The sequence below is a fragment of the Rhyacophila brunnea genome, unplaced genomic scaffold (assembly GCF_057557595.1).
Source record: "Rhyacophila brunnea isolate RB1 unplaced genomic scaffold, BYU_Rbru_1.0 scaffold_8, whole genome shotgun sequence".
In the NCBI taxonomy this organism is placed as follows: Eukaryota; Metazoa; Arthropoda; class Insecta; order Trichoptera; family Rhyacophilidae; genus Rhyacophila; species Rhyacophila brunnea.
Genome location: NW_028233350.1, coordinates 19430343 through 19574521, shown reverse-complemented (window position 1 = coordinate 19574521; position 144179 = coordinate 19430343). Strand labels below are relative to the sequence as shown.

Below are 144179 nucleotides of genomic sequence, written 5' to 3'. Positions count from 1 at the left end.
GTTTCGAATGTACGCAGGAGCTCTTTTGTAAGGTCTATCTTCTGTTCTAGGCAAAAGTTTTAAATTCCTGTTTCTTCAAAAATATAATGCCATATAATATTTTCTTTAGTAAAAAGCTTGACAAGAAATGAGATCCGGCACCTTTTTTTTTAAAAAAAAATGCACTGTCTATCTAATATATAAAAATCAATATTTGTTTGTTCGTATTTTATGCGCTGCCATACCGTTCATTCGATTGCGATAAAACTTTGTCAACTTATTGCTTGCATTTGCGCGAAGGTTATAGGCTATATCTTATATATAAAAATGAATGTCTGTCCCGTATGCGTTCCTATACCATCCATCCGTTGCGATGAAACTTTGGTGAGTTGTGTGCACACCCGCGAAGGTTTCTGAATTAGAAAAATCATCTTCATTGTATCTTCTTTTATTCGTATGGTTCCTATACCATTCATCCGATTGCGACGAAACTTTCGTCAGTTGTTGTGCGCACACTCGTGAAAGTTTCTGAATTAGAAAAACCATCTTCTTCTTCATTATATCTTCTTTTATTCGTATGGTTCATATACCATTCATCCGATTGCGATGAAACCTTCGTCAGTTGTTGTGTTAACACCCGCAAAGGTTAAGGAATTAGTACAACCATCTTCTTCTTCAAATTGTATGAGTAGAAAATACACCGGAAATGGTTGAGATTTGACGTTTGGTTCAGTGTATCATTGAAAATCAAACCGTTCTCAGACCATCAGAAATAGTTTGACATGAAACGTCAAACCAATTTGGACGGTTCATAGACGAATGATGATCTGTCAAAGTGATGATAAGCATTACGCCAGTCTGTCTCGCTAGGTCTTGCAGACGGCTTGGCGGCGTTGCATTTTAATATAGTTGTGAAGTATGCATAGATGGCGCCATAGTTTTCCCTTCGGGATGGGTTTTTTATTCACGTCAGGCAGTTTGACATTTCGCTGATTTGTCAGTTTTACGATTTGCAAATCGTCACTGCCAATATAAATTTGGGCTCATATGCGTAGTCTATTCAGGAGTCTGGCCTTCACGATATCGTCTTACACCACCTTAGGCTGCTATGCATAGCAGAACAGCTGGCAATCGCTGATTGCTACTACTGACATTTTAATTACAATATAATGTGTAGGTATGTGCAGTTAAATATGATAAATAATTATATATCTCGATCATTCGAATATAAAGCAATATATTATGTGATTATCATAAATAGTGATCCAATATAACGTGATATTAATCTCCTTCGGGTCCCATTGAGATAATAGAAGGTTAGCAGTGTAAAAAATAAATTTAAAGATTATTTTGTTTCATTGTCTATAAAAAATAAATGCTTGCAGCCATAGAATAATATTTAAAAAATCAAAATTTGAATTAAAAATTAAACCTAAACAATAAAGTTTCCCGGTGCGGGACATTCATATCGAGACAAAATTCGTTACCTTACTTTGAAAAGGTTCTAACTGACATTTTGGCCTAAAATGACTTTTTGGTGTGAAAAGGTTCCATTAGCCATATTCTATCATATACGTTCATTTCAGAGTCATCTATTGTCAATTATGGGAATTAGCAGTATGCCAGAGTTCTATCTACATGTCTTTTTATATTGAAAATTATGACCATTTCAAACGCTCATAGCTCAAAACATGGTCAAGTGCAATTAGAACCTTTTCAAAAAAGGTGTCGAAATGTTGATAAATAATGAAGCAATACATATTATATCTGAGAGGAATAGAACAATTCTGATAAGAATAGGGATTTATAAGACCTAAAGATGTGGAATCAGCTTAAAGAGGCCTTCATCCAGCAGTGGATTGGTACAGGTTGATGACGATATAAATGGGTAGGTACATAAAATCACAAATTTAAAAAAAATATAGCAGTTTATATGACCAGGAAGAGTAGAATTATGTTGGGATAACCTTCATCCAGCAGTGGATTGATTTTGGTTGATGATGATAATGACGATAATAATTATGAATGGGTAAATATAATAGCAATTTTGATAAATATAGCAATTCATATGACCGACAGAAATGCAAACAACTTAAAGAGGCCTTCATCCACCAGTGGATTGATTCAGGCTCATGGGCAATATAAATAGATATAATTTAATATCACCGATTTTGATAAATACGGAAATTGAAATGACAGAAAGGAGTAGAATCAGGCTAGGGAGGCCTTTATCCAGCAGTAGATGGGTTCAGGTCGATGATGATAAGGACGACAGAAATAGGTATAATATCACAAATTCGTTAAACCGATAGTAGTAGAATCAGGTTGCGGAACCCTTCATCCAGCAGTGGATTGATCCTGGTTGATGATGATGATGATGATGACGATATGAATATGTAGATAAATATAATATCACCGATTTTGATAAATACAGCAATTCAAATGACAGAAAGGAATAGAATCAGGCTAGGGAGGCCTTTTTCCAGCAGTGGATTGGTTCAGGTTGATAATGATAAGGATGATAGAAATAGGTATACTATCACAAATTCGTTTAACCGGTAGTAGTAGAATCAGGTTGCGGAACCTTTCATCCAGCAGTGGATTGATCCTGGTTGATGATGATGATGACGATATGAATATGTAGATAAATATAATATCACCGATTTTGATAAATACAGCAATTCAAATGACAGAAATGAGTAGAATCAGGCTAGGGAGGCCATTATCCAGCAGTGGATTGGTTCAGGTCGATGATGATAAGGATGATAGAAATAGGTATAATATCACAAATTCGTTCAACCGATAGTAGTAGAATCACGTCGCGGAACCCTTCATCCAGAAGTGGATTGATGATGACGATATGAATATGTAGATAAACAACAATGGTATTTTTAATAAATATAGAAATTCAAGACTGTCAAGAATACAATCAACGTAGAGAGGCCTTCATCCAGCAGTGGATTTATTGAGGCTCGTGATATTAATGGCATTATATATAGATAGGTAGATAATAATATAATATCACTGATTTTGATAAATATAGCGATTCATATGACTGACAGGGATACGATCAGCTTAGAGAAGCCTTCATCCAGCAGTGGATTGATACTGGTTGATGACGATAATGACGATAATGATGATATAAATGGGTAGGTATATAAAAACACAATATTTAAAAAATATAGCAATTTCTATGACCAATAAATATAGAATCAAGTTGTGATGACCTTCATCCAACAGTGGATTAAGCCAGATGATGATAATGACGATATGAATAGTAGACAATTATCATAAATTTTGATAAATATATATTGGTTCCAAAAAAATTGTATTTATAGCCATACTTACAAAAAAAAAAATAGAACACTATCTAGGTATGTGTGTATTCATTTTATGATGGCGTTACATTTATTTTGAGGTTATGCGTACCTATTTAATTTTTGAGACGATGTTATGAATTAATTCGCATTTAATATCTCTTCGAAACATGATTAAATTAAATAAAGTATGTGAATCAGTCGATCCGATTAAGGAAAGTTTGTCAAAAATGAATTTTAATTTTAAATTCTATTTACATCCATGCTTTAAATAATTTTCATTGGTTCAAAAAAATAGTATTGATAGCCATACTTACAAAAAAAAATAGAACACTCTGTGTGAATAAATTTTATGATGACGTTATATTTATTTTGAGGTTATGGATACCTATTTAATTTTTAATTCGCATTTAATATCGTTCGGGAACTTAATTAAATCAAATAAAGTTTGTCAAAAATGATTTTAATTTTAAATTCTATTTATACCAGGCTTTAAATAATTTTCATTGGTTCAAAAAAAAAAATAGTATTGATAACCATACTTACAAAAAAAAAACACTATCTATGTGTATACATTTTATGATGACGGTACATTTATTTTGAGGTTATGGGTACCTATTTAATTTTTGAGACGATGTTATGAATTAATTCGCATTTAATATCTCTCGGTAACATGATTAAATTAAATAAAGTATGTGTATCAGTCGATCCGATTAAGTATAGTCTGTCAAAATGCATTTTAATATAAATATCGCACTCAAAAGTATATTAGTACTACATTGTGATAAACATGTAAACGTGACAGCCATAAAAAAGTATTTAAAAAGAATCAAATTTGGAATAGCAGTGGCGGACGCGCCTGTCAGAATATAATTTACGTAGTGAATTGTACCAAGATTATGGTTTTCTCACCGGAAAAAAGTGTGCCAATGCTTACATTATGATATTTTTAGTTTGCCAATAAAGGATTAGAAGGTCTTATATAAGCGACGATGACGTCATTCTGTTATGCGTTAAGGGCTTGCGCAGACAGAGAGCGGTCGGAGTTCTGCGTTCAACCGACCGTTGCCCGCTAACGTTCAGGGACAGCAGACAGGTGGCGGTCAACAATAAGCGTTCCATTTGTTTACAAACGTTGTACTGACACAAGCGCTGTATAATGCGAGACCGCTATATTCCGACTGCGAGTGGAAGTGAGAAAGCACCGCTGTTGGGTACTCACTCCCCCGTGTGGTTTCGCTCTATGTTGTGTGACTGCTCAAATTCCTATGACGGGACTGGACGGGAGGTACGGCGTTCTTTGTAATTCCGGGCATAGAACTCCAGAACTCTAGCGTTCCAATTGACCGGCGCGGTCTGACCGCCGGCTGTGTACCCATCATAGATAACAGACGTATATATATATATATATAGATTCGTAAGTTCCATACAAGAAGATGCCCCCTATAATTGGCACCATCTATTGGCGTGACTAGAAGTTTTGGTTATGACAGAACCATAGATCCGAACCCAAAAAAATATTTATAATTATATAAAACGAAATTGTGATAAAAATGAATAAAAGTCGATATTTCAATTCAGATAGGTACACTTTATTGCAATGATAATCATATTGACAAATTATGAGTAACAATATAAATTTATGAGGACATAATTATGTAATAATAATAATAGTAATGCACTCCCACCATGGAAATTATTTGTCAGCACTTCCTGTCAGATTGATGACTTCATTAATTATTTCATATATTGTGTAGCTTGAAAATTTCTTTATAAATTTTCATCGCTTGACGATCAACAACATATTGATGTAGATTCTGAAACAATAATTTTAAAATCTACTTAATCTCAAAATATAAAATGACAATGGTCGCCATTTACACTTTTGTAAGAATGCGCAAATATAATATAGACATTTTATATACCTAGGTAGGTACGTAATTTACTCAAACATAATCTTCTTTATATACCTACCTATTTTTTATATTTGCCTTGGTAGATTTGCAAACGTGAAAATTACAATAGGAAGGTACTATCATTATTTCGATACCACGACTGCAAAGAAATTTCAAGGGGCATACAATTGTATATATCTATAAACATAATATAATAAAAGTAGACTTACCCAATAACTTATTTTATCAGCTATCGGATTGCAAAACCTTTTATCAATATGGTTTAAAAACGCCGAACAGCAATATTATTCTGACACTTGACACTTGGACGACTGCTTTTGTTTTGAAAATATCATGTAGAATTGACATGAAATTTGAAAAGACTGATCGAAAGCTCGAATGTTGATTGGCTGGACCATGGGTGAGCTCTGATTAGTCATTGAAATTACCTTGTATCATGCGACTTCGTGTGTGACCGTGCTACCATCTATTCTTAAAACTGAGTATTAGGTGGTCACGTACGCTGTATGGAACTTTCATCCCCCTGGTACCCATACAGTATGAAGTCCATACAGTACAAAGAACGCCGAACTCCGAACGCGGAACATGCGCGGAACGCAGACCGCCTGACCGCGCTCTGTCTGCGCAAGCCCTAAAAGAAATATGGCGAATCGTATACGGTATATCGTCGTTGCACAAAAAAAACCTCCGATGTGCAAAAATCTTGTTTTGAGATAAAGACAAAAAACAGTTTTAAAAAATCAAGAGAATGATTTTTAATTTAATAGTACTGCAGTTTATCGGAGTAATATTAATAACACTATTTCAATTGTTAAAATGATCTATAATGTTTATCAGTTTTACAATAAAAGAAATAACATGTTTACACTAATTGTCACATAGGAGGTAAGTGTTGCACAATTTTGGCACATTGGAGATAATATTTATTATGCGTTGTCATTGTTGTTTTGAGATAAAGACAAAAAACAGTTTTAAAAAATCATTTTGAATTTAATAGTACTGCAGTTTATCGGAGTAATATTAATAACACTATTTCAGTTGTTAAAATGATCGATAATGTTCATCAGTTTTACAATAAAAGAAATAACATGTTTACACTGTCACATAGGAGGTAAGTGCTGCACAGTTTTGGCACATTGGAGATATTTATTATGCGTTGTCATCGTTGTACAACACTTTATACCATAACCTTATAAGAAGAATCAATGAGAAAATTGAAAAAAGCCATACTATTTTTTAAATTGTATTATTACATTATCCTTATTTATTCGATAATTTGGAAAGGCTCATTGTTAGCGGAAATATCGAGGGTCGACACAGGAGATGAAAGTCACCAACAAGATGGTCCGACCAAGTGTAGGACACTACGCGGCTTTCAATACCTTCAACTATGCAAAGCGCAGGGATCGCTGAAGGGATATTACTAGGAAATTTCCAAAGAGTCACGATCTTAAACAATGAGGGATACGAAAACGAAGAATGTGTTACCTATTCAAAAGTATTGCTCTCGTTGCTAAAATTGAATAGATACTAAAAGAAAAATTGAAAATGTGAATTTGAATATTAAAAGAAAAAATCTAATATTAACGGAATACTGGAAGTTATCTATTTTTTCTTATCTGGCTTATATTTTAGACTGTCATAAAAGATGTGATGGTTTCTATCAATTATATCCTTCAACTCATGAAGGTGCTTATATTTTGATTCAGATATGGATAGAGGCTCAGTGGTGATTCAACAATTGGACATAATTTGCGTCTTTGAGATAAAGTTTGCCACTCTTCAGAGTAATTGAGTTTAAATAAAATATCTCCACTCGGTAGATATTTTAAGCCACGAATGTCAACAACTGCTGGATCACGAACTTTCATTGCTGGGCGAAGTGAAGATTGATTTGTTTTTAAATCGTCATATTTTTTGAAACAATCGTAATGTGTAGAATTTACTTTGTATGACTGACTAGGCCGAGCTAAATGCATTCTCGCAATGTAATCGGACGGTGAGAAAATTGGCGCCTTAAAATAATGTTCTAAAGTTGAGTGCACAGCGTCTGCCTCCATTATAGTCTGCCCTTTTTCTAGATACAACTTACTGAGTTCTATCACTTTATTGTGGGATTTTGCGAAATCGCTCAATGCACTCCCAAGAAAATTGTTTCTATTTTGATAGTTACAACCATCCGACATCATTACAATTCCTTCGTATTCGTTGGATAATTTCCTTAAATAGTCAATAGTGCAAGATGTGAATTTGTTACATTACCATCTGCTTCATGCCACGCATAAAGAATTACATCTGCATCATTTACCTGATAGATGGTAAAGTTGTGAAGTTGAAATATGCGGATTGCAATATGGATGGTTGAAATATGCGAAATATTTGTAATATGCGGATGACGCTAATATCTTCGGACATAGCAAAACACTTTGCAAATCCATGGTGATAAACATTCTTTTGCTGTTGGCACATTCTTTGGCTTCACCTTTGGCAATACGACGTTCTTCCTTTTTCTTTATGTGTAATTCAGAATCTTCTTCGTTTACATTGCCAAGCTTGAATCCGAAACATAAATTACACTGGTCTTTTCTAGGCCTGTGGATTGAAATTTTTTCTTCATGTAGTATTTTACTAAAAACATTTCGATTAACGGCGTCAAGATTATTCTCCAAACACCATTCTCTATAATTATATGTTATGCATATGCAGAATGGATATAAAATTGGACTCCACATAGTTTCTATTGGAAGAAGCTCTACAATAGTGGCTGGGTACTAAAGGTATTAGATTGAGCCATTTCCTGACGTCGTTGATTTTATCTTGTCGATGTCCCTTGGTAAATGATACTTCATGTACACTGCTTGGAGTACTGTTTTCTATATAGTTATTTGGAAGACGTATTATCATATCACATATTATCGTATTATTATCATTATGTTTTGTCCATCGTTTATAAATATCTTCTTTTATGCCAAGTGTGTTAAGGAAAAAAATCCGACAGACTTTGTATTTTTCTCCTTTTTCGTTTGGAAGGTAATTGTCGTGCCCATCCTGTTTGTTTTGCACAAGGATGATGACGTACCATGACGTATATTTCGAGTGCATAAAAGACCTTGGACATACAACTTTTTCTCGGGCCATGATTTAATATCCCAAAAGAATTTAAATATTTTTTTACGCTGTTCGTCAGAAATATTTCCGCAAAGTAAAGAATATTTACTTTTAGGTGTGGTCATAATACGACCACAACGGTCCACAAGCCTTCTTCACGCTATATCTTCTGTTTTTTCCCTTCTACAACTTTCTGTCCGATATGCCATTTTCCGAGAAGTCTTTTCGTTTGGTTTTTTTTAACTTTTAATTTCCAAATTAAGCATTAAAACAAAAAGAAGGACGACGAAATTGATGAATAATACATGTAAATCATAAAAATAACTTACTTCAAAGTATCTCTGCAATAATATCTAGAATAACAGCTTATTTATATCACGAATAACACACATTTAGCAACTGATAGTTTACAGGCGCAATGTTAGCGTATAACTCATTAGCTCCGATGTGCCGAGTGCGTGCACAACAATACCTCCAATGTGATAAGTCAGCACATCGGAGATTTATCCACTTTTAAATATGAGACCCATCACATTAGAGGTTTAGTTTTTCGAAAATAACTTTAAACCAAAAAGTGATATCACATTGGAGGTTCTTGTCAACGATGCAGAAAAAATCGTAGAATTATTTCATCCAAAAACCAATTTTCGTAAAAATGGCACATTGGAGGTTTTTTTTTGTGCAACGACGATATGAGAAAATATCGGATATAAACGTCACGTTTCTGGAAAATCATCGGATATTTCTCAAATTTGGTCAATTCAATCGGTAGATAATTCGGTAGCGCACATATCGAAGTGAAGATGTAAGAATAACAATAAAACGTCGCTTAAATGAGCCGTTGGTGCGTAGGATAATAATGAATAATAGATTAATAATCAATAACTATTATTCATGAGTAACCATACGCAAACAAGAAGACGCTTTTGGTCTTATTTCAAAATCCATTCATATTTTCAATGCAAAGAGTTTATAAGAAGAAGAGTTAACCTACCTACCTATAATTATTATCATGACCAAGAATATATTTTTATTTTATTTATATTTTGTAACGGAGATTCTAAACTACAGACTGTGTTATATCAACATGGAAAAACCAGGTTTTATATTACCTAATGAATTTTATAAATTTAATATGTTCGATGTTCGACATGAAAACAATCAAACAAGTGGGCAATTATGAAAAGCTTTGCGCAAAAGTAATTTTTAAAAACTTTTGTCAGCCCTATAAATCTTATAAATGAACTAAATGGCTATCTACCTATTCATGAAGCATTATTTATATTTTGTACTTACATTTAAAATAAATGAATACGACAGTTGGTTTGTTAAATTTGTGTGATTGTAGACGACGATAGGAGGTTAGAATTTCATAATAAGTTGACGTTTCAATAAATGTGTTGCTGTTTTAGAGACTAATATTAATTTTAAGTACTAGCAACCAGCGGCGGCTGGTCTAACATCATGCAAGTGCACCGCACTGCTTGCATTGCTATGAAACATCTTCAACATCGTAAATCATATTTTTCTTCATAGTCTTTTAATATTATCGCTCACTTATTGTAATGCAAACCATAAACCGATGTGCCCACATTCCCAATCGGCGATAATACAGGCACTACGCACCGTGTACGTCATCCTCGCTGAAATCGTTTGCGCCCCGGCAATATGTTTTGTTTAAGTACTTAAAATTAACCCAAAGCTTAGTGTTAACTAAATCCATTATAAAACAACTTAAACCGTGCTAATCATTTACGCACTGCGTAAGTTCCAGAATATCGTGCGCCGACCGGGTAAAATGACATCATATTGTTCTGAGTAGAGAGCAATTACAGATTTGAATTATGGTTTGTTATTATAGACGCCGCGACTTCACGCTCAAATTATGTTTAGTATCACATTTAGCAATCTCGTATGTAAAATGCCTGTTAAACTAAATACAATAGAATTCATTATTTTCTAAATTTAAAATGGATAAGAAATATAATAGAATGTCGGTAAGATATTTTGATTTATGTGTACTGCAAATTAAATCAATGAAGATAAAAATAATTTTGGTACCTACCGCATTTCTGGAAAATTAATATTTCATTATCCTGTGTGTTGACTAAATGCGAAATGATGTCGGTATTTATAATAGGTATAGAAAATTATTAATTCATGAATTCTAGTTATAAGCTAATAAATCTTAATACTATTTCACAAAGTGCAGTTTCATAATAATCATTGTTCATACAGTGTACAAATTGCTAAAGATAATGTACTTATATAGAATATGATGGCTTACGTTGAAAGTAAGAGGTATTTATCTACTATAAGAGATGCAATCGTTTCTTTAAACAAATCCAATAAAGATTTAAGTAACTCGCAACATGTTTTATTAAAAATATACAGGTAATTCCCAAATGTCAATAACGTTTTGTCAAATCAAAAATAACGCCGAATTGATTTCATTTTTCAATAAGGTAGGTTTCCAGCGCACCCTCAAAAATTACAATCCAAAAAATCACCGGCCGCCACTGCTAGCAACATTAATTAGTCGTCAGAAAAGCGTTCCGTGGACATTCTGTCAAACGGTCCCAAATCCAACCGTTCGATTTGATTTGTTCGTTTCAGTATGAATGATACGAACCTTCAATTCAAAGTACAGACCTACAAACTTATCTGTAGAATGGCCATAAAAGGAACTACAAACTACCATAGGACGCCTTTTTGAAAATTTCATTCGAATGTCAGATTTTGTCCAATCATGATTGGGAAGTATTCGATAGTGGCCCCCCATCCCATTCTACAGTTAAGTTTGTAGGTCTGTAACTAGAAAATTAAACAACATCTAGCGTAGCTATAGATAAAGTAATAATTTCATATACCTAATGCAATCCACACACCAAAGCGAATATTCACCAATCAAGCTCGTATTGGCTTACGGGAAAGAGCACGCTTGCGCGACCGCCTTGCGTCTTGAGTGCCACAGATTTCGGAAGGTAATTAAGTTATCATCTTACAAAGTTCAATATGGAGCGCTGCGATTGTTTGACGTTTCGGTATCGAGCATTCGAATATATCAATAATTTTATATCATCATTGATGCAATAATTTGTTTCCAACACTGCTATCCATTCGCATTTACCCCGTCAAAATATCCCAAAAAAAGCACCCGCATCGGTATGGAAGGTCCGGTCGAGTCTCAAATATATGACAAATTGATGGTTTTCATTGTATCATTAGATCTCCTGCGTGCATAAATGTTTCGTTTGTTCATTAACAACAGGTAGGTAGGGAGCATTACAGCGGCGTTGGCTTTTTTCGAAACTCTTTTGACCGGACCTTCCGTACCGATGGCGGGTGCCTTAGACTATAGATACATCTAGACGCCACCCGTTGCATTGCTAAATGAAGCCGCTTGCCTTGCGTTTGGTTTGTGAGCGAGCAAACGCATTCATCTACAAATGTTCGAGACCATAGACCATTTCGATAGTGCTCGCCCAAAGTGCTCGCACTAGACGCTCAGAATTAAAATATAATTTTCTATTTTTTTACGTTATATAGTATTTTTAAGCGGTCAAAATGCAACCATTAGATAAAGATATCTATAATTTAAGTTATTTCAAAAAAACACTAGGTCACTGATATTAAAATATATAATAAAATACAAATAAATTATCACGAACATGTATCAACTTACCTATGAAACGTTATACCATCTTCTTGATTATCAGTACGGCTACCACATTTTAAGACAACACACAGAACCATCTTTTCTACTTAATTAACTAAAAATATTTACCACTGACTTTATGTTTAACACAAAAATATCAATTTTAGCAACACGAGCTCGCAAATTATCGACGCTGTGTGAAGCGTTTTGCCCCGATTTGATGGCGATATTTTTGGAAACTAGCTTACACAAATGTAGACCTTTTATCTTACTCTAGCGCGTGTCAAAGAGATCGTAAGGGTGCCGAATACTTTCTCACTCGCACTCATGCATCGTTTTTGTTCAGGCCTTGGCGGGTGCCCTTTTCGGGATATTTTGATGGGGTACTTAGTGAAAATACAAAAATGCGAATTTTTCACGTAATTTCAATGGAAAAACCATAAAAAACATGCAATAAAATTACTCAAAAGTATGCATTTAAAAAATGTGGAAAAAAAATGTTTTCTGTTAAAACTTGACGGCTGCTCAAAATCAAATTTCTGTTGTAATTAGTCTATGGCCATCCTCCCACGGCGCAACTGAAATCTGAGTGCTCGTCCGTGGTGGTTTGGCGGGCGCGGGGCGGGCAACTCAAACGTATGAACATGTCTCGACGTGTCCGTAGACAATGCGCGAGGACGGGTATTCGCGCGTGTTGTTTTGGCGCGTGTAGCTTGGTGCGGGCAAGATCGTACATGCGGCGGGCTCTTCCCATACTGCGCGCATAGAGATGTCCGTACTGCATGCACGAGCGCCAACGCGGGAAACGAGCGAGTAGCGGGTGTCTCAAACCATCATGAGCTTACCGCGCGCGTCAGGTGAATTTGTGGTATTATCTTCGCAAAGCATAGATAGTGCGAAGTGATGTAAAATAGGTATACGTTTTATAATTTTGCACTTTTTACTATATAAATAATATTATATGTAAAAATAATATGTTTAAATTTCAATAATTCTTAACACACATATTTATAATATTGTATACTTATCTTACTTATATTTTTATAAAGATACTTAAAAAATGTTTTTTTTTTGTATACAATTATTCAATATTCTTTCTCATTTATCTCTTTATCTAATTTCTCTGTATTTTATGGTTCTTCTTGCTTTATATATTATTAGGCTTAATTATATTATAATTTATATGGAAACTTTGCTGGTTGCAATATCTTTTTTCTACTCTATTTTATACATATTTGTAATCTATGTAAATGTTTGTTTTCCTTAATAATAAAAAATATAAACATAATAAAAATAAAATATATTAAGTAGGTATCATACCATATTAAGTAGGTATCATACCATCCTAGAGCCGGGGTGCAAAGTTATGAAGCGTATACTCTACACCTACATTCACACCATATGAAACGAAAAGTCATTTTTAAACTTAGTTTCCTTATATATGATCCAATATATAATCAAAATATATTATCAACCAAGGGTACTTGATGGAATTTAAATTTAAATTTAAATTAATAAATATAAATTTACCAAATAAACAGGAATTCACTGTATTAGATGACAGTGTGTATTCACCATTGGTGGTGTTTGAAGATGCCGAAAGGCGATACTCGGATTGCAAAAAATGACTCAAAAAGAATAGTAAAAACCTTAAATCAATTAGAATATACTTAATCAAATATTTGCTCATGTGACTCTTATTCGAAAAAATTGTCTGGTTGTTCCCGCAGTTTCTTGTATAAGTAATAAAATTCTTCTGTTAAAGTGCTTTCTATATTGATTTTATTGTCCCCATATTTTGCTGCAAAGTTTTGCCATTTCAAATAGGAGTTTTCCAGCAAAAACTTTTCTGTGTTTATGGTTTCCTATCCCTGATTTGACGTTGAACACGACCGGACGCGCGCGGGCTACTACGGACACTCTACCCGTGCCCGTCCTCGCGAAAATTCCGCGTCGTACACGCCCCATGACTACGGCCAAGCGCTGATGGAACTGGTCTGTGAAGGAACTCATAAACTGACCAATGTGATGCTTCGCACACGGCGCTACTGAAACCCAGTTGAAATAATAATCACATAACCTCAAACTGTCAAACTGGACTATCAGCTGTGTTGTACAAAAACTGACAACACGCGCGCTGCAGCGTTTATATAAGGTTATTTTAATTTTTCCGATTAATATTTAACCAATTTTGGTAAGAAAATATGATTTTTCATCGAAATCTAATGATGTTGGTACCACTGTTTAACGGTGACTGGAAACTTCAAAGACCACGCGACTAGCATGTCGCGTCTCTTCGCGACCGTTTTGAAGCTGAGAGATTTCAGTCTCGTCGTCAGCGAGCCGCCATTGAAATACATTAGCTAATACTGGCTGGAATTTTAGTTTCAGTTCCGTCGGACTTCAGTTGCGCCGTGGGAGGATGGCCTATGGCTCCAACCAATGCTACCACCTCGGCCATCCTCCCACGGCGCAATTGAAATCTGATGGAACCAGTGTTGCCAAGCGTACTATAATTATAGTATTTGTACTATAATTTTGGTCCGCGTACTATGTACGATATAAAATAGGTATAGTACGCCCAAAATACTATAACTTTGAATATCGTACTATAATTTAATATAAAAGTACTATAATTTTGCATTTGCCATTTTGCAATCGACTCGTCTTCGGAAATTTGAAAATCTGCGGCCCGCGTCTTCTCTTCTCGTAAAAGTTTTTTCTATCTGCGTATTTCTCCTAAAAAAAACGAGCCGACTATGAAAATCGGGGAACCTGCGGCCCGCGGTGAAATATTTACACATTCTATTAAATTCTCTGTTATTTTTTTTCTGAGAAACAAAAAACTACATTTTCAACAGATGACAACGCGTACTATATTTTATCCCCAAATACTATAATTTTGGAGGCTCTGTACTATAATTCCACTTTCAAAATATGGCAACAATGGATGGGACTGGTTTGTGAAGGAACTCATAAAACTGACCAATGTGATGCTTCGCACACGGCGCTACTGAAACCCAGTTGAAATAATAATCACATAACCTCAAACTGTCAAACTGGATTATCAGCTGTGTTGTACAAAAACTGACAACACGCGCGCTGCAACGTTTACATAAGGTTATTTTAATTTTCCGATTAATATTTAACCAATTTTGGTAAGAAAATATGATTTTTCACCGAAATCTAATGATGTTGGTACCACTGTTTTACGGTGACTGGAAACTTCAGAGACCGCGCGACTAGCATGTCGCGTCTCGTCGCGACCGTTTTGAAACTGAGAGATTCCAGTCTCGCCGTCAGCGAGCCGCCATTGAAATACATTAGCTAGATACTGGCTGGAATTTTAGTTTCAGTACCGTCGGACTTCAGTTGCGCCGTGGGAGGATGGCCTAAGGCCTACCGCGCATGGACGATTACATAACCGGCCGGTAGCATTCGGACAATCGTTGGTTTCCTCGCGCATGATCCACATTATTACCGGCCAGTATGTTTGAGCGCGCATGGCGTGATATAGATCGGAGGCAATGCGCGCGCACTGAAGATATGCGTCCGCACCGAAAAATGGCGGATTCAATATAAGAAACGTCAAAATGGATTTTGTAGAGCTTATATTATATAATATATAGAGGTTTTGTATAGATTATCAAACTGTTTTAAAATGTGGGTGTATATAGTATTAATTTATGAAGAAAGAAACTGAAAAAATTGGACTGGTACGCGCATGCAAAGCCAATAGGTACGCATCGATGAACTGTCAAGTCAAATGTGGATCTCATAACGGTTCGATGTATGCGTGCGCTCCATACGACCGCGTCACTTGTGCATGCATGCATGAGTGCACTCTCGGCCGGCCATGACTTGTCATCCGCGGGCTCTCATTTAAAAGCATTGCCAATGGGACCCCGGCCGGTTCGAATCGGTGTAAAATTTTGTGTCTGAACACAGATTTTCAATTCGGCCGTTCACTCGATCGTCCATGCGCGGGGTTGCATTGCAATACGATGGTTACAACTCCTCGATTGTTGACCGTACGATAGTAAATCGTTCATGCGCGGTAGGCCTAATACACTTTACGCAAATTGGGTAAAAGTTGTAGCAATTCTGAAAGCGCTATAGTGTACGTATATTTTTCATATTTAATTCATAAAAATTATAGAATATTTGGCGTAAAATATTAATATTATTTACAAATTTAAATCTGGCGCGGAAATAAAATTATTTAGTCTATGGCTGCATCGCTGTCGCATTGGTGTGATGCCAAACGCGAAATTCGCATCAAATGCAAGCGGTAGCGACAGCGATAGCGGGTGGGTTGCGAATTCGCTGCGAATATTCGCGTTGGCTTGTGCTAGCCTTAGTGCTCGGCCGTAGTGATTTGGTGGGCGCGGCGCGACAGCGTCTTGCGAAACTCAAACGTATAACCGTGTGTATTATGCCCCAAAAAAGACACTGTCTACGAACATTTTACACACGGTTATACGTTTGAGTTTCGCAAGACGCCACCGCGCCGCCCCCGCGTGACCACTACGTTCTTGCACTTAGTTCGGCCGCAGTGATTTGGCGGGCGCGGCGCGGCGGCGTCTTGCGAAACTCAAACGTATAACCGTGTATATTATGCTTCAAATACACTCTATGACGATCCGTCATATATATGTCGAAAAACCCGTTTCTTATGTTAGCATCCTGTGTCACAGGGTGTCACAGAGTGTAAATACCATGTCAGCTCTCATACAATATGTATGTATAAATGTCGGAATGGCATAGATTTGATCATAGAGACTAAAACGCTCTTAGCATATATGTGCCCGATCGTCATATAGTCTATTTGAACCTTTATGCCCCAAAAAAGACACTGTCTACGAATATTTTACACACGGTTATACGATTGAGTTTCGCAAGACGCCGCCGCGCCGCCCCCGCGCGACCACTACGTTATTGCACTTAGTGCTCAGCCGTAGTGGTTTGGCGGGCGCGGCGAGGCAATGGCAGAGGCGCAGAGGCAGAGGCGCGGCGAGGCAATTGATGCCTTTGAGATGTGGTGTTGGCGCCGAATGCTTCGCATTTCTTGGACGGAGCACAGGACGAACCAGTCAATCATCCAGAGACTGAAGATAAAGGAACGGCTCTCGACGATATGTCTGAGAAGAATTCTGCAGTTTTTTGGACATATTGTCAGGCGCGGACCGGACAAACTGGAGAGAGTGGTAGTTTTGGGTAGCCTCCATGGAAGGCGAAGCAGAGGAAGAGCGTCTGCGCGATGGCGCGACCAAGTGAAAGAGCTGACTGGGGGCACCATCCATTCTGCCCTGAGAGAAGCGGAAGATCGAGAAGGATGGAAAGTCTTGGTCGCTCAAAGGATGGCGAAATTTAAATGTGGTCACGATCCTCAGCCATGAGTGCACGACCAAGAACAAGACACACGGTTATACGTTTGAGTTTTGCAAGACGCCGCCGCGCCGCGCCCGCCAAACCACTACGGCTGAGCATTTAAATTGAACGACGCGAATAAGCGCGTAGTACCAATTAATTTATAGGTATATTAAGGTTCAAATAGACAATATGACGATCGGGCACATATTATATGCTAAGAGCGATTTAGTGTCTATGATCAAATCTATGCCATTCCGACATAATATTATACATACATATTGTATGACAGCTATGACATCGTATTCACACTCTGTGACACCCTGTGACATGGACACCAACATTAAGAAACGGGTTTTTCGACATATATGACCGATCGTCATAGAGTGTATTTGAAGCATTAGGTATCTAGTGCTAAGTATACCTATTGGCATGCAAGTCAGACGATTTACAGTCTTCAGACTTTTTTTTCGCGTGGAGCACCCCATATCTGCGGACTTTTTAATCCGCAGACCAGGCTCGTTGGATTTCAAACATGTTTGATATTTTCCTCTGCGAGTTGCCAGACTTCGTCCGTCGATCACTTTTCGGACCGAAAAAAATCTGTAATTGTTTTAAACATTTTCATTGATTAATATGTTAATTTAAACATTAGAAAATGAGAGATTTACTAATTATGTTTTTATTTGTATTAATGAAATTCATAAAAGAAAACGTAAAACTTGTTTTGTTTTCCCTGCTATATTATTTTATGCAAGTCTACATATAAATAACACAAAATTATAGGATTATCGGAAGACATTACGATAATCTCAACTTTTGACAGTTCGAATTTTTTATTCGTTCGTTGATCAGTAGCAGAGCATATACAAATCGGACGATTTATTGTCCTCGGAATTTTGGCTCGCCAATGGAGGAGCGTCTGTGTAACTGCCATAGACAAAGTAAAATATTATTGACTTTAATTTTTAATTATTGTCTATCGCACTGCATGGAAGCATGTCATAGATAGTATACGTCATGGTCATAGTCTATGATATGCGTTAAAGCATGTTCGCCGTATTCGTAACCAAACAAATTTGACAGTAGTTTGGTTAGAATCTTTGAATATTTTTTCTCAACATCCAAATAAGTTGACGAGGTAGTGTCAACAATATTGAACTGACATTATTTAATTAACGCTTAAAATGCAACACGACGATGTAAGGTTTCATGATATTTTTTTTATAGTATTTACATGGTTTTCATATTATGTTAAAATTGATGTGTACTCCAATGTGGAGCTCCACTTCGGTGTTTCCCTACACATTATTATATTTGTCTTGAATAACGTACATTTTGTGTGTTTTAGGTTGTTTGGAGTGTGATCAATAACACATTTTGTTCTCACAAAGTCAAGTAAGTACATTTAATAATATTATAAAATTACATAACTCTTAATACTGTTTAGGTACAGATTACCAATTATATAGTTCCCGACCTTTTTACACCGGTGAATATAGGAACAATATTTCGCGGACCGTTAACGCCAGACTGAAACCTAACAACCTACTTTAACCCAAAAATGAGTGAGTAGGTTGTGTTTGGTTGTTTTTCAGTAGGTTGTGTCAGGTTTTGGTTTGGTTTTTGGTCTCAAAACACCTTAATCACTATGACGATATGGAGTACTGTAAAATTACCTAACCATTATTTATAAATGGTTATTTTTTATTACATTTTAAATCTTATATTAACAATTAAAAATTCGGGTCTTGTGACTAGTTGTCCGCCGTCGCACGCTGCCATCTGTCAGTGAACGCAGTGTTGCCAACCGAATTATAATTATAGTACATTTTGGTCCGTGTACTATTAAAAAAGTAGAGTACGTCAAAAATACCACAATTTTGAAAAATGGATTTAATTGAATTCGCCAGTTAGCATATTTTTACATTTTCAACACGTCCTATAATTTTTGCCGAAATACTATCATTTCTTGGACCACGTACTATAATTCGATGACAAAAAGATTGCAGAATTCAACAATGTCGACTGACAGCCAAAGACGGCGGACGACCAGTCACAAGCACCAAAAATTCTTGCAAGTGGAAACATTTGTATATCTTCCCCGTTGTACCCGACTATCTGAAAGAGTCAGCTTCTTTTTAAATGTAACCATCTTATTGCTATATGTAGACAAAAAAATATTACTTAATAATTATTATATATTTAACTATGTCCGGACCGCCAGATAATTTACGTGGACCGGCAGATGGGAAACACTAATAGGTATAGTAGGCAGGGCTGCCGGAACTCTGCCGGAATGGGTGCCGGAACTCACTTCTTGTCTAGCTTAAAAAAATTATGTTCAAATAGCATTTAAATGAAATTTCAATCAGAATTTCCTATGCCAAGAATCGCATAAAAAATAAACAATTTTTAGACGTGTCAAATCTAAAGTTAAACAAACGAACAAATACAAATATACAGGCGGACCTCGACTTTCGCACAATTCGCTATTTCGCACATTTCAAAAAAAATCGTTTTTTTAAAACGTCGCGCTGGCCGTAGGGTTAATATATCCCCTTCTCGCTCGCTCACAAGCAAGTGCATTTCTTGCATCACTTGCATCCTGCTCACACCCGTCACTTTGCTTGTGAGCTAGCTAGGATAGGTTTAGTTTTGCGCAGGAGCGCGTGCGGGCGTGTCATGTTGTGCGTTTTGCTAATTTTCTTCATTTGAAATATTTCACCCTAAAAATTTATAAACATGAGTGAGAAACTGAAAAACTGCAGTGGTGATACGAACAAAAAGAAATCAAGGACTTATAAACTTCACATGACGTTCTGATTGCGGTGAATCTTTTGCTTCAATCGGACGTTCGTATGATACAAACAGGTCCACTACGATATGTTCAATTTTGAAAAATAAAAATAAAATTAAGGAATAGGTTCAAAATTGTGGAAATATATTATCTTTAAAGGTTGTTTCCAAAAGACACGGCATAGTTATGGATGAAATGGAAAAATATTTGTCATCATGGATCGACGACCAACATCAAAAAGATGTCCCTCTGAATATTTCAATTATTCAAGCGAAGGCTCTTAGTTAGTACAAAGATTGGAAGGCTAGAAAAAGAAGATTCTAACACGATTTTTCAAGCAAGTAACGGTTGGTTTATATTAAATTCACTAGAGAATCGGCTGATGCAGATAAAGATGCCGCAAAAGAATTTATTTCCTCATTATCCAAAATTATTGAAGATGGAGAATATTCCTCTAGCCAAATATTTAATGTAGATGACACAGGTTTATTTTGGAAAAAAATGCCTAGTCGTACATTCTTATCTAAGGAAGAATCAGTAGCCCCTGGGCATAAACCTTCTAAAAACCGATTGACATTGCATTTTGGTGGAAACTTGGCTGGTGATTTAAATTTGATGCCAATGTTAATTTATCAACCAGAAAATCCCAGAGAATTGAAAGGGAAGGATAAAGAATTGCTTCCAGTAATCAAATAAAAAAGCCTGGGTTTACTGCGTTAATATTAAAAGATTGGTTCACTTTACATTTCATGCCAGCAGTTAAGCAATATTGTAAAGTTAATGATTTACCATTTAAAATATTTTATTTGAAATAAGAAAAAGAAGAGTGGCAAACAGTTAACTCTTGATAACTTTTTAAGGGAAACACCCGCAAACCCCACTTAAACATGTCTCTTAAACATCTTATATTTACTTGATAAATAGATATTTCAAAATACACACAATTTAATTTTTTTTACTTCCCTCTACTTTCGAACATTCAACATTCGCACACCTTTTCAGGAACCAATTATGTGCGAAAGTCGAGGTCCTCCTGTACAACTAAAGTTGCAAAAATTAAAAAACTAGTATTTAAACTTAGTACTAGTATAGTAAAGTATTTGAATAAAAATATATAGTGATTTTCAAATTTTTGTCAAATTCTTGTCTGGAAAATCGTCTCAAATGCCTTCATCTGATCAAAAAGTGTCAAAGGTGGTCCGATGAGTTTAATGTAAATAAGTGCCAAAATTGGTTTGGTCTTCAACGAAGCTCTTATTGGAATAATAATTAGATTCATTCGCGAAAACCCGCGTTTACATTCACTTGAAGAAATGGGAATAGACTTCAGAGCATATCACAGACGGAATAGTTTTTCAAGATACCTATGTATTTTCGAGAATGTATTCGCGAAATCCACGAATCACTTCTCGTTCGTCTAGTTGTAGTCTGATTGACATGTTTCGAATTTCCATCTCTCCAAATGTCCACGATTATCAATATCTTCAGACCAATATTTTTGGTCAAGTACGCAAGCTTAAAGTGCAAACTCAACATCTTTGCTACGAGGGTGGGTCAATAATTCCTTAGAAAAAAGCATTAAAACAGTTTTTATTTTTGTATTTTTATTTTATTTCTCAACATAATCTCCTTGCAGCTCAATACACTTGGTTAGACGTTTCTCAATTTTTTTTAAACCGTCAGAAAAATAAATTTTCGGAAGGTCCTCAAAATAAGCATTTGTCCGATCGATGACTTCTTCATTTGAAAAAAAACGTTGTCCACTTAGCCATTATTTTAAGTTTGGGAATAGGAAAAAGTCACTGGGGGCTAAATCTGGCGAATACGGTGGGTGGTCGAACAATTCGAACTTCAATTCTTCAATTTTAACCATTGATCGTAAACATGTGTGAACACGGGCATTGTCCTGATGAAAGAGGATTTTTTTCCTGTTTAAATTAGGCCGTTTTTCTTCAATTTTGTTTTTTAGCTGGTCCAGTAAAGATGCATAATAATCCCCTGTTATTGTTTTTCCTTTTTCCAAATAGTCAACGAAAATAATTTCACGTGCATCCCAAAATACAGTAGCCATAACCTTACCAGCTGATTTTACGGTTTTCGCCTTCTTTGGACATGGTTTGCCTTCGCAATCCACTGCTTTGACTATTTTTTCGTCTCGGGAGTATAGTGGTGTATCCATGTTTCATCTACAGTTACAAAGCGACGAAAAAATTCATCCGGATTGCGTTGCATGAGCGACAACAGGGCTTTAGAGGCCACCACCCTATTGCGTTTATTGTCGATTGTGAGAAAACGCGGCACCCATCTTGCAGAAATATTTTTCATGCCCAATTTGTCATGTAAAATAGAAATGACGCTACCTTTTGAGATCCCTGTAACCTCAATTATCTCACTCAACTTTAATCTTCGGTCACTTAACACCATTTCGTGGATTTTATTGATCATTTCTGGTGTAGTCACCTCTACAGGACGTCCTGAGCGTGGTTCATCCTTTGTTGATGTACGACCACGTTTAAATTCATTTAACCAGTTATAAATAGTTGCAAGTGAAGGAGCAGATATGCCGTGAACTAAATCCAACTCATTTTTTATTTCCTTTGCTGTTAACCCTTTTATATTAAAATGTTTAATAACAGCTCTAACCTCAATTTTCTCCATTTTCCATTTTTCCATTTTCCACAAGCAAATTTTTTTTTAAATGTACGAGAAACACACAACAACCCGACCAATCTGATTGAAACTTCGCAGCATACTGAATCGGTAGTGCCGCTGCATGAAAACAAACCGCTTACAGTACTAGTCACGCCACCTGTCGGCTTTTCTAAGGACTTATTGACCCACCCTCGTATCTAGCATCCTTTTTTCAATTGACTCTTTCAATGTGGAATAAAATATTTTCGGGTCAATAGGAGGATAATTTTTTCAACATTATTATTACAAAATTCTGTTTTCTTTCTTCAAAAACTTGAATTAGTTCATTTATTTTTCAATTTGCAATGTGAATCTTTACTCAATTTGCAATGTAAAGGTTCACATTGCAATCTCGTAGGTCCAAACTTGGTTCTGACAATAAATTCTTGGAGAGTGTCGCACATCAATGATCCAATAAGTTCATAACAATACCATATTTTATTATTTTGACGAATTATCTAAATATGCTAAATATATTTACATTACAAAAAAAGCACTGATAGTCGGTATTACAAAAACATTGAAAAAAGCTCAAATAAAAAATATAGAATCTCTACGAGGTATTAAATTATCATTATAAGTAATCGTGACCATCAATAATTATTACTACTACAAAAAGACAAATTGGTTTTTGAAGATGTATTGGGTTAGAACTGGCTTGTATAAGAAAATCTCTCTACAGGCATTCAATTTACACCGTAGTGTCAATTTGTTGAAATAATATTGATATCACGATTCATGGGGTCCTTATGCTTGCTTTACACAATATGTTTTGGTGTTTCTTAATTTATATTTTATCATATGATTTCAGTACAAAGACTCAAAAGTTTTGCCGTAATGAATACAGCTTGACAGGTCTTTGCAACAGGTCTTCGTGTCCTCTCGCCAATAGTAAATATGCTACTGTACGAGAAGAAAATGGAATTGTGTACTTATTCATGAAAACGGCCGAAAGGTACATACAAAGATATTTTCAAATTATTATACGTAAGAAATTCTCTAACGGCGCTGTAACAAGCTATGGCAAATGGATCTAGATTTGAATATGGAAAAACAAATTTTACGGCAGTGCAAAACTGTTGTGAGACCGACGCTGACATATATGAGGCTGAGACATGAACGATGTGCTCCACTGATTGACAGAAACTGATGGTGTTGGAGCACATGGTATACAGAAAAGTACTTGGGTCAATCTGTGGAAATAGATTATGGCGGCATCAGTTTTACCGCAGACTATAGTGTCTGCAATGGTATTGTGAAATTTATCAGGACTAAAGACTCCGCTAGGTGGGACACAGAAAGGATGAACAATATATGAGCAGTGGCTCCAGTGGCTGAATGGAGTAGAAAACGACCTCTTGACTCTCGGTGTGTGTGAGAGATGGTGGAGAGTAAAGTTGGTGAAGGCCGAGGCCCACACCAAGCTGTAGATTCTCCAAAATCATATTGTGTTTATAATGTAATTTTCTACCTGGGACTACAACCCTATGTGGGTCTTTGTCTCCTTCAGCATATGCCTAGAGTTGGGTTTTGGGAATTTCCCGACGGGAATTCTCGAGAAATTTTTGAGATTTTCCATCCCGAATCTCGAGAATTGAATTTTTTAACATTTCGAGAAATCCCGGATTTCGAGAATCTTTTCTCGGGATTCGTGATTTCTTTATTATCAAATATTAATTGAAAAAACGATTTTCTATATGAAAAAAGTGGACAGAAAACACAAAACGTTCAAAGACTGATCGGGATATTTAACACGATTAAGCCGTCGACTCAAAATGAGCGCAATTTTTGCAACATCAGGGAATTTTTTGTCTCAAAAGCGTACGCGATTGTCAGACGCAGCGATTGACAGTCTTGTTTTGTTTATACAGCAGGTTTCTGAACAATTTATAATAACTGATCTTATTAGTGTTTTATACAAGATGCATGTCACGTGTCAGTTCAATGCCCTGAAACGTACGTAAAGCACCTTTATTAGAGTGAAGCGATGCTTGTTGCCTAACACAACTTAGGCTCCTTTCACATTATACGGTTTTGACCCTACGGCAAAAAACCGAAAGGCGACATTCTTTTAGTGGTGTGAAGAACTTGTTGCCGATTCGGATTTTGACCGTTCGATTTTTTGCCGTACGGTCAAAACCGTATTAATGTGAAGCGAGCGTTATTCGTTCGATTACTGGATTTCTCTCACTGTTAATGGAGGATTCCAGGTACACAAAATTGTTGACTGTCTTGAAAACACTGTTGTGCGCCCTGAAAATGTCACATGGTCTGTCTGACCCTCTGGATACAACCATATATTTGGTTTTCTTCACATTATCAGTGAATACTTCTCTGATAGTATTAATTTTCGTTCCTGCATAATATTATGATGTCAATGTCGTTTAGATATGCTAATATTTGACAAAATTGTATAATTTAATATATGGGTTTACTCATGTCAGTCATTCTTACTGCCTTTTATAACATACCTTTTAAATATTGAAAAACAATGTGGCCAGTGGATCTCCTTTGTTATTGTTGATTGTGGCGATTTTGGTATACCTTCCTAGTATCTCAAGCTCTGTTTACCATGGCAATTTCTTAACTTCTTTTTCTGCTTGTCTTTTCTTCTGCGTCAGTTTTGTTTTTGTAGCAACATTTGGCATTCTTTATTTTTTTCACTTACTTACCACTGTTTGACATTATTCATCAAACCCTTTGTTCCTTTATGGTTTCTGTACTTTCCCTAAGATTGCTGCTCTTTTTCCGGGCAGTCTATTGGACCAAACATCATTAACTTCCAGTTCTGTGTTGCCTGGCTGTACATTTGTATAATGACATTACATTATATGCCAATAGTAACGTAATAATGTAATATTGTTTTTTCAGATCGATGTTTCCAAGTAGGTCATGGGAAAAGGTGAAACTCTCCCGCAACTTCGAGAAGGCTATATATCAAATAAATGAAAATCTTTTGTTTTGGCCTGGATTTATAAAGTCAAAATGTAAACAGAGACTTGTAAAAATTACCCAATACTTGATACGTATGCGGAAGCTTAAACTAAGAAGAGTGTAAGTATAGAAAACTTATTTATCTTAATTTTATCATTTCTGATATTTTGCAGTTTACTTAGAAACTAATATTGTTAATAACGGAAGAATCTTAAGGGCCCATGTGCCGTATAATGGTAAAAAATGTGATCATAAAATGTTGAAGGCATTATAAATGACATACACCTATATATTTCTATCGATTGTTCAGACTATACTTCCAAAGATATTCCTAATTATTAACCACAGCACGTTGGTCCCTAATCACCTTTTTTTCAAATTAGTTTACACTCATTGTCTCAAGCATCAGTGTAATAGTCAAATTAGATTACGAGTCTGGTTTCTTGCCAACTGACTAGCGTCAATCGCCTTCGAATCTATTATATCGAATAATAATTATTTTAGTCAATATTTCTAATTGAAGTTGTTCAAAGTATGAACGGTTTCGAATCCCGGATCTAAAAACAAAAATCTGTTAATATAACCTCCACCTTGTGGAGGCCCTTACAATCTTAGAATCAAACATAGTAAAAAATAAATAAATTCACGATTGGACTTGTTATTGGGACATACAAGAAGTCTGATCTCCAATGGCATTGCAGCTTAAATCGAGCTTTTATCGATATTCGATAGCTTTCTGAAAATTTTTGCCATTCTATACCATCATTCATTCTATATCATCACCCCAAAAGCAAAAGGGCACTTGTGCATAAATTGAGTTTTGAGAAAAACGCATTTTAAGGGTTTTTGGAATGAAAAAAAATCGTGGAGAGGTTATTACTTAATATTTTGAAATGAAATTTGGAACACATGTGACCTAATTACTCAAGATTGAAATGCAATTTAATTTTTTTTTATAATTTGTCAATTTTTGAGAGGTTTTAAGTCATATCTTACCCTTTTCCTATATGCATTTATGGATAGCTTTATCTTCATCTTTTGATTTGCGAGCGTCCACTTTACGCTTATTGTGATCTTCCAAAATATTTATTTGGGCCTCTTTGTCCGCTGCTAACATGTTTTTAAATTTTTCACAAATTTCACAAGTGCCCTTTTTCTGCAAAGAAATTATTTTTTTTGTACAAAGGCCCTTACTCACTTTTAAATAATTACACTTGTTACCCTTTTCCTATATTATATTTGTAAACATTGCACATAGTTCCTAAAATCGTGTACATGTTACCTTTTTCCTATACATTAAATGAAGATGAAGAAAATATGCCGTAATCCAAATGTGGTGTTTTCTTTCAGGAAAGAATTGATTCCCATCCAACGTAAGGTGGAACGAAGAGAACGACGCCGCGAAGAGAAGGCATTGGTTGCCGCTAGAATCGATAATGCCATTGAAAAACAACTTTTGGACAGATTGAAGAAAGGAACGGTTGGTATTTTTTCAAAATATATCATTGATATCCATATCAGTAGATGGTGATATTTATCATTATGTACATTTTCCATTTGGAGAATGAATGGATCTTGTAGTGCCTGTACACGTGCATGTATTTTCTGCACAAGAATAGTGTGTAAACTAAACTATTGTACTGTTTGCACAACAGTGGTGATTGTCACACCAATCCCATTTTTAAAGAGACATGTTTGTTGTTGCGTGCATGTTTTGTGTGCTGCAAGTTGTAGTTTGTATTTTTTACGGCAGGTTCGCAATGATCGTTCTACCGTGCATGAACAATTTTTAATTAATAATGTGAAGTTATTTATTCTATTAGAACTTCAAATAAACAAACCCTACATCTGTTGGATTCTTAGTTGGCTAGGTGGCTGAAAATCCTACTTAGCTTGAATATATTTTTCATTTAAAACCTAAATATGTATCAGTAGTGTGCTGTCCATAGATGCTGTAGATACGGAGCATCCCCAGAAGTGTTTGATAAATTACTATGTAATAATATTATTTATTCAATGCGGAAATTGTATGGTATATATTATTACATATCATTTCTTATTACATATCACATACTAAATATTGATTAAGGCTTTCTTGATTGGCTGTAATTGTTCACATTCTATAAATGTGTTTAAAATATTACAGTTACCACACACCATATTACTTCATTGGGCCTAATTCGGTAATGTGTAACAAATATGAGGTATGTATATATATATGACCTAGCGGCTTACGTGTCAGTTTATAATGTTGTGTGTCCCAGGTTCGAATCCTGGGTCTGGCAAATATACATATTGTTTTCCAATTTGTGTTTGGAATCAGAGTATGGATAACCTAATAGATTGAGCAAGTGGCTAACATCCATTTCTCTTAAAAATCCGTTAATTCAAATCTCCACTCTGGAGGCCCATATGATCCTATTAGGATCGGATATGGTCAAAAGAAAGAAAGGATATATTTTCAATAAGCGTAAGTCATCGCACATTTTACAAGTATATGTCACCGCATGTCACTGATGTATTTTTGTTTTTGTTCACAGTACAATGATATCTACAATTTCCCGCAAATGGCTTTCGATAGCGCATTACAAGCGGAGGAGATTTCAGGGGAGAGTGAAGATGATGAAGATGAATCTGAAAAGGAAGAGGAGAAGGAACTCGAACCTGGTCTTGAAAAGGAACTGCAAAGGAATCGAACGACAGATGAATTCGTTGAAGGTGACACTGACATGGAAACAGATGAGGTACAGTTTACAATGATTACAAATTTTATACTCACAATAATATGTTCATATTCATAAGCATCGTGTATATTATTATCCAAGAGACATTTTGAGTTGGCGACCTTATTAATTTATTATTATCCATCATTATAGTTCTAAATTCAAACAAATATGTGTGGAATTATGAAGATATCCCTTCAACATTAGTATTTTGAGGGCATCTTATTACATATGTATGTGTCAACATATAATTTTTATTACCACACATTTAAGAAGGAAAATATATTTTGACACTGTGATGGATGTTCCAAAATGGAAGCAGTTCCCCATTTAAATTTAAAAACATTTGAAAGTTATTAAAAAACATTTGACAAACCATTCTCAATCAAATTAACTGACACACATTTTTAGATGGGCTTCACTATTGAATTACCTGGCCATTAGATATAATTAACATGATATTTAAATGTGGTAGTTAAATATTAATTAACAGTTTAGCAGTGATTGTGTTTATACATACTTATCCAAAAACATGAAAAAGAAAAATATTTTTAATTTAGACTCAAAGATAATATTTTATGGTTATGTTTATCATTGAAATTTAGTTTACCTATGATGTTTTTAATGCAGCTAAAATATTTTTGAATAATTCATAGTTTTAATATATTAAAATAATTTTTGTGAAAAATAATAATGTGTATGTATAACAGTTATATAAAAGTTACTTTTATCAAATGGAGCTTCAATATTGTGGCCATACCGAAATTCGATTTGATTGTCTCAAATTGCAAGCTTTGTATGTTCCCCGTAGGTGTTTCTGGTAGACTACATACAAATAATTCACAGCAAACTCACATTAGAGCAAAAGTCCGTCACAAAAGAAGTACCATGGCGTCTTCCAAAATAATTGTGACATAATATTATCAGGCACCCCAACTTAATACTTACCATAATTATTAGATTCATTTCATAATTATATTAAAATCCACCACTATGTGGTTAGGACGGCAAGCTGACTGCTAGTCTTGGGGGACAGCTGGATCTGTTAGTTTATTTAAATTTTCATTTGGAATCCAGGTTTCTTTTATGTTTTAGCATCTTTATGCTGATGAATATGAAAAATACGAAATCTATTTAAATAATATAACCACACTATATTATAATGTAATAATATGCATTATGTACCTACATATTATTATGTAGTAATTTTTCATCCAATGTTCTGCCTATTGAAGTTATTTAATAAAAGGGTACATACATTGTCTATTGCTTTATTTTTACATACTATTATTAATTTATATGATCGACTGAGGTAACTTAATAAAATTTGAATTTAAAACTTTAATTGATACAAGTTTTGTAGTTTTCTATATTGATCGATTCTTATATTCTAGATTAGATTTAATGCTATATTGATTAGTTATTTTCAAAGTAATCCTTTGACATATTGGTGTTTGTGTACGTCATTGACCACACTAATAGTATGTATACATAACACATGTATCTTACAACATTTGGTACCTAATTCTAAAATATTTTTTACCTACTCGTTTTACTTTTTTAGGAAAGCGATTCTGGATTGAAACAAGACGCATCTGTGGGAAGCGATTTTGAGTCAGAAACATCGGATATAGAGGTAATTGTGAAGAAATGGTTTGAAATAAATGATTTACAAAAATGAAAGTGACGAATTAAAGTCTACAAATTATCAAGCTGCAAAAATTTTATCAATTGGTCATGTTAAATCTCATTCCCAGCTGGAGGTCCATAATATGGTCTGGGTTGGAAGATTAATAGTTATTTATTGACGTACCCTTATATGTGCTTAGATCTAACATAATAATAATAGTCTTTATTGTATGATTCTTTGCAGGACACACCTCTAAAAGCCACCAGCAGGAAATCAATTGGTAAACCTCGTGTTGAAATTGAGTATGAAACCGAACCAACAGCTACAAAAAGCAGAATACGAAATTGACAGTCGCCAAATAGGAAGACATGTTTTATATTTACTATTCTTAAATTTTTTCTCAAAACATTTAAAATTTCTGATATGCATTGTAAACCAATAGGACGAAATAATAATTTAATTATATTTTATTCATTAAATGAGTGTTTTTTTTCCATCCTAATTTTACAGTATTGTTTTTATATTTGAAACATTTCATATTCTTGAAATGTAGACAATATTATAATATTTTTGAAAGTTGTCAATTTATAATTATAATATTTTATGATGTTAATACCAAACGATTGATATGATAATCCCTTATCATCAACTACAAGGGGGAGGATGTAGATCAGTGGTTTCCAAACTTTATGTTATTACGCCTCCCTTTAAAAAAAATCTAATCTTGGCACCCCAAATAATACAGACACCCTTTTAAATAGGCAACAATGTACTAATACACAAATGAAAAAAAAAAAACAAGCTTTTACTATTTATATTATATTAATTTTTAAATTAATACGGTTTTCATGCGACGAATGTGCTTGTTTATTAGCACAAATCAATTTCAATAGTAGTCAATCCAAATTCATCAGCGTTTATTGTCAAATGGATTCTACCATGGGCCCCACATCTTGAAGCGGGCTCCCAGGCCAGGATCTTTGCCGGGCCCACCTACCTATCGCTGAGGTTAAGGGCAGTGTGGTGCTCTAATGTAGTGTTTCCTAAATTATACACGGGAGTTATCATTTAAGTATATTAATTATCATATAGGTATCACATCAAATTGCAACGCACAACCACATATTTAAAATATTTAATAGTCCTGAGACAAAGCAGCGCCTTACTATTAACCCATAGCTTACGGGCCGCACAAAATTGTGTTTTTGCTAATTACTTTTCAAATGCGAATTAACACGTTAATTACAAAATTAATTAAAAGGGCCCGTAAGCATTGTGTTAATAAAATAATGTGAAAAGTGCATTAGCAAACTAACCAAGAACTCGGCAAATAGATTTTTGTTTGCTTCAATGTATCTGGCGTAGAAATCATTTAAAAGTGGAATTTTTTTGTTGTATTTCGATTTCCAAAGCTCCAATTTTTTATGAATGCCTTCACTTTGTCTTTTTAAATCAGTGAATGCATTAGTGGTCCTTGCATTGATTTATTCATTCAATTTTTTTAAAATTCCAACCAAATAGATAAGTTTAACAACAAAATTATCGTTCCTAAACAAATTTGCCTCAAATTTCAACATTATGATTTGACCCTTTTATTTCATTTTTTTTACGGATAGCCAGCGCGCTTCACAATATCATAGAAGTGAGGTATTATAAAATTAGTCTCCATATTTTCAGACAGGTTTGCAAACAATCTTTTATAAGACTAATTTTTGTGTAGTTTATAACTAGCGGCCGTTTTATAAACTATGCATTTGCAAACTGCAAACCTGTGGCTACATTAATTGTGTTAAACTTTTTGCGCTATATCGCTTTAACGCTAATGCATTCACATACTTTGTATATAGAGATTTGTACCGAAGCAACGGGATGGGACTGAGTGACCCCGATTAGCGAAAAATAGACGCCATAGCTTTATCAATTTGTACATAGGTGTCACCGTAAAATAGGGCGTATTTAATTTAATAAGTTATTTTAATACCGCATAATCATTATTATGTTATTACATAATTTACAATTATTGCTTTATTTATTTGTATAATAATAATAAATATTTCTCTAAAATTGCCACGGGTTTAGATAGATGGAATAAATTAAGTAATTCATTTAATTAAGTAGGTATATTATGACAATATTAAAAATATCGGACGTTTTTTACGCATTCTCCACATGATAACGATGTGGGGATGGTCCCTATGAACCCTTAAGGTAGAGCCGCCACTGGACCCACCTGCCAGAAGTATTGACTTTAGAATTCATATCAAAGGTAAAAAACATAAGATAGCGCCATCTGTCTTCAACTATTCCCGATTATCCCCATCAACATTTTGATAATGAATTTATTGTTGCTTCAAAAAGATTACGCCCTGAAATTACATACCTACGTAAAACTCAGAGACGGACATGGAATACGACGGAAATGAATAAGGTAGGGTTTGCTGTGAAAATGGAGAAATGGGATGGTTGCGAGCATCCAAATTATTTAACTCAAGCAACTTTCAGAGGACGTGTTTTAAATATAAATATAACAATAAAAGCCGGAGAAAAGAAACTTAGAATATTTAAGACTACATAATTGTTCAATGGAAATTGAACGTCAACAGCTTGTGAATCACATACCTACAATTGTTGGAAACAGGACTTTTTGGTCTTGTAAAGAAGTGGGACTCTTCATATCAGGTAGTCATAAGAAATAGGTTTTACAATAATTTCAATTTCTTTTCAATTACCTAGGTACCTACCTACCTATTAAAAGTTTTTTTTTTTTTAAATTACTATCATATTTAATGTACCTAGGTAGAGTCTACGTTTTATAACTTTTCACTTTTTTGCACTGACACTACACTGATATGCCTCATTACCTGATTACCTCGTATACAATTAGATCAATTAATGATCTTCACTTGTATTAATATAATATGTAATAAGATAAAAAATTGATAATATAATAATATGTAAAAAAATATTTTTAGAATAGTTATACAACATCATTTTCATCCTAGAGCCGCAGTGCAAAGTTATGAATATTTATAGTAATCTTCTGTATTATTTATGATAAATTAGTTCTTTTGATATTCTTTTTATCAATAAACTAAACACTTAATTAGCCATTTTGTACACCTTTCCTCTATATGTAGCACAAATTTTGAGAAAAATGTATGGAGATAATATTGTTTATCACGAGATTTACAATGGAAAAAAGACGAATTTGTAAGAAGATAGTTTTGCCTATATTAATCCACTTTCAAATCCTAAAATTTCCCACGATATGGGAACACTGTAATAATGTTTGGCGAGCGAATTAGATTCTATAAAAGCATGGAAAGGGATGCACCATTATCAACCGCGTGAAACTTTATGTTGTTTTCACTGAACACGAACACCCCAAATAATTATAACGACTGACTTATATTCATGTTTTCCATAATATAATAATTATACGAAAACGAAGGAAGCTATCCATTGCGAAATGCACGAGTATAAACATGGTTACCGGACCGGTTACGTAATGTGTTTTTTTAATTGTGTAGTCTTGAAAAAACCACAACGTTATATTTTATTAATTGAATATCAGTAGATTATTTTTTTCCGTTAAGTTTCACAGGTCTCAGGGGGCTCGTTTCTGTTTGAGAAGCACGCTATCAATCCATGAAAAAAACATACAAAAGTATGTAGATTCACAGATCAGGTGTAGAAAACTATTGTTTACAGTCGTTTGTTCACAATATACTATAAACATAAACAGTATTATGGCATGGCAGCGGAAGAGAAAATTTTCCGAAGCACGTAAGTTATGAAAGTTTGGAAATGATTACAGTATTTGCGCGCGCAGAGCAGACTTTTGTGCGCACGCACTTTTTGTTATCACGAAATAAGTTGTGGGCACTTGTTGAGCGCGTGTTCATATTTAACCGGTCCGCGAGCGCTCAGCCACGGCAGTGTCTTAAAAAACTTTTCAGCGGAAGGGTTGAAAGCTCGAATAAATAAACCTACGATACATTTTCCGCAACCTTCTCTCGAAGTATGTAAAACTAATAATAGTCAATGCGAAAACGATATTTCACTCTGAAAACAATACAAGTTAATGTAGAAGTTATTACGAGACATTTGGCTTTTGCGTTGCCGAAATGATTAATGGCTTGCCGGTTTATATTAGAATTTTTAACATTGACTTCGTTTGATTAGAAAAAAATTAGATACAAATGATAGTTTTAGTTGAATATGAAAATACAGACGATTAATTTTATTTAATACAAGTGAAATTTGATTCCTTTTTATAGAGAGCACGGAAAATTTAAAACAACATTGTTTCAGATAAGATTATTAAAACTTTATTTAATGAATGTCAAACGAAAATACTAAATTAGATATTCCCAAATTCCCATGTTTCCCCAGTTTCCGAATTTTATTGTAGGTACTTAACAAGTTTTACCAAATGTAACTTTTCCCGCGTAATTCTATAATATCAATATTATCAATACTTTCCAGATGACACAACTATATAAATGTTAAGTATATTGTTCACACGATTATTATAAAAAGGTACTTTTCAAAATAAAAATGATATTGTACCTACTGGAATGGAAGACAATATTTTCTAGAATAATAATACTTACAATATTCAATACACAATACGATGATAAAAACCGCAAGATCCGAATGAACAATGAAATCAGTTAGGAAAGGTAAATTACAAAATACACGATTGTGATAATAAATTATTGATTGAAGAAAAAATAATCTTAATATATTTGAAAGATGTCGGACGATACGAATCAGTTATGGGTCCATCTGAGTGGAATGGCCGATGGCAATATATTCGCCATATATCCGAAGATCCTCGAAGAAATCTTTCTGCAAGAAGATCAAAACAGGGAAGAGGAGCAACATCACGAAGTCGAGAACGTGACCCTGCCCAGTGATATGGAGTGGCGTCTCAAAGTTTACTTTCGACTCGTTGAAAAGCAGAGAGAAATGGATGAGTAAGTACATACTTTACTTATATATAATAATTATTGTAATAATATTCAAAACTGGCAATGCAAAATAATGAACATTTATATTTAAAGAGCCTAAAAATTTACACTGATACAGCGAGAGTATAATATCTAAATATTAGGTAGGTAGATACATTATCATTATTATCCATAGACTATAGATACATATTATTATCAGTTAAAGCTATCGGAGATCGTTTTTTAGTATGGTTAAATAATTGGTAACATATAGAAAAACCACCTTTGCTGGCAACACCGAATATGTACATTGTAAATAAATAAAAAAGTACAAGGGACTGCTTTATCATACTGTAGTTTTGGTTACTTATAGATCTACAGTTAGTTGCGATAATTTAAATATTAATGATTATTTTTTTAAAGGTACAACTTGTATTAAAATTGTACCTAATGGCAAGGAGTTTACATTAAAACTAGGCGCGAGCCTGGTAAATAAATCCCACAACACAAGCGTGAAGCTTGCTAGAAGTGAAACAGTAATAAGAAATTTTTCAATGCGTGAATTAATTATTTTTAAATCAATATTCAGCTTTACTTTCAAACATACACAAAGGTTACATTTCTATATAAGAAGGTTTTTTCAGCATTATTAGTTAAGTATTTATATTCTTAAAAGAAATTAAAAAAAACTACATATTTTTTACCATGTATCAGAACAAGAATATTGACTCTATAATGTGGAGGTGTCTTAGCAGATTTTTTAAACGATTCGTTAATTAGTTCTTAGGAAAGGTGAAAAGAAAAGGGGGTGGGGGTGGGGTGTGGGAGAATATCTCTTCTATACAGTAATGCGTAATTAAAAATTAAACAAACCTAATAATAAAAACATTATTTTATTAAGTAAAATTAAAAAGAAAATTACCATGTTCGATCCTAAGCGAGTTATATTCTTTTACGATGAATAGTGTTGTTAGCCGTTCCCCCAACTTATTGAATCCTTGCACTGGATTAATAATGCACATTAAAAAAAAACAACATGCATTTTAATGACCAGCCGCGGCTTCGAACCACAATAGACAAATAGAGCATGTATTATTTGTAACACTGGCCAAGTAGTTTACTAATGTTATAATAATTATGAATTATAATAGTTTTTAACGGAAACATGGGTAATATTATTGAAGTTTTAAACATGTTTTCTGTTGGTATAATTTGTTGATTTTTACAAACATTTAGAATATTAAAAACAATAAATATCGTTCTATCAATGACAATAGATATTGCGTAATTACATGACGTGTGTAGAGTGTAGACAGACAATTTCAAGGGTAGATAAATACACCATTATATTTTTATAATGCCAGGTAGACTATTATTTTCATTGGTCGATAAACCCCATTCTTCAACAAAAGATGAGTTAATTTATGTGAAAATCTATTCAATATATATTCGGATATAGACTACGTCATTATATAAAATAATATTTGAAACACGTTTAAAACAAATAGGTAGGTGTCTATTTTTTATTTATCATTGAATTCGGAGCGCAATGAGACTCTAGACAGAAATTATTTATTTTAAAATCATTAGTTTCATGATCTGAATTTGATTGAGTCGCAGATTCGTACCATTAAGGGGGGACATGCTCAGCGTAAGTCAAAATGGAGCTTTTATTGCATTTTAGAACATGATCTTACTCCCTACTTCAGTTTTAGTTTGTCAATTTATGGATACGGCGGTATGTTGTGGCTTAACCACTGGGGAATGCCAAAAGAAATGGCGTATTTCAAAAAAACACTACCTTATTCTTAGGTCAATAATTATTATAAAGCAACCATTATTCGTAGGATGTTAATCACATTTGAATGTTCAAACACATAGCTTATAATTAGTATCTTTTGAATTATCTTCAAATGTGTTAATCTTGCCCATTTTTTGAATAATAAAATGCCTAATTCTTGTCAAATTTGGGTTCACAGAGTTTTTAAATATAATTTTTTATCGAAAATATATCACTATAATAATGTCGACATAAATTATTATACTAATGGTTTTATAAATGCGTTTAAAAATTAATAAATGTAAAAAATCTTAACACCATTGCACATGTAATATGACTATATTCTAAAACATTAGAGCGAGAGGTTTAAAACAATACTATTTTATGTAATAAAAATACTTTATGCAGTCATCAAATGTTTAAAATAAATATAATGGATAATAAGGCTTCAAAATTATATAAATAGATTATCTACAACGTTTAAGGAATGTCCACGATCATGCTTTGAAAATACAGTAAAAGCTCCATTTTGACCAACGCTGAGCATGTCCGCCCTTAATCTACGATTAAAAGGTTGGCCCTCAAACCACAACTTCTATACTGTCGTTGTACATACATAGCGTACTAGCATCAGTGATGTCCCGTGGGGGTAGGCAGATTGAGCGTCACTTGGGGGCGGCAGTTTCTCGAGGGGCGGCAAATCAAGGAGAATTTTTTGGAATAAATAGAAATAGCTACCTAAACTTAATAATAACGAAATCTTTCCACTAAAAAAATCAGCTCACTGGTTTTGTCGGGTTCGCGATGTCTAGTTTACTTCCGTTGCCCTTCGACGTCCTCGGTGACCAGAAACGTCATGTGCAGATTTGCGAATAATTACAGTCTGGTATTTTGTCAGTAATGTATCCATACAACACATTTCTTAGATATTGGACTCATGAAAGGATGATAAAAATACTGTATAGAAACAAGGGGCGGCATTTTGGCACTGCCTAGGGGCGGCATTTTATCTAGGGACGTCACTGACTAGCATTGCTATATTATTATGGTTCAATGTTGAAACTGTTTTTTTTATACTGCTACCAAATTAGAAAATATGAAATGAAGCTGAAAAAACAATTAATCTTATTCCGAAGTGAGTATTTATGTCATAGGTTGCAATGTATCAGAGCTAGCTATATATTAGGTAATATTGTAATGTTAATATTACGGTCGGAAGAAAATGCGGAAAGGTGTCTCGTGAATATTTCAGCCATTCCGATTGTTCTCCCGGACGGTATAACGGTTTAAACCAAATGTTATGATTCTCTTGAAAGTAAGAAAGTAACGAGTAGACAGTACATGTCAATTATTAAATTAATATTTCTTAAATTTTCATGTAGGTACCTAGTTATCAAATAAATATTCACTTGTTTTCAAAGGTCAAGTCCAACGGAATATCAAAGCAAAGCTAAGCAAAGAATGAGGCACCTCTATGTATACGTGGGGAATGAAAGGAGCTAAGGGATGGACATGTTTTTTTTGAAGAGGGGGGGAGGGTGTCAGATGAACACTGTTTTGATGGAACTGATTTATTAGGAGAGTAGAAATTATGTTTTGCTTATTGTTTAAAAACATTATACCCGTTTACACGTGCATGGATTTACTGCTGAATGTACGTATTATCGTGGCCATGACAAGAAAATGTAGGTGTAAACATATTATATTATCCTGCAGTTGATGATTGCATGCATGCACCAAAAAAATTCGGAAGCTTCTGAATTTTTCGATTTACGCCTGCGGAAAATGGACTACGAATGAATTTGAATGAGGTTAACCGATTTTCAATACCTGTCAAATAGTACCATAAAATGACAACATTGCATCTAGCTCACTCTTGACGAATGAGATTGTAGAGACAGTTAGGACGTTTGTGTAAACAGTTATTGTCATGATAGTTTAAAATACACACTATTGCTGCCAGTAACGTGCCATGCACGTGTACAGGCGCTATTAGGTACTTAAAACTCTATATTTACAATAATTTATCTTTGACTATTTTGTCCCAACAGGAAACTAACGATAATAAAATGCAATTAATTTAGATTTAGTAGATGACAAATATTATTTAACACATATTATGATTTGTATGTATGTTTGCGTCGACGAGGTAAAACGAATATTTTATAGAACGAGTAGTGGATAGCCTTAATAATTTTAAATAAGTTCTGGGTTCGATTCCCGGTAAGGACACAATATTTATGTGATTTTCTCAAAGCCTGTTTGTGGTGTTTGTGATTGTTCAAAATTACTAACAACCACCTTGTACGAAAAAGCAAGGACATGGTTATTAATAATTCAACTTTTTTTTTAAAATATAATAAGCAAAGTCAAACTGCAAAGTCCAAAGTCAGAGAACTGATGATGCCATCCAAGCATTATACATTGAATGCTTTCGTATATATTCGCCATAGATGCTTTCTAGGGTAATATAATAGACAAAGCTATTTATATATTTTCAGACCGAGAAGTTATTCCGGAGAAAAACTTTGTTTAAAGTTTTTCTTTGTGTTTTGACGGTTTTGAGTGGGTTTATAATGGCGTCGGCACACGCACAGCGGCGTGAACTACACCAGTAATTTTGACACGCAGTTTTCTTAAAACGCCAGTACCAAAATAATAATATTATTTTGGTAAATATTTATGATAGGTACCTATACTTTGTACACCTTCAAGGTGTCTGAAGTCACGATTGGAAATACAAATTCGTCTTCAGTTACTAAAGTTTGTAGTTAATGAAACGAGAAAGTTTTGCGATTTTCCAGTTAAGGTAAATTATTGTACTAATAGATTTGTAGTGATAGTTGTCTGATTAAAATATTGAAGTTATCAATCAATTGTAATTCCAAATCCTGGGATATTTACCGGTATCCTACTTCAATCGTTGATCTCAAAATTCTGGAATTAAGGATCCTGAAATCCCGATATCACTCATATGATTTTCATTTTAAATAATATATTTTGGTGAACTAAAAAAGTAAAAGATGTTTCTATTATGCACTTGTAGTTTTTTTTAATAAATGGCTGCTGTGAAAATGAGTGGTCTTTCGTCAACTTTTGTCATTATATTTTGGCATATTTATTGGTCAATTTTATTTTTGCCAAAGTTGACTTTCAGTTGTTGAATTCTCATTGGATTGTTTTGCGTATACATGTATCTTTAAGTAGCAAGAAAAAACATATAAGTAATACAATAATGTGGCCAATTAAATTGATGTCACCATATTTTGACATGACTCGTTCAGGAAATGGTTCGAGCAACATTTCAACATAGTTATTGTAGCATGAAAATAAAGATCGTTTCTAATCAAGTAATACTAACATAGTGGGAGATAGATTGCCTTCTGGGTGAGGCTATAAGAGGGTTTTAATCTCGAGTGTGGAGAAATAAGGGATAAACTTAAACACGTTTTAAAGAATTTCATTAAAATTTGTCACGTAAACGAAACGGATATTTATTATAAGTAATACATATTTGATGACATTCAGCGTGCTTTGTACTACTTACATTTTATGGCTTGACCGTCATAAATTAATAAACCGAATCCAGCTTCAAAGCCTTGGTCCACGGCGACTAATTTTCACATTTCTATATTATTAATTTGTTCTTCTAACTTTCAAATTACAGTACATATGAAGGCATGCCCAATACAAAATCAGCAGAGTAAATCCACGAGTATTCTATATAAATTTATACAGCATCGAGTAAAACAGTCTCAGAGCTAATAAATCATAAAGAAATTTTGGTACCGTGTAATTTTCCTCTATTATTTGGCCAATAAATTCTTTGGAACGTCCACCAAAGAATTGATAATATTGATTCTAGATAATTCCGTGCAGATAATTGTGGATTATAGAGGCACTTTGATCTATGACCATGACCTATCATGGCCGCATATTGGCATATGCGGCCGTCCATAGATTGCCGTATTATCTACTCACAACCTCTCGTGATCGCTAACTATTTTCCTTCTTCGATAAATCTAAATACTTGCAAGTTTAACGTCTTGGCGGTAAAGATTTCGATATAAACTGAGATACTTACACTTAAACATAAAACTTTATGAAACTGAAAAATTTAATTTACTTTTGATTCTAAATAATACATAGTACTTAATCAATCGTCTTTTAACCGTGAGTATAGCATTGATAAAAACTAAATGAAATTCACACCGATTAAATTTGTGATATTATTAGCTTGGTATTGCACAGTCCTGACTAAAATACACGTCATGTGCGTGAATAAACGAGAATTGTATTGTACACACTGTTGGAAAGCTGTATAAAAACTGTTTCATCATCATCATCATCAGCCTGAATCTATCCACTGCTGGATGAAGGCCTCTTCAAGCTGCTTCCACGTCTCTCGATCCTGTGCATTGCGTTGCCACGTACTTCCGCAGAACTTTATCATTTCATCGAAACCAGCGGCCTCTAGGTCTACCTTGCTGTAACTAAATACTGTTAAATAAAATAAGTAAATTAAAATAAAAACGATAAAAACGAATTATGAACATTTGTATAGGTATATTAAAATTTTTTTATAAAAAATTTTTTAAAAGTTTTCCGTGTAGCAAACGATGCTGTCGCTTCATTAGAAAGTATCAACATCTTAGTTTAAACTTTAAAGTATAAAAAAATCATCGAAGCATAAAAATCCTAACAACCATCATTTGCAATACGTATCGTAATGCCCATGTAACAGGTAACCGGTAACATTTTCATGAGAGTGCGTCTAAACCTGGTAGCACCACAGAACTCCACGTACATATAACTACCACTGTTGGTTGAATGGTTTCGTGAAAAATTCTCAGTCGATGGTGTGTCAATTTAAAAAAATGGTCGTTTGTTTAAGATAGCCAAAAAAATGTAGTAGGAATTTGCAGACAATTTGTAAATGAAAGCGGACGAGGATAAATCTGCTTAAGGGAGGCACTTTTCCTATTCGTCTGAACTAGGGAATCCAATCCCGAGCCAAAATTTTGATCCCGGGATTTCGGGATTACAATTTGACAATCCCGGGATCCCGGGACTGGTCCCGGAATTGGGATTTTTTTCCATAGTTCATATAAAATTTATATATATAAATAACATTGATAAAATCGGTCAAAAATAAATCTAGTATAATTTATACTATTTAAGACATTTTAATTGTTAATATTGTATACGTTCAATCTTAGAAATACACGGGTTTAATGGAGTACAGTGGCGCACCCAGGATTTAATATGGGGGGGGGGGGGGGGGGGCAAGGAGGAGAATGTAAATTAGACCAAAGAAATTAAAGATCAAGTATGTAATTAAAACATTGTTCTGAATAATATGCCCTAAGTAATCTCCAGAATAGCATTTTCTGGTAGTGCGCAATGGTTTACTTTCTAGAAAGAAAAAGAAGACAGCTTAGGTGTAAATGGCTGAAACACCTAACAAAATGTTTCTTGATTTATTTATTCTATTTCTCAAATTCACTTACCGGATGTTACCTTTATCGTACATATTATTATGTGGAATGTATGTTTAACTATTTACAAATCGAAACGATTTTCATTTATAAAATTTCGTAAAAACAATATTGAGTTTAGTGTTTACATATATTATATGAGATTGGTGTTTCTGATAGTAAAGACTTAATGAATGGGTCAGCGAGATTTAAAATAGTAAAGCAAATCATGGTGTATGGCCTTTCCTCTTCATAAATCTAATTAGTCAGCCAAATATGAAACTGCCGTAAAACGTATGAGATCATGGTGGAATTACTTTGTTAAAAGTGTGAAGCATTGTTTTTTCCAATCTTTCTCATTTTTATTAATTTATGTGAAAAAATAAAATGAATTGGTAACTTACACGTGGGTAATAAATCAAACTTCATTATATGTTATTAAAGGTATTTTCTGTTATATTTTCGTTTTTACTTTATTTTCCATAAAAATTGATAAAAAATCAATCCCGAAAGTTTCGAGATTATGTTTACCAATCCCGGGATTCATAGGTATCGAAAATAGTTCGGGATCCCGGGATTGAAATCCCTAGTCTGAACTATAAATTGTTACGACAAATCTCCAAGAGCATCCAAATTTGGGATAGAAAAGATACTATATTGTATCAATTAATTCTTCGATGATGACAACTCGAAAGTACCTATTGTAGGAGTATCAGTATAAATTGAATTTTCTGTTTCAAAACTATAATTGGTATTTAAAAAAATGATTGTTACGAGTTTATAAGTATGTATTGACTTAAAGAGATGTAAATAGTAGTGACTTAAAAAAAATCTTTTTAATGTTTTCGGATAAATATTTATTAATTGATACATGATTGATACAGTTGAAATTGTAAATTATCAAAAAAATGTCTCAAATTGCAAGCTTCGTATTTTCCCCCTAGGTGCCTCTGTTGGTATAAGAATCCCTTAAGTGTGTCTCATATATAATGAATATCCTAATATGCTCAATAAACTTGCGGGCGCATATAAATCATAGATAATATAGGTAGATACGTAAAGTATAAATCCTTAAAAAATGTAGGCAACCGTATAATAAATATTATGGTATAGGTACATAAAATTAGTGGACTTTTAAGTTTGGAATGTTTATTCAAAACAAAACCGTAATATTAATATATGACGTTTGGTTCTTTAATTATTACCATTCATTTCATGTACCTACCTATAGGTACATGGAATGAGGAAAATTTGTAGTTAATATTAAATTTTCGTATTAGAAATTAGTGGAATTATTGAAGAAAATAAATAAGTGATAATATTATAAATAAACCGTGAAATAGTTCTTCTGTTTGGTGAAAAAAAAATAACGAACGGACATGTATACAAAGTAAGATATTATTTTCACCTACTACGTTTTTCATATACTTATATGTATTTTATTTTTGTAATAAATGGAAAATAAATATACATCAAAGCAAACTTCTGAAATCATGGTGCACATTTATATGTATGGGTATAGCGCCATAAAATGTGTAAAAATATTTATATTTCGTTGAATATTTTATCACACAAGTTGTAAATGTCACCATTAGTGATAAAATGTTTCGAAATAGCATAGTGTGGCGTTAAAGGAAAGTTTGATGCATGGTGCGTGAGAAATGCGTATCAACGAATCCCAAAACTAGACGTGATAAGTAACAAGTCGCATCTGGAAGGCTACTATTTTATTGGAGGTAATAAATCATAGTTCAAACAAATGATGATAAAATATGTAAAATTATAGAGGCAATAAAAAAATATATAAGGATGACACCTGAGAATATTATGATCTTGATTGTTTATACATTTTCTATTAGGTTGTCAGCAGTGGTATGTTGAGATAATTCAAAGATAAATTTTGCCGATTTCTAACACCGTGACACTGGTTCAATAATGTAGAGATATCTGATAAAAAAATATTTACAGGGCCTTGTTTAATCACCCTTTTAACATGTAGGTAACTGTGCATCTATTCTATACACAAGGCTGTTATCGGCGGCTATCGGTGGCTATCGAGGGTAGTTTAACTGTCAAAAAGTGCTGTGTTTTAACAGCATTTCTCTTGGCTGTGTTAACTTTTAGAGCGAGATAGACAGTTTTGACAGTTTAGAGTTTTAGACGGCTAACTTATTGTAACAATTATAATACGTCAATACATAAATATGAGTACTTTGGTATCAAAGTGGGACAAACGCCACCTCCCACTAAATTCATGTTTTAATTGATTATGATAGTGCAAGTGATGTTTTTTTCAAAAATTCCACCAAAAGTATCAAAAACGGTAGTTTTTATAGAGGTTTTTGAGTTTAAAGTTGGTATATTATATGAAAAACGGACACTTTTCACACATGTTTGTGAGTCTCCTGTAAAATATTGTAAATGGTTTATATCCCACTTTGATACTAAGCTACTCATATGATAAACAACGCTCGATAGCCGCCGATAGCAGTCTTGTGTATGGAATATAAGCGCTGGAGGTGAAAATGTGGAAAAATGTGTTACTAATGCCCATGCTTTAGATGAAAATAGAAATAGTTATTGAAACAAATATTATCTAGGTAGTTTGAAAAAATATCCAGTCAATGAGTGTAGGAAGTGATTCAGTGTAGGGCCTTATAATGATTCGCAATACTACCAATTACAACTATCGTACATCACCATGTTCGATTCTAAGAGGATCATAATATGAGCCTCCAGAGTGAAGATTGAATAAACATATTTTTGTTTTTACGGTAAACGAACTCGGGACCCACGATATTTTAAGCCGACACGTTATCGCTCAGCGATCGTGAGCAATACAACTAGGGTGCTTAAAGTTGGTTAATATAATTTGTACATAACTTGTACGACGGGAAATTGGTCGAAACCAGTGACGTCCCTAGACAAAATGCCGCCGCTGGGCAGCGCCATAATGCCGCCCCATTTCTTATCATCCGTGCTTCTGTCCTTTCTGGTAACCAAGAACATCGAAGGGCAACGGAAGTAAACTAGACATCGCGAACCCGACAAAAAATTACAGTCCTGTTAAACCTTTTATGTTATTAATACATTTTGTTTCCCACCGGTGAGCTGATTTTTTTAAGGAAAGATATTTTCGTTATTAAATACTCGGTTTAGATAGCTATTTCTATGTATATCAAATGATTCTCCTCTATTTGCCGCCTTTCGAGTAACTGCCGCCCCCAAGCGACGATCAATCTGCCTACCCCCACGGGACGTCACTGGTCGAAACCATTGGATTTGTTCAGAAATGGAGGGAAAAGTATTAAAACCTAATGGAATTTTCATCGATCATTTCTTTCTTGAAGCGGTATTTTCTACAACGATAAAAAATAAGATAGTTGAATTTTACCAATATACATACAGATACTTATTAATATGCAGGACATTTTTTGAGAATGCCTACGAGTATAGGTACTTGAGCATAATGGCTGAGAACGATGATCTGACGTGATCACATTTTGATTCAAGTACAACCGCTATAATTTTGTTTAGGTATGGTGATATTTTGTTATTCTAGTGCCATCCGCTGTTGGAGGTCGGCTACTATCAGGGCGTCCTTTGGTTTCACGTGCATGGATTTACTGATGACAGTAAGAAAATGTATGGGTAAACATGTATTATCCTGCAGTCGGTAACATTGCATACATGAATCAAATAAGCTTCTGAATTTTCATGTGACAGAAAGATTTTTTCGATCTGCGCCTGCGCAGAAGAGCGATAGTGGCGAACCTGCCGGCAAAAAAACGAATTTTCAGGTTGACCAATTTTCACTAGCTATCAAATAGTACCATAAAATGATAACATCGCGTCTCGCTCACTCTTGAAGAATGAATTGGAGAGACAGTCAGCACTTTTACGTGTTAAGAGTTATTGTCATGAATTACTCATGATAGTTTAAAATATGCACTGTCGCCGCCAGTAAATCCATCGACTTGTACAGGCGCTATTATAGTCTGTTACCTGGAAATGTTTGGTGGAGCGCACACGGACTAATCACGGATGTTCTAAATCTAACAAATGCGGTGGTTTCTTCTGTTACGTTTACCGTCGATTTTTTCGATACGAGGAATGCTGTATATAACATTTGTCCTTTCATATTTTGGCCGAGGTACTGTAGTTTTCTGACATTCATACTACACAGTGGCGGCTCTTCGACTTTCTAAGTGGTGGGGTTTAGTCATTAATTATCAACTATATGTAAAAGTATGTACCTACCTACAATATCATATTATTATAGGTAGTTACATTATAAACGAAGCTAGTTTTAATAATATGATTTTATTAATGAGGAAATGAGTAAATGAGTCGTTACTTAATCACATCTAAAAATCATGCTTAAAAATATAAACTTAATCAATAATAGTAATTAATATTGATTTACCATCATCAGTTTTGAACAACAACATACAACGAGCGTTTTTAATCACCCATGGGGTCCTTCTATGCGGTCCCTAGTATGCGAATAATAACGCTAATGCATTCACATACTTTGTAGAAGGAGATTTGTATCGCAGCAACGGGATGGGACTGAGTGACCCCGATCAGCGAAAAATAGACGCTATAGCTTTCTTAACTTGTACATAGGTGTCACTGTGAAATAGAGCGTATTTAATTTAATAGATTATTTTAATACCGCGTAATAATTATTATGTTATTACATAATATACAATTATTGCTTTATTTATTTATATAATAATAATAAACATCTCTCTAAAATTGCGAGGGTTGTAGATAGATGAAATAAATTAAATAATTCATTTAATCATTTAATTAAGTAGGTATATTATGACAATGATAAAAATTTCGGACGTTTTTTACGCACTCTCCCCATGATAACGATGTGGGGATGGTCCCTATGAACCCTTAAGGTAGAGCCGCCCCTGATACTACACAATATAACTTCTCGGTCTTTTTCAGTACGTTTGAGGTTATCAAAATTTGTCATCCTGCTAGTCCAAGGAATTTTGAAGATATCAACTTTTAGTGATATCTATTGGTATTGTTGTTATAATAGTGGACATACGTAAATAGTGTTATAATTTAATAATAACTAATATTTCTTTCCAGCGTAACCGCGGGATCGGCCGCCATAGACAAGCTTCGCACGGCTCGTCGCTGGTCCCGGTCTGACAGTGGCTGCGACCCCTGGGCAGGGGTGTCCAGCGGACTATACTCCAAGAGTTCCGGAAGGGCGGCTAGGGCGGCGGTTAACCCTGGGCGGGTCATAGCGTACCCGTGGGGAGCCAGAGACCTCGCTAAGGCTGCCCGGTTGTTGGAGAGGCCGCCGCTCAACGTTGTCTTTGACGATGACCAGGAAATGAGGCGGGTCTACTCTCTCATCTATGATGTCTTTCGATGTGAGTCCTTAGTTATTGGTAATAACTATTTGCTTCTTATGTAAAGTCTTTTGACATGAAGGGGCCTCGAACCTCGCTCGATGGGTCGGGATACTGATCTTTCGATACGGTATATACCTATTATATAGATACCCTTTCTTTAAATATGACATCCTTATTTAGGACTGTTGAAGCCCGTGTTTTGCTCTTGAAAATAATCTGGTTATCGTATGGTGACAATACTCAAGGCTGAAGCTCGATTCGATATACATATAAAGAATTTTAAAGTATGCACATTATTAATATCCATAAGTACAAATTCATTAAAATTACGAATTATTTAAAAAAAAATCTTGAACATTTATTAGGTAATATTCTAATGATAAAAATAATAATATGCCTAAATAAAATATTAATAATAATAATGAAATTATAATTTTATACTTCTTTTGAAAGTTTTAGAAACAATAAAACAAATTCAAGGTTATTAAAAATTGTCAGTAAAATGCAGGCGCGCAAGAAAGGGGTTCGAACCTCTCTCAGAAACGAAAAAATACAAATTATTTAGGGAATGGAATATTAATTATTCTTCTTCTATTTCGTCATGATTTCATGACTGAGGATTGTGACCCAGATTATTTGGCTATCGAATAGCTGTCTCAACAGGTTGGTTCCTTTCCTCTCGGCATTCTAAGATACGTAAGGCCTATGTCAGTGACGACCCGTGGCACTCATGAGTTATAGCTGCAGGTCTGGCCTTCATCGCTATACTCAAAGTGGTCTAAGTCTGGGGAATGCACCTGGAAAAGTGTGGAGGTCCGTCATTGAAGCGATGATGAGCTATAAGTAGTTGGCGAGGAAAATGAGGAAATCAGTGGTACCTGGTAAATTTTATGAACTCCTCCCTCTCCCGCCGCCCTAGAAAATCAATAATAAACGATTAGGTATGAATATTTTTTTGAAATTTAATCCTCCCATAACATTTTCCTGTGTGATGTCCATGGTAAAATGTATTAGCTTACATCTGGCGTATTCTGTTGTTAGATGGCGCAAGTAAATCATCAGTATCACTGAATTTCAACTTCATATTGTAAGTAACTTAAATAGACGTTGAAGAAGATCTTTAAAAAAAATCACTCAAAACATATCAGAATATGATTGATGAAATTTATACAAGCAAAAACGTGATATGTATTTTCGATCATATTTTAAGCTTTTCACGAACCTTCAGTTTATATAGTATATAGTCGGTTGAATTAGATTAACCTTGAACAATTTATACTAAAAAGTATGACATTACGTCTGATGTTTCAATGATAACAATATATTCATCGTCGTTAACAACAGATTGCCATATGGGTGTCGATCAAACAAATTACCTGCAGGGAATTCACTGATACCTTCTGTATTATTATGAAAAAAAGTTGACATTATATTATATTATTTTCAAAAAGAAATGCCTCGCCATTGCTTACTAATAATGGCGACGGCCGTGGTGTGAGTAATGCGTCGGTAATTGAAACGATCGCGCCTCAATAAAGGCATTGTGCCAAAGTTATGCGATAGGCAGTGCCTATCGGCGAAAAGTTTCTGACGAGACCTGCTAATGTCGGCGATTTATAAACCGGAAGATATATTGCAAGTTTTTTTCAATGCGGCCTAATGAGCCTGCCTGGTTTTATTTAATATCCGCCCCAGTTTTCTCCTTCGTCAATGGTGTTACGGTTCGATTCGAGATTTTGTCTCTTCTACCGTCGACTTCAGCTGTTGAACTTCTCGTTCATTTTAGCATCCACATTATGATTTTTTCTGCTAATTTAACTTATACCTACCTAGTAAAGAATCGAAGTATCAAACACTATGCTGTTAAAAGAATTAAAAATGACATGAAATAAACTGATTTAATGTTATACATACATATCTATGAGATAATAATTATTCAGAAAAAAGATAGTGTTATCGTTGTTACGCCTTCAAAACACGTTGTGAGTTTTTCGCAAAACTACACAGGTAGGGCTAGAGTTTGTGATTTCTCGATTTTTCGTTTCTTGAGATTTCAGAATCCTCGAATACAAGAATATTTTTTTAGTCGAGAATTAAAGATTGGTTATTTATTTCTCGAGCATATCGAGAATTCATATTTTAACTCACCGGCAAAAATTTTTGCCCGCCGAATTCGTTTGAGATGAAATTCCAGACATTTTAAGGCGTTTCTTACTTCCAGACATTTTTTCACTGGCGAATTACAAAAAAAAATCGTTCCTGTTCAAAGTTGAGAGCTTGCCGAAAGATAAAAGAAATGCACAATATTTTTTTTTACCGGCGAATTTTGTTCCTGTTCAAAGTCTAGCGCTATTTATTTTACCCTCGGGGAATTTCATAGTTTCCATTTCAGATCAAGGTTGGCAGCGTTTTTTCCCGTTTCAAATTCTCTTTGTTATTTTTTCCTCGTTTCTCGAATTCTCGAGATTCTCTTTGATGACTCTTCTCGAGAATTCTCATTTTTTTAGAAAATTTTCAGGTATGTTTGTGAAGTTCTGAGAATTATAATTGTATTGTATTGTGTTGTCATTCAGACTTGAACATATGAATTTAGTTCTCTAACCGGCTAGCTTGTGTATTTTCAATGTCGGAAAGTTGGAACATTTTCTGTTCGCTATTGCCTCGCAAACATTACAAACGTTAAAATGCAGAACGATTTTAGGAAAGGTGAATAGTTGTTTGTTATTCGTTTTTAAAATGTGATCGATATCTATTTTTCACAAGCGTAATATACCAGGTACTGAAGGGAGTTAAATAAGAGGGGAATAATTTGTAATACCCATATATTATTATGGTAGTATGGCTTTGCATACAATGCAATGCCTAAGCAATTAATAGTGTTTGCTACCAGTTACGACGATATCCAGGGGCGGATTAGCCGGAGAGAGATCGGAAAAAATACCGGTAGGCCAACCGGTCTCAAATCATGTTATGTGTATTATATTTTTACCGTCCTTCGAGCTGTTTCATATTCGACAATTTCATGCAATTTTTTAATGTTCATGAGTTTCTATTTATAATATATGCATATCTCATATAATTTACATATTGTCATGTAGCTGAGGTCACGATCCTTAGGGGATGCACCCCTTTGACAGTGTTAATTGTGACGCATAAAAATTTATAGACAAACTGACCCACATTTTTGTGGCTCCTGCGTATGCTGGTGTTTTGTAGCGCGTTTATGTAACGCAGATATGACAAGTTACTCAGCACAGTTAGGCCTAGAAGTCTTGGGCTAGTCGAATTACAGTACTGTGGACGGAAATAAATAAAGAAAAAAATAAATGAAATATAAAATAATATGTTCACTCATTGAATTGATGTGTCAAGGCCTACTTAAATAATGGCTCTTCAAGAAGTGATGAATATTATATTGGAGTGAGGGTGTACTGATTCGTCGCCAGCTTTAAAGTGATAGACATAAATTCGGCACTTAGACCGTCTACTTCAAAAATTAATCAAACCAGAAACACTTTGCGACAGTTCCCGATAAATTCGCAGCGGAATGGGAAAACTTTTGAATTTTCCGTTTATTGCATTTCGGGCCTTTGTGTTTTAAGGGCGGCAGTGTCATCCACTGCCTATCCAATAAAAAAACTTTCACCATTTTTTATTAGACTCGTAGATGTCATAAATCTGTTGTGTAGGCTTTTTATACCATGTTTTATGCGCCCGCAAGCTAAATGGTCGGTCTGGAAGTTACATTTGACATGTTCGCAAAAGTTGTGTGACCCAATATGAGAAATTTGGTCTAGTTCACGGAGGGATGTTTAAATATAAGGGCTGACGCCTCTCGGAAAATAGTTTGGAGTGATTTATTGGCAGCGTTTTGCATGTCCTTAGCACAAGTTGTTTCTGATCAAATATTCAGAGCGTTTTGGCGGCAAAACTTTCAGAAAGTATCAAAAGTGAAAGCTGAACTATTTATTACATTTTTGCACCTTTCTATAAGTATGTAAGTTCGTAAAAATAATCCTAACATAAAGAACTGTCTCTTACTTATAAATGAAAATATTATACTAAGTAGGTGAGTAACAGACTTTAAAGCTGAAATAATCATTATCATCATTATCAGCATTTGCGGTTGTGTTGAAGTGCAGGACTCAGTCAAGTCAGATTTTTTTAGATGTTACTGTTTTCATTTTTAATGTTTTTTTTACCGATTTTTTGGCATGTAATATCAAAGCAAATTTGCGGCTCTCGTGGTGCAGTGCGCAAGGCACTGGCCTTCCGTCACGGAGTTCTGGGTTCAATTCCCAGTGAGGTCAAAATATATTTACATAATCTAATATGTAAATTCCTCAAGCCTAGGTGTTTTACCACTATTATTGGGCTTCACGGCCTGTTGTGGTGTTTAAAAAAAAGCTGTTTCATATACATCTATAATTATTTTGAATAATTAATGTGTACATTTTGTTATATAAATAATGTTCTTTGGATGCGTTCAATCCGGATTCTCTCTGCAACTATGTAGGTGCTTATAATTATGCAGCCAGAACACAATGTAACAATTTTTAAACATACTTTTAAAAGATGCAACCAAAAGAAAATACTATTCGATAATGTAAAACAATCCGCAAAATGCCATTGAAGATGAAATTAGTACAATTTTTATCAATATATTCAGCGAAGGATTTTCGAGTTGGAAAATTGTGGGGTAATTGTGGGATCAAAAAATTGTGGGCGAACAATATTCCGGATACCACATAATACAGTGATTATAATACTTTATAGTCGTTGTAAGGACATGTCATTCATTCCAAATGACAATTAGTATTATTCTCTTGTGAGAGTTGATTGCTACGATCGCTGTCGTCACTAAATGCTTTTACAAAAGCTTTGCCGTCCGTTGATTTTGGCAAAGCTCCGTTTGGCATACTTCCTGTCGTGAATCGACGTTCATTTATTTAGCCGCGGCGGCATGTGGTACGATCGATCGGTTTGGCATACTGACTGACTGGAGTAATTTGCCTGTCAAACTAAGTGCGGCGAACATATTGTGACCTTTGTAACACATTATTCTAAATACGGGGAACTGTACCTTCAACAACTCTCCAAGAGTGTATATGTAAGGCACTAATGGTTCGGCATAGCAATAAAGTATACTTATATATTAAATAAAGATATGAGACCGTATGAATTAAACGATACAAGAACGAAGACAAACGTCATTTATATTAATTTCAAGACGGAAATCTAAGCCTCTATGTTGAAGAAAACTTTCTATATAATTTGAACGTAATATTATAATGGGTTCTATGACAATAAACCTCGAACAAAAGCCCCCTGTTTAGAAAATCTCCAATGTAAAAAAAAATATTAGGTTTATATTGTCGTGGGTACCGGGTTCAAATCCCGGGTCTGGAAAATTGATATGTTATTTTTCAATGTGTGTTTGCAGTTATTTTTCAATGGACGTAATTGGTTAACATCAATTTCTCGTAAAAATCTGTTAATACAACCTCCATTCCAGACCTATATGATCCTATAGCGCCGGCTAGACGCTCATGCTTTACCACAAGCTTACCTACGCAAACGGGTTGGTATCGGGAAGCCCGTATGTATTGACGGGAAAACTGTAACTCGCGCAAACCGAAAAGTGCTGTAAAAGTAGTTTGCACAAACTATACCGCGCAGGCAAGTCGATGCCGTCTAGTCGGCGCTTTAAGGATCGAACACGGTAGGTATCGATTATTGTTTATCAATAAATCTAAGTATGTAGGTACCCACCTATATGAAATGTTCTACTATTTTTAATATTTTTTTTTATTAAAATTTTATTAAATTTAGTGGCCGTAAATGAAACAAGTTTAGAGAAGTGGCAACAGTTTTTAGAACACCAAACAAAGATTTGTGCGTGAATCAGGATTCAAACAATATGCAACTTAGGGGTTCCTTACATTATTTTCGTCAGGAGTATAGTATAGAAAATAGCAGGTATATTTTTTCCATTGAAACTTACATAACATAGACAAATAACACTACATATTAATTTCACAAAAATATACCTACTTACCTATTTAGTTATATATATAAAAAATCCTATTCAATAACGTTGCAGTGATGTATTAAATATTATTAATGAAATAAGATTAAGTTGCTTTTTCAACCATACATTGACGATAAATTTAATATATTCAATCAAAAAACACAAAAATTCAATTGCAATTATTTTTATTATAATTATAAAGGGCAAAAATTATATTTATATTAATTTAAAACTATAAAATTCACAAATGAGTCTGTGGGCGCATACTCGCGGGTGGGGTGGACAATTTGGCGTCAGGACAACTGGACGCCACGCAATTCGAAAATAAATAGACGTTAGATACTTATGGGTACTTTAAAAAAATATGTAAGTAATATTATTATTTACATTTAAATTATTATGTTATGATTTAATAGTTGGTAAGAATTTAAATATGCACACGTAAATGATGATTTAATCGTGAATATATGTTTAAGTTCCAGCGAAAAAATTGTTTTTTTCATTTCTATATAAAGCCTAAGGCATGGTAATTTTCTATCCGCAATAAAATAAAATTATGTTAAGAGTAAAATGAGTTAAAACTACTAAGTAGTAGATAGAAACTGATTAAAATTCATCGTCTACGTTCTGTTTACGTGTCTACGACAGTGCGGCGTCCAGTTGTCCCATTCCCTCGCGGGTGCACTTGAGCCAGCGGGTTGGGAATGTAAGTATTTTAATCCTAAGCATTGAATTGCGTTTCATGGACTCCTGTATGTAAAATGTTATTATTTTCATAGTAATATATGTGCGGTAGCAATATGGTAATCGAAGGAGCAATTCTATTGTTCCGATATATAAACATCACGGATGACACGGCCATCAGCGATGCTCACTATAAAGCCAGTTTTAAACGCTTATTAAAAGTTTAGCAATACTATGTAACCTCTTACCTACGTCAGATTAGTTTTTAAGGGTGATAAAATTATAGCTCGAAAAAATTACCAACAAATATATTTTTCTTTTATAAAAACGATCACGTGAAATCATTATTTGTTTTGTGATAATTAAAAATTAGCCTTAAGTGGTTTAATACCATCGTAGGACTTCATATCATTCCACGGTGAACGAAGCTCTGTTACTTTGTTATTTGTATAAACAGGCATTTTAAAGCGTTGATAAAAGAATAATACACTCTAAAATATTCAATTAAGGATTCTGTTTTTGTAAGTTAAATTTAATGATAATTTTATACAACATGATCGTTATAAGACGATCACGGTTGGTACATTGTTTGTTGAAATATAAGTAATTTGATTTGTTCGGAAAAGAATTTAGGAAAATTGTCGTACAGAAGTTTGATGAATAAAACATTTTTCACGGACGAGGGTAAAATATATTATATACATTGTAAAGGGCATGTTGTATACAATATGTAGGTTTTGTTATTGCTAAAGCGGTAAGTTGTGCTATGACATGATAAATCAAGTAATATACGAAATGAAGATAAATACACGGAGACACGAAGCTTGGCGTCTTTTTTCAGGTCAAACAATATACAATAATGTATCTACTGCAAACAAACATGTTAAAGTTTACTTTTTCCGTATTTATTATTTAAATATGAATGCTGCTTGAGTCGTTTTACCTGTGTAAAAGTTACGGGCGACATTCGTGTTGTGCTTTCCCGCCCAGTGACGTACATATGAATACACAATTATTAATAGTATAGTTTATTACGGGTAGAATTTAATATACAGTGAACTTTACAAATTACAAAAGACGTTCACAATTTGACATGAAAAACCGAGAAATAGTAATAAAACAGTATTAGTAAAACAAAAAAAAATAGAAACAGTGTTCGAAAAAAAATCAGTATAAAAAGTAAATACAAACATTTTATTATACATCGAAGTACGCTGAATGAGTCAAGTAAACCCTATTTTAAGAATATATAAAACATCGTACACCCAGTTATTCTCGTCAATAAAATATGTCAATATCCGAAGCGATTTGGTTGAACACAGTAAAGTTATTGCCCGCCCAATTGGCGTTACCAATGGTAGGGTAGTAATGCACCTTGATAGAACAAACAACTGATGTTCCCAATTTATAAGATATTAGGGACATGTATGTACACAATGGTAGAGTACGCACTTAGGTACACTCCGTAAAAATCAGAAAAGTAGCCAAATACAGATCTCTTAATTACAGTATATATTATTATATAAGCATACCTAAGAGAAAATCAGTCGGATAAAGTCACGGATAGAATCCATTTAGCCTCAAGTAAAGGAGTCTTCAGAATTTCTTCTAAACCTTCTATATATGCCATAAGGCCGTACTTCAACTGATACAGTGCTCAAATAATAGAATAATTCTCAAAATTGCTTTGAATTAGGACATATATTTTTTTTAATAACGTAACATCCTATTAGACTGATTTTCTAGTCGCATCTAGATGTATGGCGCGATATTATGCTCGGCATATGCACAGAGTTTGGAGGATGATATTATGTCGCAAGTCTTTGCAGCTATGTTTGAGGATATAGAGAGGACGAAGAGAGTCTAATTTATGAACGGTTCAGAGAGAATTTCAGGATTCTGGTGTTCGTAGAAGTATTTTATATGGGATTATCAATGATCTCCAAATAATCGCAATATCAATAATTAATCCATTCGTATGGCAATACATTGAAGGTAACGATAAATGACAAGAAACAACAAAACGGCAACTTTTGATGATCTGATAATATAATATATAGGTGGCTCTCATAGTCCAGTGCGTAAGGCACCTACTTGGTTTTCATTCGGGGGCTCTGGGCTCATTGTAATTTTGTCAAAGCGTGGGTGTATTTGTTTCACTTCTATTACTTACTACACATCTTTGAGCCTCGTGGCCTATTGTAGTGTTAAAGGAATTTATTATAATATATTATGGCTATGGATAATATATTTTTAGTTAAATATTAATAAACATAAATATTACATACACATACAAATGTATAAGATAAAAAAACAAGAAAAGTGAATAAAACATAATAAAGATAAAAAGAAAATTAACACTACAAAGCAAACTGATGACTCTCTCTTTAAAAATAAATATTGTAGTTTTCACTTTTATGTTTCTAGCACGGCAGAATTTTCCCAAGCCTTATTTATGTACGATACTGAGGTACATTAGGTACATTTTCAGATATTAGAAACCTATTTTAAACATACATGTCAACTCAATAATTCGATCGTAATAATCTCTCAAGGCTGGCATTGTTTTATATCGAATGGGGGATTTCATCGTTAAACCACAATTTCGATTGAAAAAAAAACATGTTATTTAAAGTAATTTCACCGAAGTTACAACGTATTTTAATATTAAACCGAAGTTGCAACATGTAAGTTAGGAAACAATTTTATTTGATGATTGATTATACCTCCCTAATAAAATTACAGAGATTGAGTAATTTGTATGGTAGAGTATTAAAAAAACGAATCCATTGCAAACTATCGATTCTTGAAAGTATTTTGGTCACGGTAATAAAAAAAATCAATTTTGAAATATTATATTAAAAATGTACTATTAAATAAATAAATACGAGTATCAAAGAGTTAATTATTTTAGTCTTTATATTTAACTTCATGTACTTAAAAAAATGCGGGTCTTGGTCGCCTCCAAGAAACGTCTCCACAATCTGCTGCAACGTTCCCTCCACTACCTTATCCTTTTACACAGCCCATCCATCGTAGTCTAGGTTTTTCAACCCTATGAGCTTCTTGTTTGATCAGTTGCCTTACATTCTTGAGATATTTCCTTCTCAACAGAATCCCACACGTTTACCTGTGAGATGTCAGGGGATCATTGTACGAGGAGTACAGATCGTGGAATGCGAGGTACTTAGCTTTCTTTCATATCTTTATAAGGCCCAACACTCCGATCATAATAATATGTCAATATGATGGTTTTATAGAGCTTACGTGATTTTTTCCCCGATATTATTCTTGATCTGAAATGTCTCAATAGTACGCAGTAGGATTTGTTTGCTCGTCTAACTCTTCTACAAACTTCTTGGCTGGTGTCATTTGGAAAGTTATGCATGTAGCTTATTTTCCATAATGCATTTTTACTGTTATTATTTTCAAATTGTTATTAAATGTTGAAATAGTGTAATTATGTAGAATACCATAATGTTTTCCTATATAGTACATATACCATATACTCACAACCATTTTTGACACCACAACGCTTGACGGGTATTGATATCCTCCAAAAACTTTCTACATATCGAACTGCTATATTCCTTAGGGAAGAAGGCAAAGGAATCAGGTGACTTGTGTTGAAAGTAACCTGAGGTGGTATGATGGTGTTCTCCTTCCTTTGTCTCTTTACCAAAGACTGGGCTTCTGTGTAACTCTCTGAGTAGTATTCACAGCTGTTACGTTTAAAAACCTTTGTCTTGAAGGTATTTGTCAGGTGATTTATCTAAAATTAAATCTAAATCTAACTTAAAACAATAACACTTTAACGAAAGCTAGAGCATTGAAGTTTATTCAACGGAAATGTAAGAACATTCATAGTGGACAAGATATACGTGTTACAAGGAAAATAAAAAAATAGACAAGAGCACGAGGCCCGTGCCTCTTTTTATATATTTTATTTTATATATTTATATTTTGGTGGTATCATATTAATTAGTTTATTGACCTTCCTGTGTATGATATCCGGGCTTGAATCCATAGTCATATGCCCGTCTGCTGGCCCACACTTGTGTTTATCAAGTTAGAATAATTCTGTAGGTACCTATTGCATCATATTACGTGGCTATTGTTTTTTAACCCATATTAACTTGCAAAGTATGGTAGGTATAACATGCTCTGAAACTTGGATCCAGTGCCGCCGCTTTGACGGAACATCCTTAAATCTTTCGTGTCCAACCATCGCAATTTCGGTCGTTTTATAATATTATTATTATAATACTTATATAAAAAATACTAATACAACTATAATAGTTTGTTTTAGGGGATGTGCTTAATTCGTCGTCATCTTATTATAAAATAATTTTATGAATATGTATCGGTTCTCATAAAACGGACACGAGTTATTTATTGAGGATGGTGTACCAAAAAGCCTACGAGTAGGTATGTATAAATTGTAAAATGGTAAAATATTATACACTCGAGCCTCGTGTGTCCTATGAATGCTTCGGAACAGAATAAATTTGGAAATATTTTAGCAAGAGTTTGCACGTAAAATAATTTTGCAAAATGTTGAAGAAACGGTGTACCTAATGAAATATTTACGGTATTTTGAACAGGCGGCTACGATAAGTATGTAATTAGGTTTAATACATTCTTCATTTAAAATGATTATTTGTCATGCGTTCGTTATTAAATTGTGTTCAGTTGATTGTATAATGACATTTTTATAGTCATATATTACATTAATACACACTGACCTTTTGAGGGCGGTAGCATTGAAGTTTGTTTCGAGAAAATTATGACTTGATCATTAATCTTAGTAACTAGTTAGAAGAAACGACATCACAATTATTATTGTTACACAATTATATTATTTATATATTTAAAAAAAATTTTTTGTCTTTTATAATATAATGATTTCATCCTACGGCATAATTTAATATATCATATAAGTCAGATAGAATAATTAAAAATTAGTAGGTTTGTAGTTTCACTTGCAACTTTCACGTATGTAATGTTAAGAAATATATTTAAAATAAAGTAAAAACAACTTTCAAGTAGCTACATAGTATTATTTGGCATTTTTAGATACTTTCTGTTTTATATGGCACAAATTTGACCTCATACATCTAATATGGCGTGTAGCACACAACGTGTTGCATACGTTTTTGTATAGGTACCAATCACAGTAGGCAAAAATGTACTTCTCGAGGACATTTACAACAAATGGTGCCATCCACTCGGAATTTAATTTTGAAAGTCGATAAAATCAATTGCAATGATTACATATTATCTGAAAACGAAATATTTAATAAACATGTAAAGATTGGGTTTGAATTCTTATTATGTGATATTATATTTACGTACCTACTCGTATTAATTAAACTAAAAATGTAAATAATGGTAATTAATTATCTTGAATCTATATTTATTATATAAATATAATAAATTCTGCTTGTGAATACGGTAGGTACCTACAGCGGAATATAGCCTTATGTGAATGTTTAAGCCCGGAACAGCATGCTTTCTGTCCACAGAACAGAATTATTTCTGAGTTCCCTGTTTCTGTCAGTTTTTTTTATTCATATTTGGAAAATATAATAATTTTCGTAACACAAATGTTAAGGTCTGCGTGTGTATTCTACGAGTGACATTTTTCCGAAAAGAATGCGTTAGGAGCAATTTTCACATCACCGAATACATAATGTAGGTACCTATTTAGGTATGTGTGAAAAAACATTATTATGTTGTATATTAAAATTTATTACCATTTTATTCCTGACATATTATGATTACATTCCATGATGGCATGTGTATAAAATATTGGTATTTATTTTAATAGTAACCTGTATATCGTCACATCAACATACTACAATAATTAGATAAGTTGATTTTCACTGTTTTTGAGATAGCTATTGAATATGGTCCTAAATTTTCTTATCTATAAAATTATCAAACTTGGTAAGTCAGAAGTTAATGGGTATTGTATTCATTTTATTTTTCAAAGTATTAGATAACTTTAAAACCTAAAATGCATTAAATAAATAAAATGATATATCTACAATATTTTTTCATACAATTTAACATTATTTAATTGTTCCCAATGAGACAAACGCAACTTTCTATTGTTACTTTAAATAATAATTATAGCCTAGATTTATGTTAATAAGGTTAAGTTTAAATTAAATTTTCCCCACAATTACCGAAATCAAAGTTCACAAACCCAGAGTTATCTAGTTGTCGTATTATTGAGGTGACAATAATAATATATTATAATCTTAATGTTTTGGCCTGACTTTTACCCCTCTACAAACACTAGACACTAATATTTTTTTTTACATAAGAATACGGTACAATTTGATTGTTTTGGATCAACCTCCAAATTGAAAAAAAATAGGGATTTTCCTGAAGCGAGATTTGAACCTTCCATCCACGGCTTCATAAACAAATATTCAGCTACTCGTTCGGGATACATTACACACAATACAGCATAATGAAGTACTGATTCTTTTCAGCATTATGTAGAAATTTGCCTGCTCTTGTATTTGCCTCCATGCATGCGCATGAACTCCAAAGTCTTTCACGTTATTTACACGTCTTGCAAGAGGTTGACCAGCTATTGATTTGCTTTCTGGCTTTCTAAGTGCATTTTTTTGTGAAATGTGACTCATCTATTCGATGTCAATTGTTGGAATATTTTTCCACTGTACAAATAATATTAAGACGATACTTCAGTGAAACGGCAAATAATTTTCAACTATAGGTGCGACGAAATTTCGGACTCACTGACAATCGGAGAGCGATCGTCGAGGTGTGAACACGTCAATTTGTTTCGTAATGGCGACGGGGGTATTAATTCTTAAATCGTGTAAAGATGACTAAAAAACGTTACCCATTTACTTGAAAAATAAAACATGTCAATGAATATATTATTATTATTACTAATAGAACAATAAACAGAACATTAAATGGACGCATGTTAGATTTATATGACAAATTACATTTCGTTCGGCACGCGTCATTTGCACAATCCGCGCATCGCCTAGCCACGATCTTTTTAGACCATGCCTCAACTGAGGTATAGCCTTAAGTCAAACTATAATAATACAACATTTATTAAAGATCAATTCAAGTCAAATATAATTTATTATATTTAAGAAAGACTTACATATTGACGCATTCAAATTTATCACACATAAAAATTCACGAAAAATTACCATACTCACCGTATTTTTTTGCATATAAGTAAACCCCATAGGTTAAGACAATTTATGGGTTTTCTTCGTATTAAAAAACAGCTTTTTTTCTCTATTTTATGTTCTTCAAATTCACACTCGCAATTTGTGTTTTTTCATACACTTTTCACAAATCATTTTGCTTTCCATCTTTTACGTCCAGCTACCACTTTCTTAGAGATTTTTTTTCCAGTTTGGACTCTAATCCTCTAACGGTTATTCTAGCCAATCAAAAGTGATGGATGTATTCTCCGAATCGACAAAAATAAAATACAATTTCCAAAATAAAAGACAAAAGTTGGTTATTATTTTAAAGGGCTCTCAAATAAAATACGGATTCGGATTAAAAACCATTACTTTACGGTTTAAAGAGCGGTGTTGTTACAGTGATCAGTAAATGTATCTCATAAGGTTAAAAACATAAAATACTACAAAACAAAGTTTATTGTGTACTGCTCGAATGATTATGAGTTATCATTTTCCATTCAGTGTAAATGTGCTCTGCTCACGAGGTGTCAGGACTTGATATCTATTCTACTGGCTTATCGCCTGATCTGGTTCAGCGATTGATAGAATGCCATGTTACCCGCACGGCATGATAGCGGCTGGCAATAAATATGTGAACTTGTATGTTGTGGGTTATGGACGGGGTTCGCGTGCAGGGATGAAGGATCACTGCTCTGCATGCCAATCGGTGCTCTCGAGTACATCGTGCGCATCAATGGCCGTGATTCACGAGGGGCAGAGCATTTCAACGATGTTACATCATATACTTTTTATACTTACGTATTATTTGTGTGATACTTTCCCAAAAATATTCTGCATACTGGTGACGCACTGAGTTCAGTTTTTGAATATTTTAATTGTTTATGACTATAATTATCTATAACCTTGAAAAAATATCATAAATGGCCAATATAGGTACGGTGCAATGGTCGAAAATTAAGAATTTAGAGTATCTTTGAAAGCTAAGCCTGAACAATCTGTAGACTCTAGGAAACATATAGCTATAATATGCCGTGTCTTTTCTCAATATTTTATCATTACATAGACAACATTAATACCCAACATAAAATGATATTATTATAAGCTTCGTTTTCGGCAAACTTTCCATTGTACTTTGCAATTAGATAGTAATTTTGGGCAAATTATAATATTTTTCGTTTTGTATTTACATTCATTTTACGATGGTACCTCAACATCTCAGCTTAAGTAGGTACGTTTAGCTTAAGTTTTTGTTATACGACATAGCGAAAGGCGTGTGATAAAAATCAATTACTAAGCTCACATTTATTCTTAAGACATAAATATATATACATAGCGAAAAACAATTGAAATCAAGTGGCATATCGTGCTCTCGATGCTTAATATCCGCATTAAATTTCCAACTCTCAGGTTGGCATGCAATGTTGCCACACGAAGCGTCTTACTTACAACTAGCAGTTACCTCACCCTAGTGTGGCGCGATCTCTATCCAAATGTCACCCGTACAGGTTGTAAATAGTATTCCCCAAACACCGCCAAGTGGATGGTGCCATATTCCTAGCGTGCTTTGCTTGAGAGGTCTACAGGGTGGAAAGCCACCTGGTATATAAAATATTCATTTACATTACATAATTAGAGAAGAATATTTTCATAGGGATGATTGGAATCTGAAATAATATATAATATAAGTAATCATATTGCGATAGTAAAGACAAAACAACAACTGGAATCAAAGACACAGGGTTCTAGAGTATGGCTGGAAATTTTCCGGAGTAAACTTATATGTTGCAGGACTCTACAATGTGCTCTGTAGTATGAATCACACCACCTCACAAAGTGGTTACTCTTTAAAGCCACATATCAATCATATAAAAATATATGAAATGCTTACAGTAGCTTCAGTTCAAATTCTTGCTATATTATTTGATGGAAACCTACAACCAGGAAGCTCGTCCAGTGCATTGACAATAATTACAATCGAGTTTTTTTTGCGACCAATGGTTGCTAGTTACGTCTCTAGGACTCTCAGTTTGAGCAGCTGAGATAATTATACATATTTACTAATATAACTAACGACTAAACATTTTGATATTTTCAGTACATTTATGTCCAACATCGTTAAATTAGGAAATTGGTTATTTATTATTGTATCACATATTGATAGGTTGCTTGCAGATATTACGGCTGAGTCACCCTAAAAGGTTCAAGGTTGATGACTAGATACAGTTTGGTGGAAAGTGTGATGTTATGGGTGTAGATTGTGCACCCGACTGGTGATGTGAAAAAAACGTATATTAGTAAAATTTATAATATAAGAGAAACGTAAATGTTTTAAAATTTAAGCAAAAAGTGATATTTATAAAATAATACTTTATTTGACTATACAGAATTAAAACAATAGTGATTTTTGAATATTATATGAAATATGTAAAAATATATTAAATAACTCTATTATTAACTTATTACAATACTGCAGGAAACCACAGTAATACTTACTTATAGGCTGAGTTCAAAACGCAAGAAAACCTTGAACTAATTCTTAAGTTCTCACTTAAAACGATTCATTATAAATTACGTGAAAGAAAAATCAATAAGAGAAAAATGAAATGTAAGAAGTTACACAATATTCGGCGTGGTTGATTTTCGTTGATATATTATTATGTGTTTAGATACATATATAGATCTCTTTCACATCATTACATCTATTACACCTCTTTTAAAATTTCCTTAACATACCTACTAATTTTAAAATAAATCTGTTGATATATTTCAAAATTAAGAGGGTCTTTAATCTATATTCTATAATTATCATGCTCCTCCTCAGTAGTAGAAATAGATCAGTATAAATAAATTAATGGCCAAATAATATGACATATATTAACCAAATCATATTGATAATTAGTACCTACATATTTAAAGAACATATTATTTTTTTTAATCTTTCTTTCTTGCTGGAAAGATGTACTCGTATTAAATAACAAACATTTACTTTTCTTAGTTATTTTACATTTATTTGCATGAGGTACACGTCATCTTCACTTTTTTTATATATAATCCAAGACCGGCTTATCTTCACTACATAATATGTAGTGAAGATAATTATAATTGAATAAGATAATTGAAGATATATGTTCACTATACAATGAAGATGTCGTCAAGACAAGAACGCTCTTGGAATAAATAAAAAAATTAGGAAATAGTATATTATTAAGACAAGTAAAAAGTAAGAATATTTAAGTGTTGATTATTGTAAGAATTATATTTTTAACGTTTGTGAAAACTAGTACGCTTATATTATTATCTATTTTTTTTTTCTGTAAAAAATATGTATTTCTTTTTCAGATAAGAGTGTTTTAGAAGAGGCATTAACTGAGGCTGGATTTTATACAATATGTGAAGAGGTAAGTGAATTGATAATCAGTTCGATTATGAATTCTTAATCTAAATAAGTAACTACTTCATTTTCCTGACGCTACAACCCTGTATCGGTAATTATTTACATTTATAACTAAACAATTTGGAATGAAAACGTAATAATGTTACAGGTACCCTCAGTGGCGCACTCAGGATTTAATATTGGTAGATTTAATATAATTATCATTTTTTTGCCATCATTTTTTATAGTTTATTGGCTTTCAATTTCAATGTTTAAAATCATTCTGATAATTTTTATATTTTGGGGTGCCAGGGCTCCTTGCCCCCCTGAGTGCGCCACTGAGTAACCTGCTAATTAATCCCTTGAATGATATTGTTCGAATGGAATTCTGGTAGCATTTTATTTTAATGGCGTGATAAGAAACATGACAAATAACTATTTTAAAGGAATTGGATTTTATTGATATACAATATACGTTAAAAGTGAAATAAACAAATCTAAGTGGCTACAAATAAAACAATGCTCAAACATTTTGATGCGAAATATTGCGCAACTAATTTTAAAGCACTATATTAGATTTCTTTATGAACGAGTTTCGTGATGGTGAGTTATTTTTGAGCACATAACAGCCAGTTGGGAAAGCTTTCGACGCTGCCGCGCCGTGGAGTAAATATTTCAAAGAATATCAAGTGAAAGCTCTCGCCTGGCGAAGTCTTTTAAGCGGGTGGAAATATCGCGTTAAGAAAAGTACCTAATGAGCTTTTACGATCGCCTCGAATTGTTTCGCATTCACTTTTATTAGTATTCTGCATAATTTTTGCATAGACACCAAGCCCCGCGGTAATACTGAATATATTTTTAACGGGTATGAAGACGGTCACGACATTTCAATTGATTTTTGTGCTATGGGAAGGGATTTTATTTTATAATAGTCAGCTTTTTTTGCTTTTAATTCAAAGAAAACTTTTTAGGAAATAGGCATTTAAGAATAAATCTGCCAAGCACTTCCGGGTTTACAAAACTGCTTGAGTATTTTACCAAATCAAATTTTCACTAATTTTTATTTATTAAATCAACTATTTAGGTCAATCAACCGAATTTTTCACAGATATATGAATAAGTAATATACTATTATAATAGTTATAATTATTGGTAGACACATAAAGCAATAATGACTATTCATATAAAATATGGCAATGTAGGTATTTAAAGTTTACGTACATATTAACAGGCATAATGTCGCTGAATACAAGAATAACAAAGTTACCCACTATTTTTATAGAAGTATGATAAAGAGAACATCGTTATGTTCCACCCGAAGAAGTTCTGTAATGGTAGTTAATTGTTCATATTATTATGAAGATGCGTTGGTAATCTTATATTAGGTTTTTGGACTGTCAACATGTATTCTATCATCTCATTCTTCCGTTATTTCAAGTTTCCGCAGTTCATTGCGAAGACTATTCTTAAAAGAAAATTTTATTGAGAACAAACTCAAACCATCGATAAAAGGAGAAGAAAAAATATACGGTGACAGCCCAAAAACCGAATAAAATAACGACGAAATGTGAAAGTCTAAGATCTATATTAAATGGTCGTTTGCTCTTATTACAAAGAGGATGATATTTATCGAAAGAATTATGTTTCTACGGATGTTAAAATAGCCTTAATTAAAAAATATTCCCTCGAACAAAACCTTGGGGATGTAGAGATTTTGAGATAACAAATTCACAACTGAATCAGAAATAATGTACCTACCGTTATTAATATTCGTATTTTATAAATACGTATGGGCTATATGAAATGACTTCTTTACTTAGGCAGATATTTAAAGACTATAAGAGGAAATATAAAATATGCTCACCCTTCGCAAAAATAATTTCTAATAAAAAAATGTGATTGGCCATTCCATTTAAAATTATTATTTTGAAGAGCTGTGAATCTACATATCATGCCAATTTAATGGAATTTGGTGCAAAATAAATGAAATCACAGTTGTAAAATTTGTTATAAAAGTTTCGGAGTTATGATTTACAATGATCTTATCTTTTAATGACTTTCAAAGCATTTTAGTTTTCACGATGGCACAAAATTGTAACAAATTATTGCGGAGCGGAACTTAATTGGCTTTATAAATTATTTTGCATTGCGAAAAACCCAATTTTTGGTAATAAAAATGAAATGTATTTTTCATAATAATGTATAAATTTTCATCATGCATAATGATTATTATACAAATTTAACTCGTTATCGCATATTTAATTGAACAGATCTCGTTCTGTTACCAAATGGTAAAATAAAATCATTATTTGAAATAGTATATTTGTATAATTGATATGTTTAATTAAAAAAACATATATAAGTATATCAAAACGATAGATACAATCACGAATATAATATAGTTCGATGAAAAAATATTGCATATAGTTGGTACCTAGTACCTAAATTATCTATTCTCATGAATAAATAATATATTTTGACTTATTATGTCATGGTAATACGTAATAAAGATTTTATTCATTAGAAGGAATATAGAAAATCCAATAAACTTATGCAATCGGAAATTCAGCAGTTGTTTTATGATGCCTACGTCAACGAAAAATAGACTCGAAAGTCGAAATGTTTTTCTTTACCCTTGACATTAATCTAATCATAAATAATATTTAAAAAAAAGCCATTCTCCGTATCACGATTATTTTTCGTTGATATAAATTTTATAATCGGAAAAACATAGTCAATATTATTTAATATTCAACCCTTCTTTTACCAGTTGCATACAATTCTCTAGAATAATGTATCAAAAAACCTTTGATGAAACAGTATCTAATAACATTTTCAAAGATCTAAAGATGATTTTTCTAGTTTTTTTTATAGTTACTTATTAATTAAATTGAATGGTGAAACAATTTTTATGATCTTTCGATTAGTTTGAGCAAGTAAATATATTATTAAAACTATTTTTTAAACCATAAAGTCAATATGAATTGAATAAAAACATTTTATAAATACCAAAGAATACGTCTTTACGAGGAAAATATAATATTACGTATTCGTTACATGGATAATAGATTTTGATAATAATTTTAAATATTTTATTACTATCTTATAATGTATTAGATTGATTTTTTTGATACCAACGTTTAGTGTGCATGATTGGCTAGGCCGCTAGGGTATTCGTTTTATGTACTTATAAATATTATCATTTAAGATCATTTATTTTATTAATAGTATCATTTTCACAATTTCGGTTAGGTTTAGTTTATTATCATTTAATCATTTATTTCTAGTAATACCACAGCAATACTTATCGTAATCTAACTAATATGAAACTCGTCAATAATTCCTACTGTTAAAACATATTCGAAGATTTTTCTTGATATTTTTTTGATATATGGAGTAATTATTTATTTATTTTTTTAAATTTTATTGTTTGTATTTTTTTAACATTTTGCAGTTCGCCGGTTTTCCACCCTAATTTTCGTATAAATTATATAATTTTGACTACATTTAAATTAGTTGGTTATGAACAGCAACAGTCTTCCGTTCATTTTGATATTAATTAATATTTTCTTAAAAATACTCTTTAAAATACTTTATATATATTATATAAATATTTTATTTTTGTTTTTTAAAACACGATCAAGTACCGTGAATTATTTTTCAATATATATTATACAATCTTAGGTCCTAAAAATACTTAGGATAACCTGTAGTTTAGGCTTGGTGATTCAAACTGTACAAACATTATAATCGAATCGAATACCATTTTCAGTTGTATACATAGGTACCTACTATAACATAGGTCATAGAGCCTGAAGGTGAAACTCGGTTCACTAAACTGATTCTTATGTAACAGCACAAAACTATCATCAATATTGAAATATTAACGACATACATTTTTCTATAACACACTCAGTGGGTTAAGTATCTGAAAATTTAAATAAATACGCAATCTGATAACGCTTTATCGCCGAAAGAAGTTTGACTTTATTGGCCAAGGTTTCATTTTGTAGTATTTTATTTTCTAAGGCTCACACAACGGAATAAAAATATACTTTACGAAATGATTGGTTTTTGCGAAATCTCGACATATCGTCGCATGATAAACGAACGTTATGTTTTGCATATAATACCATCCTAATAATTTATAAATTACGTTGGCTTAGGTCACTACTCAATATTCAAACTAGAAAAATATAACTATAAAAACTATTCATATTAAAAAAATAATAAAGATTTTTATGGGATATTTTTTAATAGGCAAATTTAAGGAAAAGTTTATCATGGTTACTACTTCTTGACCAGCAACGTCGTCGGTGGGCGAAAAGAGATCCCTCAAAAGATCCGACACTCAACTGTCACAATCGCCAAAGTAGAGATACTGTGAAAGGTAGAGTAAGAAAAAGATCATCAAAAGATTCAACAAGAAAATCACGTGACTCATCGAGCGACTCTAAAAAATGGAGCAGAGCTTCCAGAGACTCCTCTGCGGATTCCAAAGAAGGCAGATCATTAAGGAGCTCTGTTGTTAGGTCAAAAGTTAGAGCCGTAAGAGAACTTTCGTCGGATGCCAAAGAAGCTATAAGAAAAGCAAGGGAATCAACACATACTTCACATACTGCTTCTGAAGATGAAGAGGAACAGTCTAAAGTTGCGACGAATCCATTAGCAGACTTGAAAACAAAGATCTGCGTGCTGAAGGAACTGTCAGAGCAGCCATCAAAAGAAATGGAAATTACCACAGACATTTCACGAACGCACGAGTGTGACGAAATAAAAGAAGAAGAAGATTCTGTAACGCAAATGAATATTAGACATGTAAATAGCGTAATGAACAAAGATTTCAAAGGACACATAGATGATATTTCAGCCTATTCCAGGAGGAATTCAACGGGTACCCAAGACTCTTCGGATAGTGTTGCGACTATTGTTTCTCGAAGTCAGATGCAGTACGCCATGGAGGAGGCCGCTGGAGAAATAGGATCACTTCTGAGGAAGTTTGATGAGACCCTATGGAACAATCGGGTGCGAATCGCGGCATCAATTGCTAAAATACGCATACGGAATAAAGCACTGACGTAAGTAAATGTGGTGAATATTTCTTATAAACTTAGTTGTTGTTTAAGAGATGACAATATGAAATGTGTTAATAAATTATTATGTTCTCAATGCCTGTATTCTATAAAATTACGATGGTGTTTTTAGTCTGTCTGACCTGCTTCCTCCTCATTTGCGAGACGAAAGAGTATCTGCTTCTCTCCAAAGAGACATTATTACTGGATGGGTCAATGTTTTCAAGTCAAGGTAATCTATCATAAAAAAATATTATATAATATTATCTCTTTTTGATCGGTCTTTCATGGATGACGATCTATAGGTTCTAATTCAAAATGCTGCCATTCATTGTTTAATCAAGATACCCCACCTCTCACGGTTCTCCACTTTTCTCAAGACAGTATGGAGATTATTTACTTGATTCTCCACCAAATAAACGCTCTTTTTTTCATTATTTCAAGACTACCTTAACCAACAGTCTCTCCAGGTTATTTTTTCCAAAATAAAAATTTAAAGTATACGTAGTACGCATAAACAAATATTGTTGCATTCGATCATTTATTTCAAGTGTCTGGATGGTTGTTTGCTTTATTGTCTACTCTGTCCAATGAATCAAAAGCATTCAGCACTAAGATCATCTTTAAAAAGTCATCAATTGCCTTACGTTCTCTATCATTTAGGGCTCACAACTCAACACCCAAGGCAGATTAATCAACTCGGTACAAAAATTTGTACCGAGTTTTTTGATTTCTGATGTTTTGATAAGCATAGTTTTTGTTTTAATTGAGGTTCTTTGATTTTTCCATGCAGTGGTCAAACGTGCAGAATTTTTAAAAAGTTTTTATGAAATATCTAAGCTGGTGTACGATCACACACATATAAAAAGGTGTATTTTTGGTTACCACAACTCTCATCGATGAAAAAAATAGGCAGAAAAAATTAACTAACGGTAGTCATAAAAGTAGGTGACATAAAGTGTCGATTTAAAAATACTCTTTGCTAATTTTATCTGTTAAAATATCGATGTCACTGTTTATAGGAGTATTTCAGAACTTGTTCAGCGACTGAGTGAACTAGGGTTCAGTTATACGAGTTCCCGATATTTGGACCCCGACCAGTTCCGTTTTGACAAAATGTGCCCGAAGTTTATATCCATGAGGCCGGCCAGACAGTTGGAGTTTACGAGGAGTTCTCTAATCGCGGACAATATTATTGTTCTACAGGTTATTTTACTAATAAATTATTTAATTTACAATGTGGAAGGTAGATGTAAAGATACCAGTATATATCTATGGCCTGTTTAATTGTCGAGGCACACGGATGTTTGAAGATTAATACAGACTATTTTACGAGAAATACTGCCATTTTTGTCCACATAATTGATTTCTTAATCTGAATCAAATACATGAAAGTTATTCAAATTTGGGATTAGAATCTATGATCCACGAATTCAGAGGCAGAAATTCTGTCACAACCTTGCCGTGGATGTGAAATATTGAATGAACGGGATAATTTACTTATCATATTTTATTATCTGTACTGGATAAGATGGAAAAGAAACCAAAACTTACTGCTTTGCAGATAATATAAGAGTTTGACAAAGGTGTTTGTAATATAAAACATTCAACCACATAGTTAAAGATAATATTATGAACATTTAGCCATTGTAACTAAATATATGGAATGATTTACATAGGAAAGAGAGTTTTGCCTAGGAGCTGCAGCTTTGTGTAAGGCACTCAGAAATGCTCAAATCCATGGAGATGTCGCGCAGACTCATGGAACTTCCCCAAAAGCTGCTGCATATCTTGCTTCGCAGCTAAGAGACAGAGGGGTCGAGGCAGGTGGACTGATCGTATTTGGAGCTGGCGAAAGGTAGACATCCATGCATATACAAAAGATACTAATATGCACAATTAGGCATTGTAACTGAAATGCACTTTTTTTTTTTTTACAAAATACTGATAAGCAATACGATCAAAGACTTAATTGACGCCGGCACTATGAAGTTCTTAGACTTTTATAGGGCACTAATAATAGTTCACTTATTCACGCTTTTAGCTTTTCTTATTTTGTTTTCCAAGAATATTTTTCATATATAGTATTTTAAGCAATTAAAGTAAACAATGACTGAAAAATATTAAACCAATTGATATGAAAAATATATGTAATATATGAATGAGTCAGTCTATAAGATGTACAGTTAACTATAAAGTGAAACTTTTGTAGATTTAGTTCTAATTTCACCATCTATACCCGATAACGCGCCACTGTTCTTAAATTGTGATTATGATTGTGATTGTTGAAAATATTAGGGGATAATATAGATGATTACCGATGTTCTTATATGAATGACTATTTTTATGTATAGAAAGGCAGAATACGAATCATTTTTAAAAGCTATTGGTGCCAATAACACCCGTGTTTTTGCTGAGGGCGCCTGTGAAGCGGCGGCCACTCTATGGGCGGGAGTGGTAGCAGCCCTGGCAGCACCGCCCAACTCATACTCAGCCGTGGCGGATCCCATTGATCTGGTCGTCAGCAGAGGAGGAGATCTTGGAATGCTCGAGGTCTGTATAATATAATGTTATTTAAAAATTAGATGCGTAGGGTACCTATAAAAATAGTTTGTTGTGGTATAAAGTGAGTTTTATGAAACTAAAATTTCATTAATAATTCATACACTTTATTCTCAGATTTTGACGGAATCGGAAGTGAGCGTAGATGGTAAAAATAGAGTAATGAAAATTTTAGAAGAACAGAAAAAGATACTACGTCTATGCATGTCAAAACCTCAGGTAATTTTTGTTATTTATTTGTTTAATAATATTAATATATTCATTACCTGATCCTAATATAATTTAATATTTTTATAAACTGCAGTAAGATATGTTATAACCTACTTATCAAACATAAGATTATCATAATAATTTCGACTCTTAATCACAATAGATTCAAATGGTGGTATATGAGACACATAGCGCATTGGCAGCGGAAAACGAAGATATGGTGAGACGAGCAATAGCTGAAGCCAACCGTTCCGTAAGGGAACTTCATGCGCAGAGAAAACAAAGGGCCAGAGATTTTCTTCCTAGGGCTCCCAAATGCGCCAAAATACATACAGCACTGGTAAGTAAATAACTTAATTACGCGATTAATAAATTTATATAAAAAGCAGAGTACCTATGTTACTTTTAATTTAGAGACAAATCATTTTTCTTGTCATATACTAACTGGGTTTATTAGTAGTATTTGAAGACTTTTTTGGAGTATTAATTAAATATCATTTACTGATTAGAATGTATGCCACTCGCAGCCGATAAACATATGCATATGAAGGAATGATTAATAAGATGACATAAAATGGTTTTAATATATATATTTCCTATTTCCTTTGCATACATACCTACGTGTTTATATTGTCATTAGAGTTAACACGAATGGATAAATTAAATTATCGTTGACAATATTATAAATTGACTGAATGCTTATTAGATGGATGGCTCTGACTCCGTTGATGTGTCAGGTGACGAAATATCAGATACGGAAAACGTGCCGGAAATTCCTGAATTTATGTCCTGTGGAGAGACACCTGCCATACCGGTGATTGAAGCTATTGCTCGAAGGAGTTCGCGAGAAAAGTGCGAACCAATCGCCAATGGTAGAAGTCCAAGAGAAAGTCCAAGAAAGGAAATGGGGGAAAGAATCCCCAAAGATAGACTAGCCACTGAAAAAGGCTTAGTTCCTATACCGCATCCGGCGAGTGCAACTTCTTCTATGCTGACACCTGTGGATCCTGATTCCGAGTATGCTGATATCAAGGTAAAACCAATAAAATTTATTTTAATTACACACAACTAATTTTAATATACATATTATACTGGTATTATGATTGTCTGTTCGATGTTAATGTCACCGGAAAATGCAATTTTAAATAACAAGGATTGGCTAATTGTTGTAACAATTGCAGTTATTGATTTCGAATAAATTATAGGAATCATACGTTTGATCAGGCTCACCCATAAAGATTCGGTCGCCCCTCTACGAAATTCAAAATGTCGCACCACCGCAATTGGAAAAAAATTAAAATAATAAAATGATATTTAGTTCTCTAGATAGAAAAAAAAATATCCATATAATATTATGTATATTAATTAAATCAATAAATAGTTAGTTCATAAAAGTAATATTACACAAACAAAACAAAGCAGCTATATAGTCACTACACTGAAGAAATATTGTAAGTATATAATTAAAAGAATAAATAAAAAATCTGTTATATTAAAATCAATCGGTCTTATCTTCTAATGAATTGATAGATCTAAAATAGTGTAGGTACTCAGGCAGTTAGCTAGATTTATAATTTAAATCACAATACTTTTCACAACGATATAGTTATCAACGATCTTTTTATTATAGTTTACAATAATTAAAATATTTACAACTACTATGTATTTATAAATCGTTAGAAGAGAGGGAATTTTCCCCGTTTTATGGGAGTTTATTATTAGTCAAACTTACCTCTTTAATGCTCCTCTGCTTTGTTAGGTCCCCGATTGTGATCTCTTCGAGGAGCTTGTGCCGTCTCCATTAGCTGGTTTATCGCAGCAAGATAAAGAAGGATGTTTTCTGGCACTAATACAACGAAAGGTGTGTATACATTCAGAGCGTATTTACTCCTCTCCCATTTTGATACATCCTGGACGTAAGTTTAATACTAGTTGCGATGATAGTACCTGCTGTCTTGTATAACTATAGTGGTGAGGAATAATTATGATTGATAATCAATAAAATTAATTGTACGGTAGTATAAACATCTATAATCAAAGAATTATTGAGAAATTTAATCTGAAACGGTTTCATGTGTATTTTTGAATGCCCTAGGAATAATTTGATTTTTACACGGACTTTTAAAATCGACATATAAAAACAGAATACTCAACTTCGAACAACTGTCCATACTAAATAAAAATTAGCGGCTTGTTTAAAGTTTCTACGTAAATAGTAAACTAAATACTTGTAAAAATTTAAAATAGTTATTTTATAATTTAAAAACACCACCACCTGTTGAGAAAGTTGTTGATAATGGGATTAATTAAAATTACAATGGGTATATTTCAAATTATTTTACCAATATTGTGCTTGAAGACATCATTTCAAGTAATATTACCAAGCAATCTGATATTGTATATAACTCCACAATATTTAACTTTTTCAGCAAAAGCCTCGTCCATTTAAATATATAAATCGAGCTAAACAAATAAAGAGAAGATTAAAAACGTGCAAATTTACAGAAAATAAAAAAAGGTAAATCAGGAGTGAAGTCGGTGATGTGACATGATATTCGTGTAGTATGGTTTTGATACATTTACAAGTCAAATTAAAACGAAACATTTTGCATATTTTTGCCCGTCATATGAACTTATGTCTCCTTAGGTGTAGTGATAATAGTTTGTTCAAGTTTTAGGCGATTTTAAAAGTTCTTCACAATGTCACAGTAGCAAATTTCTAAAATCTGGTTTGGCGTGCCCTAGTATGGATTTGATTCGTTTTCTTATATAATATATCGAGATTGACAATGCGAAACCAAGTGACACTGTCTTTTAAATTCGGCATTTTTTTGGAAGAACAGGAAGAAATTTGTTTTCTTAAATTACAATATTATCTTACATTGAGTAACTATTTGAGGATATATGGACTATGACCAGATGCGATGAAGATGGTACGTGGGGAGAAAGAAACAACGATAAACCCATTTTAAAGTGTTTTTTCTATTGTCTCACGTGAAAGTGACTCCGCTGGGCTGGCTATATATCCAGGATAGAAGTAATCCAATTATCCAAGACCTTTCAAAAAATCGAATCTGACCTAGGCTGCGGTGACTGGACTACGGAAAAAGAGGCAAAGCACCTCCTGGGCTAAGGTAGTAGAAGGAGCTGGCGGAAAACAAATTGGAGCGGAGACTTCTCTTGGAAGTAGCCAACACTCATAATAATAATATAATATGTATTTATAGTGCCGATGTTGATGACACCTAAATAATTTTACTTTACCATAGTAAAACTACTAAGTAGTATTAAATATATTCTTTCCTTTATATAGCTATTAATTTTTCACAATATAATATGGTATATGTAGGTAGGGCCGTCATATCGAAAGAAAATATCAATATTTCAAGGCATCGATATATTTTTTTTTACAAAACCAAGCACTTATTAAAAATGGCACTTTTTATTTACCATTCATAAGTGTTATGTACAGGAACTGATCAGAATGAACGCCAAGTACATGATTAGCGTGGCGGAAGCCAGAGGCCTCTTCGGGGGCGGCGCACCCCCTACCAGGCGTCCGCCCCCCGCCAGAAACAAGGCAGCTGGCGAACAGAAAACAAGACAGGCACGGCGGCGATTATCCACCTCGCAGGTGAAATTAATAATAACAGAAACTAGAAAAGTAGATTTTAAATGTTATGCACGCAGACATCTGATAAGACTTTTCTGGCACACTTATATAATAATTTTATGCTGATATACTTATGATGTGCATGATTTGGTTATAATAAGAAACAATTAAGAAATTAAAATTCATCCGCGTTGTTAGTAAGCACCTACATAGTGAAAACTATACACATTGTCCCACTAATTTACCAATCCACTAGAATATGGTAAGTACACAATTTTATTCAACTATCCACCAATATGTTTTTATTAAAACCGTAGTATTGCCTACTTAGTGTTTTTTTGCCAGATCTAGCATTTTTAATGCAAACTACGTACCTGGATTATGGCGTTAAATCTAGCGGTTTTCTACACAGAAAATAGCTTAAAAATTTTCATACAAAACTAGAGTTGGTACTACACCCGTTATGCTTAAGGAAAGACATGCTCAGCGTTGGTCAAAATGGAGCTTTTATTCTATTTTTAAAGCATGCTCCTGGACATTCCTTAAACGTTGTAGATAATCTATTTATATCATTTTGAAGCCTTATTATCTTTTATATTTGTTTTAAACATTTGATGACTGCATAAAGTATTTTTATTACATAAAATAGTATTCTTTAAACCTCTCGCTCTAATGTTTTAGAATATAGTCATATTTCAGTACATAAATGTGATGTAATATTATCTAGACACAGAAATGTAGCCAATGTAACTATTAAAAACTAGAGGAATTTTTAGTTACCTACTTATTTTAGATTAACTGCTTTACGTAGTGTCGCGAGCACATTGCTTATTGTTTTAATGTTCTATATCGGCTTTCTAATTTCAACTAAATTGAAAAACAACCCATTTAAAATTACGCGAAATGAACTTTATGTTGTTATCGAATGCACTGCTTCGTAACTATGTATGTATACCCTACAATTTAATTTTCAAATTTGTGTTAAACTTTAAGTAACAAAAATACAAAAATGAAAACCAACAATGCGTAGTTCTCAATGAATTGAACTATCGGGATTTGGCATCGATAAATAATTATAACAGTTTGTTTAGAAATTCAATTTGATACATAATGTTATACGAGCTTCTGATGACCTACATTTATATAACGTTCAAGTGTTTTTATTCGCACGTATTTGTATAGACTAAATCACTAAAGTACTTATACAAAAGAATGAAAAATAACTGTGCCTCATGGAAAATTGGAGGGATCGAAGTCGTAACAGGAATGCGATTTCATTCATTCACAAGGAGCTTTGTAAAAAAATATTAACATACTAAAGCTAGTGTTATTATTGAAAATCATGGAATTTAACACAAGTTGAGCGTCAAAAAGAACCGTCTAAATAAATTCATATCATTATCATTATCATCATCAGCCGGGTTCGATCCACTGCTGGATGAAGGTCTCCGCTTACTCCCTACACTCTTCTCGGTTCCTAATTCGTTGCTGCAGCATACATCCATGAACTTTATGAGTTCGTCTATTTAGCGGTTTTAGGGCATCCCTGGGACCATTAGTGTTCCTTGAGTACCACTGTATGACAGCATTTGTCCAGCGGTTGTCCACTTGATTTTTGCCATTTCATATGCTTAGCGACCTCTATCAAATCACGTACCTACTCTTGTCTTCTTCCTTATCCATTGGTTTCTTTTATGATCTTTCTTTTATGACCAACATGCACCTTTCCATGCCACGTTACACTAATCGTAATTTTTAGAATTTCCCTTACATTAATAGTCCAAGTTTGACATGGACACGTGAGCGTTGGTATAACACATTGGTTGAACACGTTACGTTTAAGATGCAATAGGAGATCACTTGTGAAGATACTATTCAGGCGCCCAAATTAACTATATACCAGTTTGGTTAATCATCATAATACACCACCCAAGTAAATTCTATAAAACATTAAAGTGTTTTCAACATTTTGTAAATGAGGTTTTGTTCTTATATGATGCATTATTCGTATTATTACTTATTAAAATTAATTTTATAGCGTTTGAAGGAGGGATAAATCAGGTCACAACATTAAAATTATATTTGTTGCTAAAAAATAATAACATTTTGATATACACATAGAGTGTAAACCGATGTTTGACCTACACGAAATGTGTGGACTTGACTTGTTGTGTGGGTTGTAGGTACTTTGTTTATAAGAAGCGCCATGTCCAATTATTATTATGTCGATGCTTAGGTGTGCCGTGGGAGTTCTACAAAGGATCAAGGGAACCATTTTAATAAAAAGTTTGAAAAAACAAACATGATAATTATTATAATATAATGTATGTAGGTATATTAATTATATTTTATATCTTCGTATATATTGTTATTATTTTCATTTGCTATAATAGTTCACCTTCGTCCAATATTCAGTCTTTGCAACCGACACTTTAATTGTTTTATGAATAGTTGAATACTGATTTAATATAAATTATTAGGGTCTGTAATTAAATAAAATCATTGCTAGTTTATCGTGACGGTGAGGTGTTTTACGATTTCAACCATGCTGAAAAATTACGTCACGCAAATGAGTCCTTAGGCCGCAATTACTGAATATTTTCATCCCTTCACGTCCTTATTGTTTAACACACGCACGCTATTCTAAATTATTTCTAAAGAAACACTTTTGTATAAACTGTCAGACGCACAAAAGAATGCCTTTTGTTTGCTTTATGTTTACCATGTTGTTCACAACTTTCAATGGAATCTCACAAAATAAATTGGATATTAACAGCAGAGCTGTTAGTATCGCAAGTTTTTTAAAGGTTCTTCTATAATCTATAGCAATAAAAAAACATGTGTTAGATTTTGGCGTTCGGTTTTGTGATATTGAAAATCTGAACCTCGGTCCTGGGATTCTGTCCCGGTTGTTTAAAAAAAGCTTTGTAGTTTTAATTTTATTTTGGTACCAGACTCTAAAAGATGATATGTAATAACTACTTTTACTATACATCTTAAGGCTTAGCATATAAACACCAGAACTTATAGGTTACATTATATTACACAATTATTATTAATACTACATAATACTGAATTGGATTTGTATTAAAGTATTTAGGTATCTATCAGTAGCGAAGGGTGGAGGTAGGCTGTTATGATCCGACATAAATAGTGAACACTAAACTTTGTCACTCAAAAGTATTTGTTTTCATTGAACTAAGACCACAGTATGCATATAGTGTTTGTTTGTTTTTAAAATTCAATTAAGCCCTGCCTAATCCAAGCCATTGTCGATAATAGTTAAAGAATACTAGTTTATATACAAAATATCTAAAATTATGCAATTATAACATACATAATTTTAGGAATATATTTTATCGATTATCGTTTGGCATAAGTAGGGCTTAATGAATTAAAAAAAACTAACCAACACCAACTGTAATATGTATTATTAATTCAATGAAAACAAATAAGCAAGACTGAAAAAGTGTGCACTTTTTTTGTAGGATCATCCATAGAATATCTAAACTTTATGGTTTAGTTGAGACAGGGTATAATTGAATTTTAAAACTAACCAGTAAAATCTGCAAAATGTATTCTTAGTTCAATGAAAACAAATAAGTGTGTGTAACAATGATTAGTGTGTACTTTTTATGTCGAATCTAAACAGCCTACCTCCACCCCTCGCCATTGGTACCTATTCTATGCTAAAATAAGTTAAACGAGATAGATATTCTTTTTTAATCGTAGTATCAATTATTTCAGGTCAATTATATAAGGTCAATTAAAAAAAACAGATTTTGTATAATCGCAAGATTTTTTATAGCTTCCCAGTCCGGTCCCAGCTCGGGGTTCCTTTGATTCGGAATCAAATTTTTTAATTCCAGCTCAGGTTCCAAAATAAGAAGTTCATTGTGAATGGGTTCTTTTCCGGTTCCATTTCCAGCTCTGATTATCAGCAATCGCGTGGGATTTATAAAATGTTATAAATTATCGAATAAATTGACGCAAAAAATGCAATAGGTACCTACATACAAGTATTAAATTTGTTTTAATTAATACGAAAGATACGTACTTCATATGTATATTATATTTTTGTTTGTATTTTCACTTGAGAAGTAATAATCTGGTAAATCGGATCGCGTTATCCATTATCATAAGTTTTTCTCAAATGGTACACGTCAAGTAAAAATACTAGTTTTTCGTAAACATGTTTGATTTTTCTCGGTGATTTGCGCAGTACTTCCAACTGTGCACTATGAACAAATCTCAAATCTGATTCAGAAAAGAACATCATTTTAAATTTTGAAGGGAACATAACAATGTAAATATGGGTCGGTAAAATCTTTTAAATGATGATAACCATGTTGTAAATTCGGTTAAAACAGGATTAATAGATATCCGTATTAAAAATAGAACATGCATGCTGCATGATAGTAAACACAAAAAAAAATAATTCATGATTTATGTTACTATATATGCATCCATGTTGGATTTTTAAATCGTTTAATGAATTGAAAAAAATATTGATTTGCTTAAGTATATCATTTTTCCGAAAATGAAATACCACCTTAGCATACAAGCTTATGATAAATATATTACACGTGTAAAAAACATGTAAATATAGATATTCATAATATCTCGTGGTGCAGTTGGTAAGGCGCTCGCCTTCCACCCGAGAGTTCCTGGGTTCGATTCCCGGTCATGACAAAAAAATTTATGTGTTTTTCTCAAAGCCTGGGTGTTTGTGATTGTTCAAAATTACTAACAACCACCTTGTACGAAAAAGCAAGGACATGGTTATTAATAATTCTAAAAAAAAAAAAAAAATATAGTGCAGTGGTCGGCAACCCAACTGCATTGGCGTGCCACAAAACAGGTAATTCAAAGTACTGGACAATCGGCGTGACACTGAAATAATCTATTGTAAGACAATTTTATTTGACTATAATAATACACGGTACATAAAAACATCATAAAAATTACAATATTTAAACATTAGTCACTCTCTTGAGGCTCAATTTTGGAAGCTAACACCTCAATATTTATTCCATAGTTTGAAGTTTTTAATTTTATGCACATTTCCGAATTTTCTTCAGTTAAAGTGTTAAACGATTTCGATACGGGTATAAATATATTTCATAATAATTGAGAATGTTTGCTCAGAGTAGTACATTGTACCGAAACACCTAAAAGAGCGAATGTGACTTTTTTCATACAATGAAATCTGTCTGGGAGTTTATTCCACGTTTTGGTTATCATGTCAAGATAATTGTCTTCGTTTTTCATAATTTCATCATTGGCAGTTTTTAAGTTCAATTGCCAAATTTCAGAATTGTTAAATTCGATTAACTCTAAATCAATATACTCAATATACTCAATGTTCAAAAATTCAAAATATTCTTTTTTTGTAACTGTCTTTAATGTCACGCTGCAAAATATAATATTTAAACATGGGTGAGTGTTTTTGTAAATCCTTAAAACCTGTTTATGAAATACATCTGCAAAGTTGATAATATATAATGCATTATATCAGTTATTATAAAGCTAATACTTAAAATGTCCACAAACTTTTATAAATTTGGAAAATATGAAAAAAACCTTTAAATTACCGAAAAGTACCGAAAATTTTAATAAATCGTCATTGTCAGGCGTGCCATCAAAAATCATTTTGCGTGCCACCTAGTGGTACGCGTGGCATAGGTTGCCGGGCGCTGATATAGTGTTTTTAAGAAAATATTATCGACTGAATGTGATGTGATGATGTGAATGTGTTTATAAAGCCGTAGGTGTGGTTAGTAGTCGTGTCAAAAAATGACGTGTCGTTTTTTTAATGCATGTTTCGCTAACAATACTTTCTGTTAACAAATCCAAAAAAGTTCCATTGATATAACCCCCTTTTCTACTCAGCGGAAGGGAGGTCCTTATGTTCCATTTAGATGTGAAATGATAATTTACATTTATGTCGTACTACTTGTGTTCATAAAAATACTGAAAAAATACTCCTAGAGCACTAAAAGCCTCCTATAAATTCGAATTTATTTATTTGATTTTTGCTTTGGGGTAACTTTGTCAAATTATGGCTCAATCTAAAACACTCTCAAGACGATACTTTTATCATTTTGACAACGTGTGTTTAGTAAAAATACTTTCTTTTAGAGCGTGTTGAATAGAGGTACCTACTCGACTTTTTAGACAGCTGAACGATTATGTTCATTATGATTAGACTCCACAGCGGCGTGGATATCTTTAAAATGATACAGCTGACTTCTATATTACAAATCCATGAAGATTCTATGATTAGTCATGTTTTAAATGTTATATATGAAGTAATAATGCATACTTACAGGTGTGCTACACCTTTACTCAAAATATATCAATAGTATGATATTTAAAATTATAAATTTACAACGATAACAAAGCTTACAATTTAATTTCCCTCATATTATTCGGCTGAATTTCCGTATCGTTTGTCAAATAATTTTTATTGTTCACAAAAGCTTTATTTGAAACTCTTTGTGACGAGTAGCATATATAAGTAAATGTGTTGTGTTGATCAGTGGCGCAACAAGTTATCATTCTATCATCATGGCTAAATTATTATTGAGTTACCTACTTCGTTAAGGCAACAACGAAAATATGAAGTTTTGTTGACGACGAAAAATCTTTTATTCAGTACGTGAAGCACACGGGAAAGGAATTTGGGATATTGGAATGTTTAAATTTAAACATTTCTTAACGAAAGAAATAATAAATACATACTTATTATGTTAGTTATATTTATTACAATTATAAATACTATCTTATGAAACCATGACCGATTTCATCATACAACATTATCATAATTGTATTTCAACATCATGTCTTTCCACCGAGAAATGACGCAAAAAAACGTAAAATAAAACATTTATCTTTAAAATTATTGTAGTATTTAAGTAAGCAAATAAATGTGAATATTCTTATTCCCAATGAAAATCCGGAATGTGAAATTTCAATTGATTATAACAAAAATTAGAACACATTTCGAATTAAGTAATAAAATTAAAAAATACATATATTCAGTATTGTATCGGTTAACAATGTTTTTTTTAAGCATACGAAACCGGTTTTGATCGCTATTATGTTGGTTAAGTGCCTACAACATATTTTGTTTTATTTTTAATAATATACCTGATGTGTTTCTACCATGAATTTACACTATGAATAGGTACTATTACATTTAAAATATTTACTTACTTTTATGAAGTCTTGGTTGCGCCACTGACATTGATAACGCTTGATTAATGATCTAATTTACAAAGCAAATAGTAAAGAGTGCTTTGAAACAATTTACCATGAAGTCCATTGATTCCTGTCGTTATTCAGATGGAAAGAATAGCAGCGCCAACTCAAGCTTGGTCTTCTCGCGTCCATCGAGGATGTCAAGCATGCAGTGATGGACCCAATGATCCAATGTCATGTGCCCTGTGTGCCAAGCGCCACGCTGCAGCCGCCCCTCTTCCACTCGCTAGAACCTGGTGGAGGATGGCTGCCCAGCGTGCTTTGGAAACAAAGAGGGCAGAAGAAGATCCTAATGCAGAGAAAATGACCATGCTACCATTACGATTGCCAAGGGCTAGGACCAAACTTGTACTGAGCGTGCAAGCGCCAAAATTAAATACACGAATTGAGAATGCTTTAATTACAAGAATAATGAATACAATAGATGGCATGTAAGCAAAGCTCGAAAAAATATTTTTATTCACCCTACCTACTTACTTAATATTAATAATATTATAATACACTATATTATGTATTATTTTGTCGTCTAGCTGCTAGAAGATTACTGATATAAGAGGCCAATTATTATTATGTTATATTGTTTAGTAATTTTCGATGGTTGAAATACGATTGTAAATAAAAAAGACTGATGCCTGTAGTTTATCATGTAAAAACAAGACCTAAGTATTATATATATATATAAGTATTATGTATATACTTATATAAGTTATATCCTACATAAGAACATAATATTATAAATATGTGTCTGATGATATTATATTCCCAATAAAATTAATATAGAAATTATATAAATATAGCATTATAGTAAGCAATATAATTTATTAAAAAGGGTGTCAAATTTATGTATTGTTCGACGATATATTATTTGAATAGTATTAAATTTTGATTTATATAATAATATTATATAATGTTATATTTATCACTAAAATATTTAAAACTCCTGTAAGAATAAATTTAAATTAAGCAATAAACACGTGAATAATCACATTTTATTTGAGGTGACAAGACTCCATAAGAAGGAACAAAATGTAATAGGTAGTTGTTACGAATTTCTTCTAAATTTATTATGTACATGTCGGTCCACTTTTATAATTAAGTATACTACTTTAGCCATAGGTGTAAGCTCGTTCAATGGAAATCGAAGTGAAACGAAAATTGAAACCGAGGGACTTGCTATGGTGTATTTGCCGTGTTAGTCACTCAAAGGAGTTAAAGTAGCTAACGTCTTGCACCTTGTATTTTGGACCAATGATCAACTAGTTTTTTTGCTACGGTTCAAATGAGGTGGATTACGATTGACATATTATTTACTATATATTTATTACAATTACAATGGTTGATTTGAATATCATATTTTAATTGCGAACATATCATAAACCAATAATTTCAATTGTAAAGAGTAAATTGTTAGATAATGGATACTTCTTAATAAACTTTATTTTCAATTATTCTTTATGACATGTATTATGATTGTGAGTTGTGACATTAACTTATTTATTTTTGATATATCATCGTGAAGTCGTGGTACCTTAGCAAGTGGTTTTCGAGATATTTTGCCTGATCTGTTCGTAAGCTTCACTATCACTCTGCCTATTCTACAAATATTATAATATATATTTTTTTCAATAATGTTAAAACAGATAAAGATCAGTGACTATTCCAATTTAAATACCAGAATTATGTGTTTGTTATAAAATAAGCAGTGTCTTTTTTATGAATATATTATACTCTTTAAAAACGTGCAAATATTTTATTTACACTACTTAATAAATATTCCGAAATTATACTTTCACCTCGTACCTATTTCGATTTGTTTACAAAGTTAAATTGTTTCTGATTGAGATCAATTGAATTGTTTGTAAAAGATTGAGTGTTAAGCGAGACGCTTCTGATTTCAGAATGTCAAGATGACAACATTGCATTTAATGAGAAAACCATGTTGCTCATTGTGTAAAAGAAAACGAAAATTGCTTCGATTGACATCAACGTTCGACTGTGATCATTTGGAAGAAGAAGAAGCATTCTTATAAATTCTTATAAAGACGGTAATCGAAAAAACAATGGAAAAACACTTGTTCCGTGTACAAGGGTTGCCTACAATGACAAGTGATTGAAAGAACGATGAAAAAAACGTGTAGTTTGGTTAAATTACTTAATACCCATTTTAATAAACTATAAAATAAATTGTAAAAAAACTGTCGACTGGAGGGTACTTGGAGGGTATGGAATTTTGATTTAAATTATAATTGATTTAAGTTTTGTACTATTCCATTTGAGCCATTTTTGTGAGCCGGGTTTTGCCATTCGGCATCTTTAGGCACTATGCCTATATATACCAATGGCAACTACACATTGGCAACGAATACAGTTATTTTTTGTTTATATAGTAATTTAATACTTGCAATAAAAGAAGGCAAAAACCTTATTGCCTACTAAGTATTAAAGGGTGTTTACCTAGGGGTGGTAAGTTATATGAAAGTATGGTGAAGCAGGCAAGTTTTGTGAAAAAGTATGGTGAGGCAGGCAGGTAATCAATTTGCGGCAAAAATAACGTTAACATTATTAATTATATGGGTACGTTATAATGACCAAAGTAAATCCTCCGTGATGCCCTGCATTTTTTTTTATCGCGTCGCTATTTCTCGTAAGTTGTCGGATATTGTTGGCCTGCTTCATTCAGTTGTATGAGAAAGTCGATTACTTGCCCCTCTTTTTATTTAATACCTCTGGTGTTTACAATGGAACTAGGTAACGTGTTAGTAATTTAATAAAATTAGATAATGGGAAATTCATTGGAAATATTATTATATTCGTTCAAAAATACATTGAAAATACATATTAAAAATTGGTAAGCGGACATAGTGCCTGAAGATGCCAAAAAACAGAACCGAGTCGCAAAAAATGACTCAAACGGAATAATGCAAAACTAAAACCAATTAGATTTTAATATGTATAAATCAGATAAAACAATATTTTCAACATTTTTGATTGAAACAAATAAAAATAAAAAAAAAATAATTCACAGTATTTGTTTCAAAGAGGCATTTTTGATTTTGACATGGTTTGATATTTGTATTTAGTGCAAACTTTAAAACAATCTCAATTTGTCTGCGAGACCTGAAAACTTAAAATATCTTAATATTATGTATCCAATTAAAAATAGGTGGGTAAGTAATATAATAATATACTAGTGTGCCACATTTATTGAATCGTAATTCCATGTTGTTTTATTATTGCCATCAAAGTTTGGCAATAATTAATAATACTAATATTTAGGAAGACGATTTTTTTCCAAGTCTGTTGTTTTGAGTTTGGGATATCGACAAATGTTTCCATACGAATAAGTTTCTCTCTAAATTGAGAAACAATTAAACTGCAATTATAATTGAATAACCACGGCGTGTGGTGTATTCGATTGCCTAATATTTTATGCATTATCATTGGTAAGTTTATATCCCATTATACCGGGACCTCTTATTCATTGAATTGAAGTCACGCCGGATACTACTAAACGTTGGCTGGCACTGCCTTATCGAAATTAGGGCAACAGTTAAAAAAGTTAAATGTGATCCTAGTTATTATGATATTTTGACATGTAAACGTAAATTGAATAATATACGATGAATACTATTCTGTAATTCTATATTTAGTATGTTGAAAATAAAAAAAATAGGAAAACAATCTTAAGACCCCGGTTGCCAATTATATCGTGACATGGTCGATCGTAAGTATAAAACAATATCTGTGCATATGCACTGTATCAACGTCTTATTGAAATAACAAATAGTCTGTAATAAATATTCGTACATTCGAAGTAAAAACTCTAAATTATTATGGATGCAAATAACGTAATTTCTTCAAACATAATATTCAAATTTAACGGTATCACTAAATTCTAATTTATACATTAGGTACTACATTATAACAATATGCATTAAAGTATCAAAAGAGAGTAAAATTTAAAATTTTAAATGATAAAGGAATATTATTTACTTACTTAGAATGTACCTAATACCTATATATTTCGAGAGTTTTGCTGAATCGGGCCGATATCGTGTAATATAATATTGTATTGTATTGAGAAAGGGTTAAGTATTCCTGCGATGTGAAACATCCTAGATTTTTTTGGCGAAAGTTTTTAAGCGTATTTTTAGCTGTGACCCAAACCGGAAGTCTTTTGTTGTAATTTACCGCTGAAAAATTTTCATTACTGAAAGTAGATGTCGGTAGTATGTTAGGTAAGAAAAATCAATTTCATATATATATTTTTTAAATAATAGACCATCAAAATAGGAACCGAATTCCGAGAACTCGTTATTATTTCTTATTAATAATATTAAATTAGATACATCCTGATATTCTTTGTAGGAAACGGCGTTATTTAGAACCTCTTTAATGAAATTGTATAGATGTCGTTAGTGGGATTAAAACGTATAAATTACCACCAAATAATAAACTGGAAATCAGTTTACGGCATATAATATTATATTCATCTTGTAAAATTATAGGTGTTTAAAAATGTTTTAATGAATTTAATTAATGATAAAAAAGAAATTATATACATTAGATTTTATTAAAATAAACGTAATGAACAGAAGTTAGTTATATTTGTAAGAACTATTTTATAATAATTTATCCCTAATTAACTCTAACTTCCTGCCTTTTTGAAAACAACTTTACCTTTATTGAAACATTTTGTTAGTCAGTACATTCTACACTTGACTTTGAATTAATTAAATGAGAGATAAACTTTCAAAGGTCTTAATAAATTTTCCATTTTGTAAAGATCTAAAATTACGCTTTTGCCTAAAGTCTATGGAACTACAGTATTAAATTAAATAAAGAAGAATTCCACTTAACCATAATTCTGTCAAACATCGATATTAGGTACTGTTAATCGATTTCAGGAAAAGTCTTTGATAGATAATAATTTATTTTATGTTGTTTGAATAGACATAAAGACGAATAAAAAAAAAACAAATGAAATTGTGACTGAAAATATTAAACTGTCAAATAATATACATTATATATCATGGAAAATATGGAACGTGAAATTTCTTCAAAATTACAAATCAATTACAAACTCTATCGAAAAAAATGCGATTTAATGTTAAATTAGATAAAAAATGAAAATCTGGTAAGTCTTGATAAAATAATATAATTGTAAAGTGCCAGAACCACGGATATCTGATGAACGATAGCAAAAATGATAACTTTATTCTCAATTTTAATACGAAGATGTTTAAAATAATTATCTAATATGATGTTAATATATTTTATGTGGTCAAAAAAAAATAATTATAAACAATGAAAACACAAGATTTCATAGTGACATATACGTCATTCCTACAAAGTTTACACATTATTTAGACTAAACTCGAAAAAATACCCAACATTTTTAATTTTCGACCTTTATTCGAATTATATCGAAATTATGATATGAGGCTGTGGCATTTTAATTTAATTCAAAATTTATCAATTATGTCCAATGAGTTTTACGTCTTAGTAGTTACGAAAAATAGGTAAAAAGCCGTTGCCATTTTGAATACAGACATAACTACTTACTATTACTAACCCAAAAAGACGCTATGACAAAAATGTGTTATTTCTAGGGCATGATTTAGAATATCATCTTCAGCATCCCAAAAGTAGTTAGCTAGAGTAAGTTATTCTTTGGCAGGAAATTATAATTATTTTAACGGTAGTTTATGAAAAATATGGCACGAAACACTCTTCTGGATGAGCACTTTCGATATAATATATACTTACATATAAAGTCAAAGTGAAGTTAACATAAGGTTAGTAAAAATATACGAACACTATAATACAGTAGGAATTTGCTGCTAGTAGAATCCATTGAAGGAAGATAGAGATGAAGCGAGTGAGTGAATAATGTAAGGGCGTGATAGAAGCATCTACACATGTGAGCGACTGGGACGAGCTCGTGCTTGCAAATTGCGAGAAACGAGCATGAAGAATGCAGAAGGGCCGTGTCAGGATAGAGTGGGTTGGCAAGCGCAAAAGCATTCTCTGTCAAACTGACCCACTGGCGTGCCTAAGAGGGTGTACACCATATTTTTTTATTCTGTAATATACCTAATCCAAACATATACTTAAGTATATAATATATCCAAAACGACATAACTAACTTTGGAACTTTGCAGGAGGGCATTTTGAAATAAAAATTAAATGAGTTTCATTAAATGTGTGAACTAATACATGTGAGTGCGATAGCAAAAGTCTGAAAAAGCTCAATGACAAAGATATGAGTTACAGTGAGATGAAATAAACTGAAAAGTAACCTTAAAATTCACTGTTGTGAAGCCAGTTTAAGTTTAATAGTGCAGTGTATTTTGCTTTCTTTTACCTAAAAAATAAAGACATTTTATTTATTATTAATTTTAATAGAACAATTTTTAGGTTAGCTTTACTGTAACGGAATTGAAAACAACAAAGAAGTTTTTTTGAAGGTATCATTATCTGGGGTACTCTTATCCCAATTACTCCGAATAACTGATGGTTGTAGTTCGAGTTAGTACTTACAGATAATAGCTACACATAGTTGGATAATAATATCTTCTTTCTATATATTCTTGTACTTAGGTTATGTCATAGCATAGGTATTATATTTTTCACTTACAATAAAAATAATATCATACCTAATTACGCTACGAAATAACTATTGATGACACACTTTTTAATTATTTTTAATGTAAACAATTTGACATTATAAATAACGTATTTTAAGATTTTTTATCCCCTATTAGCTTTGTAATTTTGAATCAGTAATATTTTACATATTACGTTTGTAATATGAATTAACGCTAGTATTATTATCATCACCATGTTGCTCTGAAAATAATATTGGATTATTTATTATTGGATAATTGTTGTATAATGTTGAATCATAAAATAAAGTAACACAAAATACCTATTGACACATCCAAAAGTGTCATCACTTCGGAACCCAAAGATCCCGTAACCATTATCGACTCATAGATATATGAGCAGGGTTGACTACGAGACATAGCAATATTCTAGTCAGCCTTTGATGTCGTCATTCTCAATGCAACCATCCGATCCTCTTTATCTCTCCGAAGTAACTTAATATCAGACAATGTCCTCATTCAGCCCACTAAGCGAAAAAGAGTACCTGAAGCTTCCTCTCCTCTCTTCAGAGGTGATACTAGGTATTTAATCTAAAAATAATGGTCAGATCGAATTCATCGGGTTTGACAACTTACATTCAACAGTTGTAAAGATAACAAATAATTATATTTATTTTAAAGTCACTGTAATGTTGCAAGTCATAGTGTCTTTTTGATAGTCAGACATTAATTTTTTTTTATAATGATTCTATTGATAAAGAGATTCAAATTAAACTGTCCTGTAGAATTTGTGATTTTCAATTATAAGGAAATATTGTCGCACATGTTCCAATCGCTCACAATACACCGGTTAGGTAATGTATCTAGTTGAAAATAAAATTGATAAAAACTTTATTTATTTTTTTATTTTTTTAGGAATCGTAAGTTGACAATTTATTCGAACGAAGGAAAATGAGACGCCACTGACTTTATCAGCTCAAAGAAATAGCAATGCTCTAAATTTTGCAAGTAATGATTACTGATATTACGAGATTCCTATTTATATGTACGCGGGTAGTTTTATAGTTTTCATTTTGTTAATCGTATTTTGAGAAAACGCGGCAATTTTCAATACACATGAAAAAATAGTTCGAATTCGAAAGTCTTTTTTAAAGTTTAACTATTAAATCCAAGTCATTTTCAGAAAATATTTTTGGAGGTAGTTGTATCTATGTCTAATATAATATTATTATTAATTATAGTTCTACACTAAACCGACGCAATTCACGTGTTCTATAATAATTCTAATGTTTTTCAAGTATCGCGGTCAATTATATATCATTTCAGGCATATCCAATGTGTGGATCGCGGGGTTCATTTTTGGTCGATTTCATCATACGCTCATAGGAATTGAGACGTGAAAATGTAAAAAGCTTGTAAATTCAGTTGTAATATTATTATATGGACAGTTGCTATGGATATTTCCTTAACCGGCCTTAACGGTCGCAGGGGTGAGAGAGAGAGAATGTCTGAATCAACGGCTAAAAATAAAGAATGACATATTTTTTTGTAACAAAAATGATCCTGCAGAATATCTACGTCTCTAAAAAGCGCATTGACCAGCTACATAGTCCTCGCTATTGGTGCCTGAAAACATGAGACGAAAAAACAGTTTTCAACTACATAGTTCTAATTCTCTATACACCATACTAAGTAAAAGCAGGATACATGACTAACAGCAGAAGTAATCTACTGGCTTCAAGAGAGTAAACATCGTCAAAGCGAGCGTGCCTTGATGAAAAATCACCGGCAAATTTTCACACTTGCTTGAGGAAATTATTTATAAATTATGTAGGTTCAAATAAAGATGTCGACGATTTTTAAATAAAAGCTCTAAAAAAAGCTTGTAGGAAACCTCGAAAGGACTTATATTTATGAATATTGCATACTGACGACACCTAGAGTAAAGTATACGTAATACATTAAATGAATCCAAATTTTGGATTCTTGAATGGCTGAACTTCTCATGATGAACCCTAAAAGATTGCTTGCATGCAGAGATCTAGAAGGTTGAGTCAAACAATATGCCAATGCATGATATAATATATTAGTAAAAGAAAACAGTAGTTTGAAGTAGGTAAATGTAAATATATATGTATCTGATGGATACAAAAATCAAATTAAGTAACCAAGAATTATGAAAATAGTACTTTTAACAAAATGAAATGTGTTCACAGTGAGGTTTCTGTGTACTTTCAGTAAAATAATAAAGCGTGGGAGAAAGTAAATTATTATAATTCCAGGTAAAAATATTATGGCGGCACCGGTTAGATTATAATATATAAAGAGTACACTGCGCAGATATAGCAATAATTGAGCGAATTCGCTGAGCCACAGTAACTTTCAACTCTTTGTATGAAAATCGATTCGGTTTATTTGAAGCTAATGTAGAGACAAAACGGGGATCACAATAATTATTATGCTTTGTGAACAAGATCAAAGAGATTTTAATATTCACACCGAAAAAAGGAGCGTTTTGTTTAATATTCGCAAAAGTTATTTATAATGGAGCTTTGATGCGAGTCGGCTTAAGCTTTGTGTATTTATTTGTACCACAGCTACAATTCTACGTATTTTACGAAATACAAAAAAAAAATACACACACTCACATGAATTATTAGAAGCGTCGATAAATTTTGTACGCCATCAAAAAAAGAAAAAAACGGCGGGTAAATTTTCGCACAGTTTTATTTTTGGATTCCGGGAATAAATTTTATTAACTGTAATAAATACCTACTCATACATGCATAATTAGATATGTATTCTGTAGTGGACATGATGTTTTCCGGAAAACTTTATCATCGGTATAATATGAATGTAAATAAATTTTATAGCAGCTTACCACATTATTATGCAAATATCACGCCAATAGCTTTTACCATATAATAATATACAGTGTTATATTTATAGTACACTTTATAAGTACGTTACATTATCTAGCTATTTTTTTCAGTTTTTCTAAAATCTGATCAGGAATTTCGCTGTCGCACAAAGAGATTTCTAAGCAAATACGTTTTACGAGAAATGGATGTTAACCACCTGCTCATCTTATTGGGTTCATGTTCTGGGTACAAATATAAATATATTGAAAAATATTATGTGAATTTTCCAGATATCACTGGCTTAAACCTAACATATACTCAAAGAACTAATCGAAGTGGTAGAACTTCATGAAACATAATTATGCCGAGCGATCTATATTGAGTACATATAGTCTGATCTATCCGAGTTACTACAAACTATGAGCTGATGCCCTAGTTAGCATAATATTAATTAATAGCGCCCTGTTAAAAAATATGGTTAAATGTAAATTGTACGTTTCACCGTAGCACAGTTCGCCGTGAGCTGTCTCATTGGAAAAAGAAGACCGTATACTATAATTTATCCAATTTTATTAGATTCAATATGAACATTGATACAATTTTCATAGCTGATTTTGGTATGAATTTTGCCTTGAATGAAAACCTAACATAACCTTACAATAATAATCTGAGCGGGTCTCGTGGTGCAGTGTGTAAGGAACTGACCTTCCATCCTAGAGCTCTAGGTTCGATTCCCGGCGAGGACACAATATTTATGTATTTTTCTCAAAGCCTGGGTATTTGTGATTGTTCAAAATTACTAACAACCACCTTGTACGAAAAAACAAGGACATGGTTATTGATAATTCTAAAAGAAAAACAATAATAATCCAGTACCCATTTCGGCTATTTTCAAAATTTCTTTGTCGCTGGCTTCCTGTAAACGTAAACCGACAAGAACCGTGTTTTAATCAGATATGAATTTTATTTCAGTACCTATTATACGAGCCAAAGAGGTTGGACGGTCTTTAATATACAACTATATATTTCTGATACAACATTTCACGGTGAAGTGTGATACGGTGAACTGCATACGTACAAATTTCCGGACACGAAAAAATATACCCAACCGAGAACAATACTTATACGTCAGTTCAAATCTTTGCCAATGCGGATGACATGCACGGGTATAAACAAAATGGCTGACGTCTGTTACAATTAATTAGTTAGTCATGTCATATACCATAATTGAGAACACAGCCGATCGTTTTTTGATCAGCGGAACTTGAAGAACCTGAGATAAAACGTAGTTAGTATAAATAGTTTACACGAATCATACACGGATCGATAGCCGAATAACGAGAAAGCTGACCCGGAAACTGGAACATGTAAATTCGAGTTCTACCTGAATGTAACTCTAATGTATGTTTCAAAAAGCTCAAGTTACATCAAGAAAGCGGTCGTGTGCGAGTTTGTTAATAGCGTAGCCGTCGTTAACTACCGAGTGACTCAATACGTATCTGTTTGACCTTCGTTACCCTAAAACTGTTACGGTTTGAGTGAACATCGCGGCTATATCATCCATCCTGAACATATCATCATCATTCATCAACCTCATAATATATCATCCCAAAACCAAAATGTACCGTCCGTTTACCAGTGCGTGAGTGCGTGGACACCGAACCGGCCCCAGCTCGCGCCAGCCCTCTCAACATAAAGGTCAGTATCTGGCATCATATGTAACCCCCCCCCTAGATCCGTAATCTACCAATCCACCATCACCTTCAAATTACAGTCTACTGTTAAAAGCGCCACCATTTGGTGTTAACAGATTTCTGTTTTTACGAAAAATGGATGTTAGCCACTTGGTCTAGGTCCATACACAAATTGAAAAACAGTAGGTATGTGTACTTGCCATGTAAAACTCTAAAATAAGAAACAAATAAATATATACAACTCTAAAGAAATGTATGGTGGTTATTTTAGGAACCCACATTGATTTGAGGTTTTTTTTCCAGAACGTGTTTTCTTTAATCGTTGGTTAAGGCCTATTATTAGCTTTATTCGAAAACTGGGTTAAGATGAGACTCAGCAATTCCTCTGAACATTCGAATACCTTTGCATAATATACGTATAACAATAATAATTAACTAGGCAGTTTGTATTCATCCTTAAAATCGTGCGTTTTATTCAATCTCGCCGAGCGACAAAATTGCCAAACGCAAACAAAAATGTTCGCGTTTTGTTGGAATCGTTATGTTCACTCCATTAACTTAAATTCGCATAAACATAATTCAATAAGTTCGAATAAAATCTAAAAAAGGGACATTCTAGCTTTTAAAAAAAGATGCATTTCCGATAAATATTTTCGACAAAATTACATTTCGATATTCGTCAACCTTGACTTCAACTATAGAAAGTACGCGTTATTCAGTAGGTACATAAATAGGTATAATCTCTTAGTTCAATCAAAAGAATAATCAATAAATAATATGTAAATGCATAGGTAGGTACAAATATAAAAACATTTAAACGAAAAATAACTAATTAGGTAGGTACCTACAATAAAAAAATCGATGTTAGAAGTTATACTTCTTTGGCGTAACAAAACAAAAAAATGTATGTAGAAAATACGATAAAAGATATTTAAATATAATCAATAAAGTTGGTTTTGATTAAAAAGCATAATCAAATAAGAATGATATGTATTTATATACACAGTTATTGTTGTTGTATTGTTAAATAAAATTATTATAAATAACTTGAAAATGGTGATATTAGTTTTAATCATTCTATATAATATTATGTAATATTATTTCTAATCTATTTCCCATGATGGCATCTCTGAAAATTGTCATTTGACGTTTACGACGTTTAGTAAGAAAAATTTAATGTCAGACTAGACTCCAGTGTTACCATATCGGGAAAAATCACGGGCTCTAAAAATCACATATTCGCTAATTGCAGAGACATTAAATTATATTATTTTTGTTTTTATAGTTATTGAATTTATTTTGTCTAGTTTTCATATTTTTGTCATCGTTTAACAATTACAAAATAATTTACCTAAACAATGGGAAAGAGAAATTTTAAATATGGTATTATTTTCAATAGAAAAACGGAACGAAGCTATTTATGACGAGGTGAACCATACGCGGCAACTTCATTTCCACTTCCGTAACGGTTTCTCAATTTCACTACGTCCCAAAAGAAGTATAACTTCAAAAATCATAAAATGTATGTCGTTGAATGCTTTCATCTAATGATGACTTATTATTTTATGGGTATTTTTATCGCTGTATCCACGGCAGCCTGGTTAGTAGAGCGGCCGTCTCCAAAGAAGTGAGTCGCGTGTTAAATCTCGCAATATACCTACAAACATTATATACATATATTAATGTTTTTAGAGACGTATTGATTAATCATATTACCATTCATGTGTTTAACTGTCAACGAATGACAAGAGACATACAATTCGGTATACAGGTGCGAATGCAGTGAGAACATATTATTACAGTACAATTTTGGGGACAAAAGGTGCTCCTAATGGCATTTTTTGTAAAGATAATAAGAATGTGTTGAGTAAAGAAAATTGCGCATATAAACGAAGACTAACTTGTTTACGATGTTGTTTTACGTACCCTTGATTTAATTTATTCAGAGATCTTAATAAGTTAGTCGCAAAATAATCTTGTTTTTATTTAATAATCGAGTCGACCTGAGTTGCCATTTATATGATGTTACCAACTCCAGTGTCTACACCACTTTATGTTTCATTTCGGTTGTATATCGTAGGTTATATCGACGGTATACTGACAGAAAGCATTAACTCATTAAAACAAGTTCTGAGATAATCGCAAAAAGGACTTTAATTTTTTTTTCAAAGCGTTCTCCCACGTTGATTTTTTCATGATTTAAAAACATTTTTTTTTACATTATAAAGACTAACCTTTATGGAAAACACAATATACGACATGTTACAAATCCTGTATTTTGTATACGCAGAACGCACTAGGTCATTATCATGCTTTCTATCACAATAAAAAAAAATAATATTATTTAATAATGTTTCTATTTTCTCGCCATTATATCCTCTGCCTTTGTGCGTTTTACCAGGACTTAGAGCGAAAAAGTGTATACATTTTGGCATTTAAAACAGAATAACTGAAATAGTGCGTTCTGTCAATATACCCTCGATATATCGGATTATAATAATATAATCAATTCAATTTTATTAATCAGTCATATCGCACCCCCGAAATTAAACCACCACAAGTTCAGACTTACGTATTTTGAGTTAAGTACTACGTTTCATAGTCATGTAGGAAAAAATTCACGTCTCTAAGCCATCAAATGCAATTAAAAAAAACCGTTCAAAGCTGATTTTCTCTGTTGCCGTTTTCTTGGATTGTGGCAGTTTAGTTGCGGGAGTGCGATGTATTGAAATATTATTTGTAGGAAATTATTTGATAATTATTAAATTTAATAGTGACATACATTGCCTACTCACTTAATGCTTGACACGTTTATAGATATGGGACGTGTGATGTTAGCAGGATATATACAGTTAAATAGCATTCATATTTTACCTAGTCAAAAGCCTGAAATTGCTAAAACACAGTAGCTATTGTTACCAGACAAAAAAGAAAATAACCCGGCACGACAGTTTCAAATTCCAAATCCGCAATTTAATCAAAGTCAGGAGGACCCCGACCGAAAGTTTGGTTCTTCTGCCGTGCGGGATAGTGTCCCGGCTCGACCGATAACTTCTAAGAAAAGCCTCTCCGGCCGATGCGCGCCCAAAAATTTACAGTAAGCTGTGACAAACAACCCGCCCGCACCCCTGGGATATCGAGTACCCCTCGCCGTTAATTTTTTTTCGATATTTTTTGAAAGTCAGGGTCAGTTCCGATCTGGCAGTGAAGCAGGCAAAAACATTCCCCCGCCGTCCTCGGAGGGGCGGATACCTTTAACACGTGTTTCAGTTAGGATCCTCGCGTTAAAAATAATCGATCAAAAGTTATCATATCTTAGAAAAATCGACACCCCTTATCGTTGTCGTGTGAATAATAATCCATATAGTTGCCATCAAAGCAAACCAGTGTTCGTGTGCGGGATGACGATAATAAATCGATCCCAAATGTAACGCTAGTGTTGTGTTAATGTAAGACCCTCGTTTTAGCCTATATTGTAAAATTATCGATGTTTGCCCATGTTTTAACTTAAATAAATTGTTGTCCTGCGCAGGATTTTAAATCTAGAATCGGTGTTATAATTTATCCTGTTTGTCCCGACGTCACACTTACTCTGCAGCCCGAATTGATACCGGATCGGGACATCTACTTCGAAGACATGTGAGTTCGTCTTCCACCCCCGGTATTATACTGTCGCCCATGCGTGAGGCGAACGAAGTCAATGCGACTTCGGGAACCACGGCCCTGAGAAACCCAAGTGTGTGACGTCAAACCCATAGTTTTGTGAATTTTAAAAATAAAAATAAATTCTCTGGCGCCCTATTAAAAAAAAACCCTAAACAAAAATATATTTCGCCCACGCTACCGTTAAAACAAAGTGAAAATTACGAGACAAACCCAGTAAGAACGAATTCGCGCGTAAACCTAACACGATAAAAATCAAAACCAGGGGTGTTCAACTTCATACGCAGTGTTTAAAAAAAAAATAAACGCAAGCCTTCAAAAGTTAAAACGATGTTAACGACCATGAAAAGAAATCGAGTGCAACGAAACCCGAAAATGCCATGAACGTGGGTTCTCACAGAACGGACGTTCCTACGATGCTGCAGCCACCCCCCGTCTACTAGCATCTGCCGGGGACCACCGACGCTGGAGGTCCTGGAAAAGTCCAGGGTACAACTTCCCAGTTTAGGCCGCCCCCCCCCCTGCTCTACGACCCCTAGCACGAGAACTCAGCTCTGTCTTCGCATCCCTGCGTCAATCTTGCGACGGAGTCGCCACACCCCAGCACACGTCCAAATTGCACCTCCCGCCGAACGACACCTGATCTCCGCAACCCTCCGCCTACCCCTGAATAGGCAACCCAACCCTGACTGCTGCAGCAGCCGAAAGAAGCCTATGACGTGACGACACCCTACCAGATCCGGCTACCCTCCAGAATCGTTGGCACTTGCCGAGAAAAATCTCGCAAGACGAAATGGCGTCTCCGACGGCACGAGACTCATAATCCGTTGAGCATCCCGCTCGCGGATCGAACAAACGACCTAATGAAAACCTATCAATGTATTACCAACGCAAACCCGCCTAAATCGCGCGCTGTATTAGAAAAATTTTCTTTGCCCTATAACCACATTCCATTCGCTTTACATGATCGCTGATATAAAATTTGAAACAAATTGGAGTAGGGAGGCTTGTTACCAGACAAAAAAGAAAATAACCCGGCACGACAGTTTCAAATTCCAAATCCGCAATTTAATCAAAGTCAGGAGGACCCCGACCGAAAGTTTGGTTCTTCTGCCGTGCGGGATAGTGTCCCGGCTCGACCGATAACTTCTAAGAAAAGCCTCTCCGGCCGATGCGCGCCCAAAAATTTACAGTAAGCTGTGACAAACAACCCGCCCGCACCCCTGGGATATCGAGTACCCCTCGCCGTTAATTTTTTTTCGATATTTTTTGAAAGTCAGGGTCAGTTCCGATCTGGCAGTGAAGCTGGCAAAAACATTCCCCCGCCGTCCTCGGAGGGGCGGATACCTTTAACACGTGTTTCAGTTAGGATCCTCGCGTTAAAAATAATCGATCAAAAGTTATCATATCTTAGAAAAATCGACACCCCTTATCGTTGTCGTGTGAATAATAATCCATATAGTTGCCATCAAAGCAAACCAGTGTTCGTGTGCGGGATGACGATAATAAATCGATCCCAAATGTAACGCTAGTGTTGTGTTAATGTAAGACCCTCGTTTTAGCCTATATTGTAAAATTATCGATGTTTGCCCATGTTTTAACTTAAATAAATTGTTGTCCTGCGCAGGATTTTAAATCTAGAATCGGTGTTATAATTTATCCTGTTTGTCCCGACGTCACACTTACTCTGCAGCCCGAATTGATACCGGATCGGGACATCTACCTCGAAGACATGTGAGTTCGTCTTCCACCCCCGGTATTACTATCTATCAGTGTTAAAGAGGCTTGATAATGAATGATTATTTAATATTTACTTTGACTTATAAAAAATATTTTCAATTCGAAAATTTGCTAAATATACTATTATTCTGAAGGAATGCTTAAAACTGGAAATTGTCTAGAGCAGTGGTGCCCAACTTTTAGTCTATCTCAAGCAAGTTAAGAATTTAAAAAAATTAGGCGAGCCACACATAGGACGATGACCTTTTTTTTTTTTTTAAATCAGCACAATGTGTAAAAGAAAATACAATAATATTACACTATTACTGTTGATTACTACTTCTAATCTACTACAAATTAAAAACAATAGGTACAGGATAAAGGATAAGGTAGGATTTTTTGTGCATTGCAAGTATATGTGCAATCTTGAATGAAGCAATTGTAGCAGCTCTTGATTTGGTTACGGAAAGCCAGTGGTGATTGCCGCCGACGTACCCTGCGCGCTTACGCGAATACGCGAGCCGCGAGCTTGTTGCTCGCGAGCTGCGGATTGGGCACCGCTGGTCTAGAGGAACACAACTTGTCTTAATACAACACCCCGATTTATTGCTGACAGTACGTATTATCGCGTCCATATAAAAAAATACAACTGTAAACACGTATCATCGTGCAAATTGCAAGATTGCATGCATGGATCAAAAAAGTTCAGAAACTTCTGAATTTTCACGTAACAATTGGATTGTGCGATATCTGCGCCTGCGCAGTAGAACGATAGTGGCGAATCTACCGGTAAAAAACGAACTACACCGCGCAGACTCATCTTGAGGTTCACAGCAACGCGTCTCGCTTACTCTTGAAGCATGAGATTGGCGAGACAGCACTTTTACGTGTAAACAGTTATTATCGCGATAGTTTAAAATACACACTATTCGTGAAAGTAAATCCATGCACGTATACAGCCGCTATTACGCTAGGTACATTATATAAGTTTATTACTATTGTGTATTATATTATAACATATCAGCTGTTTATTATTTGATTATTATAATCATTCATTTACTCGAAAAGACAGAATTTCACACTGTCATCTATCTCTTTGTGAGTCTCAGGTCGTTATAAAATTTAAATCCATTCCCATTAATCAATCTCATTCGTAGTATTAACTGAACATGTTCAATCTGGAAGTTGATAACTAAAATATGTGTTTCTAGATTTGAAGTAAACCTAAAGATTCATTGTAGGGCTTGTTTGTTTCATTAGGGGTAGGTACGTTTGAATTATAATATAATAACGATGATCAAGTTTATTAAAATACGAGTCTATCAAGTAGATAAGAGGAAAGTTAACCCTTCCATAACATTCCTTTCGTAATAATATTGTAACGGTTGAATTTCTTAGGTATTTAGAAAATATTATCAAAGAATATATTATTTTTTTATGATTTTTTTTGGTCTTCGTTTTACCGGTTAGGAATTCCTTCGATTTTTAGTAATATCAGCAAGACTTTATTAATATATTTTATATTGTGTATATATGTTAAATTTATAAAGCATTCAAATAACGTTGTTCATCAACAACGTCTGCGCCATATGTATTTAAAAATGTATAGGCAATATTTAAATAAGCTCATAATCAGATTTATCAATATGTCGAGCAACCGGTGGTACCTCAATCCATGCTAGCGCATTATCAGCAGTTTGGTGAATGGCAGAAAGTACTTTAAGGAAGGCATACGAGATGAATGTCTTAACAATATGTTCAGAGGTATGGACATCTCCGCACTCAAACAAACGAGGCAGATTTTAATCCACCGTTACGTACGCTGTGCACAATGTGTAATGTGTATAATATATCGGCAGCATATATAGTTGAAGTCCACTATGTAGTTATTTATAGAGGAGTAGGGATCCTGGGAGATCAACTATTGGGTTTATTACCAGGGTCGAGTTCATTTCGACATATGCCTGTTTGCAGCGCCAAATTTCTCCGAATTTGTTGTTCATTTAACCTAGTTCCTTGATTACAACCGGTGAACCGTTCGAGAGAACAAGCGAACAAGGTATGATAGTCGTCATGATATTCTAGAGTTTTGTAACGCTATTATAATATATATTGTCCAAGTGACGATATGTAATGCCTAGGCTTTGACGGAAGCACACTATTTGACAATGTACATACAATCACGTTTGCGGAGTAGGATGTAGATTGTAGAATATAGATGATAGGATATTGCATTTAGTTTAGTATTGCTTACAATACGACGGCTATATGGTAAACTAAAAAAATACATAATTATATAAATCATATTCCCAGGTTGTTTCTGCTAATTTATTTAATAAACGCATCTTTAGATATCACATATAAATAGCAGATAATAATGTTGTGTAGATTATGTATCAGTGCTTCCCAAGTGACACACTTTTCCAATTATCAAACAACTGCACACACTGCAGTATACTTACATACATATAACTTTTCATGTATTTAATTTTACGTATTTCAAATAAAAACAACTTGACACAATTTTTTGGTACGTATCTAGTTGTATCTACGATGTTAAATTGTTTTATGATGGATACTTATTATCAGTTCATTTTAGGTGTAAGCAAAAAATTTAATTAGAATTAAGTAGATTTGTTGTATTCGACAACTCATTAAAATATTTATAGAGTTACATAAGTTATGCGTAATTATTCAATTATCTCCATACGCATATAAAGAGACGACATTACTTATATGTCAAAGTCAATGTTTGAAAAAGCTACTTTTAAATTAAAATTTAGGTATCTATATAGAAGCTCAAAATATTTAAGCATATTAGTGCACAACAACTCAATACAATCGAATTAAATTACCTACTGAACATTGAACAGTCATTATTAAAAATCTTATCTTTTTTCAAAAATTAATCGGTTTTATCAGTATCAGTTGATTCTTAGATTTTATTTAATAATATGATATCCGTTAGTCCTGCCATTTTAACCTAATTGGCATTATTGAAAATATGAGAATGAATGTGTCTTCCATATTTTAAAAATGCTAAAATTCTTCTTCGAGATCATAAAGTATGTCCAAAACTTTGCCGACATAAAGACATTGAATTTTACTGTACTAAAAATATTATTTTCCACTCGTCTATGGTACATCGGTTGGGAATCTCTATATTATAGAGAGAGCCAAGACCTTCATATGTCTGTAAAAACATTGATAATAACAATATCAATATTTTGAATTAATTTATAATGCAATTTTGTGATTCGATTCTTATTAAGAAATTAGAATTAGTTTTTTTAATTTAAGGATTTCATTAAGTCCCTTTCTTTCAAATAAAATGTTATTATAATTTTGAATTACATAAGTATTAGATTTGTAAGGGTTGAAAGCAAGGGTGGATGTTTTAGTCGTTTCACCCCTTCTGCCTTCAAGCAACGGGTGGTTTTACCGCCCCATCGATCAGTTAACTTAGAGTCCTTTGATGTTTATCAAATTTACTTTACAAAGCGCCTACGAAAACAGTGAGCTATAAGGCAAAAGCGCCTGGCCATAGCACCGATTGACAGTGTTTATAGCTCTGCAATAAGCGCCCGTAAAAATATATCAGCGAATGGAGATAATCGAGAATTAATTATTTATTTAGCGAGCGGTTGTCGGGCACAAAGTGACCGAATAAAATAAAATAAATAAGAAAAGCTCTGGACAATTTCTAGATAATTCCATGCTACAGTGAAAAGCGCTTGAATCAATGATTAGTCTGTTAATTTGCAGTGGATTTGTATCTCAGATAAAATTGATAATTTAAAATGGAATATAATATAATTGAAAATTTATAGTATGAGTTTTATTGTTATTTTGATTTGAATAAAAAATCGTTAGTAGCAAAAATAAAATTAGTCACGTATATTGTTTTAAATTGCATCCAAAAATATGTTTATTGTTTCGTTATAGGTATAGGATTCGTTTTGGGATAATAATTTATTAATTATATATATACTTCAATAGTTAATTTTATTAATAAATTCTATATTTTAAATGATTAAATTTGTCAATAAAGTAAATATCATGTCAAAAAACAATGAAATATAAAAGGGTAATGATTTTTCTAATATTTTTTTACATTGAATTACGAAAAGCATCAAAAAATTACAGTAATTTGAAAATATGTTATTGAAAGAAAATGTATATTGAATAAAAATGTAAAGTGCGGGCCTGGGACAGATGTAATCAAGCAAAATCAATTAAAACAGAGATTGACAAATTGTCACACCATTTCTTATTTGTAAAGAAAGCTATTCTTTCATTCAGATACCGCAAAATATGTGTGTTATTTTAGTTTTTTTTAGTAGTAGTTTTAATAGTAGTAGGTAGTCTTTGATATTATTTTTGCTACTTAAATTATTACTTTGACATAATATGTGCAGACCATGGCCCCCACAAAGGGGGGGGGGCTGACAGGGTTCTAGCCTAGGGGTCCGGGCAGAGGGGGGCCCGGCGTGGCGGTCAACTAGATAAATGAGATAAAACACAGATCTTAAATTTGCACTAATAAGTAGTAAAAAAGTCCCCTGCGTATTTTATTTTATTTTTTATAAAATATATGGTTGTGCGATACAATTTTTGGTTGTTCTGTGTTAAAAAAATTGCACTGAACTTTATTTGACCTCGAAAACCATTTGGAAAATGCCACTGTAGAGTATCAGACTGCCTTTAACCTTAGCGATAGGTAGGGGGCCCGCCAATGATCCTGGCTTGGGGGTTCACTTCAAGATGTGGAGGCCATGGTGCAGATATCGCATTGGCACTGGATTTTATATTAAAATTAGATAAATTTTACTCAAAACTAAAAAAAAAATCGCACTAACAACAAGTTGGATGATGAATAATGTAACAGTACAACATGTATGGCTGAATATTATTATTCGACTGCTTTTAAATTGCATACTATATTATCGGCTCGTTGTAGTTAAAAGTATTTAAAAAGGCTTTAACGGACAATATGATATTTATTTAAGCTGTACTAATGATAGTAGTCACTGTGCGTTTTACCGAAGGATTAACACGTATTAAAATTTGTTACTGTTTGTCACGATCGTTTAATTAATTAATTATAGAGTTAATGTTACAATACAAGTAAAGAATACAATACACATTAATCTTTGTTACTCGTAGTATATGTGATATATATTATAAAGTCTGAATATGCCCAATGGTTCGCTAAAACCGATTCTAATGGAATGGTACAATACTCTTAATTGAAAAACCTTAATTGTCACTAAATTTCATAACACTTACCATGAGCAGGTACCTACGGTTTAGTGAGGGGGGTAATTAACCCTCGAAATGTTAAGGTTGTTTGAAAATCCCTCCGCTAATGCAAACGCACGAATGCAAAAACTTGGCAATCGATATGATGTTTCTAATAATCATTATTTTTAATATATATGAAAAAAAAACAACAAAGTTTTTTGTCGCCTCTTCCTTCAGGCTGGAAAAATTATTGATTGTCATGATTTATTTTTCTAATATAAGAATAGAGCTTTTTAGTAATGTTTAGAGTTTTTGAATTTGAGACAATACTACAATCGTATTTAAATTAATAATGTCTCATCTCCCAGGGAATTAATATCTAAATGAATCATTAAGGAAAACGGCTAAGTATATGAATAGTTTTAAAATATCATGAGCGAGAGAGTATAACAAATACGATTACCGCTTTTATTTCTTCAATAATTTGAGGCAAACTTTTAATATTCCATTTGAAATGGCTCTGAGCATGAAATTGATAATCAATGTGAAAAAGTAGTCACATCAATATACCTATGTATATCAAATAATTCACAAGATTTGAGAATGTAACATTCTTTATTCAAAACATATAATTTGATATCTCGGAAACTGACGATAGAAACTCCTGACGCTGGTTAGTAATCTAGGTAAGTACCTATTATTGGTACGTTTATTGAAACCACAAAAGCCAGTTGCCAATATTAGCGAAATTTGTAAAGTGTTTCAGTTGATTGACTAATTTCGTACTTCGGTGGGGCACATTTGGATAAACTAGTTAAGCACATTGGCTGGAATCCGGTAGGTTCGAATCCTAACCGGCGTCATATTCAAGATTTTTTCTAACATGCATGGTTTTGAGGTGTTTTTTTTAAATTTATTTATTTAAAAAGACACATTGAGCACGTAACAAATTATTAATTCAAGACGTTCACAATATCACATTTAGAATAAAAAGTACAAGTAAGTCAACTTAGTAGCGAAAAAAAAACAAAGCAAAAAATAATTTTATAGCAAAGGAAATAAAATAGAAAAAACAACAATAATTAATAAAATAGAATTTTAAAAACAAAATACATAATGCATCGCTAAAATATCTACAGCTCTATGGAGTGTATTGACCAGCCGCACAGCCCTCACTATTGGTGCCTGGTGAGCCTGACATGAGGAAACAGCTTTCACCCAAAATAGGTAATGGCGGCTTTTTAAAATCATGTATGTTAAATTCTCAAATCTTGTTGATTATACGTTAAATAAAAAATACTTTGATACACTTTAAGACAGTGATAAATTTGGGTCAAATAAGGCTTAACTCGAAAATTTCCTTATAAATTGAATATCCTTCTTCTTTCTCCAAAGTGTGACACAAAGTCATTTGATAGTATTGAAAGGCATTTTAATTTCATTGCACACTAATGGAATAATGAATTAATTCGCGCTATTCGTGGTAATTGCCTTGTTGGTGTTATGCTTAGATAATTCGGGTAATAAAATGCTTTTTACGAGCCAAGTTAAATGCTAAATAAGCGCTTAACATCGAGTCTTCGCTAGTGATACACGCTCGATGTATATTATCTTCTGCACGGTGCTTAACTATCTATATGTACTATAATGTAGTAGGTTCAAACTGCGTAACCCCAGGTGAAGTTTTCCGATAGAGTGCGAGCGTGATAAAATATAATACGATATTGTTAAACACTTACACGGTGTAAGTGTACGAGATACGACGCGAATGGGTTCCACTCTATCACGTCCAAGGCGAAAACTAACTTTGTTATTTCGTGTGCTGTAGCATGATGGGATCTGACCTCACCGCGCGTAAGCCACTGGCGTACGTTATCAGTGATCACATACAAAAAAGATTTCTTTTCGTCAGCGTCACGGAGCTCTAAGACCTGCCCATTTAACAGTAAGAGTTTTTAGTTATATCATTGATTTTATTAATTTTTGAAACAACACGTTATTAAAAAAAATACCCTTAAAATTATTTACTTATAGTTTAGTATATAATATTATTATTATGTATTTCACAGGGGACTCAGAAATACTTAAGTACCAGGCAACCGATTTCGGGTGTGAGAATGTGGGATAGACTTAAACACGTGTCAAGAATACGCTTTTCCTTCATTCTGACAACTGCTCTCGGTTTATGCACTGACGCTCATTCAATATTGGTGTATTTTTTGAAGGTTGCAACACGCACTATTGCACGTCTATAATGTGTGGTTTATTTTCGTAGGACAATCACACATTCAAACCCCTCCGTCAAAATGTAGCGTATCGGAATTCTATTTATCAATCTGTTCTATGGAATTTCATTGCAGAGTATATTAATATCAATCCAATTGAGAATGTATGAAATCAATATAAAATTTATATTAATCTCCTCCAACTCTTATTAAGTGTTGCCAACAATTTCCTTCCATCTGAAGCGATCCTGTCGTTAACAAGTTGGTTCTGTTATTGTTGAATCAGGCACACGCCCTCATGACCTACTCCATTCAACGTCACTAGAAATCACCTTTCTCCCAAGGCTGCTCGGATATTTTTGAAACACGTGACCGAAGGATTGAAGAACGCGTCTTTTGCAGTTAGATGAGAGACATTCTTTAATGCTAAGTTCTTCCAATACAGTGACTACGCCTACGTCAATGGAATGCCGAGCTTCCTCCGCCAGCACCACACCTCGAACACGTAAATTCTCTTCCTATCGGATATCCGATTGCAAAATATTAGCGTTTAACCAGTCTTTTTAGTGGTTTATGTGATGCTGAGATTTTTTCAGATTTTGGTGAGATGGCATAGTATTCTTAAACATCACAATTCTTCGCCTAATTTCTTTCGCGTAGCTACCGAAGTTATTAAACAGAGGTATATGAAATCGCTGACTGATTCCAAATAGTTTAGTCTACAAGTACGGATACGATTTTGAGTGTTAGATCAATCAATAATCATCAACTTCATCTTAGATTCTTTAAGGGGATTTTTGTGTAGTTCTGTACATTAAAAAAATACCGCGGCTTTGACTGTAGTCCGCTGTCATATTATGCCCTTTTTATCGGAGTAAGGATGCGTTGTTCAGGCCCTCTCTCCAATTCTCTTAATAGACTTTACTATCTTACCGAGTTGTTTTGTCTTCTCCGATGCCAGGGCACGTTTAAACTCTACGTTATTCTCAAAAACACCTGCTTATTGCATTTATACTGTTTAATTCAATACTTTTCTTTCATTATGTTGCTAAGGTTTGGACTGCAAAGGAAAAATAAAGACATTGGTATTTTTGAGTTGTGGGTATGAGATGTATTTTTTAATGATGCAATGAACAAAAAAGAGAAGGAATATGGAAGTTCTGAAAAATATTTCGATTTTCAGAGACTTCTACAGTTTTTTTGGTCATATAGACAGAAAATTAAACAATAAATTGGAAAAACGTATCCAGAATCGCCAAAGTTCATCGAGAAAAAGATAAGTCACCTACTTTATGGAAGTGATAAGCGCTACGGGTACCTTAACACCACCATCTATGCGAACGATGAAGTGAAGAGGTCGATGAAGAGATATCTGTATGACATTTTAAACAAGTTAAGATCCTCTATAATTAATAGTAAGGTATACGAACGAGAAAAGTAGTAGATGGTCCAAACAATTAAAGTTACATTGACTAGTACCTTTATTTCGTGACGACTGAATGCCAGCTATTCTATACGTGCGTGATAACTGTGCTACCACAATATTTACTGCAAAACGTGGAATCTCAGGAGTCTCGTGGAGTTTCAAGAAACTTTCTTCGTTGAATTTTAGTGGTACCTACACTGGTACGACCGCATCATGTGCATTCAAAAAGACTAAAATACGTTAACTACTATTGAAAATATTTAGCTACTACGAACTCAGTCGTCCTGCTTACAGAACATATCTACAAGCTGGTTGGAGGGTGGGAGAAATGCTTGACGCGGCGCTAGATTAATGGAAATGGCCATGGACGTGATCTTGTATTTGCCCTATGCTCTGAAGTAGTAGCAAGAAAATGAATTGTAACGTTGCAGACGTTACTACGGGTTAATTCAAGATATTCAATAGCAAGAATAGTATGGGTTTTTAGTTGGTGTTTTCCAACACTATATAATTAAAAAGATTTAAAGTTTCGGTCCAAAAGCCAAGCCTACCACTGCTCAAGTGAAAGAACTTAGAAATGGGTAGACGTGATGGTAGAGGCAAAGGTAAAATCACAGGCAATTTTCTTTAACTTAAACTATTCACACGCGAGACGAAGCCATTACGGCAGCGTCGAAACGCAATGTTAAAGTGCGCTCAAAATTATGAAAATTACTAAAAAGTTCACAAAAAGTAAACCAGATTAAAAATTCAATTGTTCTAACACAGTATTATAAAAAATAATAATATCATTATATACAGAATGAGCTATGTATTGGTTTTTTATTGACCTTATCAATTAATAAAAATAAAATTGATAAAATATATATAGTTTTTTGGTTCAGAAATTGTTTCATTCTAAAGCCTTGTCCAGATGGCGCCATTTGACTCGCACGTAACAAATCGCGCGTTTTCCAAGTACATGTGACCTCATTGAGCCGTCCACATCACCCACGGCGTGACATCTGTCACGCGACAAGCGCAAGCGAACGCGGGACTCTCAAGAACGCGACGTTTATAGCCATTCCAAAATGAATTACGACTGCCTCGCGCTAGAGCATCAGAGTTTTTATAGCTATTCCAAATTAAATGACGTCACCTAGCTTGTAAACTCTATATATTATTATACTAATAAGAATACAATATATTGGTAGTTATCGCGAAATACAAAATCTAATAGAAAGTGTCATAATTGAATTATCGGGCTATCTACATATTGTATTCGCGATTATTTTATATGCCGATTCAAAAATGAATTAAGTCACATAGCTTGTTCACTGTTAAATGAAACGCGCTATCTCGACGGAGCACATTTTTGGTACTCACTATTTATATATGTATATTTACTAAAACTATTTATTTGCCATATGTGTTCCGTAGGAAAACATTATCCGATTTGTGACGACTGTTTATTTATTATGAACAGAATGTTTTACATCTTTACGAGTACTATCAAAAGTGTCATTATCGTCGGCCGGGATCGATTCACTGTTCGACAAAGGCCTCCTTTGATAATTTGCACTATTATCAGTTCCCATTTCATGGCTGCCACAAATTTAGTAAGTTCATCGATTCAGCTAATTTTATGGTAGCCTGAGCCCTGTTATCGCCCTTTGAGTACCACGGTATGACTACATTTATCCAGCGGTTATCCACTCATCGAGCAATATGTCTCACATTTCCATTTCATCAGTTTATCAACCTGTATGACATTGAGTGCCTTTATATCCATCAATTTTTTCGGTAGTCTTACATGTCAAATATGCACCTGTTGAATCTCAGTTGTATCAAGCGTCCATTTTCATATGCATACAAGAGCACTGGTAGCATATAATAAATTGTTGAATTTCAGAAGAAGTAAGATGATGAAACTCACCTACTCAACGGCAATTATGATATTGTATAGAGTGGAAATTTATTCGCGTTTGAATTCCAGATCTGGATAAAAACGTTTTTCTTCAATGTGTCTTTTATTCTTAGCAATGATCAAATTCTAATAGGTTAGGAAAATGGTTACAACTATTCCTCATAAAAAATATGTTAATATAAAATTCACCCTGTTTAGGCCTAGATGTCCTGATTAGGAGCAAAATGATTCTAAATGATTAAACACTGTGAAAAATTATGATCAAATTTTCCACAATGTGTACTTATTTTCATATTATTCAAATCTTATCTTAGACTTATCAGATTTAAAATAATCATAATATTAATCATTCTTTTTAAAATAGTTAGATAACCATATACATTTTACTGATGTTTTATTTAATTAAATCTTTGAGTTAATATGCACATAAATAATAAATGGTATACCTAAGCAATTTCCTAAAATTTAAATATCTCTGGATTTTGAAACGTTATGGTTAAAGTGTCTAATAATATTGAAATATGGCTAAACGGTTACGAGACGAGCCACAAAATTTAAACAAAATATATTTCATTACAATAAATTTTCCACTTTAAAATAAACGACCATGTTGCTTTTTCATTAATCTTGCGAAATTTGTTTTTCGTGCGGCCTACCACTTCAGCATTTTAATCATGGTGGAGAATGGTTCGCGTCCCCGCTAATTAGATTAGGCATTAAAAATGGATATAAGAATAACATTACGATAAGTTTCGAGGAGAATAAAAAAGAAACACATCGCTTGAAGAGGCGCGTGGGATTTTTTTTCATAAGTACAATAATTTTCTTTGCAAACATTTCATTATTTCTTTTGAAAACACCCTACCTCAAGCGGTCACATGTTGAACAATATCACATTTTACAAAAAATGAAAGAATAATAATTCTTCCAAAAAACTCGAGCCATAATAAAACTTTGTAAGCGAGGTTTGTTTCAAGATTTTTCTTCTTGATATGTTGAAAGTATTATTTTATGTAATGCTGGCGATTTTTTATGTTATGAAGATCTCTTCATTAAAAAAAACAACTCTAAAAAAACAAATTAATAAACAATATATTTTTATAAATAATAATACATCAATACAAAGTAATATTCCGAGAAAATAATTATTGCAGTGAACCGAGAAAAAATATATTACGTAATATAATAATATATTTCGATTGACAAATTTAGTTGTTTCAAGGGTATAAATTTAATGCGATGGTAAGAAAATATTCAAATTACAGTATACCTCTAGTGTTTTTTAAATTCTACATTCGTGCATTTTTTCGTTCGCTAGACAAACATATCGCAAATTGTCGATTGTTTTATATGAGGCATGGACCAATATTTTTTCCAAAAATCCATTATACTTTAGATTGTCCTTAAAACTTTGCCAACAGATTTGTGAAATCACTCATATAATGATATGATGATGTGAAAATGGTGAAAATTCATGATAATAAAAGATAAAAAATTGTTGGAGTTTTTTTCGGGATGAATTTTAATGAAAAATATTCATGATTTTTTTTTTATTTAGCGTCTATCGTAGTTCATTCATTCCGACCATGTCCGATCCTAATAGGATCATATGGGCCTCCACAGAGTAGAGGTTTGTATTAAGAGATTTTGTTTTTTACGAGAAATGGATGTCACTTGCTCATCCTATTAGGTCCATACCCCGACTCACACACAAATTGAAAAACAATATGTGTACTTGCCAGATCCAGGATTCGAACCTGAGACCTACGGCGTGATAGTTCAACGCTTAAGCCGCGCGGCCACCGTGGGTGTCTAAGTAGTTGTAGTACTAAGAGTATAAATAAAATATGACTTTTTGTCATATGAAACTTGTCTTATTTTCATATTTCGACTCTGTTCTGGCAGAACACACTAACTGGAGAATCCTAGTTTTGAGTAATCTGACTTTGAAGTTGTTAAAATGTTTGAAATAATGGTCTATCATGTGAGTTTATTAAGTAATCGTAAAAAAGATGACTTTAAAATAAAGACTTCTTATTTATTAAGAAGGTTTCCAGACGGTAAAGTTTGAAATAAGGAACATTTTGGTACCAACTCCATTTGTCATTTTTTCGAATTAGTGTTTTCTGCCAGAACAGTGACGATTTATTAATGAGTATATTTTTTTATTATAATGTTTATTAGAGTTTGGCCATCAACACTGTATCAACAGTAAGTTACTTAATTTCACAAACGTATAGAAAGAATTGAACTGATATCTTTTAAAATAGGTAGATTTTTTTCCATGTCAATAATTAAATCTTCCCTGAATAGTTGCACTTGTCGATTTATATTCTTAGAGTACGTATCATGATAAATATATTATAAAATTATATACCAACTATCAAGTAATTATTTCTATATTTTCACTAATATCTCTCGTAACTATTTGGTCTCCATCGTACCCCATCGCAGGATGCTGTATACCGTGCAGTTAACCTATTTGATAGCACGATTAAGGTTGATTTATTTTTTAATCAATTAATATTTCTGGATATATTAAATAAGTTAAGTTAATAATTATTTTTCATAATGGAATTTTCATGTTGCGTAATAATAATTTACTTATTCTAATATATTATAATTTTTTTCATATTTTTGATCATTAGCAATCAAATCATTTTTCGTAATGGCGAATTTTTGTCACATAATAATAATGTTTTCTGAATAAATAAGTTGAAAAAAATAACTTTTTATAAAAGTATGTGCATAATCACGATTTTGGAATTGAGAGAACACTCTGGTCTCTGTAGATTTAAAGTATTATTCATTATATTATAATAATTTACGAGTATATAATATGATCGCATAACAGTATAATATTGGAAATGTTATTACCATAAAATAATTTGCATAAATTATAATATTATTATTTAACACAATAATAAAGTAGGTACTACATGTTTTTGAAATGTATTTCTATCCTATGTGTGGTTTTTGCTTACTATTTTGAAACTGCAATTATAACTAAAGTTCAGAGTTCAAATAGATGAAACGAAACATAATATTTTTGCCAGAGATATAAAAAGGGTAAAGGTGCGGGGAAACGTATGCAGGTGCTTCACATTTGACATTATTCAAAACCGTTATATCAAAAATGTCACTAAAAACTTTAAACCGTATAATAGTTGTGTAGTATATATAGAACATCGGTGGCAAACCTATAACACGCGTGCCACTTTTGCGGAAATTCTGCAGGCACGCAAATACAAAATGGCATCTGACAAAAGTGGACAATTTTCGACAGCTTTTTACTTGGAAGAAAAAGCAGCACGGACGAAAAACAAAAATAAAAACTATAAAGGACGAAATTTAATTTTTGGCGGAAATGTTGACGGCACAAAAAAATGGGGAAAGAAAAGCTATTCATTTTGAATCGGGGTGGATTTTTTTTATGGAAGAGCTTGAAAAAAACTTATAAAACATGGTGTCTTTAATTTATTTTTTCCCACAATACTTGCCCTTGGCAGGCCACGTGTTATTACAATTAATTATCATAATATTTTTTTAGTTTTTAAGCACATATACTTAAAAAGGTTTGCGACTGCTGGTATGTAATATATATATATATTACATAGAGAGAGTTAAGCATATCAAGGTTTTTTGGTTGTAGCGCATAATATGAGTACTTATTGGGTTGGGGGGACATGCTCAGTGTAGGTCAAAATGGAGCTTTTGTTCTATTTTCAAAGCATGATCCTAGACATACCTTAAACGTTGTAGATAATCTATTTATATAATTTTGAAGCCTTATTATCCTTTATATTTATTTTAAACGTTTGATGACTGCATAAAGTATTTTTATTACATAAAATAGTATTCTTTTAAACCTCTCGCTCTAATGTTTTAGAATTAAGTCATATTTCAGTACATAAATGTGCAGTGGTATTTAGATTTTTTACATTTATTAATTTTTAAACGCATTTATAAAACCCATATTATTATAGTGAAATATTTACGATAAAAAATATGTTGATAATCTCTGTGATTCCAAATTTGACAAGAATTGGGCATTTTATTATTCAAAAAATGGGCAAGATTAACACATTTGAAGATAATTCTAAGGATACTCATTATAAGCTATGTTTTTGACCATTTAAGTGTGATAAACATCCTACGAATAATAATTATTATAAAGCAATCATATTATAACGTACGTGCTTTTGGTATTAATTTAATAAACTATTTCTTTTATTCGTTTGTTGACTAAGGAATACCATGAAATAATTATGAGCATCCTTGAAATTAATATGGTTATATTCTCAATTATAGAATAATAACATTTAAATTAATGACATTTTTATGGTATTCATATATTATTTTATGTGATTTGATATGATGAAATGTTGAGAAAAGCCAGTGCATCATAACGACATAATATATTATCATATATTTTCCTACATAGTCTACATATTGTTCAGACTCAGGTTAGGTAAGATATACGGTGTTCTATACGTCAATAATAAAACATAGTGATAATTAATACTCGAGTGATATAATATTATGAATAAAGAATTGATTAGGCATAAATATGTTTTTAATTAATTATTTTAATAAAAGTATATCAAATAAATTTTGATATAATACTTTTTATATTAATAAATCGTCGTTTAAGAGGCAAAACTCATTGACTGCAATTATAAATCTTGCACTTAACCTCTCGTACAACGTAAAACGATATGTTATATTGTCACTAATATTATATTATTATCATATTGTAAATTTTTTGAGAAAATAAACTAAATCATGAAATTATATAAGTTTTAATTTATTAAGGCTTTATATTGAAACATCAAGGGGTAAAGTTGATGGTATGTTTAATGATAAAAGTAAATAAATACAGGCATCATTGAAAATTGTTTAAGAAAACATATAAAACCAAATTTCTCTTTTATTAAATACCTACTTTTAGAGAACAAGAATATTTTTTCAAAGTACGAAATGATGTGTATTTAATTATCTACGGAATCCAATGACTAGTGAAAGAAAAAACGGCCAAGCGAAAAGAAAAGCGCCGAGAAAACATTCATTGTAAACAAAAAGTTTTCATTGGGAAAGTTAATTGGAAAATTCTCCCCTCTTACAGGCAAGGGAAAACACCACAAAATGAGCTATTCCGGGGATTACAAGCGTTCCAAGTTTTCTGCCCACATCAGCGAGCAAGCAATGGGAACATTTTTGCCATGGACCGTCATCTTACACGGAATGTGCACAGATTACAACGGTAACTGTGCAATAAATATTATATATGATACAATAAAGGCCTCGCCAACTTACCAAACTACCAATTGTTGTTGAGCGTTACAGCTTGCCACGTAAAATATCGCTGCTATCTTTGCCGACCAGAGAAATGTATCTGTAGAATGAGATAATGCCTCGTCTTTGCGGGCTTACAAGAGAAGCTTTCAGGCGGAGCTTTTGGAAACTCGTGTTTTCTTTTAGGCAAAGTAAATGTAGTACTCATCGATTATTTATAAGAGAAAATAATGTAATAACACAGTGTAATCTTCTTGAAAATGTGTTGTGGATCAATCATAGCTTTATTTATGTAACATACTTGAATGTTATACAAAATGAAATTTTTTTAATATGTTACGCTATTAGGGTAAATGTTTAATACCGAATATTATACATTTAACGTGTTTTCAAACTAACAAAAATTTATAAAATTCAACAGTAATGAGACCAAATATATATATATATCAAAATATATTCATCACTATCGTCAACATTTATATATTTTTTAATTCAACTATTTTTTTTCAATAATGAAGAATGTATCATTCTGGGTGCTTATCTATGTTTATAGATTCTAGTTCCATTCGCTGTAAATATTTCCTCCCAAACAGGTATGTTTCTGAGATGTTTTGATAAATAATGTATCTGTAATATGTATATGTATGTGTAATAATGCCCCTATTCATAAAGAATATTAATATATTCTTAAATATTATGTTTGACTAAAAAACAGTGTTTGTGCCAATTGTGGTCGTTCTCATCCGTATATTTCCCTCTTACCTCAAATCCTCAGTATTGTCGCAGGTCCAGGCGTAGCTCTGTTACGGATCATCAGTCGACCGTGATTGAATAACATTTAGTTAACTCAAAAGAACGAGCGCATCTAGGCTTGTTACAGCTAGACTGTCGCTTAACGAGTAATTTTAAGCGCATACAAACTAATTCAAGTGCTGACCACGAGCGTCGTGGAAACCATAATTTCGAGTCTCCGTGCAAACTCCGTTCATCAAACCACATATGTCCATGTTACTGGTACAGGGTGTTTCATCGTTTACCATAAACCCAAGTGTACCGTGAAAGTGCCTACTAGGACGTGAGGGCATGCAACATAGATCAGCTTCAGCCAGACAGCTAAACATCGATAAGGTTAGTGCTTGGACTTACTACCGTGTAACCTCCCCAGCATTCACATCCACCATCACAATCATTCCGTCACAAAATTATAGTTCACTATGAAAAGCGAATTATCCGTGATGTAAATGATACAAAAGTCTATATTACTATGACGTGTGTCCTTGATCACAATGATAGCTATCTGAAAGATCGCATTCACGGAAAATTGAATGGTCAAGTTGTAATAATTTAATCTCATATTATTTAGAACTTATATTTATTTTTATCTTTCGTTTACTTCATTATTGCTAGCATTATTCGGGAATGTATAAAATGAAATATTCTTTAGTATTCCTGAAAAGTTAGTTAAGTATATAAGTCACATTGGAATTAAGACAACCTAGTTAACACACAACACAGTCTCCAGTTTGGCCTAGTGCAGGGGTCGGCAAACTGCGGCTCGCGAGCCGCATGTGGCTCTTTTGGTATTGGCGTGCGGCTCTTTGCCAAACTTTACAAAAACTTTTGCAAAATTCACAATTTTAATTTTTTGTCATTGATTTGTACACTTATTATATTATATAATGACATTATCGCGAGCCTAATTTTTCCTCCGTGATGGTTGATGCAAAAAGGTATGATTGTTGTTGCTTAAAATCCGCCCATTGCAAAAGTCGACAAATCAAATTTTTCTTCATTTGTTATTGACACGAGCACTCTTGAAATAAAATTTTATTGGTGGATTTAACAAGCAAATAGTTAGGGAGCTCAAAATTTGTAGGTCTTGCCACCAAAATTGAGGATTTGGAGAGAGAAAAATGCAATTTTATTTCACACAAGTGGGGCGCTCTAAAAGATCTACATAAAGTAGATACTACGATTTTTAAGACATATTATTATGGAATAGCTTTCCGAACTCATATTCAAGTCTACATAATAATATGTATGTGAACAATCATTTTAAAACATGAACAATATAAGTAGCATTTAGAGAAGCCAAATAACCGATGAGAATTTTTTGCAGTTGCGCCTGAAATTAAAAACTACAAATTACATACAAAACATACACACTCTCCAAAGAAATGCAAGGAAGGTCATTGTTAACATTAGTTTTAAGGAATACGTAAAAATTGTATGTAATTCATATTCTGTACAAATTATATTTATAATGTCAATAATAAAAACATGCAATATTAAGTATTTACTTTAGTTTTATTCGGGAAATATTCTTCACTTAATAAACAAACAATTATTATAAAATGTAATTAATTCATTTAATACTTTGGACGCTGAAGACGCACCCGGCGCGTAATGGCCAGGCGGCCGATCGATGTAATTAACGTGCATTTTAAAGGTGGTAATTAAAAAATCATTATCTAGTCAGCAGCGAATGATAAATCATATTTATAAAAATATACGTATGGCTCTCGATTTTTTTTTGTGTTGTTAACCGTTGTGCCACTCATATTTGGCTCTTTTGGTTCAAGAGTTTGCCGACCCCTGGTCTAGTGTATCGCTGAAACTCCTTTGGGAAAGGCAAGCATGTTGCATGACTCCATAATGTGCTCCATAGTTTAAATCTCACTACACTGTCACATATTATTTTAAGGTCATGTTTATTATTAAAATTTATTAACTGTAATTTTGACTACTTCATAATTTTAAATTATTTTACAACGTTTTTCTTAGCTCGTATTCTTATTTAACCAGTGGTTCTTTGTCCGGTATAAATCTTGCAATCGATTTTTAACTAACTTCCCGACTAGCTAGACATTTGAAACTTTTAGAATATATCAGAACACGATACCAATGCATTTTTTAATACGTTTAGCCATCTTTAAGTAGAATTGAATTCATTTTCAGTTAATTCTGTTTTGCATGAAAAGTTATTTCGACACCAATATTGGTTGGAAGGGTCTGGGGTCCATGCAACTAAATTATTAATATTATATAGTGCGTTATTATGGAAATCAATATGACACGTCAAGTTCAATTTTTTTTGATCGTTTAAGCTAGTCAAGTCAAGTTTATATGGTTTAACAGAATTTAAAAACGTTGTATATAAAAAGTTGTTTTTATCTTGTAATTATTTTATATTTATTTAAAAAAAACATCGATTTTTATACAAAAAATAAAAATGAGTATATTTTGAAATACTTTTTAATCCTTTAACGAATTCACATTTTATAATGTTATTTTTTAATTTTAGCTAAGTTTATTAATACATATTAAAAATATTTTTCTCATAAGTCTCAAGTTTCGTATCTTTTCCGCTTGGTGTGCCTACAGCTTAAGAAAATAAAAATATAAGAATATTATGTTTCACTAACTAAATTAAACAGCTTAATTTTATACTACTATTTACAAACAGGTAAGTTATTTTTTAAAAAATTATGTTCATAATTATTTTGCTGTGTAAGTCGTTTATCCTCATTGTTGAGGCTTACAACTTTCTTTGACTAGAATGACGATGATTCCCTCGACGTTTCTCCGTATTGCTTCCTGCTTTCCAAAGGTCTAATGGTCATTTGGGACAGAAAATCCCTTCACTATCTCATTTTCACATAATAATATAATACTCAAACTTAGAGATTACATTTGCGCTTTAGAAAGTGGTCGTTACCCCATTTTTCTTGTGTTAAGTTGTGGTATCTAGCACAACACAATAATGTTATAGAAATACACCAAGGATATAATATATTATATATAGACTATGAAAGCTGCGATGATATACGTACGTCTATATATATATCTCGCTTATCTATTAGGTTATTCAATCAACGCAACATAGTAAACAAATATTAGGTGGGTAGGTATGTCAAATATGAGATACGTTCCAAGCTGTATTTTCTTTCTCCACAGTTTCTTTCCCAGCTCTCCAAATGACGATTTCACGAACCGGAATAACATTTATTCTTAAGAAATAGTAAATATATTTTTTTATTGGAATATTTGTGTGAACTTAATTAAATAAAATAAGACATAATATACAATTTATCAAAATAAGTAGATTACATATTATACAGTCGTCCATAAATACGTCACACTATTTTTAATGTTTTGAGAGTGGGTCGATTGTTTGAGATCCGCATCAGTTGAAGTACGGTCTTATGGCGGATTTAGTTTTGAGACGGTATTATTTGAAGCTGTATGGATATGATCAGAGACTGATTTTCTTTAAGTATGCTTACATACCATAGTTTTAAGCTAAACGTCAGAAGATATCTATATTTGGCCACGTATTCTTTTCCGACTTTACGCGGTGTAAATGAGAACTCTTGATTGTAATGATTTATGCCCCTGTTAGAAATCGGAAACATCGGTTGTTTGTTCTCCCAAGGTGCAGAGTTTACCTGCCATTGATGATGCCAATTGGGAGAGCAAAAGGTCTGTTCCCCTCCTACCACCACCAATTGTTACACTTCTTCACAAAAGCTGTTACCTATTGTCTAAATTACGTAAAATTTTCTCCATCCCCATTCTGTAAAATTCGAAAATTATCAATTTTAGTATAATAATCTTGACGAATATTATATCAGACCCTCTTCCTTAGAGTGTGACGTCATACATGTACAGCCCCTATCACTAACAATTTTATTGTTACTTCCATGTGGGGTGCATTGATCAGTCTCCTAACCCTCAGTATTGGAACCTGATACACCAAACATGTAGATGGCCTTTTGAATAGGTAAAGGTCAAAACTGTGACAAATGTTTCAGAATATCGGGATATTGCCAAACCATACCTCTTGAGAATGGGCAAAAATGAGATTCATATGAAAAATTATCGTTATGGAGAAGCATTTAAAATCACACTGACCTAATCAAATTTACGTAATATATGTTATATTTTCGTACAAAATACGTAAACTGAATTTATAAAAACCCACATTATTTTAATCATGGAAAAACACGGAACATCATTTACCGTCCACAGTTAATTTATTTAGTGATGTATATTATATTACGATGTGCGTAATTTAGGATGTTATAACATGATACACATTTGTTAATTACGTATTGTTGTAATTAAGTATTAATTTCATACTTATATTATGATTTATTTTTCTGTTTTGACTGAAAACTTTATTGGTTTAGATTAATCTAGTGAATCTCTCGACTTGAAAAAAGCAAACAAATGTATTGATTTTGGTTTTGATAATATAGCCAACTAAAGCGGTCATTTAAAGAAACTTAAAATACATTGCCCATAAAATTAACGGATTTTGAATATCTTGTATTCAGTAAATTACAACAGAAATATACACGTGTTTCAAAAAAAGGTATACGTTAACCACTTATGGGTTCGATAGGTTGCAACCACTTCCGTCAGTATTTGTGGATGAGGTGTGTCTACGAAGGGCTTGTGCGGGAAATCGGCTAATGATTATAGTTCACCATCTCTCTGCTCTTCTGCATGTGTTACAGCGAGGAACAAGTGCGGGTTCCATGGTGTAGGCCGCAAAGTTAAGGCCGTCATATCGAAAGAAAAGGTATCAATTTCGGGTATCGAAATGGTATTGAAAGAAATGTATTGAAGTATTGATCAAAAAGTATTGATACTCACAATAATTATCGGTATCAAAATAAAAAAAATCTCAAAACCAGTACCTATCGAAGTATCGGTATAATTTATCAGGATAAGAATGGAGATATCGAATTTCCGCAGCGGGTCACGTGACGCATGCTATACAGCATAGTTTGTGAACGTACCATGTCAAAATTATGGGAAAGAGGTTGAAAGCGTGTAATTATTATTGGTTGCTATGGTAAAGTGATTGCGTCTGCACGCGTTGTAATATAAAATATAATAATGATGACACCCCATTTGAAAAATATAATTTTGTGTATTTATGTGATTTATCACGTAAGTGAGTGTTGCGTTCATGTTTTTTGCAATACAGTTTTTGTTTTTAAAGCAATCGACAATTAGCCACCGCAATATATTGAGTATATAATATGAATGTTTTCATGGTGACGGAGCGATGGTGTTGTAAATTTCATGATCTTCCGACACGTCCGCATAGACTTCGAGTCCTGTCTCTGTTGCGATATTTTATCACAGTGTGAAAAGGTCCTTCGAGTGTTTTGAACGTGCTCGAGTCGTATTCTCCGCTATATAAAGATAAAAAGCGTACTGTCTTTGATAATATTTGTTTTGTTGTACGTGAAGTTTTATTTATATAACGTTTCAGATCAATCAACTGAGCTACGTTAACCTTTTTAAGGATGCGTGTATCTCAACAGACGAAAAAGCTAGTTCATCACAATCTATTTTTAGCGGAGCAGTATTGTGTACTACAACATGTTTCTATAGCGAGATATGTACTTTATTAATTTAACGGTTTATAAAAAATTCGCTAAAATAAAAGTTAAACGTTTATTTTACAGATAAAATAAATCCTTAAAATAATTGGTAAGTACTAGTTATATGCTGTTTAAGGGTATGTAGGTACTGTGCATGACGAATGTCTCGATATAGTATATATCGCGTGTATAACCTATTTCCTCATAACAAAATTATTGAGATTTTTGTAGACCTCTGTAACAATTAATGATTATTAAAGACATCACTTTTATTTTTACATATTACTTTACGGTTAATTTTTATAAATGCTCTCGAAAGTGTAACAGATGTTTGAAAGTAATCATACGTAAATTGTTCTAGAAATTAAAAATGCGTATGACTTGACATTTTCTTATTAATATCTAATTGAGTTTTGGCACCATGACAAAATATTTTTTTTAGAAAAAAAATATCCACGATGAGATACCAAGATTTAGAATATTTTTATTCAATATCTTTTCATGAATATTTTAGGATATCTAATGTAAGTATTTACCGTTATCATTTTTGATAAAATTTTGACGAGATTTACCTAGATTGTTTTAAAACAAAAAGAAACTTGCAACCGAGATTTAAATTAAATAAAAGTGTAAAAGAACTTACATCTAAAAAAATACCGTTACAACATAAAAAATTAATTGTTTTAGAACATTATTTCGTGAGGTAAATATACATAGCCTACAGGTAAATTCAATCACGAAATTATATAGCAAACAATTGCTGAACAAAGTTTTCCATAAAACTTTGCTTTCATCTCGATAAGCCCGACTAGAGCTCTATCGTACTCAGCGAAATATGAGGAAAGAAAACACAGCTCTTGTAGGAAAATTATTATTTTGAAATCATATGAAAATTTTATATTTTTTGTAATAATCCTGCAAATTGGACAAAATTATTAAACGTTCATACACATTATACCTAGTACCACTGTGACCTGGTTGGTGAAACAGCCATGTATAAAGATGTCGCGGGTACAAACTCGCGTCTGGCAAAAATGCATGTTGTTTTTCAAAGACAGGGAAAATGGTATTTTTTTAGCTCCAATATTATTTACTTATTTAAGCTAGCACTGCATACCATACGGTATTCAGTTACATGGCCGAGTGCACCACAGTCATACAGGATCTTTATTCTGAGCTTTCTCTCTTTTTCTTTCTCACCAGTCGGTCACACTAAGCCTCTCTGCATCTCATTTTGAATTATCTGCATATCTCCTTCGGGGCCGGCCCATAGGCTGTTTGCCTACTGCGGTTTCCTCAAGTACATAAATGCAAATACAATATATTATTATATCATGCATTCATTGACTATGTAAAATAGTAAATATTTCAAGAGAGATAAAATGGTATTTTCCAGATTTTTGAGGCAATATAAGTAATATTATTTATTTGTATATTATATAGTTAGAGGTAAGTATATGATCACAATATTCACAATATACTCAAACAAAATTTTGAAATTTTTAGTTGTATTTTTTTAGAATGTCAGAAACATAAATTTATTAAAATTTTCGATTTTTCAAAAATCAGATTGAGTTTTAAAATCGTCACGGATACTTTAGGATAGTGGTCACAAACTACCATTATTACTTATTGCGGCTATATTATGACTAAATAAAAAACATCATTCAAACATTATTAAGTTCTTTCATTTGATACGTACATAACAATATATAACGGAAAGTTAATTATACTGCAACATAGGTATATATATTACCGTATGTAACTATAGCAAAGAGCGAGGCGCATATAATGATGAATGTGCGTAGTAAAGGAGGATTCTTACATTTTTTTAATAATTGTAATACACATTGAAAACCGAAGAAAAATTAATGAATACAAAATAGCAATAAACGGAAAAAAATATGTTAAAAAGTCGGGTAGATACTTGATTACCTATTATATTAATTGGATATATAGTTAAAATTATTTATCATATTATAGTATTGTAGTAATACATAATTTAATGAATAATATAAATGGTTTTTAAATTTAAATTTTATTTTGACGAATTGTTTACGAAATTATTTTCTTGTGTATTATTATTTATGATCTATGCCCAGCTATAATTTTGCTTTGAAAAACTATGTGGTGCCCGCCGCCCTACCAATATTTTAAAATGTGCTCTAGGTTACAAAAAGGTTGGGAACCCCTTATCTGGTATATGCATATTTAATTAAAAATAACTCTATTTATGTCTAGATTCAGAATATAATATATTTATGTGTTGTAAGTAGCTCGGATAAATTGGCTATACTAATAAAAAAGCTATGTATCACCATATTAGGCTAAAAATAAGTTGAATTGGTAGATTAGAAACGTCTATGATTTTTTTATAAATATAAATTTTAAAAATATGTTTTCACAAAATCTTGAGAGGTACGTACTTATTGATTTAAATCATTATTTAACTAACGATTTATTTTTTCACTAACCCGTATAATATGTTAATGGCGTGCATTTTTGAAACAAGTATTAATAGACAATTTTGAAAATTTTTAAATAATAACTGTCAGAATTTTAAATGAATAGTAAGTATTTATTTTAAAGTATCGGTATAAGCCCGCTAGTTTTAATGTTGAATGTAAAATATTGGTACAACAAGAAATAATATTGAAAAATCAGTAGTGAAAATAAATAATCATTATTTAAATGACATGGGCCAATAGATAAAACCAATATCCATCATTATTTTGATAGTATGAAAAGTAAAAAATATTCAATTTAGGGTTACCATTATCGCATATAAAGTATATTATTAGTCTATGCATTCATGAATATCGGTAAGAACAAACTATTTATGATTACATTATTATTAAAAGATAATAAAAATAATAATAAGATCAACTAAGAAGTCGCACAGGTGCATAAAAAAGAGCTAGACGGACATTTCACATAAGAAATGCGAATAACCTCAAAGATTAAATTGATTGACGGATGAATTCTGGCAACTCGGAGAGTAAAATATCAAACATGTTTGAAATCCAACGAACCTGGTCTGCGGATTAAAAAGTCCGCAGATCTGAGGTGCTCCACGCGAAAAAAAGTTCGAGACTAATACTATCCTACTAAATTTAACATAATAAGGAAGCTACTAAATAAGTTATTTCTGTAAAAGAAAAAATCTGTCCAAAATAGATTTTATTCTGAAAAATTGATATTTATACTTACCATTAATTATTTAAATAATTCCCAATAATATTTTAAATGCTTCCATTGTTATTATTTTAATGCTTACCAATAATCATTTTTTACTTGCTGTTCATATTAAATAATTCCCACCTTTTTAATAAAATACTTGCTTACCAAATAATTTGAAGCCTATGTTAATCCTTCATAAATTACTTTATTGGTATTTGACAACAATCGGTTTTATGTAGTTGTACGTGTGGTTTTGATTCTCATTATTTCATTTCCACACGGATGTCTCTTTGTTCTATTTTCCTCTTTATTAAATACACTATAGGTCTATAATATAATACACATACAGAGAAAAGGATAAAAGAAAAGGCATGCTAGGATACAATTACTTAGAGTTATGAAAGATGTAAGGAGTAATTTTCACTAAAATAAAAATCAAATAACAGAACTGTGAAATTCGAATTGAATTAGTGGTTTTACTGAAAAAACCTAATTAATTGTCTGCAACTAAATTCACAGAAATTTTAATGTATATTAATAATCTAAATAGTCTTAAATTTAATGGTTTTAATTCGTTATGATACTTTGAAAATAATTAAAAATGCTTGAATATATTGTGAAATTGCCTAATTTTAGAATTGAATTAATTTATTTTCTATTTATCCAAGTAAACTTTTGCGAATTTCTAAATTGAATAAAAGATTGGTAATTGTTGTCATTAGTATTAATACTGAGAATTTAGAGATATTTATGACCTTGCGACGAAAAATTTAAATGAATGGAAAATATATATTTCAATATTAATAATGGCGCGATTAAAACGTAATGAACTAGTAATTAACTGGCTTTAGCAAAGCAAAATAATAAGACGTCTCTTTGTGTCTATTAAACGGGAGGCTTGAGATATATCTTTCGGCATAATTTTGTCAGTGGAGTGGAGTGCCTGAATAAAAATAATATTATGTTATAATATATTTTATAATATCAAAGAGCTATCAAACACACCAATGAGTCTTATTTAAATACATTTTTTCTATAAGTAATATCTTCCGAAGACAAAAGTTATATTTTTAATGAAATACCGGCTTTTCAATTATTAATAAATACGAAAATTTTAAAAAAATATGAAACGGCAACTCTCATAAGTTTAATTGAATATAGATTTAAGTTATAAATCCGAAATCTTCATTAATATATTCTTAATGGATGGTTTATTAAAGAATGTAAAAAATAAGTTTCGTCCAAGTACATGATAATGTAACATAAACATTGTATATTAGTGCATGTAGTAGTTATGCGCATGTAGCGAATGATGGGTCGGGAGTCGAAGGCCCTTGATAGTGGCGGAGACTCACAGGTGTATGTTGGACATAACGCGCTGGATTCTAAAAATAAATACATAAATAATGGATCAAACAACCTGTCAGAAATAATATAATATACAGACGTTGAAGTGGAGATTGGCTCATCATACAGTTCTACCAGTGAAATGTTAGAATACGTAAAGGGCGATCAAGAGCTTGGTGGATTGATGAGATAGCTAAGGTTGGCGAAAGTAGAACTTGTGCTATTCGTTACATTCAGATGGTTTCGGACATTAAAGAGCTTTCGGTCATCAACCGTTGATTTTATTAGAACCTTTATTGTGTTAAGATATAGCTGCAGGAAAGTAGTATTGGTTCAAGAGTGACTGAAACGATGATAATATAATTAATATAAGTGGTTATAGTAACATGTAAGTAAGTGGATAAGTTTTAAGTATGATAAAAATTTAAAATAACAAAAAATAGTCATCACACGCTACTGTTAATCGCCCTACCCTCGGCCCAATTCAAGCGTTTGATTAAGGTACATTCCATACCACAAGGTTTTCCTTGCATTTTGTCACTGTTCTGTAATAGAGATTAACTCGGTAGAAGGGTGTCGGGGAATTCCCTCCTGCGAAGCCATTTGCGGCTTACTTTATTACAACTGCTATCTGCGTGAGTGCGAGCAGATGAATATAAATTTCAATATATTGTGTATTAGGTAACGTTAAAATCAATGAGAACTTGCGTTTATATGATCCAGTCTTTGGTTTATGCCTCAGTGCCATTCTCTGCTTCGATCAACTAAGAAATGCTTGGTTGGATTATTATTAAAGTCATATAAACTAATACTTATAATATAACACGTTGATTACATACAATTTTAAACCAGCAAGTATTTGATATACACCCACTGTATTGTATTCACAATTTATGAATATGTAGAGCTTTAGATTGTGCTAATCCACATTTTGTTAAATATAATACTTTTTGTATAACGAAATAATATAAACATACCTATTGATACAACTATAGTCGGCACATGGGTTCCAAGTTTGAGTCGCGAGTCTGGCAAAAACGTATATTGTTTTTCAATTTGTGTTTGAAGACAGAGTATGGAACCATAGGTTAAGCAAATGAGTAACATCTATTTCTCGTAAAAACAAAAATATGTTAATATAAACCTCCAAATTTTGGAGGCCATTACTTTAATTTTTAGTATGTGTTACTTTAATTACTAACCGACGTCACGGATCACTCCAAGATTTTTTGTTGTAACTTAGGTACTTGATTTTAATACAAAAGCCGATCGCCAATAGTAGCTCAATTTGGAAAACGCTTTGGAGAGTATTAAAAGCCATTGCCATGTTTTGTAATATGTATAATACATTCCTACATATACGACAGGATGTCGTTGGAAAATTACATTACGTCAATGGAGTCTTCGGCCACTGCCACATAATTGATCAGCATCTAATATGCTTTATGCTCCTGATTGGAACATAGATTTTGACAGAATGAAGGCTATCATCACATTGTTAGCCGTTCCCTTAATCCTTTGTATCGTTCGTTTTTATCAAACACACATCAAAAGAGCAACATGATAATAGACTAGATGCAAGATTTCTCTTTAGTGGTTGAAAATGTAGTCATATAATCAAAACTACTAAAGTCCGTTTACTACGGCTTAAAATATCACATCTAGAGAGAATGTTTAAAAAAATGTTGGCAATTATCGTCGATTCTCTATTTCCATTATTCGCTTTCAGCAGTCAACACTGCAAGCTGTCACTATTCATCTGTGAACCTGTAAGTAGCAAGCACAAAATAATAATGATTTGGTGTTGCCTGAAGGTATACCAAGAAATTATACATGTTTGTTGAGGTTCTGTAGTTTATGAATCGGATACCAAGCAGATTAAATACTGCCCCCGGTCAGTTCCTTCACTTGATCACTCTAGCTCGCCGACGTTCTTCCTCTGCTTCGCCGTCCCTGGAGACTACCCAAAACCATCAGTCTCTCCAGGTGATCACGTCCGTGCCGAACAATATGTTAAAAAATGGCAGAATGGCATCAAGAAAATTGCCTTCCGCTCACTTGTCTTGCGACACCGTACAATAATAATATGGAGAACAATAATAATTAGTAGGTATTAAATTGCTTTAAAAATGGAAAATATTAAATGAGATATAATAATAAATTGGGCTTGAACCGATAAACACTTCCATTAGATTTTTTGCCTTACTATTTTGTTAAAGACACTGTTGTGACTAGGGATTCCAATCCCGGGATCCCGGGATCCATTCATTATGTCTTTACTATCAGAAACCGCAATCTCATATTAAATTCACATTATAATTTATATTACAATATTATTTACTCCATTACACTTGTGTATTTCCAAGATTGAACGTATACAATATTAACAATAAATGTCTTAAATAGAATGAATTATACTAGATTTATTTTTGGTCGATTTTATCAATGTTATTTTTAAATATAAAATTTTTATATAATCAATGGAAAAAAATACCAATCCCGGGACCATTCCCGGGATCCCGGGATTGTCAAATTGTAATCCCGAAATCCCGGGAGCAGAATTTTGGCTCGGGATTGGATTCCCTAGTTGTGACTACTTAATGTAGAAAAGAATTTAAATATGTGTTTGGTTCATTTTAAGATGTAAAATAATGAAAATAATCATAAAAGGATTCATCCTGTAAAATTTAGTCAAAGATAAACTTACGATTGTAAAAAAAGGTGAATTTGTTATGTATTTTATTCACCAGTTACGTTATTATTACATTATATTTTATGGTCATATTTATTATTAAAATTTAGTTTATTAAGTTTTCAATTTTGCATCGTGTAGATTTTTGACTTATTCATCTCTTTAATATATAAGTAACTTGAAATCCATGTTATTTATATCAAATCGAGCTTCAATATTGAGACCATACTTAAATAATATAAATAAATAAAAAGGATTCCAAGTTGTACACATTTATATTTTTATAAAAATCGATGTTTTAAATATAAAAAATATTAAAACGGTGAATTAGTCAAAAACATACACGATGCCCATAAAATATAATGTAATAATAACGTAACTGGGGAATTAAATGTGTAACAAATTCACATTTTTTTTAACAATAATTGTAAGTTTATCTTTGACTTAAAAAAAATCTTTTTAATGTGTTCAGATATATATTTATTAATTAATACAGTTGAAATTGTAAATTATCAAAAAAGTCTCAAATTGCAAATGTTTCGTATTTTTCCGCTTTCCGCTATGTCGACATGCCTGATATATATTATATAATATATTATTAATATACAGAAATAATTATTCCCTACTAGCAAACCAGTTGGTAACGGCCAGCTGTTTTGCTAGCTGTAAAACGCACATTTTACAATATAGCAGAGGAATTCATAGGTCAGAGAGAAATATAATCAGCTAGGATATAATCAATATATAATATAGGGATATAATCAGAAGAGGCATTTATTCAAGAGTGGTTGATGCAGGCCAAAAATTATTATGATAAATTGCGATAATACCTTTTAAATACTTTCAGATTTACATTTATTTTTTGCTTATTTGTCACTTTTGTCAGGATAATTTAATTTTTTGGACATTTAGATTGTTATAGTAAAATATACCTACATTTAATTTTTTCGATGATGCATGAATCCAATGGATTGGGAAAATGGCTTCTAATAACAATTTGTCCTACAAGGTTTGTAATATTCGCAACATCCATTGTATGAGGGCAAGAGCCTAAAAAAAAAATATTTTTAAATCAGGCAATATTGTGAAAGTCAAAAAAAGATTGTCAGTAATTATCTTTTACTTAAGATTTATTTTCTCATAAACATGGATTTTATAAGGAGGTAGATAATACTAATTAATTGACAAAATATGTAATACCCAAATATATGTAATATATCTATCTAAAATATACATAACTTCTTAATTTTGTTAAGCATTTATTTATGTCTATTATTTTATTCCCTACAATTTTATTAGTATAAAATATAATTAAAATAAATAATAATGTCACACATGAATACTAATCCTTGTCAGCCCTAATTCGTTATTTGAAAAGGTTGTTCTATTGTTTTGTTTATCGTGCCACCATTATAGGAAACAATTGAACTGACAATATTACTTTGATAGATAAAAATATCAGTGCAGTGAAAATCAGATCATACTATTTTCGTGGTACTTAGTGAGAGAATATGCATTTTCATGGTTTAAAAATTTTGTCCACTAGTTCTCCATTTTAAGATTTCATTGATTTACGAGAACAGTACTTGTAGTAGTATCACAATAACTTACGTATTAAACAACATTATAATTAATTTATGACAGATTGGTGGACAGGTATAAAGAGGTATGGTGTTGGATAGGAAACATGATTTTGAAAATGATATATCTCAGAAATTGTACATTTATTTAATAACATGTTCCATTAAAATTTAAGGTATTCCAGGAGTGCAAAAATTGGTATAAAAATGTTTAAAAATCAACAAAGTGGCGTATACATAGGAAATTAGTGTGTAATACAAGAGATACGAGGGTGGGTCAATAAGTCCTTAGAAAAGCCGACAGGTGGCGCGACTAGTACTGTAAGCGGTTTGTTTTCATGCAGCGGCACTACCGATTCAGTATGCTGCGAAGTTTCAATCAGATTGGTCGGGTTGTTGTTTTTTATTTTCGTACATTTTAAAAAAAAAATGCTTGTTTACAAAAATGGAGAAAATTGAGTTTAGAGCTGTTATTAAACATTTTAATATAAAAGGGTTAACAGCAAAGGAAATAAAAAATGAGTTGGATTTAGTTCACGGCATATCTGCTCCTTCACTTGCAACTATTTATAACTGGTTAAATGAATTTAAACGTGGTCGTACATCAACAAAGGATGAACCACGCTCAGGACGTCCTGTAGAGGTGGCTACACCAGAAATGATCAATAAAATCCACGATATGGTGTTAAGTGACCGAAGATTAAAGTTGAGTGAGATAATTGAGGTTACAGGGATCTCAAAAGGTAGCGTCATTTCTATTTTACATGACAAATTGGGCATGAAAAAAGTTTCTGCAAGATGGGTGCCGCGTTTGCTCACAGTCGACAATAAACGCAATAGGGTGGTGGCCTCTAAAGCCCTGTTGTCGCTCATGCAACGCAATCCGGATGAATTTTTTCGTCGCTTTGTGACTGTAGATGAAACATGGATACACCACTATACTCCCGAGACGAAAGAACAGTCAAAGCAGTGGATTGCGAAGGCAAACCATGTCCAAAGAAGGCGAAAACCGTAAAATCAGCTGGTAAGGTTATGGCTACTGTATTTTGGGATGCACGTGGAATTATTTTCGTTGACTATTTGGAAAAAGGAAAAACAATAACAGGGGATTATTATGCATCTTTATTGGACCAGCTAAAAAACGAAATTGAAGAAAAACGGCCTCATTTAAACAGGAAAAAAATCCTCTTTCATCAGGACAATGCCCGTGTTCACACATGTTTACGATCAATGGCTAAAATTGAAGAATTGAAGTTCGAATTGGTCGACCACCCACCGTATTCGCCAGATTTAGCCCCCAGTGACTTTTTCCTTTTCCCAAACTTAAAAAAATGGCTAAGTGGACAACGTTTTTTTTCAAATGAAGAAGTCATCGATCGGACAAATGCTTATTTTGAGGACCTTCCGAAAACTTATTTTTCTGACGGTTTAAAAAAATTGAGAAACGTCTAACCAAGTGTATTGAGCTCCAAGGAGATTATGTTGAGAAATAAAAAAAAAATACAAAAATAAAAACTGTTTTAATGCTTTTTTCTAAGGAATTATTGACCCACCCTCGTACCTACAAGTTTTTTTTTAATATTGAAGGTTTTAATTAAATATACATAAAACTATAAAATGTCAACTCTGTAAGATTTTTATATTTTATTTATTACATTACAATACTTATAGGGCATTATTTTTATAATATTATTTCAAGAGATACTTTTTTAAAATAAATTATGTATTTTTAAGATTTTTTATGTTCAATTCAGTTGTACCTATATTATTATAGAAACGGAGGTGTTATTTTAGTATTCACACATCTTGAAATATGTTATATAAACATTACCGTTATTTTAGTTAAACATCTTGAATAATTATTATTACAGGTGTGTAAGTATACACGTGCTATACGAAGCGCCGACAAAAGAGAATTTCCATAATATTTAACGCGAAGCAGCGATGTTTACTTTAAAATTTATATGATTGATCTCCGTCCGTCAGAATTTAAAACGAGGCCCAACTTATATTTTCGTTTGATGAGAAATGTTTAAAAAATATCTTGCGCGAGATAAACATGTCAAAAACACACCGAGCGACTCCTATTATAATGTTGGCAATCTCTTAAGACCAAAAAACGATGAAGATTTTTCACATGAAAAAATTACCTAAGAATAGCAAATACTTAGAGCTTTTTCAAAAGAAAAGTTTTGGGCAGCTGCTAGTTTGGAATCCAGTAAAACCACATTACGCCAGATGACAGTCTTATAATAAATTTCAGAACGATGTTAAATGAAATTGGCGATAACTGATGAGCTTCGAGTCCTATTTTGTTTTAATGATTGAACGAAATAGCGATTATGTTGCCAAATTAAAAGCATCAAATTTATATGATATGTAAACCTAACTATATAATTATGTACGCTATGCATAGATAACAGTGCTGTGACAAAAAAACAATCGCTAACATGGAAACATCGCTTTTGGTATAGGCATTTTTAATATTAGAATTTTCTGTAACTTTAATAACATATTACAGCATAAGTATGAAAATTGTCCAATATAAACTAAATGATTATAAATTAATAAACACGGTAGAAGTGATTTGTATATGGCATTGAATTTGGAGATGGACAATCATTCTTGAATGACAAAAATTATTGTAACGCATCTGTCATGGCCGCGCGGCTTAAGCGTCGTCCTATATATAACGTCGTGGGTCCCAGGTTCGAATCCTGGGTTTGGCATGTACACATATTGTTTTTCAATTTGTGTATGAGTCAGAGAATGGACCTAATAGGTAGAGCAAGTGGCTAACATCCATTTCTCGTAAAAACAAAATCTCTTAATACAAAACCTCCACTCTGTGGAGGCCCATAGGATCAGACATGATATATAATAATAAAATAATAATATATTACCTATGTTAATCTGGTTTAAATCGTTTAAATAACTTAATAAAACATGTTTAATACTACTAGTCTATCGTGTTTGCGTAGATAATTGGTACGCGAAACAATTTTGTAAATACTATATTTTGAAGTTTACTTGATTTCTGTTTCGAAGATATAATTAAGTGACAACCGTTTTTATATTTAAATTGTGTCGTTAGGGTCACCACATTTGTATCGTTATGCACAAGTGCTGTATGTCAGAATTATAATTAATATACCTGTTTACCCTTTTCAAATTTGATGTACCTATCTGAGGATATCTTTGATTTCGTCAGGCCAGCTATCATTGTCAGAAGTAGCACAATTCATTGCACATAAGAAACTGCAAATGTTTTAACGACCAGAGGAACAAATAGGGAAGGACAAGAGGAGATTTTAGTTCACCAAAGTGCCGCAATTGAAGTCGTCGAGTATCAAATTTGATTAAAATTCTAATTGATTGCAAGCTCGTGATTTTATAGTTGAATCAATTTTTATGACATGAATTTCGACATTCGGCATCTTCTAGCACTATACACACTCATCAATAGTAAATGTAAAAATCATGGCCCCCATATCCTGAAGCGGGCCTCCAGGCTAGGATCTTTGGCGGGCATCCCTACCTAGATAAAGGCAGTGTGACGCTCTACAGTAGGTGTACCAAAATGATGTACGCGATAAAATGAATTTGTATATTTAATGTTTTTTGTATACTTTAATACCTACGTCCATTTGAATTATGGAGTTGTCGAGTATCGATACACAATTAAAAATTATATCGTACAATCACATAATTTTAAATAATAACAATATTGAAGAACAATAGCAGGCGACTTTTTTACTGTTAGAGAGAATTTGTGATGTGTGTTTATATCACTTATCTGATCGATTCGCCACGCCGGGCCCTTACAGAGCCCGGGCCTCCAGGCTAGAGCCCTGCTAGTCCCCACTTTGTGGGGGCCATGGTAAAAATAACATAAATTACATAATTATAGTTACTTACCGTTTATATAGCAAAATCGTGCAAAGATTATTGATACGTAAAGAATATGGACATTTGGAAACTATTAAGTGTGCCAAATTTTTAATTGATATCTTCGAATCTCGGGTAAGTTAAATCAGATCGTCTTATGTAATACATATATATTATAATATAGCCATAGAGCTTATACAGAAAATTCTTAGTTGGCAGGCAATCGTTTGTATTTAAGAAGTGAAAAAATCTACAAAGAGGCGTATTAAATCCAACCTTTAGAAATACAGTGATAGTGAAGTACCTAAGGGATTTATACGTGCTTAAATTAGAACCTTATCTTTTACAGCAAGCTCGAGCGCTTTTAAAATTTAATTACACCGACGGAAGCAGTTGCGCTTTCAATAGGCGTGGCCTTTCTTAAAAAAATATATTTTTAGCTTTGCTTACATACAGTGATTCAAGTATATATTATAAGGGTAGTAAATGGAAATTATAAGAATTCCTCCAGAGACTTAAACAGATGCATCATTATGCTGAGGAATTAGTATTTATTTTTGACTTAATATTCTGTTTGAATTTTTAAAAATTATAGTTCCAAACACAATGAGAAAAAATAATTAAAAATGTCCGTTGCTTTGGGATTGCATCAGTGCCATTCTCTCCTTATACGCTTTAGTTCCTGTCCAAGCAGTATAGTCTTTTCATGAAGTGTAATTAGTATATCGTGTAGCCCCACCATTTTCTTTTTGAGGGCGTGCAGTTACATTCCTTGCCCCCCTGCGAGATTTTTCCAATTACGTTTTTTGTGTAACTGTGAATTTTTTTTATTGATATTACATTATTAAGCTTGGGTAAAAAGTTAAAGTAAATTAATATCAGCTAAGCGGAGCACACCATCATTATCGGGGTAGAGAGTGTATTAACAGTTTTATTTATATGAGATATGGATGTCAGTCACCTATTGCTCAACCTATTAGGTCCATGCTCTGTGTCCAAACATACACTGAAAAAAAAATACACTTAAAATTATCAAACTCAGGATTTGAACCCGAGGCCCACGTTATAAGACAGTATAATGTATGTACGTATAGTGATATAAAATTATTAATACAGCGAATAACTTCAGGTTCGTTTAACAGCGTTAGATGCAAGGGAATATTTCGAAATCACATTTGAGACTGGGGGGTTATAAGTGAATATATCGAGCGATTATCCATGCGCAGCGCGAGGCCTGAACACATTAAACCATATCATAGACAATGGCGGCGTCTTTGCAAAATTTCCCGCGTATTTGCAGTCACTCGCTCATTAACCCGCGAAAATATTTCTCACCGTCGGATGAGAGAAAATTCGGCGGCGGAGTGGGGACGCTAACAAGGCGTGCCCGGAATCTCGAAACAATGTCAAACTTTCAAACATTCCGCACGGTTTTGTCGGAGCCCGTCATTGTTTTATGATTCCGGTGTAAATTTGAACATTGACCCTTGCAGGACTTCGCTGTTGCTGGAATAATGGAAAGGTTTTAAGCGAATAATGCCGGGCAAGAATGCCCCACTAATGTATGGGCCTGTGTAGACAGTAGGTTGTGTGTTCCACCCTTAAGATCCGAAAGTTTTACCGGCGCTTGTGTGTGAACTTTGTAATGGATGTAAACATCGATATGGGATGAGAGAATATTGCGAGACCTATTATATATGGCACATTAATGGGCTAAAGTTACTTTGAAGTTGCGGGAGAGAGTGCTAAAAATGTTCTGTATGAAATACATAAATATGATTTAGTGTAGGAACTCGGAGATTATGCATTAAGATTAGGAAAACACATTGCAGTGGAAAAGCTCCACCGATAACTTTTTCTACCTACAAACATTTTTGCAAAACTTTTTCAGTACTCTGGCGCAGTTTTTATGGTTTGACGTATAAATACAATTTATGTATTTATTACTAATATTTATAACTTAATGTAAGTGTACCTACACAAATACGCATGGTTTATTAGTATTGGAATAAAAATATTCAAAAGACAAAATAAAAAATAATTTTTAATAAGCATCATAATAGTTATTATGTACATATAACTGTTATTCTTCTCATTTGACAAATACATAATAATATCTGATAATCATTACAAGGAAATAGATTTCACTTTATTGTATTATAATAAGAGACATCTAGTGACAAGATTGCGAAGTATGCTATTAAATATATTAATTATTTACTTAATTAATTAATAACATCGATATTTCTAAAAAATAATATTTTTTGTAAACAAGGTTTTTTAAATTTAAATACTTCTAATTTTGTTTCGGTATTTTCATAATATTAACAATTTTATTGTAATATTGTGAGCTTATATTTGAATATGAAAACTATTTATTTTAGTTTTTAATATTTTAGACTAACTTGACTAAATTAATTATCAGTAATATGTGTATTAAACTGCATGCTTCGTATTCTGTTGCTAGATGTCATTATTAAGCCGTGTCCACATTGGCATCAAGTTGCTGGCAACCTCATTAAATTTCAAGATAATTATCAAAATTTGTTTGACCAACTACTACAGAAGCCCCACACGTTGCTTTATACATTATAAAGACAATATTGATATTTAGGTTATCAAAAAATCTTAGAATTCTAATAACAAATTCGTCGTGGTTAGTGAACGAATCGGTAGCTAAAGCGGCAAAGCAGAGCGTCCACATTGCTATAGCTATGAGTTCAAGTCCTTTTCTGTTAAAGTAAATAATATTATTTTTTATCGAATAGTTATGTTAATGACGTGTTACGAAACTATGTAGAGTGTAGCACTAACAGGATTATATTATTTTCTGTGTTATCAGTCGTGAATACAAAACAATTAAATTAAACAATATAATTTTTATTATTATTCATCTTTTATGTGTAAAAAAAATTTGACTACCATACCAGAGTAGCCAAAGACAAAAGTGAGGTCCTGAAAGTGTAAGAAAGGCGCAATTTTCCTTAGTCTTTTTAAATGTGACATAGCCATAATTGACGTAAGCAAAATTGCGTAAAGGGCTGAGCCCCGATCGCATCGCGTCATGAAACATTGCAGTGGCGTCTCTCCCTACCCTCGGCTCCGGCGTGCTGGAAAACTTTTCCTTCTGATGTTATTTTGTCACAGTTCACTTGCAAGAGGAAAAAAAATAACATCGACGAGACCGTTTTCCCGTTCTGTCAAGTTATTCCGCGCATAAGTAAATCCTGGAAAACAGGGTGCGTTATCAAACTGTGGTACAGTTGATACTGAAGGATTAACATATTAATGGTTTACGAAAAAGATATATGATGAAATATATAATATAATATATTTATATACCTACTTACAAATTATGTACCTACTGTGTCCAGAACTTTTTCTGGAATATATTTTTGAGGTATTTTATCTGCCTTGACCAAATAGAATATTGAATGGAACTTGATATAATAGTACTTATTTTGTGTTTTAAGTGGGTTATGGGGAAGCCAGCGGCAAAAATTTTTTGAAAATAGCCGATATACTGGATTATTTGTTAGGTTGGGTTAGTTTAGGTTAGGTTAAGTTAGGTTCAATTCATGAATTTTGCCAAAATCGGCTCCCCATAACTGACTTGTACCCTTATTTTAAATCATCGTAACATAATATAATGTATGTTAAATAAAACCAAACACAATAATATTATGTAGTAGGTATGTAATGATCATGACTGGTTTCGTCTACTTCAAGTATAAATAACTTTAAAATAATATAATTTGTATCAGTTGAAAATGTACTATTGAAGAGGAAGAAACGGGAAGGGATCATTATTTTGATAATTATTGTACTTTTTCTTCATAAATTATTTAAATTAATACAATGTCTTTTCATTAAGAGCATACCTCAGTGAATCGGCAAATAATTTTCAACTATACGCGCGACGAAATTTTGGACTCGCTGGCAATCGGAGAGCGAAAGTCGAGCTGTGAACACGTCAGTTTGTTTAGTGATGGCGACGGGGGTATTAATTCTTAAATCGTGTAAAGATGACTAAAAAACGTTATCCATTTACTTGAAAAAGAAAACATGTCAAAGAATATATATTTATTGTTACTAATAGAACAATAAACAGAACATTAAATGGATGCATGTTGAATTTTTATGAAAAATTATGTTTTGTTCTGCACCCGTCGTTTGCACAATCTCTGCGTCGCGTAGTCACGATCGTTTTAGACTGTGCCCCAGCTGAAGTACAGCCTTAAGGTATAAAAAAGTTCATTATTATTAAGAAGAATTTTGAATTTCCTTGGATGGGAATTCCACACAGTATTATATAATATTACTAATAATTGATAAAGTTTGCTATGTAAACAAAACTAGTTTTATTAGTAATTTTTGTAGTGTCACGTGATGAAGATTTTTTTTGTTGTTTGTCAATGTGAATTTAATTCTTTATTACACATTAGCGTTTCGGTTTGAAGTTATTTCTTCCTGAAATTGTACATAAAGCGCCACTTACGAATTTTCGAAGTAGTGCGATATCGCATAATAATTTATAGGGCAGAGATATTGAAGAAAAATGAGAATCGTCGTGTGATAAGATTTTCCCTCCCTCATCCGACCCCAAGCGACGTTGACAGTCGGAGAAATTGCCTCTATAAAATAAAGGAGGATAAATGGCGCCTCTCGGAGTCTCGGATGGCCTAATGTTTAATAATAAGCCAGTTTTGTCTGTTAGTTTTGCGGGTGGAGTGCGGAGATAGTATGGAATTAATGTAGCCTGAAAAATATGAAAAGCTAAGGATTCCGGGCCGCTATGTATTCTGAATGGAAATTCAGTTTATGTGATTGTCTGATTTGATTGTAGTTTTGTATCTTTTGAATAAAATCTGGTTGCTTCATTCTCTTGTTATTGAATGAGTTGTTGCCTCGAGATAATTTATTGCCACGAAAATTAGCTGTAAATTATATTTGATTAATTCTCTTTTTATCTATCTGTTTTATTATTATTGCAATCTTGTCCTAAGATAGTATATTCTTCTTCTTCTTCGATGGCGCTACAGCTCAAGTCGAGCCCTGGCCTCCTCCACCGCCGTCCTCCAGCCGGAATGGTCCTCCGCACGTCTTTTCCAGTTCCTGATTTTTATCAGCTGGTTGGCATCTTTTGTAATGTTATCACCCCATCGTGTGCGTGGCTTTCTCACTGGCCTTTCCCCCCTGGGTTTCCTTCGAGGATCTTCTTCGGTATCCGTGACTCAGGCATGCGCTGGACATAGCATGCCCAGTTTAGCCTCTGGAGTTTTATGAAGGTGGAGAGTTTTGAATCTTGGTATAGTTCCGTGTTGTACCTAATTATCCACTCCCCACCATCATTCATGGGTCCGTATATCCGCCTCAGGATCTTTCTGTCAAAGCAGTCCACCATTTCATCTGCTTTCATATTTAGCGTCCATGACTCGCACCCGTATGCAACGACTGTGTGTATGACGGTTTTAAAGAAAGAAGATAGTATATAGTGGAATCATTATATACCGTATCATAAGTACGAAAAAACCAATTCAAGTTTGTATTGGTATTGTTTGACACCGTTGAAAGAGGCATTGTAACGTTTTACAAACAATACTAAAACAACAACGAACCACCCAATATGTCATTATAAAATGATTTCAGTGTCATCTTCATCAGCCGGGGTCGATTCATTGCTGGATGAAGGCCTCTTCTAGCTCCCTCTATTCTTCTCGGTCCTAAGTTATTCGCTGCCATGTAGGTATATCCACTGAACTTTATGAGTTCGTCTATCAAGTGGGTTTAAGGGCGTCCCAGTAGTAGTTTAGTGCCCATTGAGCACCACTACTACATACATACTGTTTTTACCGTGGTTCTAAATCTAAGTTTATAACATAAAAAAAAAGAAAATTAGGCAGGTCCCCTTTTTATATAAAGTAGAGCATAAAACTCTTAATAGAGTAAAGTTTAAATTAATACGAAGATTGGTTATTAACCATTCATCTCACCTATAATTTGGTCCATGCTCTGTATGAGACACAGTGAAATACAAAATTTGATTTTTATAGACGCCAGATTCGAAGACGTACCCATGGCTTTAGAGATGTGCGGTTCCACTATTACAAGATAAAGCGTTTATAAAATATTAATTTCTTTAATTTACCTCAGCTAAGACAACCTAGTTAAACAACAAACTATTGACATTGGTAAAATACATTGGGGCGAATTCAGTGGATGCGGGTTCGTGACCCGCCCGGCGTCGTTTTTTCAAAGATGTTTTGAAATTAATGTATTTTATATTTATTTACAATCTATCGTTTATTTATATATTAGTTTACTATTTAATTCTAATGTAAACGATTTTGTAATATGTCTTACAAAATTTAAGGTAGAAAATATAAGAAGTACAGTGGAAGTTGTTGATTTGCTCCTCAGTATTGTAAGTTAAGCTGTCTGTTGTAGGTAGGTATACTGTGTTGATTTTTTAATAAATTTAGATCCGGAACAAACACTCTGAAATATTTACTATCCTTTTCCTTTTTCGTATATCCAAAAAAGATAATCAAAGAGTTAATGATTGTATTATAATATATAATTTACAATATTTACGTTATGCTAGACATATGATAAAAATCATGACAGACACTAGGATACTTCGATGTATCTTTTCTTTTCCTGACATGGTCATCTAAAGTATTTTGTAGCGAAACAGATAATTATTTAAATATAAACTAATAGCTAAAACATGAACTGAAATAAAAAAGACTGGGCATGAATTCAAAGTAAGTTCCTCAAAATAAAAAGAAGTACTGTAGCCTCTAAGCACGACAGAAGTAAAACAAATAATTATTTAAAACCATTTAAAATACGAAGAAAAAAGACACAATAAAAGTAAATGGAGCCAATAAAACCTAAAAAAAATTGTACAAAATATTTTGTGTTTTTTATGACTAAGAAATTGTCTTTTTATTACATCTATTTAGATTTATATAATAAGAATGTGAGCATTATTGCATAAGAACTAACATAAAAATATGTTTTAATTATTTCAGGTTATTTTATCTTATAATATTTCGAATACCATGTTGTATTTCTTACTGCACCTGAAACATTATACTTATGACATTTTGTGATTAATTTTGGTGTCTTATTTTTTTCCGTTCAGGCGATTTTATGCTAAATAATTTTTGTCTCAATGATAAAAACCGAACCTATATTCGCAACTGGCAATGGTGCGTTAGGAACATTTGTATTCTTTTTTTCCAAAATACTTTCTAATGCTTCTCAGAAGTGACAATATATTTTTTTATAAAGGCTCAACCCTTTAAAGCCTCGTATTTGGAATAGTTCTGGCCTAGTGAAAACCTCCGAAGTGATTCATCACAGTCCGCAAACAGGGACTGGACATTGAACGGGTATTCGGGTATTGATTGAGCGGCCAACTTTTGGAGTGCTGACCGCTTTCTTAATGAGGGCTCGCCATGTTTTATTACGGGAGGGTGAATTATTTAGAGGATTGACAAATGTTCGAACGATCCAAACCGATGAGAAAAGGATGCTTCGGTTCATTGAACTGAGAGGATGGCTACAATCGATAAAGAGGAAATTAGATAATGCACGTTAAATATAGCACCTTCATTATAATCAATTATTGATTTAATAGTTACGTGTAGAATCAATGTTTAGTTAGATAAAAGTGACTCCCTTCAAAAAGCTTTTCCGTAGTGATCGTTCAAGCATACACATTATTTAACATAAAATATGAAAATATTCTAAGATTAAGTGGATTTGAATCTATGAATAAAATATAACTCTATCCTTGAAGTGTAAAACGTTTAACCAATGTGTTCTTCTAGTACTAAGTCTGATAATTATTGTCGCGTTATTTTGAGTAATTTTCTATAATTCTCTCGAGGTGGTTTAGAGGATGTCTAATCCAGTTTAAAAGTCTAAGTCTTGAATAAGAAAGTGACTCAAATTGTAGAGAGTATTAATAGTAGAATATTTCAGATACAAGTAATATTCTTTAGACAGTGCTACCTATGTTGTATTTATGTCAACTAAACGACCAGTGGTAGATACTTATGACGTTGGTTTTTTGGACTTTTATCGAAAACCGTCAGTGTACGGCCTGAGTGGACAACGTTTGGCGGGGCGTGTGGGACGTGCAAAACTCATCATTAATAATTATCTTTCTGAACTGAAGTTTCTACGTTGTACGAAAAAACAAGGGCATGGTTCGCAATAAAAAAGAAAAAAAAGCGTAACTAATATTTGCGTGAAAAGAACTCACCGGACTTTAGATTAATCAGAAATATTAATATATATATATATATATTAAGTCGAATATGCCAGAAAAAATGAGAAAATATTGTACGACATTCATTACTATCAAAGTCAGAGATTTCCAAATTAATTTGGTCCACTACACTCTTTTCAGAAAAAAAACTTCTCAATCTTGAAGATCTTCATGCGATGTCTATCTACCAGAGGCACCGAGCGGAAAAATACGAAACTAATACGAATTTGTTGAATTGGACCCCATCTTACTATTACATATATTTTATGGTCATGTTTATTATTAAAATTTAGTTTATTAAGCTTTCAAAGTATCGCCTAAGAGATTTTTGACTAATTCATAGTTTTAATATTTTTTATATCTATTTTAAAAAACATCTATTTTTATAAAAATATAAATGTGTATAACTTGAAATCTTTTTTATT

The 144179-nt window shown here is 32.8% G+C and overlaps 2 protein-coding genes across 2 annotated transcripts; both read left to right on the top strand.

Moving 5' to 3' along the window:
- Nucleotides 1-18404: 18404 nt before the first annotated feature.
- On the top strand, nucleotides 18405-30605 carry Rbm13 (RNA-binding motif protein 13). Its single transcript, XM_085959188.1, has 8 exons — nucleotides 18405-18550; nucleotides 18700-18746; nucleotides 23651-23794; nucleotides 25711-25893; nucleotides 27124-27253; nucleotides 28314-28517; nucleotides 30061-30132; nucleotides 30370-30605. The coding sequence occupies exons 1-8, from the start codon at nucleotides 18536-18538 to the stop codon at nucleotides 30472-30474; spliced, it is 900 nt and encodes a 299-aa protein (XP_085815314.1). The 5' UTR covers nucleotides 18405-18535; the 3' UTR covers nucleotides 30475-30605.
- A 4279-nt stretch (nucleotides 30606-34884) lies between these two features.
- Nucleotides 34885-99763, top strand: LOC147064005 (uncharacterized). The gene is made up of 15 exons (XM_085959133.1): nucleotides 34885-35108; nucleotides 47451-47740; nucleotides 64988-65046; nucleotides 69282-70099; nucleotides 70227-70325; nucleotides 71116-71299; nucleotides 71773-71951; nucleotides 72448-72646; nucleotides 72773-72874; nucleotides 73029-73205; nucleotides 73572-73898; nucleotides 74625-74726; nucleotides 76338-76499; nucleotides 83826-84074; nucleotides 99569-99763. Exons 1-15 carry the CDS (start codon nucleotides 34885-34887, stop codon nucleotides 99761-99763), a joined length of 3366 nt encoding a protein of 1121 aa, XP_085815259.1.
- Nucleotides 99764-144179: the final 44416 nt, after the last annotated feature.

What these genes read in the sequence shown, in the direction of transcription:
- Rbm13 (XM_085959188.1), top strand. An exon ending in CTGACATGGAAACAGATGAG is followed by an intron (nt 28,518 to 30,060) that starts GTACAGTTTACA and finishes TTACTTTTTTAG; the next exon opens with GAAAGCGATTCTGGATTGAA. An exon ending in CAGAAACATCGGATATAGAG is followed by an intron (nt 30,133 to 30,369) that starts GTAATTGTGAAG and finishes GATTCTTTGCAG; the next exon opens with GACACACCTCTAAAAGCCAC.
- LOC147064005 (XM_085959133.1), top strand. Translation starts at nt 34,885, where the DNA reads ATGTCGGACGATACGAATCAGTTATGGGTCCATCTGAGTGGAATGGCC. An exon ending in CATCTATGATGTCTTTCGAT is followed by an intron (nt 47,741 to 64,987) that starts GTGAGTCCTTAG and finishes TTTCTTTTTCAG; the next exon opens with ATAAGAGTGTTTTAGAAGAG. An exon ending in TACCATTACGATTGCCAAGG is followed by an intron (nt 84,075 to 99,568) that starts GCTAGGACCAAA and finishes AAATTGGAGTAG; the next exon opens with GGAGGCTTGTTACCAGACAA.